Source organism: Pinus tabuliformis, chromosome Q, assembly GCF_031772625.1.
Source record: "Pinus tabuliformis cultivar Carrire ecotype Pingquan chromosome Q, CPIR1, whole genome shotgun sequence".
NCBI lineage: Eukaryota > Viridiplantae > Streptophyta > Pinopsida > Pinales > Pinaceae > Pinus > Pinus tabuliformis.
Window position 1 is genome coordinate 694,891,157 of NC_142296.1, and position 144,179 is coordinate 695,035,335.

At 38.4% G+C, this 144,179-nt stretch overlaps 1 pseudogene; it reads left to right on the forward strand.

Moving 5' to 3' along the window:
* Positions 1 to 111,770: 111,770 nt before the first annotated feature.
* Positions 111,771 to 113,040, forward strand: LOC149221438 (uncharacterized; annotated as a pseudogene).
* Positions 113,041 to 144,179: the final 31,139 nt, after the last annotated feature.

Sequence of the window (144,179 nt, forward strand, 5' to 3'; positions counted from 1 at the left end):
GTGTGAATGATGCAGTGATTCAAGGAAGGTGTATGAGAGGTTCTAACACTTCGGAGGGAGAATAAGGTGAAGGTGGGTTCTAGATTGAAAGGGATCAATCCAAACTCAGCTAGAAACACACAAGATAAAAGGAAATGCACATCTTCTAGCAAAGAAATCCATTCGGATACGGTAGTCACATCATACAAGTTAAGATAACACGTACAACACTCACAGATCAGTCCAAGATGAGTGCGACAATTATTACAGCAAGGTTCATGTGAAAGGTCTGTTTGATGTCCGGTAGAGCAATCGACATGGACGTGACAACATTAACAACATAGAAAACACATTAACAACAAGATTCATATAATTTCATACAAATCAGTTCATACACAAGTACGTAAGTTAAACAACATATATCATTAAGGTAACCGGAGCAGTCCAACTACAATAACAACATATTCATGACAATGTGCTTGCTCTTATTATATAAAGAAGTGTAAGTCACAATAATACAATACATCCATGTAAACCTGCTAGCCCCAATAGTGGAACGTTACAGCCACATCTGCTTGCTCCTCCAAAGAGATGAACTAGCTCTGTGCAGTGGAGAAGCCAAGGCATGTTACAATACTATCCAAGCTCTTTCCAAGATAGTCTTATCAGAAGCTTGGCTGACCAAAAGCCCTTACAATGAGTTATGAGGGACTATTTATAGCAAAGGGCGGGGTGACCCTTGGCATTCCCCTTTGTGATAGTTCAACTACCCTCATGAATCTTTACCTACTCTATGACTGTTACATCCAACTATTGACACTTGAATTACACTTGACATGACTCAACATTACAATTGACATGTACTCATGTGAGACAACATTGCTTAAGCATGCCTTGCAAGACATCACTAACACTCGGTCCACTGTGATGAGACCAACTCTTTGACATGATTATGATGGTGAAGGTGGTGAGCTGATGCCAAGCTTGGTGGTCTGTGATGGTGTGCATGCACCTCATGGTGACATCTTACTGAAGCGAACTCTTGCCTCCGTTGCAACTGGTACATTGGTTCGGCTCCTTCATCCAACTCATCTGCTAACATGCACATGGTATTCTTAGGCGTAGGTGAACTGACAACACACTGATGCATAGTATCTGTGCTAATCTTCAAGTGTGTGCTAGTGGTCATGTGCATCAACTTGCTAAAGAACATGTTCAGCGCCAGTTGGACTTGATTCTTGTCTTCGCCTTGGTGAGTGTGCTGAATGGGTTGGGTTGCATGTGTGTGCACAATGACATGCATGCTACTGAATCCCTTGCATGTGATCGACAACACTACTCACCATGTTTGCTTCGTGTTAGCTGTTGGGATGGATCTTTAACTTGTATGGGCGCAATTTCATCCGTGAGTGCATGTTGCACCCTCTGCTGTTCAAGCTCCTAATGCAACTCATTCGTTTGTATATGCAGTTTCATGTTATTCCTTTAGTTTCTGCTTCAGCACATGCAACTTTTTCTTCATTCCATTCTTTGTCTTCGCGAGACCTTCATTTCACGATGTCACCTCATAGCTTGAGTCACAAAAGATGCTTTCATTACTAGTGGATCTGCTTGCAACTTTGTCCCTCCTTTGTGTTGTCAAAAACCTTCGTCTTTCATTCACTGCATTCGTTGCGTTTGCTGCATTCATTATGTTCGCTACATTCGGTATGTTGCGTTCAACTATTGCTCATGATGCTGCTCACTGTGATGCTACTGCTTGATGTCCTTGTCTACGAACAACTTGATGTCTTCATGAGTAGGCAATCTTATAGACACTTGATTGAATACATCCCCAAGCGTGTTCTGAACGGTGTCTTCATCTCTGCTCTCCTGGAAACCATTGTACCTATACTGCTGAGAGGTATATGAACACCTGCAATACTTAGAGACATGGAAACACTCATAGCAAGAAATCTATCAGTCAAAAACCAAAATGAACATGAGAACTAACTTGCAACATACCTGGGTGAATGATCATGAAGGTTATGCAATTTCAGTCGAGAGGTCGGGAGACTGACTGCCAACACTGCTTAAGGCACAGTCTCGACTACTGGGAGACTAGATGACTACTGGAACTATGAAATGCACAGTCTAGTCTGGCTTTTGACTCTTGGGATTGCATAATGCACAGTTCTAGCTGGGAAGGACTGCTAGCCTAGGGAGAGATTTGTGAAATTTCTTGGGGCAAGCAACCATTGTCCTCCAGAAATGTCCAAAAAAGTCTTAGAGGCCAGTGCTAGGTAGGAATGTGCAAATCTAGAGAGGAAGGTGAGCCTTCCCTCCCCAGATTGTGTAATGCAGCCTTGGTGAAGGCAGAGTCTAGGTAAAGGTTGGCCCGACTCACCAACGGGCAATTGTAAGCAACTAAGACAGTAAATGCATGGCGACACTAAGTGATAGCAAAAGTGATTGACAGTGCATGCAAAACATGAATGAAAGATTCAGTAAACAAATCAACATGCATGTGGGTGAGGCAGTTTTCCAGTTGGGCGAACGTTCATGCAAAATAGTTTCATGCATGCGACAACAGTGAGATAGCAATGAAAACTGAAATAGAGATAGGACAAGCTAGTATATATGTAAATGATAGCAAGCGTTCAAATAAATCAAGTAAATAGTACTCCCACAAGTGAAAACACAAAAAGCGACAGAAATGCAGCACAAGGCATGGGAAACGGGCTTACCCCAAAATAGCTGAGATGAATGTGCCAACTGCTCGTTGATGTGATGTGGGATGTCAGAGTTGTAAGGTTGATGTAAGGAATGAACTTTGTAGCATCCATTGATGGGTTTTGATAACATCTAGGTTGTGATGCGCATGCCACAAATCTAGGGGAAGTAACACTTGGTGGGAGGTTTCGAAATTGCTCCTTGCATGTAACCTCCAACTGCTAAACATAGATCCCTGAAACAAGGGATGCCTTTGCATGCTACCTTGGGAGAAGCATCACATGCATGAAAGTATATTTTTCTCAGTCCTAGAGGGAACTGGTCAACTCAACTGCACATGCAAGAGACTGCTTAACTGCTGGAGAAAAATGTGCATTTCTGGCTGGGAGTTTGTTATAGACATTTTTGTGCCTTACAGCATGGAGCATGAAATGTCAATAATCTAAGGGATCCAAAGTCCCTAAACATGTTGTTCTTACCCTTAGAGGAACAAGGTCAGCAAACCACAGCTCTGCAAATCAGTTCTCCACTGAAAAACACTCAAAAACAGGTCAATTTTGGATCAAAGCAGCTGCTCCAAAGGCTACTTGCGTTGCATAGCAAGTGCAACAAAGGCTACCTATGCTGCATTGCAAGTGCAACAAAGGCTACTTGCGCTGGGCGTACTTTGACATGTGGAGGAATCTTTTTCTCAATGTGCCAGTGCCCAGGAAGCTTCCAGAAAGACACTTGATCATAAGATTTGCCTGATGATGAGTTAAGAGCTTCTAAAACTCCGGGTGGAAGGCAGGAACTCCAAGTGAAGAACTGAAGAACAACTGGAGTTGAAGAGGACAACAAGTCACACATCAAGCTGACTTATCTTCACTCCAAAACTCTATATAAGGATCTCATCCCATGGGATCTGGAGGCCGGAATTTTGTGCAAAGAATTGTTGTTGGTTTACAGTTGTGAGTATTGGGTGATTGCTTGAGGGAGGTGAAGAAGAGATTTCTCTCCGTCGGGAAGGTGATGCTAGATTGGACCTCTCATGGTTGTATCACCGCCTGAACCTTACTTCCATATATTAATAAAGCATTTGAGGTTCTTCTATTCGCATGTGTTTCAATGGTGTATTGTCTTACTTGCGTCTTTGATTTATGCTAATCCTTGAATCGATTATGAATGCATGCCTCTTGTAGTTTCCTTTTCTTGTCTTATTTGCAGGATCTCGTGTAGCTGGGCCCGTGAAAAGACTTGGATCTGGAAGCAAGCGGCAAACAAAGGAGATTGGATCGACCATTTGCGCAAGACATCGGTAAGTGGATCTCTTACTTCTATCTCTTGCATGTCATAAAGAAGAAACTTTAGATAGCTTTGCTTTCAGCTGTTGCTAAGGAACTGTCACCCTTAGAGTGGGTTAGGGTCATTCTGAGTTGGATACTTTCCCCCACAACAGACTGGCGACTCCACTGGGGATCGTGTCTTGTTGGTAGCTTGTGTTTCTTGCTATTCATTTCTTAAACAAAGGGAGTACCGAATCGAACTGCATTCGATTCCTTCGAATGCAAAGTAGAGGGCAGCTACTCTAGCCCAGTGCTGGGCATGTTTATGATCTGAAGAGCTGATCCACAAGGACTCTTTGTAGCTCTTTGTGATAGTGTTCATCTTCCTTTAATCACCCTCTAGTGTATACTTGACTGATAGCCTCTGATTTGGCCAAAAACCATTGATTTTTGAGCAAACTGTGACCCGGAATCTGAGAGAGACGAGAGTTGTCTCATCAGTGCAGCTGCAACAAAGGCTACCTGCACTGCAACGCAGGTCCCGAAGGGGCTACCTGCGCTGCATCTCAGATTGACAGTGCAGCACCTGCGCTGATCCAGTTTTGCCTTGTGCAACTGGGGTTCCCCACTATTTGTTGCCCAGTTTTCAGTACTGTTTTGCAGCCTGTTGTCAACCTGTATACCCAGCTGAAACCACTTCTCTTTGCCTTCATTCCGCCTCAGTTGTATGAAGAAACCGTGATTGTTCTTATTGTATTTCTTGCTGTCATTCACAGTTTCCCATAGCGAAAGTGAACTAGTCTTGCTATGACCTCTTGGATCTAGACCTATGAGAAAGTGTCGTTGTGATTCTAAGAGCTAGTTTATTTCTGTTCATAGCTGCTTGAGCATTTGCTTTCGTTATATGGTTCGAATTTCAGTATTTCTTGTGTTGAAACGAGTGAATCTTAAGGTGTTCTTTTGATTATTGGACAAACACTTGTTGCTTTCGCTTGAAATTGAATTCGAAATTATACAACAGCTTTCTTTTTGTAATACATCAACATTAAGGAAGAAGAAAAGAAATACTTGCATTGTGCATGTGCATTTTGACAGTTTGCATGTCGATTTAGGAAAAGTGCATCAGTGTGTGCTCTATGATCTGTTTGAAAAGATGATGTCTTTCTTTTCCTTCAGTAGTTAAGGTTTTCATAAGTTGAAAGAATTGAAAAAGCTTGCTTATCATTCTTAGACTGCATTTAGGAGTTGTATCATACATCACATGGTGATCCATAAAGGCAAACTGCTAAGCAAGATCAACCTAAAAAGAACTAAATTTATCTAACAACGCTTTGAAACATAACGAAACACAGTAGAGGTCTAGGTAGAGACGTGAACCGGCGTCGTTAAACATAGTGACTATCGATCTCTACGAAGGTGGGTGATTCCTCCTGAGGGACGAGAGCGCTAATACGGATTTGTGCCCCCGTGTACCGTCGCGTATATTGGGGGACCCCTATAGGAACAAAGCCTTTATCCATAGGAAGCCGTGTCGGCCGCCCTACTGATCGCGATGCAGTGAACACAGCATTCACGAAGATCGACCACTCGTACCGTAAAACGTATTCTGTGGTTTCGCGAAACGTTTGGCACACCCTTGCCTAGAACTCCAGAGTAGTTTCTTTTGGCCTTTTTCAAACTCTATAACTGAAAAAGTCCATCCGAGCATTTGTCACTTCGGGCTCGTTAATACATCGAAGGAGACTAGAGTCATCTTTAGCTTTTTCTCGACTCTTAAAACATGAAAAAGCAAGTTGTGTCTTAAAAGCGTCTAAAATTAATTCAATTCGAAAACACATTTTACCCTGTGCATTGTTGGTTGATCAAGTAATCCGCAATCGTGGAAGAAAGTCAATCGATGAACCGTCGTTCGCGGAGGAACACGAGACAAACGTCTTTGTCCCCGGAATCGAAAACAACCCGGGCAAAGCAACCTCATTCAACTGGTTCCAAATCTCCTGTCAAAGTTAGAACAAGTGTTCCGACGACATCTGAGGTTCCGGTTACTCCAAACATTTCTGGAAACCCTGCCCCTATTGAAGAAGTTCGACAGCCCCAGAAGGACAGTAACACTGATCCTAGTCTGAAAGCAAATACTTGTGTTACTGAATCAGTTCCATCAGTGATCGGTTCAGAGAGTCTTGCTCCTCAAACAACTGTCGCTGTCGAAACAACCCCTTCTTCGGCACCGGAAATATTCTACGGACCTGACGGTCTTCCTCTTCCACCCGGTCTGATCGCAATAGAAGAAATTGTAGAAGACCCGCAAGCAACTACTCCAACACATTTTGGAGCAGGGATCACTCTACTTCCTACTGCATCAGAAGCTAGCCTATCACCCAGAGAAGTTCCTGAAGAATCACTAGGGAATCTACTGGATAGACTAAAAATGTCTGAACAACCGTCGACATCTAGGACTGTGCCAAGTGACACAGCGACAACAAAACTCTCTACAGTCATTCCGACAATGTTCGCCGGCATACCATCTGTCCCTAGCTCTCAACAGTTGGAGAGAGTCCCTTCGGGGGCCATGACGACAGTATGGTCTGTTCCTGTTTGTTCTCCCGGGATAATACCTGGTAACTCCTATGTTGGAACTCAACAAATTGATCCTTTCGGGAATCAACTTGGGCAATCCGGTCCTCGAGGTGTAATAAATCCTCTCGGTTCCGGACCACCACCGTATGGGAGGCAATATGTTTTTTCATTACCCCCTCCGGGAGGGTACCCATACGGGAGTTCACAACCATACCCAAGTTATACTGGAATAACTACCAGTGGTTGGATACCTATGCTACCCCAGCAACCAAGAGTTGTGTATTCTATGCAACAACAGATGCCTGTGACGAACATCCCAATGACACCAGCTATTGTGACTGTGTCGCAAGTTCAAACAATACCTGTTGCATGTCAACCTCAGTTTTCTCAGGTTGTAATGCAACAACCCTTTGACCCTGCAACCCAACCACAATCGCCAACTGGCGGGGCGACACAAGTACAAACGGGTAACCTCACCCCTCATCTTGGCCCAGTGGTAAGCATAGCACAACAACCAATGGCGTCACAACCATGGTTGGTGCAGTATCAACAACCGCAGTTCCAGCAAGTGTACCAAGGTACCGAGCAGCAAATTTTTGCGAACAATGGACAACCATACTTACAGTACGGTCAAAACCAACCACTCTATAGTGGAGTAGTCCATCAACCGTATCAATCATATCAGCATCAATTACATTATGCTGGTATGCAAAGACCAACTGCTCAGGCGATTCCATCGTATCCTGGGTACGCTTCACCTAACTTGAGTCAGCAGCTGCCATTCGTGGCAACTCTGGAGTTACCCGATCTACATCGGTTGACAAACGATCCTATCGCCTACGCCCCTTGGTGGCCCATGATTCCTCACAAATTTCCATCGGACATTCCTAAATTCAATGGAAATCCAGGTGAAGACCCGTCGAATCACGTCATGACCTTTCATCTGTGGTGTTCATCGAACACTCTGAACGATGATTCGATAAGACTTCGCCTCTTCCAAAGGACATTGACAGGTCCGGCGGCTAAATGGTATATAGAATTGCCAAGAGCCTCTTTCGACAATTTCAGCTCCTTAGCCACGACTTTCTTAACCCATTTTCAATTACCAATTAGGTATGAAACAGGAACCGAAATACTGACCAACTTCAAACAGACGACAGCTACTCACATATCAGATCATATACATGAGTGGCGTCGTCGACGAAGGATGGTGAAAACATACGTTCCTGATCAGCTATTAGCCGAATGGTTTATAAAGTCATTACTTCCGGCTATAACGGAAGATGTGGCCAAAGGGGGAGTCGTAACAGAGGAGCAAGTAATCGCTCGTGCTCAATATTTAGACTTGGTATATACTCAGTCTGGCATGCTCTACGACAAAATACCTGATGCCCCTAGACCTGAATTTTCAATTCCTCCCCCTCCTAAATCGAATATTGACTCTCATGCCGGAGATGGCGTGATTGGCACTGCAAGCGCAAAGTCGAGAAAGGCTTCACCTCAGAAAGCCCGTAAGACTTCAGATCGAAATGCCCATGAAGAAATTCTTGCTTCGGAAGTAAATGCCATATCTTCGGATAAAGGCAAAGAAACCACTCAACCAGGAAGCAAGAAGAAACAAAACAAAGGGAAGAAGAAGCAGCAGGATGATCCGTCACTTGAAAAAGCTTCTTCAAGCTCTCTTAGGAAAGGGAAACCGAAATGGCCATGTCAGATATGTGATGATGAAGATCACAAGACATCAGATTGTCCATACAAAGCTGAGCTCAAGAGATTCTTTAAAAGTCCAAAGAACCCAGCTGTGTTGACTGATCCATTTCCCAATCCAGGTCAAAATATGGTTGATGGTGGAAATTCTTCCCTGTCGCAAGTGCTGATGTTGTCGATCTCTAAGCAGCAAAATGATGCTTTGATTTCGACAAGGAACAAAGATTATGGGAATCCGCAACTGTCAAACGAAAAAGGTAAAGATCAACCTAGTAGTTCGACAACAACTTCGACAGAAGTTGTCCCACCCATAATGCCAGAATTAACAATAAAACCACCTAAGGGTGTAGTACACAAGTCGACATTTAATCCTCGTGCCAGAGTGGCGCAGCATTATAACATAGTAGAAGATTTGGCTCAATCGCCATCCGCTATGTCGACTCTAGAAGTACTACAAAATTGTCCATCCCAAAGGCAGGCATTGTTATCGGCAATAGGGGGGTTGATCCTAAGGATTCCAATCTTGTGTCCTTTGATCACAAAGGGTATGACCCCCAGTTACCAGCTCAACTAGCCTTCCTTATTCAAGTGAAGGCCCTCAACAAAACTGTTCACAGAACAATTATTGACGAGGGGGCATCGACCTATATTATGTCAATGAGCTGCTGGAAAATGCTAGGGTCACCAACCTTGTCGAGATCTTCGACAACACTAAAGGCTTTCGACGGTAGGACATATACCCCTTACGGTATCCTAAGTAACTTAAAAGTTGAACTAGGTGGAAAAACAGTAGAGATTGATGTTGAGATCATAGATGGAAATCTGGATTACAACATCCTACTGGGAAGACCATGGATTTATGCCATGGCAGCTGTCGTGTCGACTTATTTCAGGAAGATCGCATTCCCGTTTGAAGGAGGGATTACGGTCGTCGACCAACAAAACTTCCTCCTTAATGGTTCACAAGTTACGGGAAGCATTCCCATGATCCATGAAAGTGATCATTCAATTCAAGATATAGGAGTAGGCCTGTTGAAAGACCCCACGATGATGGGGACTTTCTCGCTACCAAATGATATGTACATAGGAAATGTACCATTGGTGGCTACCTGCAACATGATATCTTCCACGAAGGTCGCAAAAGACAAAGTCATCATGGATCGGGCGATGGTCTTGCACCCGAGCCCAATCGAAATATTGTAGCAATCAATGTTTCAGGCATGGGAGGCGAGCCCAAATCAATGCTCGTCAAGCGTTTGGGTAGATAGGTCAGGAGAATGTGGTACCCTTTTGGATCCTTGGTCACGAGTGCATGCAAGTGACGAAGGAATCCTGCAATCAATGTGGATTGAGGGGGCACCATGGGATGATAACCACCATCGTTCCCTTCCTAAGGAAGATACTCAAGGCGACCTGTATCACCCCTCAGTATTTGAATTCCTAACGAATACTGTAAATACGGTGGACTCCGAGAGAAACCTATCCAATATAGAAGAAACTATAGCCATAAATATCTCGACCAAAACAGACATTGTAGAGAATATTTATGTCGGCAAAGGTTGTTCCCCTTCAGAACAAGAAATATATAAAGCTCTTTTCCGCGAATTTAGAGATGTCTTTGCCTGGTCATATAATGAAATGCCAGGCATTGACTCGAGTATCGTTGAACATGAAATTAAGATGTATCCTGATGTCAAACCAGTAAGACAACGGCTTCGGCAGGTACACCCCAAGAAGGCCGCTGCCATTAAAGCAGAAGTTGAGAAGCTTCTCCATGCTGGTTTCATCTACCCGGTTCCTCTAACCGATTGGGTATCGAATATTGTCCCTGTTATGAAAAAACAAGGAACAATACGAGTGTGCGTCGATTATAGGGATGTAAATCAAGCCTGTCCAAAGGACAACTACCCTACACCCTTCATCGACCAGATAATTGATGAATGCGCCGGATGTGAAATCTTTTCGTTTATGGACGGATTTTCCGGGTATAATCAAATTAATATCCGCCCACAGGACCAGTCAAAGACTGCATTTATTTGTCCGTGGGGCACATTCGCTTATCGAAAATTACCCTTTGGTTTAAAGAACGCAGGGGCGACGTTTCAGAGAGCAATGAATTATGCTTTCCACGACATCAAGAACATCGTTCAACCTTATCTCGACGATCTTCCGGCTCATTCGCAAAAGCGGACTGATCATCCGCACCATTTAAGAGCGATATTTCTACGTTGCCGACACTACAAGATAAGACTCAATCCGCACAAATGTGTGTTTTGCATTGGTTCTGGTCGTTTACTTGGCTTTATAGTCTCCAAGGATGGGATTCGTCTCGACCCTTGCAAGGTGCAGGCAATCATTAATTTGCCTCCACCTTCGAACTTGCTTCAGATTCAGAAACTCCAAGGGAAAGCAAACTTTCTGAGGAGGTTCGTTCCAAATTACGCAGAACTTGCTAAAGGTTATACCCGTCTCCTGAAAAAGGATGTACCTTTCGTCTGGGGCCAGGTTGCACAAGCTTCCTTTGATGCTTTGAAAGAAGCGCTAGTCAAAGCATCATTAATGTACGCCCCAGACTATCTAAGGGATTTTAACCTGTATCTGGCTGCAACAGATACGACCATTGCGATGGTTTTAGTTCAAGAAGTCGACGGAATTGAACACCCTATATATTATTTAAGTAAAAACTTAAATGATACGGAAAGTAAATATTCTCATGTTGAAAAGCTAGCATTGGCGGCTGTTCAAGTGATACAAAGATTTCGGCACTATGTCCTCTTTAGGAAGACCACCGTATTGTCAGATTGCAACCCCATGACTTATATACTGTCGCGACAGTTGCTTGGGGGCAAATATTCAAAGTGGATAGCTATCCTTCAAGAGTTTGATCTGGAATTTGTGAAATCCAAATCAAAGAAAGCTTTAGTTTTCGCAGAATTATTATGCGATCTCCCATCATCATCCAACGATGAAACGTCCAAAGAATCGATCGTGGACGAAAGTTTGTTTCTGATATCAGCAAGTGATGAGTGGTATGGAGATATAATAGTTTATCTCCAAACCCAAAAGTTTCGGCCAGACACCTCTCACTCAGAACAAAAACGCATTCGATACCAAGCAAAAGACTACATGATCGTCGGTGATACGCTTTACCGTCGTGGTGTCGATATGGTCCTGAGAAGGTGTCTAACCCATGAGGAGGCCGAAAAAGCCCTGAATGAATGTCATTCAGGCACCTGTGGGGGGCATCAATCTGGATATGCTACAGCACAAAGAATCTTACGAGCAGGATACTTCTGGCCAACCATGTTCAAAGATTGCATAACTGCAGTTAGAAGTTGCCATGCATGTCAGATTTTTGATAGCAAAACCAGAAGACCCCCCGCTCCTTTACAGCCAATAATAGCTGTGGGGCCTTTCGCCAAGTGGGGCATCGATTTCATGCAATGTAACCCCACCTCGACCGGGGGGCATGGGTATATTATAGTCGCAGTTGACTATTTTACCAAATGGGCCGAGGCGATGCCTACATTAGATAACACTGGTGAAACAGCAGCCCTATTCTTTTTTAATCATGTAGTCGCCAGATTCGGCGTGCCACAGGCCATAGTAACAGATCATGGATCGCATTTTCGCAATCACATGATGGTTGAATTAACTGCCAAACTAGGATTGTCTCACGACAGCTCTACCCCGTACTATCCGCAAGCTAACGGACAAGTTGAAGCGATCAACAAGGTCCTGAAGCGCATGCTGCAAAGGATGGTTGGGGTTCACAAAAGAAGATGGCATTTGATCCTGTACTCGGCTTTGTGGGCCTACCGAACATCGGTAAGGAATGCCACTGGGTTCACACTGTTTCAACTGGTGTATGGCCTAGAGGTGATCCTACCAATCCAGTGTGAAATTTCGTCCCTTAAACTCGCAATTGATCTCCTCCCCGGAACCTCAGAAGAAGAAGCTCGTTTCTTGGAATTAATCCAGTTGGATGAAACCCGTCGTGATGCCGCCTTGGCCAATGAAGCCCACAAGAAACGAGTCAAAGCGCAGTTCGACAAAAATGTCAAACCACGTGTCTTCTCGGAAGGTGATTTGATCTTGCTTTATGACCAAGAATCCGATAAATTGGGAGCTGGAAAATTCAAGTCCTTATGAATGGGCCCTTATATTGTTAAAAGTGTGTTAGCAAAAGGTGCCTATGAGCTGGTAGATTATGACGGAATTCCACTGGCGCAACCCCGTAACGGGTTGTACCTTAAGCGTTACTATGCTTAATAGTGACCTGTATGCTTTTGTTACATTTTTGTTTTCGCTAAAGCGTTTGTTCCGGTTTAAGTAATCCGCTTTTTACACTTATTGCAGATTTCAAATCCATTGGAACCATGGGTTGGATATGCTGACGGAGCGAGTCGTAGTTCGAGGAATCTATCCTCTGCAGCATGGGCCATTTTTAACCCAAGCGGCGAGTTAGTGAGTTTCAGGGGGGTATGTATTGGTCAATCAACAAATAATATCGCTGAGTATAGCGCGTTGATAGAACTCCTCTCTGATGCCATCGCCCATGGCATACGCCGGCTAGTCGTCAGGCTAGACTCACAGCTCGTGGTACTACAGCTCAATGGTACCTACTCTGTCCGAAATCCAGCTATTTATCGCAAGTTCCTAAGAGTTAAAATCTTGGAAAGACAGTTTGATTTTATCCAATATCAACACATTTCCAGAAACTTAAACACATTAACCGACTCATTAGCAAACTATGTGTTAGATAGACATTTGCAAAATTGATAAAAAGAGAAGCATCATCAATGTTTCATACATGGATCACATAAAAATGGAATAAACCCCGAAAATCAAAAATATATATAACTGTTTACGGTTTACATGTAATGTCCTGTAACCAAGACAAAATCGGTCATATGACCCCAAAACTCAAAAATGGCTGGGGGGCACCCTAGCCTAGTGATGCTCATGATAGCATGCCACGGCCTGTGCAATCATGCGCAGAAGACGAGACCATCGTCTAGGAACACCAGCAGTATGTCGCTGCAATCGTAGAGGCAACTCGTCGATCCGTACATCCGGAATCCCAAGGGTAAGACCCTCGACCTGTTCCTGCACAGCTGTAAGAGTCTCGGCCAAGTCAAGGTCACGGAGAATAGCTCTCCCAGGAGCCTCCCCTGCGGGGGCAGCGGCCGGAGCTCTCGGACGGACTGCTGGACGGATGGGACCAACATCTGCATGCACACATGAGTTTGATTAGAGTCTTGATAGAGTAAAGCACAAGAACATTACAAATAGAAACAGTAAAATAGTGATAAGGTCAAGATTTTACCAAGATCACCCCACTGCTCGCCATCCGGTAGCACCAAATCCGGATCACCTCGGAAATCCATGCCAATATATGGATACTCAGAAAAAGCCATATCCTGCCGCTCGAACCACCTAAAGAAGGCATCAGTAAAAGTAATCCGAGATTGGCCTGCATGTCTAGCCATGTGGCTCAGTAGGAGATGGCAAGTCGAGGACAATGTACTGAGGTTGCATCAAGGGTATCTTCTCCAAAGCGAAGGCAGTCAAAACTGAACCAAAGCCAAAATTATTCAGTCTCCTGTCCTTTACTTTGGTCAACTGGTTTTTCATCTGAACCAGTACTGCATCACACCAGTTAAAAACTTTCAGCTGAAGACACTCCAGGGCATGCTGCACATATGACCTGTTGGCAAGGAAAATTTTAAGGATGGAAAATTTTCTTGAAGTTTAAAACATTGGCGAATCTCACTAAACCATAATATGCAAATTATAAATGTTTATTGATATATTTGTAAAATTATTCAAATTTATAATTATTTTATATATAGTCTCTATATAATGTTGGCGATTTTTAAGGTAAAATAATTTTATATTCTAAAATTTGGGCGAATCGTCTTTTATAAAATTGTAAATTGGCGAATCTTTTTTGTGGAAAAATCATGGAAAATTAGCCCACTGGGCGAACATTAGCCCCTAAAATTTTCCATGCCTGTTGGCAACATGAGGGGATGCAATACCGGCCATCCTACAAATCGTGTACAGAATAGACCTGAGAGACCTGTCAGTAACATCACAGATAGAAATCTTGCCGTCTCTGCTCGGCTGGGATCCCTCCCTGCAATACTGACGGATATAATCTTTCACGGAATCACTCCCTTGGGCCGAACCGGACAAGGAAATGGGGGCACCCCACCTTGACAACCCAGTCAAGAAGTAAATGTCCACTATGGTCAAAGGGATGGACTTGCCCCTAATCTGGAACACTTGGTTAACAGGATCCCAAGCATCAAGCAGGTACTGCAGTAAACGTATCTGTGCCCTCATGCTAGATATGCGGAAGAATTTTAGCAAGCCACAGTTCCGCAACGCGCTCACGGTAACAGGATCATGGAGGGCAATCATGTCCTCCTCTTCATGCTCTCGTTCTCGCCACGTAAGAGTCATTCTGCTCCAATAAACTCTGCAAAACAAACAAGAGGAGGAGTAAGATCCCTGACTCAATAAAGAAAATGGCAAAATTCTCATGAAAAAATATGCAACCAAGAAGTTTTCTGCGCCCAACGCAGGTGGGGAAGACTCTCACCTGCGTTGGGAGACAAACTGCCTTTGGAAATGAGCACCCCAACGCAGGTTTCGATATAGGGCACCTGCGCTGATGGCAGAGCGCCCTAGGGAAACCCCAGGGGCTCATGGGGGCAGGAAAACAAGCATAAAACTGAGAAATAAGACCATGAAAAGATAGAGCTAGGGTTTAGCTCCTACCTGGTGGAAACGGCGCTGAAAATCGTCCACAGAATCTCCCGAAATTAGCTGGTGAAAAATCGAGAGGAAGAGGCACCTCCAAAGCTCCAACAAACCAAATGCACATGAAATGGTAAAATGAGAGGTAAAAACATCTTTTAATTGCTTTTTACGTAGTTCAAAGTGAAATATTAGTATTTTTTACTTCATGTTATCCGTTTCTAACAAGTTTGTTGCAGCAATTGATGAAACAGTACTATCTCTGGAAAAGAAAAACTAGTCATGGTAAAATATGAATCTGACCTTATCAAACGAGCAGTTTTGGCAAAGTTCATGCTCGTTAAAAAATAAACGCAAGATCCGAGCAGTTTTAATGCGGAAATTCATGCTCGTTAAAAAATAAACATAAGCTTGTGAGCAGGCTTTCCCCAGAGTTCAAGCTCATTCAGAAAAAATGAACCGGTAAATAACCATTTGAGACCGTAAATTCATCAGCCATAAAAGCCTTGGTCGTGTTTCTGTACCGTCACCTCCACTTGTCATTTGGCCGATCATTCACATCCACTTGATTGTTTACCCATTTTGAGGAACAGCTGCGAAGAGTGATCCCACCTAGCCATCCTTGTAATACTGCCGTGATTGGAAAATTCCAACCTGTACCTGGAATCTGCTGCTATCCCTGTTTATCACTCGTTCCTCAAAAGATGAGTCTTCTTTGAGCTCTTTTCACTGACTCGTAAAAAAATGAAAAGTTTGCCGAGTTTTGGCCTTCCAACTCGTTAAAAGGACTAGAAGAGCTATCCCTCCTCTAGATTTTAATCTTTTTGGACCTGAGGGATTATTGCACAAAAATATCGAGCGCTTGTCTAGTTCGGCTCGATAAAGATATCGAACATTCATCCCTTCTGTATTGTTTATACCTTTTCGGACTTAAGGGATTAAATGACGAAAAAGGACCCCTGGAGTCCACTTTATGTACCCTTTTCAGACTCTCTAAAAATGAAAAGGACCGAGTTGTCTTTGTCGCTGGGCTCGTTAAAAATATTAGATAGCGACAAACTTGTCTTTAGACGAGAACGAGTTTCCCTATCGCTAGGCTCGTTAAAACATAGCGATGGGCTTGCCCGAAGAGCAGGTTATAGATCAAGAATATGTTATCCTCCTCAAGCTTGACAAAAATAAAGAGGTACTGGTCAGAAATGACTGGGGAAAATTTGGGAAGAACCTCAAAACTTAATGGTAGCAAGTCGCTCTTGAACATGACACTTTTGCCTCCGTAAATATCGGGTTGGGTTATTATCATTCACCGGTCCCTTCACCATGGTCTTGCCATACCATCCATACATGGGGTAATGCTACCGATCCATCACATCAGTGTCGTTATATGTTCAAGAGATGTCATTCAGAAAGTGTCAACCGGGTCCCATCCACTACCGTACATCATCTTTCATCCTTCCATGACCGCCACCCTGAATCACATTTCACAGATCGTTTTCACCATCATCACTAGCTCCGTTCCGTGTCACTGATGTGGGATTCATTAAGGCCCTCCTTTGACGGATCAATTCTTGTCGACATCAGCTCATTATCCAAGAAGTTGATCTAGGAACACCCCCCTCAGTACTTTGAAGCTTGCATGCCTCAATGGCAAGTTTCTCACTCCCGGCGATAGGTATACATTAATGACCTTCGACCAGGAGACTTTGCGTGGTGTTCGACGTCAGATCCTATATTCACACCACGTGAATTGTGCTGCAGTACCTTGAGGGTCATCATCATTATCGGTGATTCCTCTCGCGCTTGTTAACAGTTTACATTATTGACTGGTAATCAAGCGATGTCTTTCCATGTTCGACTTCAAGAAATTCTCACATGGATCGACTTGTACTAGAGTGAAGATCGGACAAGTTTGAAGACCCCGGATCTAGTTTCATCCATCCGGGCTGCGATATATATTCAGGAGATAAAAACATAGACATGTGCAGCAGATGATCATCCTACTGAAAGGATGATAATTGAAAGCAGAGAATTATCAGTCTATTATCAGACGATCGTCTGTTTATGTACAACAAATCTATTTATAAAGCTGAGCATGGGAAATGCCCGCCTCAGCTAGATCATGAAAAGAAAGTATGAAAAGATAATGTATTGTATTGTATTTTGTTACAGGTCACCTCCCGACGATTGAATGAACTTCGGATCCTCCTAATAAAGCATTTCACCCGATAAACGACCTCATACTTTAGGGGGCAACTGTTATAGACATTTTTGTGCCTTACAGCATGGAGCATGAAATGTCAATAATCTAAGGGATCCAAAGTCCCTAAACATGTTGTTCTTACCCTTAGAGGAACAAGGTCAGCAAACCACAGCTCTGCAAATCAGTTCTCCACTGAAAAACACTCAAAAACAGGTCAATTTTGGATCAAAGCAGCTGCTCCAAAGGCTACCTGCGTTGCATAGCAAGTGCAACAAAGGCTACCTGCGCTACATTGCAAGTGCAACAAAGGCTACTTGCGCTGGGTGTACTTTGACATGTGGAGGAATCTTTTTCTCAATGTGCCAGTGCCCAGGAAGCTTCCAGAAAGACACTTGATCATAAGATTCGCCTGATGATGAGTTAAGAGCTTCTAAAACTCCGGGTGGAAGGCAGGAACTCCAAGTGAAGAACTGAAGAACAACTGGAGTTGAAGAGGACAAAACGTCACACATCAAGCTGACTTATCTTCACTCCAAAACTCTATATAAGGATCTCATCCCATGGGATCTGGAGGCCGGAATTTTGTGCAAAGAATTACTGTTGGTTTACAGTTGTGAGTATTGGGTGATTGCTTGAGGGAGGTGAAGAAGAGATTTCTCTCCGTCGGGAAGGTGATGCTGGATTGGACCTCTCATGGTTGTATCACCGCCTGAACCTTACTTCCATATATTAATAAAGCATTTGAGGTTCTTCTATTCGCATGTGTTTCAATGGTGTATTGTCTTACTTGCGTCTTTGATTTATGCTAATCCTTGAATCGATTATGAATGCATGCCTCTTGTAGTTTCCTTTTCTTGTCTTATTTGCAGGATCTCGTGTAGCTGGGCCCATGAAAAGACTTGGATCTGGAAGCAAGCAGCAAACAAAGGAGATTGGATCGACCATTTGCGCAAGACATCGGTAAGTGGATCTCTTCCTTCTATCTCTTGCATGTCATAAAGAAGAAACTTTAGATAGCTTTGCTTTCAGCTGTTGCTAAGGAACTGTCACCCTTAGAGTGGGTTAGGGTCATTCCGAGTTGGATACTTTCCCCCACAACAGAGTTGGCCTGGCTGCCCATGAGATTTTCACAATGTCTAGGCAGAGCAGTTGATTGCTACCTAGATTTGCGCAAATTCTGGGTTGAGCAACCTTGTTGGGGAAATTTTCATAAATCCTGCCAGGAGCGTTGGCAGGCAGGATTGCATAATCTTGGAGACCAATAGGTTGTTAGAGAGGATTGCACAATCTCTGGAGGGAAGGCTAGTTTCCCTAAAAAAATGCACAATTTTCAAGCAAAATCTTCTCAGCCTGTAGCTGGCCCAAGTCCGGGTGAACAACCTATGAGGGGAATGGATCATGCTATGACTGACAGGTTGCCTTTGTGCAAGAAAGACACTGAAGCTTGTGAAATTGACAAAGCAAGGCAAGCTGCTGTGAAGGTTCGAAGGGAGGCTCCAAAATGAGGCTAAGAAAAAATTTTGGAGGGTGGTTGTAGCCGCTACAACACTTGGTGATACACTAGTAGAACTCCAGTTCTCTGAATGGACCTTGTTCAAAGCAAGTATAACACCTCCAAAAGTATTGTTTAGTTTTCAGCTCATCTTGATTTCACACTCACTTGATTGTAAGGTGTAGTATCTGCCAAACCCTTGGTTGATTGACACACATTCCAAGCCAAGGAAACACAGTTGTTTCGATTGGGGTTGAGGGGTATATAGATGCACAAGCAGTATAGTTGTCAGAGTCTTAATTTCATCTCTGGTGTTGCTCCACTGCCAGTAGGCCTAGACAGTACCCCGATGGAGTCACATAGGAAGAAAAGCATGGACCCACTACCAGTGATCATGGTTAGTACCTTGGCGGAGTTACTTGCATAACCTACCTATGCAGGAAGCCTTTCTCTTGTTTCGCCTTATTCATTTTTCATTTTTAATTTTTTGACTTTTCAATTTTTTTTTTCACTGTGCATAACACTTATTCATTTCAAAGTCGAAAGAGGGATCTTAAATTACGAAGAGAAGAAGAGGTTGTTCCAGTAGAGAAGTAGTTTATTGTATCTCTGACATTCCTGTTAAGGTTTTCCCCCTCATCTTACTCTACTTGATCGAGCTGACAAGGGTTAACCCAAAAGCAACCGACTAGAGAAGGTGACACTAGTTGGTGTGCAAGCGTTGTGTTTTCACCAAGGTTCACTTCGAACAATACGTATTTTCCTTCAACATATCACGAACTAAGAGTAATAAGTTCATCATACAGAGGCAAGATGACAGAGAACCAAGTCTTCGTAGCTATACAAACCCTCTTGTACTTTACCCAACTTGCTTTAAGAGTCATACATGGTTTCATGCAAACTAACCTACGAATGAGACAAGCAAACTAATAAACAACAAAAAAAATCAAGAGCAAAAGAAAAAGTGAAAGAAAATCAAGTAAGAAAACACGTGAGAAAACAATAAGAAAACAAGCACTAAGAAAACAAGCATGCAAGCAAACAAATGAAAGAAAACACTACTCCTACTCCTACACTAACGGTGCATGGGCTTGATCACGTGAAATGATACTCCTAATGCAGCCACCGACGCATTGGTAGACCCATGTTGGTGAAGGCTTGGTCCGTGAGCAACCCAGTTGTGAGAACCAACATGCGAGAGAGATATACCAATGAAGACAACAATACTTTGTGATTCAAAGTTCCCACGGGACATAAGTGAGTTCATATGCATGAAGGGAAGTCCGCAGACTTATCATGGTGTTGTGTGACACTACGTGCAACTTTGAAGCATAAGAACACTCTTGACTGTGACATGCAAGCAAACGAAAGAAACAAAGATAACTTACGTCATGCACAAGTGCTTGCAATGTAAGACTCATCCAATGCATGATCAATAGGATCATGTAGTTCGAGTGGAGGAAGTAAAATCTAAGTGTTAGATTGATCTTGAGTGCATACAGATGAGTGATGAGGAGCCTTGAGCGTTTGAACAATTTTCTGGTTGGAAGAGAAACCAACCTCAGGATAGTGAGGGCCTGACATAACCATCAGCCCGGGATGAAGTGCCTTAATGGTTTGTGGGGTTTCAACTTCATTGACAAATGGATCTTCGTAGACCACTGGCTGAGACAGATTAACAACGAGTGAATCAACATCATGATCAGATGATGAGGTGAATAGATCACGACAACCAAGATCAGAAAATTCAAGATGTTGGTCGACATCCTCATGGTTTGATGAATCACACAAAGGGGTAGATGAGGAGGAATGATGTTCACCCTCTACATTTCTGGAAAGAGAAGATGAAAGATCAAGTTGATTTCCAATGAATGATTGGTCCTCTTCGTTGTTGGATGATGGGCTAACATACGGTGTGTCTTGCGAAAGATCAACAATGGGCACATCCGTGGATGAAGACACACATGTGAAATCATGGATGGTAGGTTCATCAACAATGTTAGGAATGAATAGAGGGGGCTCCGATGGAAGGGAGTCATCCTTCACCGAGTATTGATGCTCAAGCTCCCACTCATACTCTTCATGAATGACAACGTATGTTGGTTATTCAACACAACCTCCGTCAGGTGGTTGTTCCTCATTCACAATAAGTGAAGAGTCTGGAATGGACAAACAAAAGACATCATCATTTGGAGGAACACTCGGGTGTGAAGACGAAGGTCGTAGAAAAGAATGCATATGGGAACTCGAAGGACTCACAACCAAATCTGAGCGAAAATTGAGTGGAGTGATGTTGGGAGAGTGTGAGGGATGAATAGGTGTACAAGCATGATCCTCAACATCACTAGGCAATGGTGGAGCTACTGAATGAGAGGGAGGTAGACATTTAGCTGAGACAATGCTCGCTTCCACATGAGATTGTGCAGTTCCATCAATGAAGAATGTTGAGCAAGGCTTGAGCTCAAGCTTTCTCTTGGGACGGGTAGATTTCTTAAGGCAGTACTCAAACTGGTCCCAGAGATAAGAAAATTTCATCTGGCTCCTCGGAGCTTAAAACTGCAAGTCATGGAAGTGCTACCAAAAATCAATAATGGATTCATGCAGAGCCCTCTTTTGCTGTAACAGTTTCCGGTCAAGATGGTCTGGATCAAAATGATAGAACATGTTGATCCAGGTGGATGTTGGTGGCCACCCACCTATCCCATTTGGACCCCCACAACTATTTCTTTTAGTTTTTCAGTTTCCTTAATTATAGCACAGTTTACTATTTTTAGCAGTTTTTCGGGTCCTAAACTTCCGGAGCCGTTTTGAGGCCCTAAACAATTTTTTTTGGGAAATCTACTACCAGCGATTTTTTTGTCAAAAATTTATCTTTTTTGTCGTAGTCCTCGGAGAGATCTTTCCAACAGGCTATCATGCGCGTCAAATGGAGATAATATGACCAATTCGCGACCCCGGGAAGTTGGCTGTCCAACTCACCCCAAAACGGGGCACACAATTTGGCGTTTCATCTTCTAGGGTTAGGTTTTGGGATGTGAAGGGTTTTCCATTGTTTCTCAATAATAAATAGGCCTTCAAGACTCATTGTAACACAGTTCAAAATAGTTCAGAGGGATGTAGCCACCACATCTCTGCTTAGAGATAAGCTACCATCGCCCTAGCTGGTTTATTTCCATTACTGTTTGTAAGCATATTTCAGTATTTTACATTAATGAAATGAAGTATTATTTCCGCTGCATATCTTTGTTTATGGTTATCTTTGTAATTTGTTTCATTCCTATTTAAGTTCGGATCACATGTGTTCTATAAGATCACAAAAGTGCTCAAAAGAGTGCATGGTGTCAGCCGGTAGGCTAAGCACCCAACGAAATGGAGATTCACGAAGTGTGTATGCAAGTAGAAAATCAACCTGTTCGCTAGAAAAATCATCTTTCTCATGAATCATGGAAAGAAATTTATGTAAGTGCTCAGGCCAAGCCACTTCGCCTTCACCAACATACATGTGAGTGGACAAGAGATTGAAAAGCTTCCTTGAGATGGAGACATCTTCATGATTCGAAAAAAACTCAGGGGAAGAAGAGTGCAAGACTCCATGAAATATATGCAAAGGTTCAAAACTAGATGAGAGGACACAACTTATCATTAAGCCCTCCTTCTAGTGCTAGAAATGTTGACAGTGTTGGACCTGCCAACATGTCAAGGGGATCTCCTCGGTAAGAAGTCCCAATTAGACCTCAAACCATTTGGTGTAGGAGTCCCAACAGTGGGTCATAAGGTAATGCCTTGATTGCAATGTCGCATAGAGACAAGTAAGATAACACTATCAGTACAAAGGGTGTGACTGATGCAGTGAGTCAAGGAAGGTGTATGAGAGGTTCTAACACTTCGGAGGGAGAAGAAGGTGAAGGTGAGTTCCAGGTTGAAAGGGATCAATCCCAACTCGGCTAAGAACACACAACACAAAACGACATGCACAGCTTCTGGTAGAGCAATCCACTCGGATGCGGCAGTCACATCATACAAGGTAAGATAACGCGCACAACACTCATGGATCAGTCCAAGACGAGTTGGACAATTGTTACAACAAGGTTCGTGTGAAAGGTCTGTCTGATGTCCGGCAGAGAAATCGACATGGACAATGACAACATTAACAACATATACAACACATTAACAACAATATTCATATAATTGCATACAAATCAGTTGATACAAAAGTATGTCAATTAAACAACATATATCATTAAGGAAACCAGAGTAGTCCAACTACAATAACAACATATGCATGACAATGCGTTGGATTTTATTATATAAAGAAGTGTAAGTCACAATCATACAATACATCCATGTAAACCTAGTAGCCTCAACAGTGCAATGCTACATCCACATTCGCCTGCTCCTCCAAAGAGATGACCTAGCTCATGCAGTGGAGAAGCCAAGGTGTGTTACAATACTGTCTAAGCTCTTTCCAAGATAGTCTTACCAAAAGCTTGGATGACCAAAAGCCCTTACAATTAGTTATGAGGGACTATTTATAGCAAAGGGTGGGGTGACCCTTGACATTCCCCTTTGTGACAGTTCAACTACCCTCATGACTCTTCACCTACTCTATCACTGTTACATCCAACTATTGACACTTGACTTACACTTGACATGACTCAACATTACAATGCACATGTACTTGTGTGAGACAACATGGCTTGATCAAGCCTTGCAAGACATCATTGACAATCGGTCCACTATGATGAGACCAACTCTTTGACATGATTGTGATGGTCAAGGTGGTGAGTTGATGCTAAGCTTGGTCGTCCATGATGGTGTGTATGCACCTCATGGTGACATCTTGCTGAAGTGAACTCTTGCCTCCGTTCCAACCGGTGCATTGGTTTGACTCCTTCATCCAACTCGTCTGCTAACATGTGCATGGTATTCTTGGGTGTGGCTGAACCAACAACACACTGACACATAGTGTTTGTGCTGATATTCGAGTGTGTGATGGTGGTCATGCACATCAACTTGCTGAAGTACATGTTCAGTGACAATTTGACTTGCTTCTTGTCTTCGCCTTGGTGAATGTGCTAAATGGGTTGGGTTGCATGTGTGCGCACAATGATATGCATGCTACTGAATCCCTTGCATGAGATCAACAACACTACTCACCATGTCTACTTCATGTTAGCTACTAGGATGGAACTTTAACTTGTGCAGGCGTAGTTTCATCCGTGAGTGCATAGTGCACCCATTGTTGTTCCTGATCCTGCTGCAACTCATTCGTTTGTCTGTGTAGCTTCATTTTCTTACTTGAGTTGATGCGTCAACACATGCAACTCCTTCTTCGTTCAATTCTTTGTCTCTGCACAACCTTCATGTATCACTGTCACCTCATAGCCCGAGTCTCCAAAGTTGCTTTCATTATCAGTGGATCTGCTTGATCTTGCAACATTGTCTTGCCTTTGTGTTGTCAACAACCTTCCTCTTGCATTCATTTCATTCACTACATTTGCTGCATTTGGTATGCTGCCTTCACCTGTTGTTCATGATGCTGCTCATTGTGATGTTGCTTCTTGATGTCCTTGTCTATGAACAACTTAATGTCTTCGTGAGTAGGCATGCTCATAGAAACTTGATCGACTGCATCCCCAAGCATGCTCTAAATGGTGTCTTCATCTCTGCTCTCCTAGAAACCATTGTACCTGTAGTGCTGAGAGGTAGATGAACACCCGTGATACCTAGAGACATGGAAACACTCATAGAAAGCAATCTCTCAGTTGATAACCAAAATGAACATGAGAAATGACTTGCAACATACTTGGGTGAATGATTATGAAGGTTGTGAAATTTTCGGGAGGTCAGGAGACCGATTGCCAAGACTACTCAAGGCACATTTTGGGCTGCTAGGAGACTAGCTGACTACTCGAACTATGCAATGCACATTCCAGTCTGGCTGCTGACTGCTAAGATTGTGCGATGCGCAATTCTAGCTGGGAAGGACAACTGGCCTAGGGACAAATTTGCACAATTTCTTGGGCCAAGAAGCCACTGTCCTCCAAAAATGTGCAAAACAGTCCTGGAGGCCAATTCTGGGTAGGACTGCGAAAATCTGGAGAGGAAGGCAAGCCTTCCCTCCCCATATTGTGCAATGCGGCCTTGGTGAAGGCAGAGTCTAAGCCAAGTTTGGCCCGACTCACCAACGGGAAACTGAAAGCAACTAAGACAGTAAATGCATGGTGACACTAAGTGATAGCAGAAGTGATTGACAGTGCATGCAAAACATGAATAAAAGATTCAATAAACAGATCAACATGCATGTGGATGAGGCAGTTCACCGATCGGGCGAACGTCTGTTCAAAAAAGTTTCATGCATGCAACAATAGTGAGATAAAAAAGAAAAATGAAACAGATCTAGGACAAGCTAGTATATATGTAAACGACAACAAGCATTCAAGGAAATCAAGCAAGCAGTACTCCCAGAAGTGAAAACAAAAAAAGCAACAGAAATGTAGCACAAGGCATAGGAAACGGGCTTTTCCGAACAGTTTAGATGAATGTGCTGACTACTCCTAGATGTAATGTGGGATGTCAAAGCTACAAGGTTGATGTGAGGAATGAGCTCTGCAGCGTCTAGTTGATGGGTTTTGATAACATTGAGGTTGTGATTTGCTTGCCACGAATCTAGGGGAAGTGACACTTGGTGGGAGGTTTCAAAATTTATCCTTGTGTAACCTCCAACTGCTAAACATAGATCCATGAAACAAGGGATGCCTTTTCATGCTACCTTGGGAGAATCAAGCCATGCATGCAAGTCTATTTTTCTCAGTCTCGGAGGGAACCGGTCAACTCAGCCGCACATGCAAGAGACTTCTCCACTGCTGGAGAAAAATGTGCATTTCTAGCTGGGAGTTGGGCTAGATGCCCAGGAGATTTGTGCAATTTCTGGGTAGAGCAACTGACTTCTACCCATATTTTCTCAAATTTTTGGTTGAGAAGCCTTGCTGGGGAAATTTGCACAAATCCTACTGGGAATGCTGGCAGGAAGGATTGCGAAATCCTGGAGCCCAAAAGGCTACTAGAGAGGATTGTACAATTTTTGGAGGGAAGGATGGTTTCCCTCCATAAATGTGTAACTTTCAAGGGGAAGTTTCTTAGCCTATAGCTGGACCAAGTCTGGGTGAACAACTTGTGTGGGGAATGGATCAAGGTGTGACCAACAGGCTGCCTTTGTGCAAGAGAGACACTGAAGCTTGTGAACTTGACAAAGAAAGTCAAGCTGTTGTGAAGGTTGGAAGGGAGGCTCCAAAACGAGGCTAAGGAAAAATTTTGGAGGGTGGTTGTAGCTGCTACAACACTTCCTTAGGTATGTTGTTGATTTTTTTCAATTTTTCTTCTTGAATTATATTAATTCAGAAGAAATCATTGCATGGTTGTTTGCCCTTACATTGGATGGTGTGTGAAGCAATAGTGTTATTCTTTTCCCACTTCTTCTATCACATCTTTTGATCACTTGGTTAACGAGTTGTATCAAGCTTTTGATAACTATCAGTATCAACATGTTATTGACGAAATTGATTAGCGTAGAATGGAATTGACTGAATCTCTTGAGAATTTCGCTGGTTGGTTCCTTCATCTTTTTTATGAATTTCTGGATGAGGATGTGTACTGGAAGTTATTGGATGAGATGTTTTGATTCTTAGTTTGGATGTCAAGGAAATATATTGAATCAGATGCCCTTGATCATGAAGAATTTCAATTTGTGGAAGAAGAATCAGGTATACCTTTTGTCCCATGTCCTCCTCCCTTTAATTTTTTGTATGTTGTACCTAAACCAATCTTTGAATCAAGAGATCATCTTGCAGACAAAGAACTCATATTTCTTTCACATCTCTCACCTGTTGGTGATTCATCCAACCTCACCAATCATCCATCTACAAATCTTGATATTCCTCCTAATTCCCTACCCATTAATCAAGATGAACCCTTGGATGATCAAGACCCTGATGATTTTCTTCTTTCTGAATTGTATGGTCATGGCCATTCAAGTAATTTGGATAATTATTTGTTTCTACTTGAATATTTGGATATTTTTCAAAAGGATCCAGATATGATCATTGAATATTTCCTTTCAGATATATCTCCTTTCGATCAAGAAGATGATATGCTTATCATTGAATATTTTTGCACCCATCTTGAACCTGTACCTTTGGTTGAATCTCATGTGTCAAATGTTAAACCTTCTTTTGATCAAAAACTAACCATGTTGTCTCATAATTTAGAGTCAAGCCAGGTGAGTAGGGAACTTCAGCTAAGGTTGATGGTTATGTCAGGTCCCTGTCACCATGGTGTTATTTGTGATCTTGGTTAGCTTTTGTTTTTCCTGCACAACTTTTCCAATGATGTTAGCACACGATATGATGATTCCTTCCTAAGGGATGCTTCTTTTATTCACTTAAATTTTTTCAACCCTCAAGGAAGGAGATTTAATTTGATTATCGATCTTCCACCTTTTCAGCCCTATAATGTAGACACAAAGAAGAATCTTAATGAATATTTTCAAACATCCATCCAAGAATCCTACATACATGACAACTTGGATCATTGTCAACCTGAGAATATTAGGTATGACATGGATCTTTCTTTCTGTAATATTTCTTATACATATTTCTCTAAAGGTTGTTTCCATGTAACTTTTTTAGATTTATTAGAAGAGTCCTTTCAGTCTGGGCCCATGTCTCGTAGCTTGTATTTGCATATGATTTTTCGAGTCTTGTATGGTCATAAGCCCAATGATTATTGTTTTTGTGGAGTTTACCATGTGGTAGACCAATTGATTGTAATGTATTGTTGCAATTGCACTTCTTATTTTCACATGCCAGTGCAGATGTTTACTTGATTCCTCTTATTCACTGCACTGCCCTTTCTTATGGTTTTATAGGATCATATATTTATGTCTAAAGGTCGAGACAAAATTCTAATGCTGCATTGGAAGTTCCACTTTACATGATCCGACCTTGTTCTCTTTAGTTTAGGATAGGTTAGGTTGCATATAGTTAGATGCATTGCATTATCTTTTCCTTGTCCTGTTTCAGTTTTATTTATTTGGTTTCATCATTATCTGAATAAGTCAGTTTGAGCTTTGAGATGGCTTGGATAATATTTTGCGAAAGGAAAATTGCAACAGCATGCAGCCAATGGCTTATTTGTCTCCCTATTCCTTGATTTGGTTTACATCTTTCAAGTTAGTGATTTTATGATGGAGAATATGATCCTTCAATTGGGAAGTTGTAAGCAAACCATGAAACTCGTATTTTCTTATCATTCTTGTTCTCATACTTGATCTTGTTATGGATGGATTGTTATTTCTTATCTATCTGTGTAGAATAATATAAGGGGAAAACTTTTAGCAATTAAAGAATCAAAGGTCTAAAACCTATCTCTAAAGGAACAACCTTTTATGCTCTCGATAAGTCAGGATACCTCTTTTGCTAGTTGAAAAATAATAAGTGCCTATGCACAATTCTATGAAATAAAATAAAATAAAAGGTTCAAAGAAGAGAAAGGCTTCCTACATAGGGAGGTGAAGCAAGTGACTTCGTTGGGGTACTATCCAGGCTCCCTAGCACCAGAGCAACGTTTGTGTTCCTAAAACGACTTTGTCGGGGTAGTGTCCAGGCCTGCTGGTAGTGGAGCAATACCAGAGATGTAAAACTCACACTCTGATTGTTTTATTTTGTGGTACTATATTACCCTGACTTACTTTGACAGGATATTGATATGGCCTGTTTAATGTTTGTTTTACACCGAGTAGCGGAATTGGGAAAGAATGCATCTTTAACTGGGTAGAGTGGAAAGTTGAAGGTAACTCGTTGATTGAATAAAAAATTCCTAGAGAAATGAGACTTTGCACTTATAATGCAACCATTTTAGAGAAGCTCGAGTTCTCTCAGTGTGTCACCATTGTTTTCGCTGCAACAATGATCTTCCAAGAAAATTTCCTATGTCAATTTTGGAGCCTACGCTAATTGTCATTTCAAGCCCCCATGTGTCTTCATGTGGTTTCATTTGCTATTTTTATGTTTTCTTCTAATGTCGCATCCTCCTAATTCAATGTTTCCTAAGAATCATCACTTGACCATTATAAGTGTTTAAGTTAGTAAGTTATGGTTAGGTGAACTCATGGTATTTTCTAGACTTAGAAACTTGCATTGTACCCATGCACACACTCAAAAAGTGAAAAAAAGCATAAAAAAGAAAGAAAAGGAATGAAAATATCGAAGACATGCACCCTGTCCAGGTGCATGCATGAACCAACTTGTCCATGAGGGTACACTCCTAGAAAATAGGAAATCCCTTAACTTCCTCTTAACTCATTCCTTTCATTCAATGATAAATGTCACTCATGCACGAATTTTATTTGCATGTTGATCTCTTGAAAATATCCCAGTTAATCATTCCTTCATCATCACTTCATCTGAGCGCACAACTGGAGAATCATCAACCAATGCAACAAGTTGCATGTTCAAATATTAATTGTTTTCCATCAGTTAACAACCAAATATTTCTTTCTTTTTTATATATTTTTTGTTTTGCAGTGCGTTTTTTAGAATTTAGCAGGATCTTCATCTTGCACCGTGTTCATTTACTATCACATGAAATAATATTTTCACCTTCCTATAAACATTTAACTTCCACCATGCATCTGAAAACAGCTATAAATATTTGCAAGCCCTTCTCTGTCTAATATTAGCATTGATTTCTGCTTTCGGTACCTTTTTCTGGGCTATTTTGAGACAGAGCACACTTCCTGAGCTCAAAGCTCCTTTAGTATCAAAAACTATGCCCTGTTCAACCTAGTTTTCCTCATAGGCACATGGGCGCATCACGAAGACACAAAGCTTTCACCTTCAGCCCTTCAAAGTGCTATAATGTTCTTGTTTTTCCTTATGGCACATGGGTGCATCATGAAGGCATGAAGCCTCATCACTTAGCCCTTCGAAATGTGACAATGCAACTTTATTTCCCTTGAGCACATAGGCGCACTTTAAAGACATGAAACTCCACTTTCCTTATCCTTCATTTGTTTGGAGTGCAAAAATGTGCCCTCCTTGTCTCCCAAGGTGCATGGGCGCATAGGCAAGACTTGAGGGAATTTTCTCCCATTCCTTCGACCCTTTAGGGTGCTACAGTGTGCCTTGGCCAATGTTTGCCTCTTCCTTAAGTGAATTAGCACATTACAAAGCCTTGAATGACCATGCATGTCTCCTTGTACTTCGTGAGTGCGCCCTCCTAGGTTGCATGCATGTTTTTTCTTGCATGCAAGTTATTTTTGGCTTTCACTAATATTTTTTCAAGATCTATCATTTGTAACATTTTAAAGCATGATTTACAAGTTTTTCTGCATAGTTAGTTGTTTTAAGCTGATCTTGTCGCTATGAGTGTGATTCCACAAATAGGTGTCCATGCTACAAGTGTTACCATAGTATCATCCTCTGTTGGAGACAAGCCACCACACAAAGTAACCTCTAAAGAACCTTCAAAAGCAAGTGTTGGTGAGCCGCTTGAAGTTGTAAAATCTAATGTTCCCATATATGTGGACACTCAATGTTTTATTGACAAGATGACAAAGGTTACTTGGAGCAAGATCTACAACACGTTAATGCAGGAAACATTCCCCGAGGACATAGAAGATGTACATGTAGATATAAAAATAAATAAGTCCAGAATACACACGTTTATGTGCAGATATCCAGCCATGCCATGTGCTAAATCTATTGAATGGATAATTACACATATGGATGAACCACACCTTATGCTACATAGTGAGAGAAGTAGCCACATCGCCACTTATTATGGTGAATATATGCATGCATACTATAAGATGCTGAAGCCTAATGAGTATGAAAACGATAGTTTCTACACAAAAAGGGGAAACCTCGACACGACTGACATTATGAAACAATGGTGTAGAGAACCTACAAAGTTTCATCGTCACCCATCAACTATTTATTTGACAAAGATCTTAAGAGAAGTGTATTATTATTTGATAGTTATGTATCGTCGAATGTTTGGGATTAAGAACACTAAGGTTTTCCAAGAGAATTGGATATATACACTCAATTTTGTGGTCAACCATGGAAGATATTTTAATTGAGCGGATATGTTATCATATGAGTTGCAGCGACAGGTAGGAAAGGACAAAGCATGTTTGAAAACAAATAAAGTTCCAAAATTTTACATGCCTGCATATCTCTTGGCTGGTATCTGTGCACGATATGCATTTCCGAAGCTATATTGGAACTAGACTCCTAAAGAGAAGTTCCTAGTTTATGTCCACTGCAGGGTGTTATCAAAAGGAAGATTTAGAGGTGCATACGCTAGATTGTCCAAACATTTCTTTGCATCCACCTTTCACCTAATATTCGAGACAGATTCTTCATGCATGACAGATCAAGTAAAGGAGTCACTCTGAGATATTGCAGAATAGTTTACATCTCCAAAGGGAACATACATCAGATTCTTTAGATGTCAAACAACCACACGTCTTATGTTGCAATATGTGACAAACAAGGTGGTCATGTAGCAGGTGGAAAATCAGATGGAAAAGGGATTGTCGAGAACCCTTCATAGGAGGAAGAAAGGTCCTTGTCCTACTTTTCCATTAAGAATCGCCTTATATGAATTAAAGAGTCACAGGGCATTAGCAGCCAAAATTGGAGAGTTGCACTGCCTACACTTCATCACTAAGTATTTTCATGTGTACGATCCCACAAGAATTTTTAGGCAGCAAAGTGAAAGGATTATGTATAATACAAGGTATTAATCAATATGATGACTAGAGGATGAAAAGAGAAAGAACTGGTACAATTCTCGAATGAGGACACATCCAACCATGGATACTAATTCACCTCCCAATTCACTAACTCAAGACTTGCAAGAGCGGGAACATGAATGGGATGAGGAAGAAACAACGCCTCAAGTAAAGAAGTTAGCTCCCAGGAAAAGGATCTGGTGGTCATCAGGAGAGTGAAAAAAGAAATGGAAGGTTGATCCTTTCAATATAGGAGCTACACAAACACAACTAGAGAGGAGAGAAGAAGGATAAGAAGAAGAAGAGGAGGAGGAGAGCAAGAAACATGATGAGTTAATGGAAAAGCAACTAGTAGAAGAAGAAGAGAAGATACAGGAAGAGGAAGAACAACATAGGTAGACTGAGGAGGAGAACCAACATATAGGTTGGAAGAAGAAAAATTGACTCAAGAGTTGGAGGAGGAGAAGACAGAGGAAATATACACCATCCGGCCCAAGGATGATGAGCCCAATACTCCCAATCATCAACCGCTAACAGGGGGACAACCTCCATTCGGCAAAATGGGGATTGCACCTCCTCCAATAGACCGAGTCATGGATATATGTAGTGTGACATTTGATCATTTGAAGAAGAGGATTATGCACCAAAGGCATAGGTACTTTCTAATGATCATCATAACCAAGTCTCAGTAGCAATAGAAAAGGTGATTAACTCCAAAAATAGAAGAAATATGAGGGCAGTTATGGCAGAAAATGTTGCATTCGCTACAACAACACAGGATAAATCTGAGTGCTTACTGAATGAGAATGCCAGATTGAAAACAAAACTTGGTGCAACGAAGAAACATGTGTAGAATCTTACAGCAGAGAACCAACAGTTTTCATCATAGAACTTCAATATTGCATAATGGTACTCAATGATGTTAGAAGAGTTAGAATCAATGGAGGATACCATGGCATGACTATACAATGAAAAGATACTCATACATTAGGTCATGGCCCCTCTCATTGGCATTCAGAAAAACGTGCAAGAAGCAGTGAAAATCCTAAAGATAGCAACCAAAGCAATTGATCTAATGCAGGAGTAGACTGTCAAATATCTAGATGCTCCATAGCACTTGGAAAAGAAGGAGAATATTACATGAAAATTGACAGAGTGTAGTTGAGACTTCACCTACGGAACTACTCACATATTTTAGCATAGTCGGTCAACACTATGTTTGCTTATAACCAACTACATAAGGGGTTTGAGTCTCTTACACATAAGCATGGGATGCTCGCCATCGAAACTCTTGAGAAAATCAGAGGTAGGGAGGTCATCTTTCAGGAGATCAGGAATTACATTAGACAAATCAAGAATGTGACCAAACAAGAAGGCTTAAAAGTGACCAAAGATGTTATTCAAAAGTATGCCTTTGCACTAGTCAAAGAACACATGAATATTTCATGGTTGTGGAATATTGTCCAGTCAAGATCCAAGAACATACAATGAGAGGCTTTAGAGGTGAAAGTGAGCTACAACAGAGACTTTCCAGATTGGATCGAAGCCATTGCAAAGGAGTTAAGAGCTTGGCACTCTTACATCACATATGAAGTCCATGAAGAAGCACATGATCTATTCATTGGATGAGTTTCGTCTTTTAGTAGTTTTGTCTTATTAGGCCATTGTCTCATGTGTAAATTGTTTTATGTAATAAATGTTATGTAATGAAGTCCAAGGGACACATGTGGAATATGAAAAGACACACATTGGAATGTAATGAGTCATTTTAGAATATTAATAGTTATAGAAGTCAAAGAGTCATGAGAAGCTAGAGTCATTGTATTTGTTATAAATAGCTCCTCATAACTCAGGCTAGGGGATTTTTGGCCAAGATTTTGGAGGCTTAGCCTTGGCTTCTCTTGTACCACATAGGAGATAGATTATTCTTTGGAGAAGAAAGTTGTGGCTTCATGTTCCACTATTGGATACAATGTTTCATCCACGTAACAATGTACTTGGAATCTTATGCTTATAATTAGAAGCTCATTGAGTTGACATTCCTTCATGCATGTATCGTGTATATAGTTGGACTATTCTTCTTATGTGTACGGTATATGTTGTTTTATTCACATACTAAGTTAATGAACTATTTTGTTGCTTATATATGTTCATTTTGAATGGATGTTGTGTGTTTCAACGGTTGTTGTTTACTATGTGGATTAATCTACAGGTACTCAAAAAATATTTCTCATCTCTCTAGGTCCCCCTTTTGGATAATACTATTACTTTTCTAACCACTGGTTCATTTCTCTCATCGACTGTGTATGTTTTCCTAGTATACCTTACATTAGGTGTCTCACAAATTTCACATCCTTGTTGACCCATAGAGACATTGCATTATCTTATGTTTGATTGCAACTAATGCATTCCAATGGTGGCTGGACCATATGACCTGATGGGACTCCTACACCAAACAACGTGAGGTCTAGTTGGGACTTCACATCGGGGAGCTAGCTTTGAAATGTTGGCAGAATCCATCAACGTCAACAGTCTGCATGGAGGCCACATGGACAATGTGTAGCCAACATGTTGAAATGGCCTCTTTTGATAGGCTTATCTCTAACTAGGTGTAGATTTTGACCCATGAATCAAATAAAGGTGAAAGTGGTATCTTTAGAAAGCTCTTAATGAGTTGATCATAACCATGATATCATAATTTAATTCTGTAGAACTACAAAGACAAGCGTTTTTTTTAACCCCATCTTCTTAACATACCTTGGGAATTAGGTTAAATGATAGGTAACACCTCCCACAGCCCAAGGAAGTTCAAGGGGGTGGGAGGGAGGTGGTTGCAGGAGTGTTGAGAAGACCATGCTTGGAAGAGGAAATTCAAGAAAAATGTGTAGGTAGTTATGTGAATAGAAATAAATGAGGAAACATAAATAGGAGTACTAAGAAGACCAAGAGGAAATTCTAGTTGAGTTTGTAGGTAGTCATGTAGATGGAAAGAAGTGAGGATAAATCGAGGGGAGTGTTGATGTTAAGCCCTATATAAGCCCCATTTTAATCCTAAGGTCCCTTATTAAGCCCTATATATTGAGTTATTACATTTTTATTTCTATATTGTTATGTGGGATAAAACCCCTCATGGTTCAATTTTTTTTATAATTGTACCCCTTGTCTCCTATATCTATATACTAAGGAGACGACCTCCCACCCACTTAAGCATCCCAAGTTGCAAGAGTGTTACTTATTTGTTTTGACCTGATATCCAAGATTTGTTATTAAGGTGTGGTAAGATTTTTTATATTTTGTATTTTTGTAGAATTTCATTATGACACCACTATTGTGATTAGCTCATCAAGAGCTTTCCAATGATATAAAATTTAACTCAGTTTGAATTCCAAAGCAAAATCTATACCCACTCAAAGTTTGACCTATTAAAAGAGGACATATCATCCCATTTTCCACATGTTGTCCATGTGGCCTACACTGGACTTGAGTGATCTTGACAAATAATCATTATAGGGCCCATCATACTAGGTCCACATCATACCAGCACGACTGCTTAGTACATTTCATGCCCACGACAGAGTAACAAAACACCAAGACTGTGTAGTGGGTGGTATCCCAAGATCATGGTTCTACAACAGGAACCATGACCAAATTAGCCTATTCCCCATCAACATCACATTAGTTATAAGTTAACAACATGAGAAAGGATGAATAGTGAGAAATAGGTGGTGACAGGGTTCCACAACAAAACCAAGGATATACTAGTTTATTCTTGTTTGTTCACCTTTTAAGAAAGGTTAATCGTGCAAAAAAAAATTGGGCATGGGTGGTGGCCTGACCATGTGGTTCCACAGTCGAAAACCTTCCCGAACTGGCCAAATATCCTTAGCATCACCCTGTTATATGGCTTAACCCCTATATGCAAGTGACATTGCGTGAAGGCCCGATTGCGTGCTTCCACAACTATAACCTTGGTTGAATCAATCAAATCTCGTTAGCGTCTCCTTGTTATAAAGCTTAAAACACAAAGAGAAATGGTTGTGAGAAGAGGCCCAATTGTGTGGTTCCATAACTGGAACCTTGGTTGGTTTGACCAATTCTCACCAAATTCAATGTATATAGGAATAAAGTGATGGTAGTGGCCAATAGAATAGTCTTCCCAACATGGTGTTTTGAGGTATGTTAACAGATCCATGTCTAACTCTAAAGCTCATACCCTAGCTAATAAGCTCAGTTCGGATATCCAATCAATCCAGAAACTAATAAGGGACACCCCAAGTCCCCCTAATTCTCAAGAAGAGGTATAGTTACAATTCCCTTGCTTGATAACCATTATTATCAAATTAGATGCAAGGAAACATTATGGACATATTAACACATTTATCATAATCACAATCTAAATCACATTGTCTAGTCATTTGAGCATTTATTTGCATACAAGGAAACATAAGGAGTGTGATAATCATAAAGGCTTCTTCCAATTAACAAGTCAATAAAATCATGCAAATCCATAGGCTCATACCAAACATGTACATTCATTAAATGTTTGAATTCATACTCAACATAGGGTTTCATTAAACTTATCTAATTATGTTAAGATGGTTGGAAATTGAAGGAGGGACTTCCACTCTCTACACAACCATAGGCCGCTAACTTTCTTGTAGTTTACCACCCTCCATCTAGATCCAAAGTTTAAGGGGATGGTTTCATAGGGAAAATCACACCAAATCTTGGTTGACACCCACGATATGGAGTTCACTATCCTAGTGGTTTAAAAATTTCTCTATAACAGTAAGCACCATAGTGACTTAGTCGCTTCTCTAAGTTCAATAAGATGGATTCACCCAAGGTCTAGATGGACCATTGATCAGTTCCAGGATATTGAATCCACTATTTAAGTGGTTTAACAAATACCTTTTCATAGAAAGCACCATAGGGGTCTATATTCCATTGTCTAGGTGGTTTAATAGCTCTCCAACAAGCACCAAAATGGTTTAGATTTCCCTATAAAAGTAGTTTAACAACTACATTTTCATAAAAACCAGCGTAGGGGTTTGTAGTTCACTATCTAGGTGGTTAACAATTCTTCAAGAAGCACCAAAGTGGCTCATATTTCCCTATCCTTGTGGTTTAACAATGATAAAGAAATAACCATAGTGATTTGGTCATTGGTTGAACTTCCCATTAACCACAAGCTTAGAAAGACAATCTAGTGGCCTCAAAAAAACATCAATAAAGGGAATATCACCCCAAATCACCGATAACTAAGCTTAGTCATGACCCTAGCAATACTCTTTCATTTCTTTCACTCTAATAGTCCTTTCATTACACTCGAATTTTTCTACTATAGTCTCGCATGCCTGTGCATTGACCCCCATAATTTCTCCCAAGGAAACAGATATCCCCAGCCTCAATTGACAAAGGGGGGAATGGGGATGGGTGCAGTCCTCTTCCCACACACCCAATCCCATCTCTTTAATTTCTATCAATGTTGGTCGTTGAGTGGTTAGGCAAGGTGTTGAAGAACTTAATGTGTTCAACTATGGTCTGCTCACGAGACACAACAAGCCCTCCCCCTCAGGGTTTGGATATATGTGTCCCCTCTTCTAGTAAGCCACCAATCACATCTCATATTTATATTTTTTTTTAAGTTTTTGTAGGCTCAATTCCATTCATCCAAGGCTGTAGCACCGTTGATACAAAATTATGTCTACATATGTGGGTTGAAGAAAAAGGGTTGTTATAGAGACTTGTTACTAGGATCATCAAAGAAGATTGTAGTTTGTATATTGGAAGATCAAGATTGGATGCTCAGATTTGCCATAGTAGTCATGTTTGACTGTATATATTTCAGATCCAAAAGAGGATCCATCATCAGGACACAAAATCTTTAGGGAAAGAATGTCAAGACACACACACACATATAGAAAAACGAAATATGGAAAGTGTTATCACTAAAATATAAATGCATAGGTCGCAACACTTCTTTAGAAAATATAGATTTGTTGTTTCCTTTTGTATTTTAATACTAGTTCTCGCTAATGAGCATATTTATTTCCATATATCCCCTCTATTCATGGAGATTAAAAAATATTTTCAAGTTTTTTGTGGATGGAGTTTGTAGATTGGAAGCTCAAATTTACCACAATATTCATGTTTTATTGTCTATGTTTCATACTCAAAAGAGGATCTATCATAATGACACAAAAGTCTAAGGGAAATAATGTCAAAAGAACCATATATATATATATATATATATATATATATATATATATATATATATATATATATATATATATATATATATATATATATATATATATATATATATATATATATATCTGTATATATATATATATATATATATAAATGAGATGCATCATACTGAAATATATATATATATAGATATATATATATAAATGAGATGCATCATACTGAAATGAGAAAAGAGTGTCAGTACTAAAACCTAAATGTAAAGGTCATGACACTTCTTTATAAACTATATATTTGCTACTTCCTTTTGTATTTTGATTTTCGTTCTCTCTAATGAATATATTTCTTTCCATATATCCCCGACATGCAATGAGAAAACAATGGATTTCAAGTTTCTATGGTTGGAATTTATAGATTGGAAGTTTGGATTTAGGGCAGTAGTCATGTTTTATTGTCTATATTTTAGATCTGAAAGAGGATCCATAATCAAGACACAAAATCCTAAGGGAAATAATGTCAAGAAAACACAACACACACAAAGACAGATCATTATATTGGAAGCTCAAATACCACAATAGTCATGTTTGAGTTTCTATGCTTTCGATCCAAAAGGGGATCCATCATCAGGACACAAAATCCTAATGAAATGAGGTGAGAGTGTCGGCACTAAAACCTAAATGTATAGGCCACGACACTTCTTTAGAAAATGTAGATTTGGTGCTTTGTTTTGAAATTATTGGATTTTTGTAGTTTTTAAGGCCAAGGATCATAAAATTTGGTATCAAAGCTCCTGATCTTAAGGTTTTTCTACTTCAAATAGGTCATCATGGCATTTTCACTATAATTTTTTTGCTAGGAGGTTTTAGAATATGAAACTTGGAGAATATTGAAAAGACATCTTGGACAATATCTAGTTCAAATTTCAGAGTTTAGTTCCACTATATTTTCAGAGATATGTTCAAAGAACACCATGGTTTCTAAATAATCCTTAAGTCTATCCCAAAAAGGCCAGTTCAACATTTTTGATATAATTTGTTTTGTGAGGTTTCATACAGTGAAACTTGTACCATGTTGAGGAAAAATTGTGGTGAACATCTAGTTCAAATTTCATATCTTGTTTCACTATAGTTTTAGATATATGCTCTAAAGGATTCTTGGTTTTTGAATGCTCTTGAAATCAATTCTCAATAGAATTTTGTTCTCTATACTTTCAAAGTTATGCCCCATGGATTTAGGGTTTGTGAACATTCCTAAAATCAGTTTTAAATAGTTCAACTTGGTGTTTTTGAAATATTTAGGGATTTATAAGAGACATACTAAAGTATCTTGGATACATATTTTAGAATTATATTTGAAGAATTGAACACATGGAATGATATACAATTTTTATCATGCACTACTACATTTGGGTGGAAATTCCAACAGTGGAATCCGATGGAACGGATAAAATCCAAAAAAGTATCGAAAGTTAAATGTAATTTTTTTTCCCTAAAATCATGACACCCATTGAATATCTGATGGGAGTTCTTAAATGGTCAAATATTTGACAGAATGTCTTTCCTCTTTGATTAGCTGACGTGTTTCCTATAATATTTCTTGTTGTCGAATATCCAACAGGATTTCTTTTACCGTCGGATATCTGATGCTTTATCCAATATGAAGATGTGTTGTCTAATTTCCAACAAAATGGTAAAAAATTGTTGTATAACGTTCAATTCCACCATTAATGGTTTTTTCTGTTGACAATGTCTAATATGGGATCACTTTACATTGAGTTTAGCTAATTAAAATAAATATAACATTAATATTATAATTATATATTACTATTAATATATAATTAATATATATTAATATTTATATCATATTATATGATGATATTATATATACATATATGCCCTAACATCATATAACTTTGACATAGTTTCTATATATATTAGTTGTGATTGTTTTGAAAGATTGTAGGTTTATTGAGGTTAATTTTTGAACAAAATCATCACTAAGTGTTTGGTGAAAAAAAATGCCACATAACATTTCTCAAGGAGACCAAGGATATGTGGGATCAACATCGAGGGACTCTTAGAATTGAAGATGTTATTTCCCTTACAATAGAAATTGCAAGGGCTTGAAGCCAAGGAGAATTATAATAAAATAAGCTAAAAAGCATTGTAGAGACTATGGACATGTTGAAGGCAGACATGAATATCATCCATTTGTAAGTTATTTATTATATGTCTTTGTATTGTAAATTGCATTTTATTTCTATTGCAAATGTATTTTATAATATTCTTTTATGAGGTGTTTGACCTATGTTGTCATCTTGATGTGGACTAGAAATATTATTTGATTATTTTCGTTACGCTCGATTAAGGGGTTAGGTCGAGTTAGGGGTTACTTAGTTTATGGGATTAGGGATAATGAGTTATTTTTTAAGTCTTTAGGGGTTAGGGGTTAAGGGCTCAGGGTTAGGGGTTTAAGGGCTTAAGGGAATGGGGTTAAGGTATTAGGGGGTTAATTAGGACCTAGAGGATTTAAAGGTTAATCATGGGTTTTTATGGAGAATTATTAGTAAGTTTTTAAAGTATATTATGCAAAATATGACATTAAGAAAAAATATGATATTATAATTTTGAATGCAAAATAAGATCAATATGTGTTTTGTTATGGTTGTGACTATATATCTTAAAAAGTGTCTCACTTCATACATGTCAAGAAAATTAACATCTTATATTTTTTCAACATATTCTTAAATATCTTGATAAATTGCACAAGCATCATCATTGATTTGTTGTCTTTGTTTCTTGGTCTCATCTAAGTTGTCTTTCTCTTTCTCTTTTTTTTCTTTGTTTTCCTTATATATTATATTTGTAAACAATTGTTATATTGATGTTTCATTATTTTATATATATAATAATATTAATTTATTGATTATAATTGTGTAGTATGCCCCCCCTAGGGCATTGCTTGACGAGGAAGAGGTGGTTTTAATGCAAGTATCTGTTCAAGAACACAGAGCGATTAATATTGAGGATTAAGCTAATGATCCTGTGTAAGAATATAATGATGTTTATAACATAGTTGAATAAGATGGGACAAATGGATTGATCTAGGAGACATTTAATAATGTTGGAATGGATGGTTATGGAAACTAGTATAATGACCATGCTTTTGATATAACAATACTTTAGAGGGAAACTAAACCTTTTTATGAAGGCTCAAAAAAATCTCTTCTCTCTATTGTATTATTACTAGTCAACTTAAAGGTGGTGAATGGTTTTTCAAACACATGTGTGAACAAATCCTAAGGTATGTAATATATTTGATCACATTTAGTACTATCTACATGATAAAGAAATTATTTTTTTCTGTTGTTTTTAATGTTAGTACATTGATCATCATTTCATTAATTTGTAATATTTGGATGCAATATGTACGATTAATATTGTTTAGTACATTAAACAATACTATTTTTTTGTTGTTGTAGATTATTAGTGAATTTCTATTACCATCGTCAAATGTTTTACCTTGTACGTATCGAGATTTACATGTTATTATGAAAGATATTGGAATGGATTATCAAGTTATTCATGCATTCCCTAATGATGATATTTTCTTTTATAAAGAACATGCGTTGAATGACAAATGCCCAGAATGTGATGGGAGTAGATATCAAACTGATAAAGTAACAAAATAGGTGCCTCACAAGGTTCTTCATTATATTCCCATAATTCCATGTCTGTGACAAATTTTTAGGCACAAAAGCATAACAAAACTTATGGATTACCATACAATGAATATACATGAATATGGTGTTCTTTGAATTCCTACAGACGGATCTACATTTAGGAATATAGAGGAAAATTGGCCAAGGTTTTATGGAGAACCTTGTAATATTAAGATTTCATTAGCAGTTGATGGTGTCAATCCATTTTCATAGCCAAGATCTACTTAGTGTGGCCCGTTTTTGTTATCAACAATAACATTCCTACATGGAAGTCAATAAAGAGGGATCACATAATGTTGAAAATGATTGTTATAGGTATTAATTTGTTTAGAATAATTTTGTTTAACATAATAACATCTCATTTGTCTTGTTTGTTTCATAATTATGTGCTATATTTTTTTGTTTACTCATATATGTTCAATTATTCCTTATAATCATTTCTTATACTTTTGTTGAATTACTCATATATGTAGTAATTATGTATTTTATTTTCAATCAATTAGGTAAGTACCAGGTCAAAGATATTAATGTATATATCGAGCCTCTTATCGATGAGTTAATGGAGTTATGGAACGATGTCACTATGTATGATATCTGTAGACAAGTAGATGCACAAAGGGAATTTGAGTTCCATGAAATACTTGTATGGAAATTTCACGATTCCTGAGGGATAATACATTTTTGTGGTATGTTATAATGTTACCATGCACTTCAATAGTGTTTAACTTTATGAAGTTCATTTCATGTCTGTTTTTAAAATAGTTCTACCTTCATTGTACATACTTAAAATAATTGATATAAAAATTACTCCATCTCTTCACGTCTTCAAACAAAGGGTAAATTTTCTTGTCTAGTTTGTGTTCCTAATATGAAATATCGTCATTTAAGAAGCTTAATAAAGGAAATGTTTGATGAGTATAGGAACTTCATTTCTAAGAACCATAGGTACCAAAGTACAAAAAAACATATTTTTGTTGGGTCCTTCGTTTTGGGAAACAAGGTGACACGTCGTAAGGATTTTTCCAAAGATAACTATTGTGAATTTGCAGAGGAGATAGATGGAGAAGAGGAAGGAATCTGTCGAAGAAAACAGTTGCAAAAACATGGCCAGAGAAGTCAAGACTTAGGAAGCCACAACCTAGCGAAAAGGAATAATGACAACAGAGCAATAGAAGTAGCCGAAAGAGGAAAAAGGTGGAGCATCCAAGGGAGAAGTGGAATTCCAACTGAGCACATGAATATAAAAGAAAGTTGAGGGGAAAAAGCTAGAGGGAGATATAGAAAGGATACTGAAATGTTGTTGCAGAGCCATTCAATCTCACTCTTATTCTTATGATCCCGATTATGTATTTCTCTTTCATGTTAGTTTATTGTTCTATCTATGAGGCTTCCACGCTGGATGTATTGTTGTAATGTTGATGGGGTTAATAAAAGAAGAGATTACAAGGATACACTAGTGCTGTGTGCATGACCTTGTGCATCTTTTAAAATTTTTAATATGGTTGTACTTATATTATGTTCTTTCTGTTCATGTGTTTGATCTGATACGATTGAGTCCCTAATTAACATAATTATGTATTTAATGCCATTGATATATTTCATATGGCTCTTCCTGATATCATTTCCAACCCTTAAATAACTAAGGTCGCAGCATGCCTCAGGTGAGACACCTTATTCGTCTTGGATAAGGTGAAAATGTTAGCCTTGTGCTAGACTATCGCAGAGCTTTTATTGGAATATGGTGTCAAAGATATTTAAGAGAAAACTACAAGATTGGTGGCATGACAATATAGAATGGCTCGCCTCTCAACAATCTCAACTTTGTTAATGAAGCATGAAGCAGTTGAAGGAAGAAGTCTTGTACTTAGAACCTTCAGGTGACCAATACGAGATCTTCTGGTGCAAGTTCCCAAAGGATCTCTAAAATTGATTACGAATATTGCAAGTAAAAGGAAAGACTAGTGGAAAGAACCAATCTTGTAGTACTTGGACTCAAGTGGATTTTGTTGCGCTACATCGACTTGACTCGGATCTGCAGTGAGCTGTGGATTTTTGGGTGCAAACCACATTAGAGGGATACATTATTGAGTTTGTTACGTAAGTTCATAAATCCTTCTCTAAAGTTGAGGTTGTGTTCAGATCAGGGTTGTAGGGAAAACTACTATGGGAAATCTCGTTGTGGGTTAAGGTGCCGATGGTGGAAGAAATCTTGTTGCTGTTCTAAAGCCCACCTATGGCAGCTTAAAATCTTGGTACAAGGGTAAGGATCTAAAAGGAAGGATACTACCTAGTGGGGAGCTATGAGAATATTTAGGAAATGGACACAAATGATTTCCAAAGGGCCAGATATTTCAGGGCACAAAGGAGAGTGTGAGTAACTGAAAAATGGTAGGAGAGAGCTCTATGGGAGATCGATAGAAGGAAAAAAAAAACTACACCAAGTGGTAGTGGTGTTATGAAATCTAGGGGAGAGAGAAAGAGAAGGGGGTCATCTGAAGTCGTGGAGAAGTGGGGATAGAGAAAGAGTGGAGGTTGGCCCACCACGAAGACCAAAAACGGTTATAGCTATAATGTGTTAGAGAAGTGATAAGGACTCCACCCCACTAGCAAATATGGGAACGTCAGATGGAATGGGTTTCATAGGCCCTGAGGAATGCCCGAATGATGACATGCACTTTGCCATGAGAAGATTGTTTGTTGAGAATGATGGGTCCATCAGGAGTAACGATTCACATCCTTGCAACTAAGGTAGAATCTTCCCCAACCTTCCCCTGGTACTCTATCACAACCATGATTAATTTTTGTCTAAGTTAATCAAAGTCATAAAGTTTCACATTGTGCACGCTACCTACAAGGCTGGTGCTAGTAGCAATAAAAATAGTAATAATAGTACAGGTCTCCAAGGTTCATGACAACTAGGTTATCATGGATTTATACTCCTCCCACAAATCCAATCAAGCATGGAAGGATCCTTTACTCGATATATTGAGTTCTCGGGAAGAGGGAATGATGATGTTGAATAAAATTGGTACTTATGTGAAGACATCTAGAGGGCTCGTCAGACCCCGGATGGCATAAATCTGATTTAATTCCAAACCACTCTTCGGGAGAGGGTATTAAGATGGTTCATCAAATGGTTTGCCTTACAAAAGAACCTAATGGTGGATGAAGTCAAACAGAAGTGCGTTCAGGAATTTAAGGTTACCCAGACCAACCAGAAGGGGTTATCTGAGTTACGGGAAATCAAGAAATGGGAAGGGAAAATTGCATGGGAGCTAATTCATAGGTTTAAGGATGTGTTGAGGCCTCAAAAATCACTACAAGAAAATTGAGGATAAACACCCGGTCCAGACTCCTTTTCCGTTTGGGATAGTGGCTCCAACTAGTTCAATTAGGTCCATTTACCTTCTCCCAACTGCTATCAGCTTTAGATATGTCTTTGATTTCTAATAGCTAGGGCCATAAAATCAATTCTTTGAGCTTATTAGGTAAGAATAATGATCCTTAAGTTTTTTTTTTTGGAACAACCAAACCAATCTAAAGTTTTTCCTAAAAATAGGACTTCTAGGAATGTAGAATTAATCTAAAATGAAAACTAATTCTAGAATGTAAGATCTATGATAACACATGTAAGACTAAGTCTACGATGCAATTAATCTAACCTATCTCGATTGAAGGAAAGGGTAACCCTTTCCTCAATTGAGAGCCAACTTAACTTAATGGGAAAGGAAGCCTTAAAGAATTAGAATTAAGATGGAGGAATTAGATCAAGGAGATAGCTCACAAGATCTGATTCCCCTTTAGCATAAATACTAACAATTAAGCTCTTAGTAAATAGTTACATAAGTGCCTATTGAAAATTTATCCAATTCCTTATTTATCATATGCATAAGAACTGTTAGCTCTGCTATGTTATTCAACATTGATGGATAAAAACAGGTTGGGCGGTGTTGGTTTTGGTTGCAAAGGGCTCGCAGTAGTTTTTCCCTCTTCTCCTATCGCTTGTCTGCTTCCATTCTTTCCCAATATCGCCCGCGAACCATTCCCCGCCATTGATTCATGCAATCCAACGGCTGAGTTTTGTCCCCGTTTTAGTCGTACCTCTGCCATACTATCCGTGCCACCCTTGAATGCTCTGCGCTGCCGAAGGACAAAGGCGATCTTCCACCAGTACTCTGTGCAGTTAACCATCAACAACCGCATTTAAAAGAAAGCATGGCCAAGGAGAAAAAGGGACAACTTCGAGCAGATTTGAGCATTTACTAGTTATGGAAATTCTTCCATATGGCGCTCCGCCTACTCAAGAAGGACAACATAATATCTAAAAAGGCCAATTTTGTTCATTAAAGCATGCAGTTTGCAGCAGAGACTCATATTAGATTGTAAATGTGGTTGGTGGTCCATTATGACCCCTCCACGCATAGGATAGCAGATATTTTTGTAATCAACCTCCATATATACCCAGAATCAAGATGTAATGAGGTTTGATGGATATTGTTTTGATGTAAGGTTCAACTTCTAGAGACTATAACTACTGTGATACCTGCAGCATCTTGTCTTCCTTTTCAGCTAATGCAAGCTTCTTTTGTTGTTAATTGCTCACTTTCCACTTCTTCTTTGTTCCAGGCTATGCCTGTTATGCATTTTTCATGTGCTCTTGATGTTTAGCATTAGAAGGGCTGTCATCCCACCTTTGTGTTATAATCTAGGATGTATTATTGAATGTGTATGCAGGTTTCTATTGTTTTAATGCCAGACAGCTGTCATCCTGTCTATGCATTAGGAAATAGATTTACATACCTTTAAACTGGTTGTAGCCAGCCATCACAGGGTCCTATGCATCTGCTGGTGTGGTCAGTATTCTCCATGTTCACCTGTTCCTTAAACTGTGAGTAATTGGTGGTCTAAAGCCTTGTAGTCTAGGGGTGTTCACCCATGTCTGGGTTTGAGCATAGTAGAAGTGGTTATCTGGCTTGAATATGCATCATATCTTCCATTCATCCACCTATTTCCAACATTTTTGTTGAGTTTGTAATGTTCCCGAGCATCTCTAAGATACAACCTAGGAGAGTTTCTTTGGGTTTTAACATTAATTAGCGCCGTTGCCAGGGACAGGAGATTGAAGCTCAGCTTCCCTGGGAGAACAACACAGTTCCAAGCTTTGATGATAGACAAGGTTTGGGCACATATTTTTGTTGTAATCATCTATCTGGCAACTCCACTGGAGGAAAACCAACCTTTGGCGACTCCACATTGAAGTTCTGGCTCAGTTTGTGAGACATACCCGAAGAAATCCTCAGAAATCATCAGCTGAACCAGTGCCTGACCCTGGGAGGACTGTCAAATCGAAGAAATCTTCACAGAAAGGGGCATCAGGGTCAGGTAAGCCTAAGAAATCTCATGCATCTCTGAAAGATAAAGTTATAGTTGAAGATATACAGTTTGAAGATTTAGAGCCTAGAACTGTTAATAAAGAAATTCCTTCATAGATTAATACAACCCCTTGTCCATCTAGTTCCCCTTTGAATCTCAATCCAAAGAAAGTTTCCCATACAGTCCAAAACATCTCGTTGTCTCTGCCATCCATCACATTACTTCCTACCATTCAATCTACCAGTATCCTTCCACATATCCCAATCATGGCAGGCCAGCAGGCACCCACGAAGATAGAAAGAATTGTTGCTGCTAGATACAGACCTTTGGTCTTGCCTGTTCCTTTGAATCCTATGCCCACAGGAGAATATCATAAGTATATGCCCAAGTTTATTGGTATAGAGGGAGTAACAGCAGAAGAACACCTTGAAGCCTTTTACATTTATGCTGATAACTTAGATATAAGTGAAAATGATGTGTGGATGAGAGTTTTTGTCCAAAGCCTTGATAGAGAGGCTAGGAAGTGGTTCAGAGAATTACCCCAGAGATCTATAATATATATTGAAGCCTTAGATGATGCATTTTTGAAGCACTGGGGAGATAAAAAGGATTTTCTATATTACCATACTAAGTTTGGTAACCTGAAAAGAGAAAATGGGGAATCATTTCCTGATTTCAATAAAAGATTCAGTCGTATGTATAGTAAGATACCGGCTGAGGTAAAGCCTACCCCCACCTCTACCAAACTCACGTATGCTAATGCTTTTGACTCTGATTTCTGCCTATTGTTGAGAGAAAGAAGATGTGCCACTCTAGCAGACATGCAGGATGTAGCCCTAGAAGTAGAGTCTAATATCATGGCTGCAGAAAAGCTCAAACGTCAAGCTGACAGAAGGAGGCAGAGAGGTTAGGCTTCTACTTCCTCTGCTTCATCTTCAAAGCCTAAATTAGACAAAATGACTAAGATGATAGAGTCATTGGCTGCTGAAATTTCTAAGCTAAAGGTTGAACAAAATTCAGGAAAAACAATGCAGCAGAACACATTTGCTCCAAGAAATCCCAATCCATTCAGAAGAGCAAATGAACAATTGCAAATTATTTAGAGGGGAAAAGAACCAAATGGAGAACAAAAAGTTAAAGCTCCCTTCCAAAATGTAGTCATGCAGGAGGAACAATTTGAATATGAGGATGAAATTCATTGCATGGAAGATAAAGGTAGTGCTTCTTTTTTGACATTGGCTGCATATGAAGAATCATTGCTACAAGAACAAGACAGTCAAGAATGGGATAGAGAAGTTGTCCTACAAAACGAGGAGCAGCGAAGATATAATCTGACGTCAAATGCAAAAAATGTCAAAGAGAATCCTGCCCAAAGAGCTGCTGTCCAAACAAAATCACAAAATATCAGACAGAGAAGGCCAACAGCTGACCCAGTCATCCTCAAAGCACCAGTTCAAGCGGTAAAAGGTTCTGATAAGTTATCTTCTTCTTTAAGCTTTGAGTCAGAAGTCTAGAAATTGAAAATATCTGTGCCTCTGATAGAGTTGGTGAAGAGTGAAGTATTTAGAAAACCTATCCTTGAAGCCCTTGAGCTGGAAACCACACAAACCTCCACTGACTCTGTCAATTTACAAGATGACAAGCCTGTCATTGTGCTTAACCCCATGATTGAACCTGCTGATAATAATTCTCCATATTTTTATGTTTCATTGACCATTCATGACAAAATCCTCCACAATTTCCGGCTAGACATAGGGGCCAACCACAATTTGATGCCTAAAGCTGTCATGGAAGAGTTAGGCCTTGACATCACCAGATCATACCATGATTTATTCTCTTTTGATTCAAAGAAAGTAAAATGCCTGGGATTGATCAAAGATCTTGCCATTACCCTAACTCAGCTGTCCATGAAGAGTATGATGATGGATATTGTGGTAGTAGATGTCCCTCCTAAGTTCGGCATGCTGATGTCCAGAGGATGGATTAAGAGACTAGGTGGGACATTACAGAATGATCTATCTTATGATAATGTCCCAGTCTTTGGTGGAGAAAGCAGGAGATTGTACAGAGAAGCACAGTTGGCATACATCATTACTGATGAGAAGAATCCTACCAATCATCCCATATATGCTGTGGACACTGATTTTGGAGAATGTATCCTCCAAATAGAAGAATCCCAGAAGACCTCAATGCAGCTCAGGAAACCAACAAATCAGGCCGAGAAAGAGCAAGGAAGTCAGGTTTGGGAGATGTTCTTTGATGGAGCATGTTCCAGGGAGACTGCAGGAGCATGAGTGGTGCTAGTATCTCCAAAACAAGAAAGAATTCAACTGTATTTTAAGCTGGCTTTTCAAGTCACAAACAATATAATAGAATATGAAGCTCTTCTATTTGGCCTTAACGCAGCAAAAGACAGAGGAATCAAGAACATAAAGGTGTTTGGAGATGCTGATTTGATTATTCAGCAAGTAAATGAAACATTTCAGGCAAAGCACCCAAGGCTGAAAGCTTACAGAGATGAGGTATGGAGACTCAAAGGTTCATTTGAAAACTTCTGTATTTCATATATTCCTAGAGCCAAAAATTAGCTTTTTGATTCCCTTGCTATGTCTTCTAGTCTATTTATCCCTCCCATGCCTCCCAAACTAATTTATGAAGTCCAAATGAAATACAGACCATCCTTTCCTGATAATGTCCAACATTGGAAAGTTTTTGATGATGATGATGAGATAAATAGGTTTCTGCAAGTCATTGACGAGTTCTCTGAAATGCAAATTGATCAAGAGAATGAAGCCTTGTTAGAAAGCCATGAGTCCCCGCTTAGAAATAAAATTGGCAAAAATAGCATTATCTAGCTTCCTAGTAATCATATTCCAAAGGGTCTAATTCCTCTTGAGAGACTGTTTGACCAAAATGATGTACCTTACAAGGCTGCCAAAAAATAAGATCAATCTGCAGTCTGTAAGCATGATATAGGAAGTCCAGGTCAGCCTAGATACATAAATCTGTCCACTCATCTGTCTGCTGATCAAAGTGCTGAATACTACAATTTAATGAGGCAATTTGCTGATGTGTTTTCCTGGGAGTATAGTGATCTGAAAACGTATGATAAGAACATAATCCAGCATAAAATCCCTCTGGAGAAAGACACTATTCCTTTCAAACAGAAGTTGAGACCAATAAATCCTATGCTTCTTCCTCTAATTGAAAAAGAAATTAAAAAATTGTTGGCTGCCAAGATTATAGTTCCTCTTAGATATTCAAAATGGGTAGCCAACCTAGTAGTGGTGAGGAAGAAAAGTGGAGAAATCAGACTGTGTGTTGATTTCAGAAACTTAAACAAATGCTCTAAGAAAGACAACTATCCTCTACCAAAGATGGAGCATTTGCTGCAAAGGGTCTCAGGAGCCAAAGTAATGTCTTTCTTGGATGGTTTTTCAGGCTTTAATCAGATTGTTGTGCATCCAGATGATCAAGAGAAGACTGCATTTACCACTCCTTGGGGCACTTTTATGTATGCCAAGATGCCTTTTGGATTGATGAATGTTGGAGCCACCTTTCAGAGAGCTATGGATATAGCATTTGTAAGAGAGAAGGATAAGTTTGTCCTTATCTACCTTGATGACATAACAGTATACTCCAGCAGCCATCAAAATCATTTGCAGCATTTGAAAAAAGTGTTTTTGAAGTGCATAAGGTTTATGATTTCAGTCAATCCTAAAAAATCACAATTTGCTTTAGAAAAAGGCAAGCTGTTAGGACATGTTGTTTTTGCTGTAGGTGTTCAAATTGACCCAGAAAGAGTAAAAGCAATACAGGCCTTGTCTGTCCCAAGATCAAAGAAGGATATTCAATCCTTTCTGGGAAAGATTAATTTTGTAAGGAGGTTTATCCTGAATTTTGTTGAATATGTGAAGCATATTACCTCCATGTTGAAGAAAGGGGCAGAAATCAAATGGACTGATATAGCAAGAAAATCATTTGAGTCTATTAAAAAAGCTATTATGGAGGCTCTCACTTTAATAAGTCCAGATTACAGCAAGGAGTCCCATATATTTTCATTTTCCTCCGAAGACACCATTGCAGCAGTTTTATTGCAAGCAGATGAAGAAGGTTCAGACCATCCAGTGGCATTTTTTAGTAAGAACTGAAGGGATGCTGAACTAAGATATGATATTATTTTTAAAAAAGCATATGCTCTTATCAAATCCTTGAAAGCTTTCAGAATTTGCATTCTGCATTCCAAGATAATTGCATATGTACCCTCTGCTACAATAAAAGATGTCTTGACACAACCTGATGCTGATGGAAGAAGGGCTAAATGGATTGCAAAACTAATTGAATTTAATATAGAACTGAAGCCCACCAAGCTGGTCAGAGGTCAAGGTCTTGCCAAATTATTGGCTGAAGAAAATTGCAGATCATTGGATATTGATTTGCTATGCACAATTGCAAAAAATGGTCAAGTAGAAGAAAGGGAAGCAGCTAAACCAGAGAAAGAGCAATCAATGGCTGAGAATCTAGCTTCATGTGATTGGTATTCTGCAATAACTAATTCCTTGATGAAGCTAGAAATCCCCTCAAAATTTACTCAAAGTCAAGCCATAACTATTAAGCTTAGGGCAGCTAAATATTGCATCAATGAAAATCTGCTCTACTGGAGGGATCCATGTGGAGTGCTTTTGAGGTTTCTGGACAAAGAATAGTCAAAAGAAGTTATGCAGCAATTTCATTCCAGTATGTGTGGAGGGCACCATTATTGGAAAACCACCGCCCATAAGATTCTCAGAGCTGGGTACTATTGGCCCAGTTTATTTTCTGATATATTTTCATTTGTTAAATCTTGTGACAAGTGCCAAAGATTTGAAGGAAAACAACAGTTGAAGTCCCTGCCCTTAAAACCAGTACTTGCAAAAGGACCTTTTCAATAGTGGGGCTTGGATTTCATTGGAGAAATCAATCCACATTCTAGTGGCCAGCATAGATGGATATTAGTAGCCACTGATTATTTTACCAAGTGGATTGAAGCAATTCCTACCCGAAAGGCTGATCATAATGTGGTCATGAAGTTTTTGACAGAGAATATCTTTACCAGATTTGGCTGTCCACATAAATTAGTCACAGATAATTCAGCAACCTTCATAGTAGAAGAATTAGTGGATATGTGCAATTCAATGGGCATTAAACTGGTTCATTCCATTTCATATTATCCACAAGGCAATGGTCTAGTAGAATCTTCAAATAAAAGCCTGATAAGGATAATTAAGAAGTTGTTGGAGGACAATAAAAGGAATTGGGATGCTAAGCTCAAGTATGCACTATGGGCTAATAGAGTGACCATTAAAAAGTCCACAGGCAATTCTCCTTTCAAGCTGGTATATGGCATTGAAGCTGTATTCCCAATTTAGTTAACTCTCCCTGTGGCAAAATTCCTTCAAGAAGAGCATAATGAGGAAGAAGAAATGGCAAAGAGGACCACTGATTTAGCAGAGGTACATCAGATATGAGAACAGCTGGTTGAAAAGGCTGTAGCACATCAGAAAAAGATCAAGGATGCTTTTGACAGGAAGACTAAGACAGATAATTTTTAGGTTGGAGACTTGGTCCTTAAATGGGATGCACTAAAATAAAAGAAAGGCAACCATGGAAAATTTGATGCTTTCTGGATAGGGCCTTTCATCATTTCTCATATTCAAGGGAACAACACCTTCGTACTGAAAAGTATGGGAGGAGAAGCAGTTTTTGATGGCCCAGTTAATGGGCATTTTCTGAAAAATTATGTTGTTTAAGGTCTTTGGCCTTAAAGATTGTAAATATTTTGTTTTTTATCAATTTTGTGTAAGCAAAGTAGACTCCATGCACAATGGAACACTAGGAATTTTGGCTAATTTGTTTTCAACTAGAAAGGCAAAGATCTGCAGGTTCTTGAGACCTCAAAGGGAGGATCTCATCCCCAGAAGGAGCCACTCTTAGCTCTGCTATGTTATTCGACATTGATGGATAAAAACAGGTTGGGCAGTGCTAGTTTTGGTTGCAAAGGGATTGTAGCAATTTTTCCCTCTTCTCCTCAATTTTTCCCTACACTTCCATAAACCCCGCTATCCTTGTTTTACCCTGAAATTCAACCTAAACCCTTATTTACTTAACCCCCCGCTGCATGCGTTTCCTCTGTTTCACTTCTATTTTGCTTTAAAAGCTTAGGTTCTGCCGGCCCCATAAGCGTGAAGTCTAAACCCACATGACCATATCCATATAGTCGCGCACATATGAAAAAAGCACTACTGCCGAGACCCTCCCTTGTCACATCAGTCACAAAAAATTGTGTGTCATTTCCTGCTGTCCGATCTAACCCCACCGCAATCGGATGGCATTCGCGCCTCCCGCTGCCGAAAGCTGCATGCTTGATAACCTACGGGGAAAGCGGTTTCCCCGCCGTAATTTCTGCCATGCATCACAATGTTATTGCATCGCGCCCCCGCATATGGATACCGCCTGCCTCTTGTGAGCGGTGCGGGGAAACCGCTTACCACCCACATGTACGTCCCCCGCCTATTAACACCCGCACACCTTTCTCGTGTGATGACTGTTGGATCCGCCGCGCCCTGATCTGATGGCTATCGCTTGTATGCTTCTGTTCTTTCCCGATATCGCTCGCGAACCATTCCCCACCGTCGATTCATGCAATCCGACGGCTGAGTTTTGTCCCCGTTTTAGTCGTACCTCTGCCATATTTTCCGTGCCACCCTTGAATGCTCTGCGCTACCGAAGGACAAAGACGATCTCCCACCACTAGTTAACCATCAACAACCTCATTTAAAAGAAAACATGGCCAAGGAAAAAAAGGGACAGCTTTGAGTAGATTTGAGCATTTGCTAGTTATGGAAATTCTTCCATACGGTGCTTCGCCTCCTCAAGAAGGATAACAGAATATCTAAAAAGGCCAATTTTGTTCATTAAAGCATGCAGTTTGCAGTAGAGACTCATAGTAGATTGTAAATGTGGTTGGTGGTCCATTATTACCCCTCCACACATAGGATAACATATTTGTAATCAACCTCCAGATATACCCAAAATCAAGATGTAATGAGGGTTGATGGATATTGTTTTGATGTAAGGTTCAACTTCTGGAGACTGTAACTACTATGATACCTGCAGTGTCTGGTCTTCATTTTCAGCTAATGCAAGCTTCTTTTGTTGTTAATTGCTCACTTTCCACTTCTTCTTTGTTTTAGGCTATGCCTGTTATGCATTTTTCATGTGCTCTTGATGTGTAGCATTAGAGGAGCTGTCATCCCACCTCTGTGTTAGAATCTAGGATGTTTTATTGAATGTGTATGCATGTTTTTGTTGTTTTAATGCCAGAGATCTATCATCCTGTCTGTGCATTAGGAAATAGATTTACAGACCTTTAAACTAGTTGCAGCCAGCCATCACAGAGTCCTGTGCATCTGATGGTTGGTCAGTATTCTCCATGTTCACCTGTTCCTTAAACTGTGAGAAATTGGTGGTCTAAAGCCTTGTAGTCTGGGGGTGTTCACCCATGTCTGGGGTTAAGCATAATAGAAGTGGTTATTTGGCTTGAATATGCATCATATATTCCATTCATCCACCTATTTCCAACATTTTTTTTGAGTTTGTAATGCTCCCGAGCATCTCTGAGATACAACCTAGGAGATTTTCTTGGGGTTTTAACAAGAACTACAAACATTCATAATGAATTACTGAATTAGTTCAAATAAGACACCATGTATGCAAGCAAACAATTATTATCCTAAATCGGAAGATAGCTTGCCGATCTAAGATTATAACTATATATTCCTATGAAAATTTCAGCTCTCATATTATGTCTAAAATTAAGCCAGTAGAATAGTCTAAGCATACTTTTAAATGAATTAACACTCAAGATTGAACAATAGTGCACGAATCCAATTATTAACTCATACATTCAAAATATAAGTTGAAATACTAAGATAAGAATTTATTTCAATTAAATCCTATAAACAATAGTGCTAAACATCATTAACTGAAATGATCTTATATTAATAAATGAAATGAAATTACATATTCTCATAGAACGATAGTAGTGCGCAATCCTTTGGAGTTTGTAATTGATCTCTTCTTGCAAAAAATGTTTCCTCCTTTCAGCAGTAGTGCATGATAAACAAGATCTTCTCCACCAACAAATATAATCCATAGTTACGTTATTACAAGCTTCTCTCCCTTGATTCAAGACCTATCATTCTATTAAAAAGACTAAGATGTATAATAGTGCAAGCCTCCAAGGCTTTCGATTTCAAATTTTCAACCTCTGGTTCAATGCCAACATCGTGTTTAAATAGACGCTACTGAAAACAACTTCTTTTTCTTCAAGCGTTAAGGGAGTTGAACAATTCCTTTCAATCACGCATATGAAAAACAAAATTTCATACAAATCTTTGATTGCTCTATTTTGTCAAATCGGCCTTCTTGTTCTGAATTGAAAAACCACTTATCTGCAACACTGTCCTCTTTTCTTGTTGTTCTATCATTTCGACCTTCTTTTGCTGAACTGAATAGCCACTTATCTACAATGTTGTTCTCTTCTGTTGTGTTCCCTCGAAACCAAAAAAAAGAGACTAATAAGCTAGAAGATAAATGAGACTGACAAGCGAGCTTTATTTGAAAAAAATGACATTTGCAGAAAATCAGGCTTAAAACTTGGAGCATAGCAATCAAAATCGTAACATCATGGAGTAGAAATAGGAGTATGCCTTTAATTTTATTTGAAATATCTCAATTGCGGTAGAGTAGATGGAAGAGGAATATGGTGGAGTTATATCGCAATCGACAATTGGAGCGGAGACAAAGGAACGGGTGTGAAGTGGAAAGTGGCAGAAGGCCTGTGGATGTTTAATTAAATCGAAATCGCAGTCAAATTGGAATCGCAAATCAGTTGAAACACAGGAGCTAGTAAGCAATGACCCTTTGTAATTTGCGATATTCGTGGGCACGTGGAATTTATGAATTGACATGTATATTCCTATAGGGTCTAGGATTTATATCACAATCGCAATTAATAGTAGCTTTTGGAATGGGTGAATTTTTTTTATAATTTTCAATAGTTGTGGACACGGGGGATTTACAAGTTGAAATTGATTTTCCCGTCAAGACCGAATGATCGTAAATCGCAATCAACGGAGAGACACAACACTAACAGTCCTGAAAATTTTGTGATTTACAATCTGCAGGATGACGCCATGGTGACATCACTATGATGTGGCATCTGACATGGATAATGATGTGGTAGATGACATGGAGGATGACATCATGGGTGACATGGCATCTGACATGGATTTGACATCACCGATGACATCATATCGCAATCGCAATCGGCATGATGTAGGATATCACAATCGCAATCGACATTAGGCATGAGACATAACCCTTTGGTATTTGCAATAGCCGTGGACACGGGGATTTATGGATTGGAGTGTATAATCCCGTCATGTCCAAGGCTTATATCGCATAGGACAATCAGTAGTTCGGAGCGGTGTCAAGCCTTTGGAACTTTTGCAATTTTCCCAGACGCGGGGGCTTATTAAATGGAATGTATGACCTCGCCAGGTCTGCGCTATCGCAATCGCTATTAGGTTAAGGCTGAGGCTTGAGTCTTTGGTTATTGCGATCTACGAATGCGAGGATTTCTAGAATTATGTTAATTCCACCGTCGAGTCCGGTTTAAAATTGCATATCGCAATCGGGAAGGGGTCGCGAGTATTACCATGGAATATTTTATTATGCTAATTTGTGATGCAGGATATGGCAGAGTTATAAAGTTTTTTAATTTTCAGGAATTTTGAAAATCCGATTCATTTTAATTAAATAACCCATTTTAATTATTAAGGTTTTTAAAGCCTAAGTATAGTTTTGGGCTCGGGGGCTATTTAAAATTTGTTTTTTTGCAATTTGGCCTAAAAGGGGTGATTCTTGGTAAGAAAAGTGGCTATAAAAAAATGTTGTACTCAAGACAAAGAAAATATTTTTAATTTTATGTTTTAAAATTTATTAAGGGTCCCCATTTTAATAAAACAAATTTCATAGGAAATTTATAAAATTGAAAAATGGGGGTTTTTGAATAGCACAACGATTGGAAATTCACTGGAAGAACCAATTATATTTGATGAATGAAAATGAATTTTCAAATATTAAGTAAAAATAATTCAGGAAGGGGAAATTACATTTTGAAACATTAGATAAATGAAATTACTCTGATCATAAAAAAACATTAAATTACAATTTCGTAAAAGCCTCTCATGAATGAAAATACATATTTATCCATATCAGTCATTAATTAGTTATAGAGATAAAGTAGGGGGCCTTTTACCACTTATATTTTTTTGATGTACTCATTTGTCACAGGTAGAGCCTTTTAACCATTAATGATTCAATATCCCATCCAATTAAGAGCGCAAAAGTTAGAGGCAGTTTCATAATAATTTTTTCTTTTAGTATTTAAAATAATAAAAGCCATTGTCCTAGTTTGGTGGCCAGATAATGACAATACCATTCACTGGTAGTAATTAAACTAAACTAGCTGGCTCATGATGAGACCCCTTGTCTTATGATTGAAACAATCATAAGCCATTACCCTAATTTGGTGTTCAATATTGGTAATGTCAGTTTTATTATTTCCCTATGATCATGGTAAGAACGCTCATGATGAGACCTCTTATCTTTTAGATTTATTATATTTTTGAATTACACTCTAAAATTCACGTTTGAATGGATGGGGAGAATCATTGTTTTGGATGACAAATTAGAGTTGAAATTGCTTAGTTGTAAGACAATCTTCACTTTTTAAAGATAACCTTTCTTAACTGATATTAGAGTAAAACTGATCTTATAATTTTGAGGTTTAGAAGAGTTTACAATTTAATAGACAATATTTTCAGAGTTCTATAATTTTTTATCTAATTTTAAACTTTCATAACCACTTCCTGAAAAATTCCTACTTTCAAATTGAAAAATCATAAAATGGTTTTCAAGAGATGTTGATGAAAGGCCAAGAGTATGTCATTTAACATTATTATGTAAAAGAAAAAGTAAATTTGATATGCTAACTGAATTCTCAAGATATAACCATTCATAAGTATGATGATAAAATCACTCAAAACAAAATCTAAAAAGAAATCTTTACAAAATTGTTTATGCAAATTTCTTGACAAAAGAGGAAAAAGATAATGAAGAAAACATTCCTTCTTATGTCAAAATCTAGATAAATTGAATTTGCAAAGTTAAAATCATTTAGTAATAATTCAGTTTGAATGAGGAAATTTGCTATTTATTTATCTTTTTCGAAAGAAAAACTTGTTAAAAGTGTTTTATCCATTTTTTTTAATCAGAGTAATGCTTCTGAAGAAAAATATTAAGGTTTAGAACATCCTCATTTTAGCTGATTCGATGAAAATCGTCACTGCTTCTTTGAGCTCGCAATTTGATCTAGTGAAGGTGTGAAAATGCTTGTGAAGAGCTACAAAAGAGAGTTACATATCAGTAGAAAATAAGAAAACAAAACTAAATCTAAAAAGTAAAGAAATGAATGAAAGTGAGTATATGAGACTTACCATTGAAGAATTTCATTTAATCTTACTGGAAAGATATGACTTTCTCCAATGCAAGGCAATTAACTCAAAATCATTATTTATTAAATCTTATCTAAACTAATCTACTCCTAATTCTAACTTAATGAAGGAAACATGACTATGTATAATCATACTTCCAATGTAACCATTCTCTCGTTTTATTACCTACCTGTATGTACAAGTCAAACATTAGTAATCAGATAACAAAAAAAATCAAAATGAAACAAAATATATTTTCTACATCTAAGGTAAAATTATGTACAAAAACAAGTTTATTTACAAATAACCTGTTAGTAAACCATGTTTTTCGGAAAGCGTGCTCTAAACAAATATCAATGGGATCATCAAAGAATGGATCAATATTTGTTAGAGAATGAAAATTTTCCAAAGGAGATGATGGAAAAGTATGTTGTGAAGGAAGAACACTATCAAGATTTAAATTTGACTGATGATGAAATGATTGGAATGAATTTCTGAATGTCGAATTAAATTGGAAATGAAATAATTTTTGGTATTCAGGATTATGAGAAACCAATTCAGCATTTTCACCTAATAAATCTCGATGATATTCAATATTGATAGATTTAACATGCTTGCAAAAGGAAAAGAAAATAAAATAAAAGGATGGAAAAAAAATAAATTGTTACAAAAGCTAAAATTACAAAATAATTTTACAAGGCAATTCTGGAACCTACTGTGGATTTCAGTCAATGAATTGCCACTAAAAGGGAACTCCCTAAAAATAAAAATATGTGAATTTATAAAAGAGAATCAGAATGAAATACATTAGAAGCTCGCATGGTTAACTCATGAAAGTTCTTAAAACTAAGTTTTTGTTCAGGAGACAAAATTAAAGCATGTGAATCTTCACGAAATAAATCAATTTTTAAAATTGGCGCATTTTGTACAAGATGTGATTCTTTGTCATCATCGTCATGATAATGGTCATAAATTACCTTCTTCTTATGAAAATCAAATGAATGATCTAAAGTAACAGAATCGGAAAATACAAAAGAAGAAGATTTTGCAATTAAAAGATTATCATCCAAATGATTGCTAGATGTAGAATCTTCAGAAAAAGAACTAGGAAAATTATCAACTAAAAGATTAGCGTGGTCATGATTAACTATACTTTGATTTCAAAAGACATCAGGATAAAGAAAATAATGCATGCCAAAATATAATGACGAATGAAATGATTTATCATATAACTTCTTGTATTATAATCTAGGTTTAAGGAAGTTCTTTCAATTAGAGAAACATGTTCTGAATTTTCTAAAGTTGCCTTAAGAGAAGATAAAATGATGTGTTCATTATTCAAGTCTTGTTGTAGATTGGATTTTATTGGACTTACTGATTGATCACATGTGTTATTGAAATTTGTTTTAATTGCATCTTCAAAGAGAAAATGAGAATTGAATTTTTTTAAAGAAGAATGTTGTGATTCTATTATAGTTTCAGGTTTGGGTTCCATAAAACCGTTTAGTGATTCAAGACTAGTTAATGAACTAGATGTTTCTTGTTATTCATTAATTGATTCATTACTTTTAGTATGGGAAGAAACAAGAGAAGTGAAACATTAAATTAAATCTTTATTTGAAGGAAAGTCATCTAAATGAAATTTATAACAAATTGGCCAAAACATTTTATAAAAATCATCTAAATATTCACCATCATACATGTAAAGATTATCTAATTCTAAATACAAACTATTGTAACTGTAATTGTGATGTGCTTTAAGAAATACCTAGAAAAAATGTTTCCATGAATGAATCGATTTCTCGGGAAACACCAAGAACCATTTGCGGATTCGTCCTCTGAATGTGAGAGTAAAAATCCTGGAGATCTCATTATTAACAATTATATTAAAAGATTTACATATATTAACAAAACCAACAATATGATTTAATGCATAAATATTACTCTCACCATTGAACTTTAACTGTGACAAGGACTCGCTCTTCTTCTTGGACAGGCCTCGTGTAGGCTTAGGTGAACTGAATGCATGACCAAGTGTAGGTATCCATATGGGAGCCATGATTAGTTAAAAATGATATAAAAATAAATTTTAAACAAAAGCTAATTCAAGGCCCTCATTCTAGTGCCCAAATGTTGATGTCTCGAAAATCGCTGCAACAACATTGGGGATAACCACCTGGTCCAGACCTTAAAACAACTCCTTTTCTATTTGAGATCGTGGCTGCAACTAGTTTAATTATGTCCAATTACCTTCTCCCAATCGCTATTAGCTTTAAATATGTCTTTGATTTCTAATAGCTAAGGCCATCAAATCAATTCTTCGAGCTCATCAGGTAAGAAGAATGATCCTTAAGTTGTTTTTGCGGAACAACCAAACCAATCTAAAGTTTTGCCTCAAAAGATGACTTCTCAGAATGTATAATTAATCTAAATGAAAACTAATTCTAAATTGTAAGATCTATGATAGCGCATGCAATACTAAGTCTACAATACAATTAATCTAACCTATCTCGATTGAAGGAAAGGGTAACCCTTTCCTCAATCAAGAGCCAACTTAACTTAATGGGAAAAGAAGATTTAAAGAATTAGAATTAATATGGAGGAATTAGATCAAGGAGATAGCTAACAAGATCTGGTTCCCCATTAGCATATACTAACAATAAAACACTTAGTAAATAGTTACATGAGTGCCTAATGAAAATATATCCAATTCCTTATTTATCATATGCATAAGAACGACAAAGATTCATGATGAACTACTGAATTAGTTCAAATAAGACATCATGTATGCAAGCAAACAATTATTATCCTAAATCGGAAGATAGCTTGCCGATCTAAGATTATAACTATATATTCCTATGCAAATTTCAACTCTCATATTATGTCTAAATTTAAGCCTGTAGAATAGTCTGAGCAAACTTTTAAATGAATTAACTCTCAATATTCAACAATAGTGCATAAATCCAATTATTACCTCATACATTCAAAAGATAAATTGAAATTCCGAGATAATAATTTATTTAAGTTAAATCCTATAAACAATAGTGTTAAACATCATTAACTAAAATGATCCTTTATTAATAAATGAAATCAAATTACAGATTCTCACAGAATGATAGTAGTGCACAATCCTTTGGAGTCTGAATCAATCTTTGCTGCAAGAAAATGTTTCCTCCTTTCAGCAGTAGTGCATGATAAACAAGAGCTTCTCCACCAATAGATACAATCCACAGTTATAGTATTACAAGCTTATCTCCATTGATTCAGGACCTATCATTCTATTATAAAGACTAAGAGGTAAAATAGTGCAAGCCTCCAAGGCTTTCTCTTTCGAATTCTGGACCTCTGGTTCAATGCCAACGACGTGTTTAAATAGTCGCTATTGAAAACAACTTCTTTTTGTTTAAGCGTTATGGGATTTGAATAATTCCTTTCAATCACGCATCTAAAAAACAGAATTTCATACAAATCTATGATTTCTCTATTCTATCAAATCGGCCTTCTTTTTCTAAATTGAACAGTCACTTATCTGTAATGCTATCCTCTTATCTTGTTGTTCTATCATTTCAACCTTCTTTTTATGAACTGAATAGCCACTTAGCTGCAACACTGTCCTCTTCTGTTGTGTTCCATGAAACCGAAAAATAGAGACCGATAAGCTAAAAAAATAAATGAGACTGACAAACGAGTTTCATTTGAAACAAATGACATTCGCAGAAAATCAAGCTTAAAACTTGGAGCATAAAAATTGCAATCGTAAACACCATGGAAGAGAAACAGGAGTAAGACTTTAATTTTATTTGAAATATCGCGATTGTAGTAGAGTAGATGGAAGAGGAATATGGTGGAGTTATATTGCAATTGGCTATTGGAGTGGAGACAATGGAATGGGTGTGAAGTGGAAAGCGGTGTAAGGCCTGTGGATGTTTAATTAAATTGAAATTGCAGTGAAATCACAATCACAAATCGGTTGAAACACAAGAGGTAGGAAGCAATGGCCCTTTGTTATTTGTGATAGCTGCAAGCACGAGGAATTTATGAATTAACATGTATATTCCTATCGGTTTTGGGGCTTATATCACAATCAAAATTGACAGTGGCTTTTGGAATGGGAGACATGTTTTTAGAATTTGTGATAGCTTTGGACGTGGAGGATTTATAAATTGCAATTGATTTTCTTGTCAGGTCCAGCTGATCGCAAATCAGAATCAACAGAGTGACACAACACTAACAGTCGTAAAAGTTTTGCGATTTATGATCTGTGGGACGACGTCATGGTGATGTCACTATGATGTGGCATCTTACGTTGATAATGACGTAGCAGATGACATTGAGGATGACGTCATGGGTGAGATGGCATCTGACGTGGATTTGACATCACTAATGAAATCATATCACAATCAAAATAGGCATGATACATGGTATCGCAATCGAAATCGACATTAGGCAGGAGACATAACCCTTTGGTATTTGCGATAGCCGCGAATGTGGGGATTTATGGATTGGAGTGTATAATCCCTTCGGGTCTAGGGCTTATATTGTGTATCATAATCAGTAGTGTGGAGCAGGTTCAATCCTTTGGAAATTTTGTTATTTTCATGGATGTGGGGGCTTATTAAATGTAGTGTATGACCTCGTCGGGTTTGGGCTATCGCAATCGCTATCGCGTTAAGGCTGAGACTTGATTATGTGGTTATTGCGATATGCAGATACGAGATTTCTAGAATTATATTTGTTCCACCATTGGGTTCGGTTTAAAATCACATATCACAATTGGGAAGGGGCCGTGGGTATTACCATGGAAGTTTTTGTTATGTTGATTTGCGATGCGGGATATGGCGGAGTTACAAAGTTTTTTAACTTTCGAGAATTTTAGAAACTCCTATTCATTTTAATTAAATAACCCATTTTAATTATTAAGGTTTTTAAAGCCTAAGTATAGTTTTGGTCTTGCGGGCTATTTAAAATTTGGTTTTTTGTGATTTTGGCCTAAAAAGGGGTGATTCTTGGTATGAAAAGGGGCTCTAAAAAGAAATTGTTTTATTCAAGACAAAAAAAAAATATTTTTAATTTTTATGTTTTAAAATTTATTAAGGGTCCCCATTTTAATAAAATAAATTTCATAGGAAATTTATAAAATAGAAATATGAGGGTTGTTGAATAGCAAAATAGGATGCGATTGGAAAAATAAGCTACCTGATTGACCTAAATCATCAACGAGATTGGATTAAAGTATTATTACCCCTTACTCACATGTTATTGACTCAATAAAAAATTGATACTCTGCAAGATGCCCTCGAGCAGGCGGCTAGAATTCAAGCTATTGAATAGTACCCACATGAACATCGGGGGGCAGAAGTCTCACATGACCCCTCTATATTAGGTCTACAACATAAAATCACATACTTGACAGAGAAGCTAAAGGACTTGCAACCAACACGACCTACACAACCGCATGTATGGTGCACCGACGACCTTGTCGAGGGGCATCATGAAGTAGAATGCCCAAGGTTGTGGGGCCCAAGCACTCCCTATGCAGTGACGAGGCCATCCATGCCCATACTAGCTTCAGAAGTTGCGCAGATAGGAACACAAGGTTTATACATAGGACGAACTAAATTTCATGCATTTCCAAACCAGCAAATTACAACATCATCATAGTATTGTGAAATATGTAGAACGTATGGGCATCTTCCTTGTCTATGTCCAATCCTACAAAATTATTTCAATGTTCCAAACAACACATTTTATGAATTTTGTGCTTTGTCAACTCACCATATTGATTAGTGTTGACTATTGGATTCCCTAGTGGTTCAATTAGACCCATCGATCTATTGAGTCAATGAGACTCCTCAAGGACGAGGAGGCATAGGAACAAGGGGTTGGAAATACAGGAGGCAAAGGTCTAGTCCATTTCTACAACTATGATCAAGAGGGGCATGTCTTAAGGGACTTCCCACCACCTAGAAGACCTTGGTGCTCTCAGTGCAGGGTTAACACACATGCAATGACAGATTTTCCAGATCTAATCGCTAGATGGGAAGAATGCAACCGACAAAGGGGAGAATATTTAATTAATGTTGAGCCAATATTTTCAGAGAAAAATCTCTCTCAAACATCAACATAGTCACCCGTGGAGAGAAGAAGACTGGCACTGATGTTGGAGCCATGGAACAACCCAGAACCATAATATCAACCTCACCAAAATGATCATATGAATCTGAACAACAAAAGTGATACTATAAATAGGTTGTAGAGACTTTTAACAAATTGACTTCAACTAGTGGACCTATAGGGAAACTCTAGGATTTTCAAAATCTAGGAGCCTGAACCTACCATAGTCCAATGTTCAACTCATAACATAATATTTCAAACTACTGCAAATTGTGAACGATGATGAGATACTTGGATAGTTTCAAGAAATTCATTGTTAGGGATGGAGCGGATGAGGAAGGAGTCATTTCCTGTAACTTTCCTGAGAGACACTCCAAGATGGTGTGAAGGAACAAGAAGAGAACAAGAAGGAAGTTTCATATTGATATTCTAATTGCAGGCTTCCAAATCAAGGATACAATGTTAGCTTTGGGCTCAGATTTGAATATCCTACCAAGGAAAGCCTAGGAGGCATTGGGGAGGTTGAAGTTGGCATTTTATACAATTAAACTATGTATGGAAAATCAATATTGTCTCCATCTAGTAGGCATGCTGGAGGATGTAGAAGTTGACAAAATAGGGGTAAAAACTTATGTTGAATTTGAAGTAATAGACATTATGGGGGAAAAAACCCCTATCTAGCATTATGTGGAATAGACTAGGCCTTTGAGAATTATGAAATAATTAATATAAAGAAGGAGTTGATGAAATGTTAAGTGGAAGGAGTCAAGTAATCTAACCTCCAGACCCATACCAGGGACTAAGGTTCACTAAGCTAGCAGAGGCAGGGAAGAACCTGAATTGTTGGATCAATTGTACTAGCTAACAATGGGAAAAAGAGAAGACTATATCAATCCTACGACAGAAGGATTGATTAAGTGGAGGAGCATAGAAAGATCATAAGTCGACTTCGAAGTGGCTTGGGATGACTGGCAGCAGGGAGGATACGAGATCAACACTAGGTGATGTGCCATAGTCTATCATATCAACTGGGTTGGTACTGAGGTATGAGAATTCCCTATTTTCAAAGACATGAACTCAGCTAATGATTTTATTAATACAGTTGTTGGGCCTCCATTTTCTCTTATTTTTACTCGAAATCTCTCACGCTGCTGTTTGGCTAAATGTTTATTTTCGATATTATTCATTCCTTCCCTTGTTTTATTAGGATTAAAACATTATGAATAGCGGTTTTTTTGTTGCAGGTTTAAAATTGATTTGATCATGGTTTTATACAGGCTATGGACCTGCATTTACCTCCCTGTACCATGCAAAGAATTCTTGCACCATTTTATGGCTGCCTACACTTTGAAGGATTCCTGGACTACACTCATGTTCCTGCACTAGAGGATGTGTACAGTTATGTTAGACTGCTCCAATATGATTTTATGGAATTAGAATAACTTAAAAGCATGCTTTCCTCCAAATATAGAAGGGAGTTGGCTGCAACATCATTAGATACCATTGTCCATGGATGACATCTCAAAGTCAATGCAAGAGACATATCTGATGACTTGCGACTATTTCTAGACTAAGAGCTCCTCGTTCCATTGTAATTATCATATGGTGGAGGTCTTACTTGTGTACTATTCCATCACATACTCATTCTATTTTCTCATCCCCAACAACGTTATCCTCAAGATGATATTGATATTCTAAAGTCTCGGATAAAAGTTGTTCCACTGAGTGATACACCCGTGAGAAGTTCATCACCACGCAAAGAAGAAGAGAGTAGTCAAATCGCAATTTCTAGCAACATCACCATTCCAGGAAAAGAGGAACAATTCACCTATTTCAACATTTAGTTGCAAACTAATTTTATTTCTGGAAAATTGTTGAGATTGATGATCTACCCTCCTATATTTCAGGTTGATTTAAAAGCCCAAATTGTAATTCAATTCCTATATATAGGATTAGAAATTTCTTGGAGCAGGGAATTAGTCATTCAATTAATTTGTTAATAGCATAAGCACGCACAAGCACAGAAGGGAGGAGAAGCTGGTCCCAATGTAGCATCACGCAAACTATAGCTTATGGATCACTTCTCTTGCTTGTTGGAGTTAAGCCTTCTTCTGCATAATGTAAATATTGTTTTCTAGAATTAATTGAAGCAATTTCCAGCCATGCTCTGTCTATCTATTTGTTGCATCTAATGATTTTAAATCCTATGTGAACCGGGTTATGAATAGAGGGTGTGAGCTGGCTAGGTTGGCCACTAGACCAGCTCAACATCACTCTACATCTCTTAAATTAAATAACATTTAAATTATTATTGACTGTGTGAAGTTTATTTAATTATTTACAGCCTCTTTCCTTCTTCAAATTGGTGTTATTTGATTTGCTGCAATGTTTTCCTCTCAACTACAAAATTAATTTGATTTGTTGCATTAAGAATTGTGCTTGCACTCAGAATATTTCTTCATATCGAATGAGGCAAGAGATTCATATTAAATCAATTTCTTTCATAAGTTTATTTACAAAGTAAATTTACTTGTTATGTTGTCGATGCTTTCAGGTTAATTTTACACAGAGGTAGATGTAGTAGGATTAGTGTATGCATAATGGTTTTGAATTGCTCTTGAATTTATTCTAGCATTTACAATGTTTTTGATATTTTGTTGGCACCAGTTCTGATTTCCCTTCTGTTTGCTCGTACTTAGAATTTCCTTTCTCATTGTTAAATAGTATAGGATTTCCTTTTATTTCCTGCATGATTTTAATTATTTGGATTCGTGTTTCTCACATTCTCTCTTAGTGCATGATTTCATTTATTTTCGAGATTAATGCACAAGATAGACTAGAATTTGTTTTGTAGGTTGCCATGGGTTCTCTCTGGAATTTCCAGTGCTGCATCTCAAAGTTCACAAACTATCCGGATTGACAATTAAATTTTGGTACATTTATAAACCCTACACTTCACCCAAAATTTTGGCATCGTTGCCAAGGAGGTGCTTAGGGATTGACCTTGGTGACCTGTTTCATTTGTTTATTTCCTTCACCTAGTTTGTCTTGCAATTTTATGTTCTTTGAATTTATTTCTTTTCTGCACTGTTGCCTTAAGGATTCTCATTTTCTCTGATTTTGTAGGAACTCCCCACCCCACACACACACATATATATACACTATTCAACTGCTAACAAATGTTCCAGTTGGCTTGTTAAAAACAGGAAATGGTATTTTGAGGAATCATCTAATTAGGAGTTTTTATGCTGCTACTGAGACATACAATTCATCCAATGAATAATTAACAAGTGAAAATTTTAATATTTTGATTAAACATAAGAAAGATATTATTAAATTTTTTATTTCAAAATTTGATGATTTGTAGGAAGAGCAGAAGAAGGATGACAAACCACTTATATTTTGCGCCAACTGTAGAAAGAAGCACTTCCTTGGAAAGTGTCCACTTAATAGCCTGAAAGTATGCAAATTTTTTGAAGAGGACCATTCAATAGAACATTGCACATCACTACTAGGATTAATAAAGGCACTTAGGAAATCAAGTAAGGAATCAAATCGACTACTAGGTATAACTCAAAACTCATCACCATTTGATACTTGGAATAATTCTTATTTTCCTGAGTAGGTTCCTCAACATGTTTATAATCCTGCAGTTTCATGGGAAACTTTTGATCCTTGTCTTATTGAATATCCTACTTCATGGCCACAATGGCCCTCTCCTTGGCCCTCATCCTCGAGCTAGATATCTCTGTGGCCTCAAGAATGGTTTGGATCCTTCTCTCTAGGGAAATATCCCATGAAAATTCAATCATATGAGCACCAACAACAACCACAATTTCTTTCCAATGCACCATCAAGTCATCCTCCTCCATGTTCCCAGCTGCATGTGCAACCTTATCCTAGCCTTAATCCATATCCTAACCCAAACCCTAATCCATACCCTTACCCTAGTCCTAATCCAAACCCTAGTCCATACTCTCATCCACACCCTAACCCTAGTCCATACCCTAACTCTAGTCCATACCCTAGATCTAACCCTAATCCATACCCTAGACCTAACCCTAGTCTTAATCCAAAACCTAGATCTAACCCTAGTTCAAAGCCTAACCCCAATCCAAATCCAAATCATAGTCCAAGCCTTAACCAAAACCCTAGCCCAAACCATCTTCTAAACCCTAATCTAAGCCATCAAGTTGCACAACAGTTTGGAACACCTATTCTTCCCGCTATTGAACAAAATGTCACATCTTCCGTGTTGGGAAAGGGAATGAATTTGGAAACTTCCCCCATTACCATGGAACATTTACCCAAGGAAGATATAGTTCAAATACCACCAGAGGAGCAATCTTTCATTGGAACTTGTTCTCAAAATGTTGTTGAAGCTCAAAACCCTAGAATTCTCTCTCAACCATTCTTGTCAATTTGAAAATCAACTATTTGAGCTTGATCTTGAGGGATTTATCTTTTGTCTTTCACCAGATTCTTTGTGCCTCCAGGTGAGTGACTATCAAACTGTGGAATACTTGCACTAGTGGGAGAATCATAAATATGTGGATTCCATTGAATCTTGGTTTCGAGCAATAATTAAGCCACCTTATTTCTTCATCATTCGGAAACTCTTGGTACCATATCAATTGAAGCAATTGGTTTATCATGCTTTGGTATATCTTGAAGTCGATTCTTTAAAACTAAGTTTGAGTATATTCAACATTTTGTTATGCACATGGCTTCATTGGAAGTATGCCTACACTTAAAGGTGATATTTTCTTTAAAAATAGGGTAGGGTAATATGAGAATAATGAATAAAGATGTATAACACCACTCTTGAACTTGTGATTCCCTAAAAGAACAAGTTTGGAAATTTCTATTATTATGCACTCTCATGGTAATAGTTGTCAGAATAACTTCACGATTAGTGCCTCATATTCTATAAAGTGACTTTTATTATTGATCAATATGTTAGTGAAGGGTATTGTTATAAGTTATATGTAATACTTTTTCCTATTCTAACAAACTATCATCTAGAAAATATTTTGAAGTCCCTATTCGAAGGAATCAATGAAAAAACCTCCTATGGTGGACCATGCCTACAAAACTCTAATAAGCTTTCATAAAGAACCCTGACATGATCAACTGAAGGAATGTTTTTGGTCATTATCTAATTTTTTTTTTTTAAATAAGTTCTTAGGGTAGCATGACCAACTAGTAAAGAATAGTAATTAAAAACTTTTCACACCATCCTGCACTATTAAGGAGTAGATTTGCTTCCCCACCTATTAAGTAACCTATCTAAGGTTAATTATAATCAGAGTTTTGTTCTATGAACATAAACAAATTAATTAAGGGATAGGAGGTCTCATCGTGAGCCGACCTACTATGATCATGGGTCCTAAGGAGAATGACATTACCACTACTGGTCACCAAGCCAGTGTAATGGATTTTAGTTGAAAAGGTGGAAGACGAGAGGTCGCATCAAGAGCTTACTTGTTCATTATTGTTAGTTCTTGTGAATGTAACTATCGTTAGTTGGTTACCAAGTTAGGACAATGGCCTTCAATTAATTTCTAGAAAGAGAAAACGTAAATGTTCTTAAATGAATTTGAATCTATATCTAATAGTTGGGACAAAAGCATTTCATGAGGTTAAAAGTTATCTTTGTCAAGGCTATAGATGCCTGCTGGAAGTAGGGCCATGCCTGTGGTATTAAAGTTAATTTTACACTATTGTTTATTTGGTTGTTTTTTCCCTTCCTTGAACTCATTATCAATCACTTTGAGAATGGCTTTAAAATCCTTATGGTGTTATGACTTTGAGTTCTATCTTTTTGGAATGATTTTTATAGATGTGGAACCCTTAGTGCAGGTAATTCATTGTGTCCATGCAAGAGGAGCTTCAACTATACATGGATAATGGTAAAATGGTCACTGTGGGAAGGTATTACTATGTATACTTTTAAAACCATGGCTTTTAAATCATGTCACTCATATTTACAATGAGGATATTAAATTGAAACTTCTGATTTGAGATGCCCCCGAGATATTCTTTTTGGAAATTTTAAAAGCTGGCTATTTTTATTCAAGTAATAACACCATCCTTGCAATTTGGTTTTTCCATGGTGGCTTTTGTTTTAGATTTTCTTGAAATAAATCTAAGAGAATAGAGAGTCCAGTAGAAACTCTATTTTTAGAACAAGTATTATTGAGCGCGGGAAGTGTGATCACACAGAATTGTAGGAGCATCATTATGAATGCCTATAAATGTTTTTAATTTTGCAAGGGAATGATAGTACTAGATATCCTTGCATGAGGACATGCGTGATGGTCAACATGGGGGGGTGTTAAACCTCCATTTTGTCTTATTTTTACTCGAAATCTCTCATGCTACTGTTTGGCTAAATGATTATTTTTGAGAGTATTTGTTATTTTCCTTCTTTCATTATGATTAAAACATTGTTAATAAAGGTTTGTCTATTGTAGGTTTAAAATTGATTTGATCATGATTTTATACAAGCTATGGACCTGCATTTTCCTGCCTATACCATGCAATGGATTCCTGCACCATTTTATGGTTGCCTGCACTCTGAAGGATTCCTAGACTACACTCATGTTCCTTCAATAGAGGAGGTTTACAGTGATGTTATACTACTCCAATATGACTTGCCGGAATTAGAACAAGTTAAAAGCATGTTTTCCTCCAAATATAAAAGGGAATTGGCTACTGCAGCATAAGATGCCATTCTCCGTGGATGACATCTCAAAGTCAATGCAAGAGATATATTTGATGACTTGCAGCTATTTCTGGATTAAGAGCTCATCGATCCATTGTAATTATCGTATGGTGGAAGTGTTACACGTGTACTTTTGCAGCGTATGCACATTCTGTTGTCTCATCCCCAACAACATTATCCTCAAGATGATATTGATATTCCGAAGTCTCTGATAAAAGTCGTTCCTCCAAGTGATACACCCATGAGAATTTCATCACCATGCAAAGAAGAAGAGATCAGTCAAATCACACTTTCCAGCAATATCAACGTTCCAGGAAAAGAGGAAAAATTCACCTAGTTCGACATTTAGTTGAAAAACTAATTTTATTCCTGGAAAATTGTTGAGATCAATGATCTTCCCTCCTATATTTCAATTGGCTGATTTAAAAGCCCAAATTGTAATTTGATGCCTATATATAAGCTTAGAAATTTCCTAGTGTTTCCGGGAAAACTAGTGTGTTTTCGATCTACTAATCCCACTAGGATTGGTAGCTATCCTAGAAACAAACAATCAAAGTAATTTGCAATTTCTTCTATGTACGATAGATAAGAGAGAAGTAAAGGGACCAACCTGGATCTTCTGCTTGACTCCTTGCTTGATTTCTCTCCCCCTTGATGGAGCTTGCAACTCTTCTCCTACTTGTCCCACTTAGAGAATACCTGTAAAAACAAAGTAATAAAACACCATCAAAGCATCTTGATCTATTATATCATAAACAATGCAGAATCAGAAATACATTGAACATACAATAAGATTCACAAATACATGATTGTATGGAGGAAAACTCAAAGAACTTTATTAAAATAGAAGGGAGAATTACAACCCATCTATCTGATCCAGCATCATCCTCCCAGCATCAAAGCCCTCTTCACCTCATGAAAATAAAAATCACCCAACAATACAATACTCCTCAGATACAAACTATCAGCAGTTCCTTACAATTTACAAAATTCTAGCCTCTAGATCTCTCAGATAAGGGATCCATTTATAGATGTTTGCAAGGGTGTGAGTCATCTTTGGGTTTTTGATTAGTGTCATTCCACTTGTTGTCCTTGGTTCCACTTGGAGATTTCTTGGATCTCTTACTCATCCCTGGGCGAATTTAGGGAGGCAAGTGTCATAGGAGAAGTTTCTAGAAGATTCCTTGAGCATCCACTTAGCAAACTGTCTCGGACATTTGTCCATTCTCGCTAATCACACCCCACAGAAGGCTTCTTCAGTATGCATCACACCTAGCTAGTGTAGGAGTCAGTATGCATCACACCCTGACAGTGGAGCAGTTAGTAGTGGTCTAGTTTTGGCCAGTTCTGAGTGGTTTTTCAGGTGGAACTTTTGGGAAATGATGTAATTAGTTGACCATGATCCTTTATGGTATGAAACAACAGTTTTAGGGGTTAATGAGCCCTAGGTTTATCGACATATAAGATTGGGGTTGCAGTGCCCAAATATGTCTATAAAAGTTTCCCCCTAAAGCATGAAGTCGTAAATCTTTTGATGTCGGGCGAAATACTTTATCATGAGGATCCGAGGTATTCGAACTGGAAGGTGACCTATATAATATACAATACAATACATCATCATATTATTTTCATGATCTAGCTGAGGTGGGCATTCCCATGCTCAGCTTTATAAATTCATTTTCATGTACATAGGACAGATAATCGTCTACAGTTGCAGATTGGTGATTCTTTACATGTAGAGTCATCATCCCTAGCTTGGATGATCATTTGTGAATCTTCTGTGTACATTTGATGTCTTTATATTCTTGAATATATCATAGCTCGGATGGATGAAACTAGATCTGGGGTCTTCAAACACGTTCAATCTTCACCTGATGTACAAGTCGATCCATGTGAAAAGATGTTCTGAAGTCGAACATGGAAAGACACGCCTGATTACCAACCAATAATGTAAGCTGTTAACAGGTGTGAGAGGAATCACCGATAATGATAATGACCCTCAAGGTACTATAGTAAAATTCACGTGGTGTGAATATATGATATGATGTCGAACACCACGCAAAATCTTTCGGTCGAAGGCCATTGATGTAAACCTGTCGCTAGAAGTGAGAAACTTTCCATTGAGGCATGCAAGCTTCAAAGTACTGAAAGGGTTGTTTCTAAGTCAACTTCTTGGATAATGAGCTGATGTCGAGAAGAAGTGACCCGTTGTGGGAGGGCCTTAATGTATCCCACATCTACAAGATGAAACAAAGCAAATGATTTTCTGGAGGTGAAAACGATCTGATGATACAAGGTTCAGGAATGGCGGTCATGAAAAATGGAGGGTGAAGGTATTGCAGTGGATGAGGCATTAACTGGATGGTGAATTCTTTGAATGAATTATCTTGAACATATTAGCGACACTGAGATGGATTGGTAGCGTTAACGCCAAAATATTGATGGTATGGAGGACCAATGGTGATATGACTGGTGAACAGAATAACTCAACCCGACTCAATCATGGTGATGGAGTGAAAGTGTCATGTTCAAGAGCGACCTGCTACCAATAAAATTCTTCAAGTTTTCTTCCCTTTTTCCCCAGTCATTGCTAACTAGTACCTCTTTATTTTTGTCAAGCTTGAGGAGGATAACATATGCTTGTTCTATAATTTTCCCTTCGAGCAAACCTGTCGCTATGTTTTAGCGAGTCTAACGACAGTGAAACTCGTTGTTGTCTGGGTGGACAAGTTTGTCGCTATTTTTTTAACGAGTTTAATGAAAAAGATAACTTGGTCCTTTTCATGTTTAGAGAGTTTGAAAAGGGATGAAAAGGAAACTCTAGCAGTTCTTTTTCGTAGCATAATCCCTTAAGTCCGAAAAAGATTAAAATAATGCAAAATGGATGACTTTTCCGATCAATTTAGCGAGCCGAAAAATACAAGCGCTCAATCTTTTTTGTGAGATAATCCCTCAGGTCTGAAAAATTTAAAATATACAGGAGGGATGGCACTTCCAATCACTTTAGCGAGTTGGAAAGGCCAATAGCTCGACAATCTTTTCATATTTAACGAGTTTGAATAGGGTTTAAGGGGGACTCGTTTTTGAGGAACAAGTGGTATTTGGGGTAGCAATTGGTTCCGGGTAAGCTTGGAACTTCTCAAAACATCGTGATGTGAAGAGGGTGGTTAATAGGACCACTCGTCGCAGCTGTTCCTCAAAAAAGGTAAACAATCAAGTGGAAGCGTATGATCAACCAAAAGAATGGAGGTGATGGCAAGAACACAACCAAGGCTCAAAAGGCTGATGTAATGGAAATCACGAAGGTTATTTACTGAAGGTAGGTTCATTATTTAAAGAGCTTGAACTCTGGGGGAATATATGGTCTGTTTTGGGTGAGGGTTCATTTTTAACGAGCTTGAACCTTGCGGAAACTATGCTCAGTTGGTAGGTTTATTTTTTAACGAGCTTGAACCTTGCTGAAACATTGCTCATTTGGCAGGTTTAGTTTTTAACGAGCTTGAACCTTGCAGAAACATTGCTCATTTGGCTGGTTCATTTTTTAACGAGCTTGAACCTTGCAGAAACTATGCTCAGGGTGGTAGGTTTATTTTTAATGAGCTTAAACCATGCAACAACATGCTCAGTGAATTTCTCCATTTATGAGAACTAGAAATGACCAAACTAAAAGCTAGAAAAACTAAAAAGCTAAGGAACTACTAAGGTTAGGTAGGATGGTTTTGTCAGCAGTTTAGACAAAACACTTCCTTTGCCTTGTCCGTAGCACAGACAAAGGTGAATGGTGGATTAGACCAATCACCTAACCTAACAAGTTAAAAAACTAAAAAACTAAAAAGCTAAAAAATGAAATTGGTTGTTTTTTGCTTGCATAAAAAGGTTTTCATGCCCCCAGGCATCGAGAAAAGGAGAGTCTCCAGGTAACCATATGGAAATCACAGCGGTTAAGTGGGATTGTTTTTGTCAGTGGAGTCGACGAAACACTTCCTTGGCTTTGTCCATCAAATAGACAAAGGTGAATGGTGTGAGATAACACTTCCAATCACATAACCTATAGGGAAACCTATTTTTTCAGTTGGGTTCATCCGTCTAAGTAGACCAGGGTGCATGCCCCCTAAGCTTTGTTACATTCACCAGACTACTTGTGGTAATTAGGTGGATGGAATGAAGGTTGAAGAGAAATTCTCGACAGAAAAGGACCATTTAGGGATGATGTTTGAGTTGAAGTTGTGTTTGAACTGGGAAATTAAAGCTAGTCAATAGTGACAATTTTGCCTTCATGCGTGAAACACATCACTCGAAAGATTGTTGAAACAATAGCTTCTATGTTGTAAACATAGTCAAGTCTAAGGAGTAGATTGTAATCTAATGGTCCTTGGACTACCATCACATTCAATTGAACGATTTTCCTTCTCAAAGTTATTGGCAACTTAGGAAGGATCCCTAACATTCGAGTGGTTCCTTTGTTAAAGCCTGACAGATTCTGTGTAACAGGCATAAGCGATGGTGAACCAAGCACTTTCCAAGTAGTTGAGGAAAGGATACTCACTGAAGCCCCTTCATCTATGATAGTGCCAAACACGATCATTTTGTAAACTTGTACTATGATCTGGAATGGTACATTAGAAGGAAGGCAGGATATTGCTAGTCGATTCCAATCAAAAGAAGTAACCAGACTGCTTCGAGGGGTTACCAAATAAATGGTTGAACTAACCCCTTGAGTCGTGGGAACTAGTGGATTCTCTTCCTGTTGTGAAGGAAGGGGTGTATTGCCCCCAAGTTCATCGAACTCTGAAGTAACAAAAATAATTTGAACAGTATCATTCTCACTCTATTGAGGATGGATATGATCTTCTGAAGGTAAAACTGGGTCGACTTCCATCTCAACCTATTGAATTTGGTTCGATATGGACTCAAAAGATTCACTTTCAACGATAAGTGTTTCGACTGACGGTTTTGTTAAGTCAGTCGGATTTTCAACTAGTAAAGGACTAGGGGAGAGTTTCCTGTATCCAGGTGGAAGTCGCTGTGGTGAAGCAAGACGACTATGCAAGACTCTTTTGGCCTCACCCAAAAAAGGACAACAGGGAAGCATATGGTTCCCTTCACATAACGCACATGGAACTTTGAATTTTCCTTTTTGTCTATGGACTTCACTATCACTAGTTGATGGTGTATTATCAACATGATTAGCAAAGGTTGATGACACTGATAGGTGCGAACGAGGGGACCATTCTCTCAAGATCCGAGGAATGCATAGATAATCTCGATGATAATGATATCCTCTACAGATTATGCAAGGATATTTGGGAGATTTAGTGTGCGGATTTTCACCAGATGATTCATGGTTGCCCCCTTGCTTAATTGACTTCTTCTTCTTCTTCTCCTTCCCTTTCTTCTTCTTCTCAGCTACTTGGTTACTAGTATCAATATTTTCACCAAGCGAAGAGGAAGAAGGGGAGGGAGAAACAAACGAAGTAGAAGGTGAAGGGTCAACTTCAGTATCAAATGACTGTTGATTCGATTGATGAGGAATTACAGTATTTTGAATGACAGAGGTTGAGAATAGCCATAACGGCAGGCCAATTGTGATACCTGGAAGGGACAATGCGGCCATATACGGAGCACCAATATTTCCCCAAGAAGAAAATGGACTAGGATTCCCCTCCAAAGGGATTACTTGATTGGTGGACTCCATTATCTCAACCTAAGACCAACGAAGGAACAAGGATGTTATTCTGAACTAAATAAATTTTAATAATGCTTTGACACAACTTTGCTTTTTCAACTTTTAAGAGTCGAGAAAAAGGTAAAGATGATTCTAGTCGCCTTCGATTTTTAATGAGCCTGAAGTGACAAGTGCTCAGATGGAAATTTTATTTTAAGGAGTCGAAAAGGAACAAAAGTGACTACTCTGGAAATCTAGACAGAGGGATTACCAAACCAATCACAAAACTATAAAATACACCTTGGTGATAAATTAAAGAGAAATTACCAAGGACTTATGTACAACAGTCAATATTCCCAAATGTTGTGTTCAGTGCATTGCGATCGATAGGGCGGCAGAATCGGCTTCCTATGGATAAAGGATGTAAGCCTATTGTGGTCTCCTAATATATACTCGACGGTACGGGGAGCACAAGTCTGTGCTAGCACTTGTCATATCAAAGAGGAGGAATCACCCAACCTTCGATGAAAATGATAGTCACTAGATTTTACGACGCCGGAACACGTCTCTAGCCTAGACCTCTAGATGTGTTGCAATAGGTTCCAAAGCATTGTTAAGTTCATTCAAATTTATTTTAGAGTTGATCTTGCTTATAAGTTTTCCTTTCAATGGTTCACCATGTGATTTAGATGTAAAATTCCTAAATATGCAATCTACAATGATAAACAATCATTGTTTATTTTGCAATGAAAATCCTAGAGACTAAGGAAAGAAGATTACGATTTTTTCAAACAAAGACCAAACAACACACACTAAATGCAATTTTCCTAAATCATTTTTCACACACAGTCTAAATGCAAATGCAAATGCATGTATTTGTTTTTTGTTCCCTTAATGTGAGAAATGCAAAAAAGGAAAACTAAGTATAGATCTGAAATATTTTCTTCAAAGCGACATTTCGACAATTTCTTTTTCAAAATGAAAGGAAGACTTAAATGACACTTTTCAATTTCAAATAGAAGATGCTTTCGACACTTCAAATATAAAAAAATCAAATCAAATACATGACAAAAAGTTCAATCGACTATCTAGAGAAGGAAGACTTTACGACACTTCTCTTTTTGACACAAAATGACATTTACGACACTTTTTGCACCAAAACGACAGATTGATTTAAACAAATTTTCGAAAAAGGATTATAAATGATGGAAAAATACATAAAAACATTTACTAATCCTAATCAATGGAGGCTGGTCTATGTAATTCAAGGAGGCTTCAGCAATGAGATACTGTTCTTAAGAAGCAAAAACAATTAAACAGAGCTAAAAACAAGGACGAAAACCTCAAATTTGAAGGATAGAAATAGGATTACTCAGTCATCGCACCTATGCTTCACAGAAACGGGGATGCATCTCACCTGCTACACCCTGTAAGTGCGATTCATACTGGCTTCCAGTGACAGATAGTGTGATGGGCTAGGGAGCGCAACTGAGATGGGTTTTGGCTCAAATTTGCAGCTGATTTCAGTGAGTTAAGCTGAGCTATTATGGACAGTAAAAAGAAAAGTATAGGGGTATGATCTTGAGAGGTTACTGAGCTACCAAAAGGGCTTCTAGAATGGTTGTAATTCAGATGTTAAATTCATAAACCAAACCAGAGATTGACTGATCTACTATGCAATTGCAGAGCAAGAGCAGTTTGAAGGCTATCTGGCTAACTTCAGGCTCCATCTATAGTTTATAAAACAAACAATCAACAACAAACAAACAAACTATTCAATCCCTAGTGGAGTCGCCATTTTGTTTCCAAGAAAACTAGTGTGTTTTCGATTTGCTAGTCCCACTAGGATTGGAAGCTATCCTAGAAACAAACAATCAAAGTAATTTGCAATTTCCTCTATGTATGATAGATAAGAGAGAAGTAAAGGGACCAACCTAGATCTTCCGCTTGACTCCTTGCTTGATTTCTCTCCCCCTTGATAGAGCTTGCAACTGTTCTCCTACTTGTCCCGCTTAGAGAATACTTGTAGAAACAAAGTAACAAAACACCATCAAAGCATCTTGATCTATTATATCATAAACAATGCAGAATCAGAAATACATTGAACATACAATAGCATTCACAAATAACAAGATTCACAAATACATTATTGTATGGAGGACAACTCAAAGAACTTTATTAAAATAGAAGGGAGAATTACAACCCAGCTGTCTGATCCAGCATCATCCTCCTAGCATCAAAGCCCTCTTCACCTCATGAAAAGAAAAATCACCCAACAATACAATACTCCTTCTCAGATACAAACTATCAGCAGTTCCTTACAAATTACAAAATTCTAGCCTCCAGATCTCTCAGATGAGGGATCCATTTATAAATGTCCGCAAGGGTGTGAGTTATCTCTGAGTTTTTGATTAGTGTCATTCCACTTGTTTTCCTTGGTTCCACTTGGATATTTCTTGGATCTCTTACTCATCCCTAGGCGAATTCAGAGAGGCAAGTGTCATAGGAGAAGTTTCTAGAAGATTCCATGAGCATCCACTTAACAAACTGTCTCAGACATTTGTCCATTCTCGCTCATCGCACCCCACATAAGGCCTCTTTAGTATGCATCACACCTGGCTAGTGTAGGAGTCAGTATGCATCACACCTTGACAGTGGAGCAGTTAGTATGGTCCAGTTTTGGCCAGTTATGAGTGGTTTTTCAGGTGGAACTTTTGGGGAATGATGTAATCAGTTGACCATGATCCTTTAGGGTATGAAACAAAACTTTTAAGGGTTAAAGAGCCCTTGGTTTATCGACATATAAGATTGGGGTTGCAGTGCCCATATGTCTATAACACCTGGAGCGAGGAATTAGTCAGTCAATTAATCCGTTGATAGCATAAGCATGCACAGGCATAGAAGGAACATGTAGAAGGGAGGAGAAGTGGGTCCCAATATAGCATCACACAGATTATAGCTTATGGATCACTTCTCCTGCTTGCTGGAGTTAAGTGTTTGTCTGCATAATGTAAATATTGTTTTCCATAATTAATTGAAGCAATTTTCAGCCATGCTCTGTCTATCTATTTGTTTCATCTAATGATTTTAATTCCTGTGTGAACCAGGTTATGAATAGAGGGTGCGAGTTGGCTGGGTTGGCCGCTAGACTAGCTCGACACCGCTCTGCATCTCTTAAATTAAACAACATTTAAATTATTATTTAATGTGTGAAGTTTATTTAATTATTTACAATCTATTTCCTTTTTCAAATTGGTGTTATTTGATTTGTTGAAATGTTTTTCTTTTAACTACAAAATTAATTTGATTTGCTGCATTAAGAATTGTGCTTGTAGTTAGAATATTTCTTCATATCGAATGAGGCGAGAGATTCATATTAAATCAATTTATTTCATAAGTTTATTTACACAGTAAATTTACTTGTTATGTTGCCGATTCTTTTGGGTTAATTTTACACAGAGGTAGATGCAGTAGAATTAGTGCAGGCATAATGGTTTCAAATTGCTCTTGAATTTATTCCATAATTTACAGTCTTTTTGATATTGTGCCGGCACTACTTGGTTTCCAGTTTTGATTTTCCTTCCATTTTCTCGTACTTAGAATTTCCTTTCGCATTGTTAAATAGTACAGGATTTCCTTTTATTTCCCGCATGATTTTAATTGTGTGGGTTGGTGTTTCTCGAATTCTATTTTAGTGCAGGATTTCATTTATTGTCGAGATTAATGTGCAAGATAGACTAGAATTTGTTTTGCAGGTTGCTAGGGGTTCTATCTAGCATTTTCAGTTCTACGTCTCAAAGTTCACCCAACAATAGTTGATGAAGCTATCTATGAAGAACATAAAGTTCCTTTATTGGATGTTGCTTTATAAGCGACAACAGTAAGGTGGTGGGGATCCCATTGAAACTACGTCAAAGAATAGTAGGAGATTAGGACAACAACGAGAGTTAGGTTTGGGCATTCAGAGGATTACCCTCAAAACTTCATGAAGTATAGGGTGGTCTCTGACCCTCGGAAACATTTGCAAGATTGTAAAGCCTGTTGGATCAGGGAAGGGCTTCCATAGGACTTATGGGTGCATATATTTATACACACCCTAGGGACATTTCCGAAGGCATCATACATGAAGGAGGAAATAAGGATTCGAACCAGTAATTGGGACTGTATGGAAGATCAATTTATCAGACAATTTTCTTTTATTAATAGTGATGAACGAATCACAACTAATTTGCAAGGCATTAAATAGGTTATGATCATAGCAAAACAATTGACAGAGGAATGTATAGACCAATAGATACTTGAACATCTATATGAATCCATATTCCATGAAGTTGTAGCTTGTGGAAAGATCGAATGGTAACTAGATGAGGATGACATGGAGGAAATGGGACATCTAACATTAAAAGAAAGTGAGGGGGAACAAGATGTTGAAGATGGGCTTGTAACTAATGGTCCACAACTATTACCCTGAAAGTTATAGAAACATAACATCGGCACTGACGAAATCCAAAAATGGCCTCGATTGGAGATTACTAGGATGAGAAAACTAACAAGGAAATCTTTGATCTCTTGAGAGAGTATGAATATTTTTTCCCTGCGTCTGTTACTGAACTTAATGGGATTAGGGGGGAGTTAGGGGAGATGAATATTATGCTTAAACCTGATGCAAAGTTAGTGAAACATAAACCATATAGGTTGAATCCGAGAGTCAAAGAGAAAGTGAAGGACATAGATAAAATGTTGGCATATGTACTTATATTCTAAGTTGATGAGGCTGAATGGGTCAGCCCAATTTTAATATAGAATAAGGAAATTGAAGAAATTATATTATTCATACATTTAAGGAGTCTGAGCAATGCTCATGTTCATGACCCCTCCCCTACCTCATTCAGTAATGAATTTGTAGACAATGTGGTCGGAAATGAATCTTACTCATTTATAATGGATTCTCTGGTTACCATCAGGTTCGGATCGCATAGGAGTACAAGAACAAAACTACATTCACCATTGAATGGAGATAGTATGTATACCATGTTATGACCTTTGGACTAAAAAATGTGCCAACAATATTCTATACGATTGTAATTGTTGCCTTAAGAGATTATATTGACAGGTTTATAGAAGTTTACATGGATGCCTAGACCGTTTAAAATTTGCTAAAGAACTACCCCAGTTTGCTCCAAGTTATGTTTGACCGATGTAGATAGATGCAAATTTCCCTAAACTTGAAGAAGTGCATATTCGTTGTCCCTTTCGGGACACTTCTAGGCCATATAGTCTTTAAGGAAGGAATGTGTGTTTATCCTTCTAAGGTCGTAGTGATCCTGAATATGGAGGTGTCGACAACTGTTAAATAATTAATATCCACCCTTGGTCACATAGGATATTACAGGAGGTTCATCCACAACTATGTTTTGATCACTGTGCCGCTAGAGAGGCTATTTAACAAAGCCAAAAGGTTTGTTTGGTCAAATGAATGTGAAGCTACTTTTAATGTTTTGAAGGAGAAATTAGCAAGTGCACCAATATTAGTTTATCTATATTAGAACAAGAAATTCCACGACCACATTGACACATCAGGTGTCACCTTGGGGGTTGTCTTAGCTTAACTCAAATATGGAAACCTTGACCACCCCATTTACTTTTCAAGCAGGAAATTATCCACAAAAGAAAAGAATTATACCATGACTGAGCGTCAAGCACTTGTGATGGTATATTATTTACAAGATTTTTGGCATTATCTCCTGGGGGGGGGGGGGGGTCCGTTCAAATTCTTCATTAATCATTCTGCATTGAAATACTTGGTGAATAAGCTTGTAATTGAAGGAAGGATTTGGAGATGGCTTCTATTGTTTGAGGTGTTCACCTATGAAGTAATTTTCAAGCCAGGCAGAATGAATGTGGGGTCCAATCACCTATCTCAGTTAGATTCAAGAAGAACTAAGGGATCAATAGATGGTCAAATACTGGATCCTGACTTGTTTTTAGTTGAAGCCATACCAGACCACTTGGAGGAAATTGTAACATTTCTAGCCACAGGTAAATGCCTAGAGGAGTACATGATGAAACAAGGAAGGCACATGGTGGTTTACATTGTAGATTACCAGAGTATTGCAGGACAACTGTACAAGTTGGGCCTTGATCAAATATTGCGTAGATGTGTTCTTAATCATGAGAGGTGGGATGTATTATGGGAGTGTCATTCAGGAGTTGTGAGTGGGCACGTTGGTGGGAAGGCCACTGCGAGTAAAGTGTTGCAGGCGGGACTATGGTGGCCACCAATTTTCTGAGATGCAAAGGAATATGCCAAGAAATGTGACGTTTTTCAAAGGGTGGGAAAACCATCGCACTGGGATGAGCTACCGTTGCAACCAGTCTAAGAACTGCAGGCATTTAAGAAATGGGAAATCGACTTTGTAGGACCTATCAATCCACCGACATACTACTCAAATGTCAGGTACATTATTACTGCTATTACCTTACTAGATGGGCTGAAACAACAGCAGCTAAGGACTTCTCTATAGAAACTACCACCAGATTCATTTTCAAGAATATCATCACCCAGTTTGGGTGCCCTTGAAGCCTCACCAGTGAACAGGGGACCCATTTCATTAATGAAAGGGTCACCTCATTACTTTGGAAATTTATGGTACAACACCATAAGAGCAACCCATATCACCCTCAAGCAAATGGTACTATAGAGGCCTTCAAGAAAATCTTAGAGAGGGGACTCACCAAGATCTTCTTGGAAAATTGGGACGATTGGGATGAATAGGTGCCAACCACGCTATGGTATTAGTGTACAAAAATCAAGTGTTTAGAGAAGTATATACCCTTCCAGTTATATATGGATGAGAAGTTGTAGTACCTGTCAAATTTACCATCCCCAACCTCTTCATTGCATAGGCCACTCACATGACAGAGGAGCATTCAATTCTAAATCACTTGGAAGAGCTCTATGAACTAGACGAGGATAGTTTTTTGGCATATTTCCACCAAGCTATCGAGAAGCAGAGGTAGAAGGCATGGAACAACAGGAATATCAAGTAGAAATCCTTTACAGTTGGAGGACATGTTCGGCTATATAACATTAAATTCTTAAAGTTTCATGGGATGTTGTAAATTCATTGGTTGGGAGACTTAATTATTATAGAATTGAAGGAACCAAGAGTTTTCAAGCTGACATAACTAGACGGTGTCTTACTACTAGGATGCGTGAATGGTGAACGCCTGAAACCTTTCCATGGCTTAAGAAATTCTGCACCAAATTGATTGAATCTCGAAAAGGAGATTGTAGGTAGGTTTAGGTAGAGTCAGTCAGTTCCTTTTAGTATATCAGTTGTGTCAGTTAAGTTAGTTGGTTGGTTGTTCTAGTTGGTGTCATTCAAGAATAAACTTTCGTTAGGTCTTTTATTTTGGAATTACTTCCACCCCACCGCAGCTACTTGCGGTCGAGAAATCACACATGTTAGTAGTCATATCTATCATAATTAAGAAATAATTTCCCATGTCAATTATAATTTGGGATAAATATTTCCCATAATATCCCTGACATGATCCGTCATCAACTTCTAGGCGTATGGCATCATAATACCATAATTACCTATCAATTCCACCATCCTTTTTCAGTTTTGTGTCATCCAAGTTAGGTCTAGCTCAGCTACCTTTACTATTGCCATGGTTGTTACCAAGTAGAAAGTTAATGTATTAATTAGTTAAGTGATCTAATAAAAATATTGTGTCAGGTTTTTCTATTTAGTCTACATGGCAGCAATAAAATTCTGAGAACCAAAATTCGAGGTGGTTGAATTGCTAAGTCTGGAGTGTGTATCTCTCTCTCTCTCTTTGTTCCTAACCCAAATTCAATCCCCCTGTGTTCTTTGTGTATCAATGTCACTCTACAAAAGTGATGAAGACCATAATCTATGTTCCACATGTTAAACTAGATTCCAAAATTACAAAGAAAGAACCTCTATATGGTAAATATGATAAAGTTGTTCTTATCGACAATGAGCTTAGCGACTCATTCTAGTTTCCAGCACTAAAGAGGGAGGTATACATAGTGCCAGTTACTAAAGCTGATGGGAGCCAATTCATGAAAGTTATTGAATATTTCATAGGAATTTAGCAATTGATGTTACTTAATTTAAGTAGTCTTCCAGTCTTCAACACACAAGGAGAAACAAAGCAGTGTATAAAAATACTCATCAATAAGATGCATAAAGGATCGTTATGGATAGATAAGGAATAACCCATCCAAGATATCAATATTTAGAGGCTCACAAGGTTGTCTACTATCAAAGTTTCTGTATCAACTACCACTATAAGAAAAAATGTCATTGGTGAGGGTCATGGATGTGACAGACCTTTAAGGTCCGTCACCAATGTCGCATATGGTGACGATATTTAAAAAGAATTGTTGTATGTGTATATAGTGATGGTACTTTAAGGTTTATCAGTAAAGCCATTTTCAATGAGACTTTTGGTGAGGGTCATTAAAGGCCTGTCACTAATTCTCCTTTTGGTGACACTTTTGGTGAGGGTCGTTAAAGTCCCATCACTAATTCTCAATTTGGTGACACTTCTAGTGACAATATTTTATTGATCCTCACCAATGCTCTTTTTGGTTACTTTTGGTGATGGTCAAAAGATTTTCATCATCATTTATTATTCCAATGAGTTTTTGATGGTGCTTCATGCCTGTGATGGACCTTTAAGGTCTGTCACCAATGTCACATATGGTGACGGTCTTTAAAAAAATGTTGTTGTAAGTGTATATAGTGATGGTCCTTTAAGGTTTATCACCAAATCCATTTTCAATGACACTTTTGTTGAGGGTCGTTAAAGGCCCGTCACTAATTCTCTCTTTGGTGACACTTTTGGTGAGGGTCATTAAAGGCCCATCACTAATTCTCTCTTTGGTGACACTTCTAGTGATGATCTTTTATTGACCCTCAGCAATGCTCTTTTTGGTTACTTTTGGTGACGATCAAAAAATGTTTGTCATCATTGATCATTCCAATGAGTTTTTGATGATGTTATGTACATGTTACTAATTTTTTTGTTAAAAGATAATGATTTAAGACCATTGTTATGGAGTCCTTTTCATTATGTGTCCAAGGTCATAGTGGTTATAGATAGTCAATTTGTTAAGAAGTAATTAGTGTGTATCATTTCCCTCGAGTCATAAGAATATAGTTTTACTCTGAGTCAACACATGATTCATCTCTATTAGGTTTATTATCTAGCAAATTTCCTTTAAATAAAGTTCCACTAGTGTGTGTAGGAACTATATTATTTAATACCTAATCAAGCTCTGTCAATTCTATTAATGAGAGAGACATAGCATTCCTCAACACTTATGGCACACCTTAACATTCTTTGGAACAATACGCTAACATTCCTTGGCACCTTGCACATCTTGGAACATCTTTGTACTTGGAATATCTTTGTACCTAGAACATATTTCCATGAGTAGGATTCCCAAGCACATGTTGGTATGCCCTAGCATAGCATAGCACTCCCCTATCATGTGTTGGCATGCCCTGTAGTTCCCAGCATGCCCTGGAACTCCTTGGCATAATATTGCATTGAAAAAAATTAGCACTTGGCACACATTGGCTCTTGGAATGTATTGGAACATATTATTAGTGTTCCTAGCATGCTCCTTTTGAAAAATATAAAGTCCCAACTAATTAAACCTCTTATGTGTTCATTTCCTTACATTTTAGCTTGGTGCATATTGGCATACTCTGGAACCCTAAACATCCTAGCATGTCATAGCACTTGGCATGCCTTGGAACTATTTGGCACATGTTAGCACACCCCGGGACTACCTAGCACACTCTAGCACTTCTTAACATGCCTTGATATTCCCTGGCTTGCCTTACCTATGCTTAGCATACCTTGTGACTCCCTCCTTGGCATGACAACTAGCACTCATTGACACTCCATGACACACCCTCATATTCATTCACTTCCATGCATTTTGACCTCCCTTGTATTTTCCTAGTACTCCGTAACACTCCTTAGCATGCATTGACACTCTCTAGAACACCTTAGCACTCTTTAATATGCTTTGCCACTTCACAGCATGCACCACACTCCCTAATGCACATTGGCACTTGGCGCGTGTTGGCCCTTGGCAAGTCTTAGCATCTTTGGCATGCATTGAGATGACTTGGTATGATTTGGAATGGTTTAATATTAAAGTTATTTGAGATCAATTATTGGAAACTAGATGAGAAAAAATGGAGGAATATTTGGCACTTAGAATGAATTGACACTTGGCACCTGGCACCTATTGGCACCTAGTGCTGGTGTGCCTAGCATGCCCCTCATGGAGAAGGTAAATTGATGACTTATTAACCCTATTATGTGATCATTTCCTTGTAGTTTAACTTTTTCCTCCCTTTTGTTGCCTTGACAGTCCCTGACATGCATTGTCACACCCTTGTACATCTTGGCATGCCTTATCACTTGGCACATATTAGCTTGTTTGACATGTCTTCATACTATCTGGCACATGTTAGCATGCCCTAGCATTCCATAAAACACTTTGGAATTCATGACCTCACGACTAGCATTAATTTTTTCCATGACTTGGGAACCTTACATTCACTAGAACACCTTGGCACTCCCTGGTTCTCACACCCTCTGTTATCCTCCACAATGTCCCAGGCAGATGAGGAGATCAACGAAGTTAACCATAGACCAAACTTATTGTTTGGTAGCTATCCATATAAAACTAGAGAGGTATCTCTCTATGAAATCACAGCCAAGAGATGATTGGAATGTAAAGTATTTTAGGCTAGATAGCTAGGCTTAGGTGGGTTTTGGAAAATTTAGGGTTGTGTTGCTGGATAAGGGAGAAAAACTAGGTAGCTAGGTCAGAGGATCACAGGGTTACATCAACAAATATATAAATCAGAAAGGTAGCATTATTTTTTTGATGGATCTTAGGGTTTTTCTATGTAGTGTAGTTTTTAAAAGAAGCGAAAGGTCTTAATGAGCATGAAACATGAAACCATTAAGCAAGAAAGAAAGTAACACACAATGATTTTTCCATCAAAACAGAGCTTTATGCAAAGAGTTCTATTTATAAGCAGTAAGTAAAACCATTGAATAATTGATGAATGGAAAGAGAATATGAATATCTTTCATATAAAGCTATAATGGAGAGAAAAAAACATCACAAACTTATTACACATGAATTCCTAGATAACAGCTGCAAACTGTGTCCTTTGATTTCCAAAAAATGTCTAAGTACAAGCTATAATAGTTCTCTCCTCTGAAATCCAACTTGTTATATCATTGAGAAACGGATACATAAAGACAAAAATACCATCTCCTCACTCTCAAGGGTCAAATCCATGACTCTAGGAACTGTTCCATGAGGTGTTCTAACCAAACCCTAGTGTCTAGAGAAGTTAAAAACAACTTCTACAATTAACTTTGACTCCAACCTCTCTCATAAATGAGGTCAAATTTACATCAAAACAGATTAAAAAGACTAATCACCCATTATTTACATTTAATTTTACCCCTCACATTCATCTACTTCACCCTTTTGACTTTTACCAAAGTCCAATAGGAATTACAAAAAATTACACAATGAAAATGTTACAAAAATATAAAAAATTTCCAGGGGTGCAGCGAGCTATTGGAGGCCATTTTTGAGTTCCATTTTAAAGTCCAAATCCATATCAAAATCCTGTTTTGGAAATATGGGATAGTTTAGATATATTTAGAGTAATTTTTCACTCAAAGGGCCCATTTTTGGCTGAGATATGGCCATTCTCCCAAGGTGTCTCTAGGTGCGCAGCGAAATGGAAAAAGAGGGGCACAAAGGTGATTTTTGGCTTCTTTTTTTTGCAAGTTTCTCAAAAACTGAGCCCCGGACCAAGAAAGTGGGAAAATTGGTTTTGAGAGGGGATCATAAGATTTCCAAAAATTCTGATTTTCCATAATTTGGAGCGCTAGGAATAAGCGCAGCCTGAGGTTGCTGCGCTCCTAGACAGTAAAGTGCCAAAAAATTGCAAGTCTGCACTAGTCTGCACCAATACACAAAATTTTCTCCAAATCCTCCCAAAATTTGTCCAAAAATGCTTGATGAGGTATGTTATGCAATAATGGATGCATCAGAAAGAAAATCTAACTTATCCTTCTCCTCTTGGGTGATTAGTGTTTCCTTGAGTTTTTCCTTCATCTGCTTGATTTTGACCTTGGCAACATGGTTGCTTGTGTAATAATGGATGCCCATTTTCTTTTGCAACTTGTTATCCATGTTGGTCTTTTCAAGGAGATTATCAAGGTGGAAATTGACTTTGTCAAGCCAAAAATCCCTGTCTCATTTATTTCCATGGCAATGCTATCTTCAAAGTTCAATTCTTCCATTGGTGGCTTCTGTTCCCTTTCCCTCTGAAGTGCCTTCCTAAGACCCATTGTTCTTGGTCTCTTACTTGCCACATGTCCTTCATGCTGGTCACTTTCCTTATGGTCCACCACTTCTTTACCTTTCATCTCTTGTTTCTTGGCTTTGAATTGCTCTTTATCCATGATTAGTTGTTTTGCCTTAAGTTGGTTGTTTTCTTGCTCAAGGAATGAAATGATGAATTTGGCCCTTTCAAAATTGTCCTTGAGCTCCATGATCCAAGAATACTTATCTTTGATGACTTGTTGTAGGTTTTGATGCTTATAATGTGCCTCCAATTCAACTAGGTCAAAGTAATGCTCAATGGGCACCTCATCATGCATAGAAGCCTCATGATGTGATGGTGATCCTTGTATTGTTGATGTAGTAGGCTTGGCCCCTTCTGTTACAGGGAAAAGTGTCTATGCAGAACTGCTAATCCCACTAAGGTGTGGTAGCTGCCTTAGAAACAAACAAAGTAAAACTACTTTCGTTTTCCTTTATGAAAGATAGATGAGAGAAGAATAAAGGAGACCAACCTCTATCTTGCGCTTGGCTCCTAGTCCGATTCCTCTCTCTTTTGATAGTCCTTTGCTACTTGCTTCCTTGTACACCCAGCTTCACAGAGTACCTGTAGAATCAAAGTAGCATAAAACTATACAAGAACATGGATCTATTATCATAAACAATCTAGGATCAGATGTAAATTGACCATACAAATGCATAAAACATAAACGACACAAGAGTATGGAAGAAAACTTGAATAGCTTTATTGATAATCAAGAAAGAGCCAAGAGAGTTACAACCAGTTGTTTTGACCCAGCATCATCCTCTTAGCAAGTAAGCCCTTCTTCACCTCATGCAAAGCTTAGATCACCCAACACTATGACGTTGCCTCAAGAAACCAACAGCAATTCCTTACAAGATGAAAAATTCCAGCCTCTGGATCTCTGGGATGAGGGATCCATATATAGATATCTGTAAGGGAGATGAGTTAGCTTGTGATTTTATTAGTGTCTTCCCTCTGATAGTTCTTGCTTCCACTTAGATATTGATGATCTCTTACTCATCCTTGGTCGAATTCAGAGAGGAAAGTGTCACAGGAGAAGTTTCTGGAAGATTCCATGCCTCTCCACCTCGCAAATTGACACTGCCATTTGTCACTTCTCATGTATCGCACCCCATAGAAGGGATTTTTGAAATGCAACGCACCCACGAAGTGTACTTAGGTGAGATGCAATGCACTTTGCCTATGGAGCAGGTGAAATGATCTTGTTTTGACCAGTTCTGAGCAGATTTTCATGGAGAACTTCTGGGAGAAGCTGTAATCAGTTGACCTTGTTCCTTTAGGGGTTGGAACAACACTTTTAGGGACTTAGGAGCCCTTGGCTTATGGACATTTTATGCTTGGGGTTGCAGTGCCCAAAAAATGTCTATAACAGTTTCCCCCTAAAGCATGAGGTCATTAATCTTTTTGATGTCGGGTGAAATGATTTATCATGAGGGTCCGAAGTTCTTTCAAGCTGGGAGGAGACCTGTAATAAGATACAATACAATACATTATCTTCATAATATTTTCCTGATCTAGCTGAGGTGGGCATTCCCATGCTCAGCTTTATAAATTCATTTTCATGTACATAAGATAGACGATCGTCTGAGTGTAGACTGATGATTCTGGTAGAGTCATCATCCCTTTGAATGGATGATTATCTGTGTCGCCGTGATGTACATTTGATGTCTTTGTTTTCCTGAATATATATCGTAGCCCGGATGGATGAAACTAGATCCGGGGTCTTCAATCTCATTCGATCTTCACTCAAAGTACAAGTCGATCCATGTGAGAGGTGTTCTGGGGTCGAACATGGAAATACATCGCCTGATTACCAGCCAATGATGTAAGCTGTTAACAAGCGCGAGAGGAATCACCGATAATGATAATGACCCTCAAGGTACTGCAGTACAATTCACGTGGTGTGAATAAAGGACTTGGCGTCGAACACCATGCAAAATCTTTCGGTTGAAGGCCATTGATGTAAACCTGTCGCCGAAAGTGAGAAACTTGCCATTGAGGCATGCAAGTTTCAAAGTACTGAAAGGGGTGTTCCTAGATTGACTTCTTGGATAATGAGCTGATGTCGACAAGAAGCAATCTGTCATAGGAGGGCCTTAATGAATCCCACATCAATGACATGGAACGAATCAAATGATTTTAATTGAGGTGAAAACGATATGGTGATATAAGGTTCAGGGTGGCGGTCATGAAAGAATGGAGTGTAAATGTATTGCAACGGGTGAGACACAGGTGAATTCTATGAGTGACTTCTCTTGAACATATCGGTGACACTGACGTGATGGATTGGTAGCATTAACCCCAAATGTGGATGGTGTGATGGGACCATGGCGATGTGACCGGTGAATGAAACAACCCAACTCGACTTGAATGCGGAGTGAAAGTGTCATGTTCAAGAGCGACTTGCTACCAACAAAGTTTCTTCAAGTTTTCTTCCCAATTTTTCCCCAGTCATTGCTGACCAGTACCTCTTTATTTTTGTCAAGCTTGAGGAGGATGACATATGCTTGTTCTATAATTTTCCCTTCGGGCAAACCCATCGCTATGTTTTAATGAGCCTAGAGATAGTGAAACTCGTTCTTGTCTGCTATCGACAAGTTTGTCGCTATTAGGTTTTAACGAGTTTAACGACAAAGATAACTCGGTCATTTTCAATTTTAGAGAGTCTGAAAAGGGACGTAAAAGGAAACTCCAAAATTCTTTTTTCGTCATATAATCCCTTAAGTCTGAAAAAGTATAAAACAATACAGAAGGGATGATTTTTTGATACTTTTAACGAGCCGAACAAAACAAGCGCTTGATCATTTTGTGTAATAATCCCTCAGTTCCAAAAAGATTAAAATCTAAAGGAGGGATAGCACTTCCGGTCCCTTTAACGAGCTGGAGAGGCCAATGGCTCAAAAATCTTTTCATATTTTACGAGTCAGTTGAAAAGAGCTTAAAGGAGACTCGTCTTTGAGGAACGAGTGATAAAATTGGGTAGCAGCTGATTCCAGGTAAGGTTTGGAATTTTCCAATCACGGCAGTGTTGCAAGGATGGCTAGTGGGATCAGTCTTCGCAGCTGTTCCTCAAAAGGGGTAAATAATAAAATGGAGGTGAATGATCGGCCGATACAGAGTGGAGGTGATGATGGGAACATGACCAAGGCTTTAAAGGCTGAAGTACGACATTCACGATGGTTATTTACCAGGAATTGGTTCATTTTTTTATTGAGCTTAAACAATGGGGGAAACATTTGCTCATTGCTTATGTTTATTTTTTAACAAGCATGAAGTCCACGTTAAAACTGCTCGATTAATCTAGTCGTATAATAAGAATGTCTGATATATGAAAACGACAATTTTTAGAGTTTTGCCCCACACCCTTTCTTTATGCAAGTTAGGAAATGACCAATCCTACGAGTTTAAAGGGTTAGAGGACCTACAAATTTAAAAAAAATAAATGGTCGCTCTTCGCTTGCACGCCAAAAGGTTTTCATGCCCCCAGGTATAAAATAAAGCTTCAAGGTCACCTTTTATTCTACAGACAAAACATTTGTTTTATCAGGAAAGGTCTACCTCTTTCAGGTTACCAAAGATTGTTCTATTTGGATCGCAAACAAAACACTTCTTCAGCGATGCCTATCGAAATAGACAAAGGCCAGTGGTGCAGACGCCTCCACTCACATAACTTTGACAAGGGAATCTTATTCCAGTCTAACCCCTTTTCCAATCACGGATGGGAGTACAGACTAGTCATATATCTCTCGCGTAAAATTACCCTCTACCTGAAGTTTTCCTGCCGAAGCAGACCAGGGTGCATGCCCCCTGGGTTTCAGTCATGTCCTCCGAATCACTCACGCTCATCAGGTGGACGGACTGGGGATTGATGAGACATTCCTTGTGTGAAAAGACCATTCAGGGATGGTATATGACTATTTTCTATGCGTGATCCGGGAAATGAAAGCTGGTCTATGAGCTTGACCACTCTTCCTTCATGTAGAAAACACATTACTCTAAAGAGTGATGAGACAATGGCTCCTGTGCAATAAATATAGTCTCGTCCAAGGAGTAGATTATAATTCGGGGGTCCTTGGACTACCATTACGTTCATATGAACGGTTTTCCCTCTCAACGTTATGGGCACATTGGGCAGGATCCTTAACGGTCGACTGGTTCCTTTGTCAGAGCCTATTAGATTTCTCATCTCAGGCAAAAGCGATGGCGAACCAAGCGCTTTCCAAGCAGTCGAGGAAAGGATACTCACAAAAGCCCCTTCATCTATGATGGTACCAGCCATGACCATTCTATATATTTGAGAAATGATTCGGAATGGTACACTAGCCGGTACACGGGGTCTGCCTAGTTGATTCCACTCAAAGGAAACAACTAGGTTGCTTGGAGGTGGGACCGAATAGACGGTCGGGTACGAATCTGACGAGCTTCCTTCCTGCGGTAAAGGAATGGGTAAATTTCCCCCATGTTCATCGATGTCTGAGCTTACAAAAAGAATTTGGATGATTTCATCCTTATTCTCTTCGGTGACAGTATCATCTGAAGATGGAACCTCTGAAGGCAAGACCGGGTCAATTGTTGTCTCGACCTTTTGACTTTCGTCTGGTATGGGTTCAGATGGTTCGTCTTCAATGATAGATGCTTCGGCCGACCACTTGGGCGGGTCAGCTGGATTTTCAACTAGTGACGGACTCGGCAAGAGTTTTTTATATCCAGGAGGAAGTCGTAACGGTGAAACTGGACGATCGTCCAAAACTATTTTAGCCTCGTCTAAGAAGGGACAACGGTGAACGACATGATCGCCTTCGCACAATTTACAAGGAAATCTATATTTTCCTTTTTGTCCTGGGGCTTCACTTTCACTAGTCGACGGTGTGTTTTCAACATGACCATCAGAGGTTGATGACACTGGGTTGTGCAAATGAGGAGACCAGTCCCTTAAAATCCGAGGGATGCAAGGACAATCTCTATGATAGTGGTCTCCTTTGCAAATGACACATGGCGATTTAGGCATGGTCGGTGCAGTGTGAATTTTCGCTAGACGACGCTTGGTTGCCCCTTTCCGCCTTTGGCTCCTTCTTCTTCTTCTCTGGTACTTGATTTTTGGCTTTACCAGCCTCATCAAGCGAAGAGGAAGGAGGAGAGGAGGAAGTATAGGGTTGGGGGATAACTCTGGAATCGTCTAGTTGCTGACTCGATTGTTTAGGAATTGCGGTGTTATGAACGACAGAGGTTGAGAAGAGCCATACGGGCAAGCCGATTTTCAATCCTGGAAGTGACAATGTGGCCATATGGGGGCACCAACATCTCCCCAAGAGGAGAAGGGACTAGGATTTCCTCCAAGGGGAATTCCTTGGTTGGTGGACTCCATTCTCTCAACCTAAGACCAATGTAGGAAAGGCGATGATTATTCCGTTTAAAATAAATTTTAGACGCTTTGACACAACTTGTTTTTTCAATTTTAAAGAGTCTAGAAAAACAAAAGATGACTCTAGTTGCCTTCGATTTTTAATGAGCCTGAAGTGACAAGTGCTCAGATGGACCTTTTCCATTAAGGAGTCTGAAAGGGAACAAAAGGGACTGCTCTGGAAATCTAGGCAGAAGGATTACCAAACCAATCGCAAAATTGCAGAATACTTTTTACGGTACGACAGTCAATCTTCCCGAATGCTGTGTTCAGTGCATTGCGATCGATAGTGTGGCAGACACGGCTTCCTATGGATAAAGGATTAAGCCTATTGTGGTCTCCCAAAATATACTCGACGGTATGTGGGAGCACAAGTCCATACTGGCACTTATCGTCTCAAAGTGGAGGAATCACCCAACGAACAGTGAGAACAACAGTTACCAGGCTTTACGATGCCGGAATACGTCTCTATCCTAGACTTCTAGATGTTGTGCGTTAGGTTCCAAAGCGTTGTTAGATTCATTAAATTTATTTTATAGTTGATCTTGCTTAAGAAATTTTCCTTTCAGGTTCACCGCATGATGTAGATGTACAATTCCTAAAATGCAATCTAAGATGATAAACAATCTTTTATATTCTGCAATGAAAATCCTAGCTACTAAGGAAAGAAAGACATAATTCTTTCAACAAAGAGCAAAGAGCACACACTATATGCACTGTCCTAAATCAAACCAATCAAACAGTCTAAATGAAAATGCACATGCATGTATTTGTTTTCAGCCTTCTTAATATGTGAATGATAAAAAGAAAGCTAATGCGCAAATCTGAATTACTTTTCAAGCAACAATTACTAACAAGTTTCTTTTCAAAATCAAAATGAAGACAATGACAACACTTTGCGATTTGGAAATGAAAACTTGCTTTTGACACTAGAAAAACTACAAATTTAGATCAAATACAATAGTAACAGGGTAATCGACTATCAAGAGCAATCAGACTCTCTTCTATGACTGAAAACGACACTTGTGACACTTTCAAATCAAGAAACGACAGTACAATTACGTTACTTTTTTGCAAAGGAGAACTGAAAATGCCTCAACAAATACAAAAAAACATTTATAGTTCTTTGCACAATGGAGGCAGAATATTAGCAAGGAAAGGGGTTTCAAATAGAGGTATACTAACTACAGGCAGCAAAACTCATGAATATAACTGAAAAGAATGAACACAGAAACCAAAATTCAAGAACAATGCCTAGTCTGATCAGTGCACCTGTAACACAGTGAACTTGAAATGCAGCGCACCTACTACACTCAGGAAGTGTGCTGAATTTCAGATTCACAGAACAGAGGGTGCGTTGGGCCAGAGACGAGACTTTGCTTGGGTTCTGGGTCACAGTTTGCAGTTCAGTTCAGAGATTTTGGCCGAGCAAGTGGTAATCAGTAAATCAACAACAGGGGTGGATCTAAAGAGGTTACTAGAGCCACCACAAGGGCAATTAGAGAGTTTGTAAATCAATTGTTTAATTCATAAACAAAACCCGGAGATTGACTGAAGTGGCATTTATCTACTTTGCATTTGCATAGAAAATGTAGTTTGAAAGCTACCTGGCTCAACTTCAGGCTCCGTCTGTAAGTTTATAAAATAAACAAATGTAGATAAACAAACAACCTAGTCGCTCCCCAGCGGAGTTGCCATTTTTTTACAGGGAAAAGTGTCTATGTAGAACTGCTAATCCCACTAAGGTGTGGTAGCTACCTTAGAAACAAACAAAGTAAAACTACTTTCGTTTTCCTTTATGAAAGATAGATGAGAGAAGAATAAAGGAGACCAACCTCTATCTTGTGTTTGGCTCCTAGTCCGATTCCTCTCTCTTCTGATAGTCCTTTGCTACTTGCTTCCTTGTACACCCAGCTTCACACAGTACCTGTAGAATCAAAGTAGCATAACACTATACAAGAACATGGATCTATTATCATAAACAATCTAGGATCAGATGTAAATTGACCATACAAATGCATAAAACATAAACGAAACAAGAGTATGGAGGAAAACTTGAATAGCTTTATTGATAATCAAGAAAGAGCCAAGAGAGTTACAACCAGTTGTTCTGACCCAGCATCATCCTCTCAGCAAGTAAGCCCTTCTTCACCTCATGCAAAGCTTCGATCACCCAACACTATGATGTTGCCTCAATAAACCAACAACAATTCCTTACAAGATGAAAAATTCCAGCCTCTGGATCTCTGGGATAAGGGATCCATATATAGATATCTGTAAGGGATATGAGTCAGCTTGTGATTTGATTAGTGTCTTCCCTCTGATAGTTCTTGCTTCCACTTGGAGATTGATGATCTCTTACTCATCCTTGGTCGAATTCAGAGAGGCAAGTGTCACAGGAGAAGTTTCTGGAAGATTCCATGCCTCTCCACCTCACGAATTGACACTACCATTTGTCACTTCTTGCCCATCGCACCCCATAGAAGGGCTTTTTGAAATGCAACACACCCACAGAGTGTACTTAGGTGAGATGCAACACACTTTTCCTATGGAGCAGGTGAAATGATCCTGTTTTGACCAGTTCTGAGCAGTTTTCCATGGAGAACTTTTGGGAGAAGCTGTAATCAGTTGACCTTGTTCCTTTAGGGGTTGGAACAAGACCTTTAGGGACTTAGGAGCCCTTGGTTTATGGACATCTTATGCTTGGGGTTGCAGTGCCCAAAAAATGTCTATAACACCTTCCTAAATTTGAGGAGAAAACACAAGCCTTCTACCTCTATGATATGTCTTGGTAACCTTAGGCCTAGGTACCTAGGAAACCTCATCATGTTTTCTTGATGACCCCACCTCCATGGGATGTACTGACATGGTTTGGTGCTAGCTTGGTGAAGTGGTTATAAGCATTTTCAAGGATGCCTCAATGAAGGTGTCCCATGCATGTTCTTCTCTGTGAAATGATGGAGTACTATAACCTTTATCAGACTATGGTTAAAGAGGCTAGGATAATGCACTTTTCCTTTCAATTTCACCCTTTTAGACATTTTGGTTAGGCTCCTATATAAGTAGCAGGACAAATTTAGAGACTTGGAAATTGTAAAGTGCATGAGCGGTCTTATGTGGTATTGATATAGCCTGGAAAATGACCTCACATGTGAAGAACTTCATGACAACCTTCATGAATGGTGTATATCTCTCCAATAAGTATTTGAATGGGAAAACATGTGAGTGAGCTCCTTTGTATTGTGATTTCAAGTAGGGTTTGTACTCTTCTAGGTCTAGGTTCATGCCTTTGAACCAGTTTTCACCATTGTTTGGTATGCATGTAGCTTGACATATGGCATCCACTGAAAACATGAAATCAAGCCTTGCAATGGTGATCTTGTCTTCCTTCAAGGTGAGGGAAAATATACCTATGAGATGCTCATGGTAACCTACTTCCTGCACTCTTTGACAAAAACCTAAACAATTGACATCTTCAAAGCATTTCATGACAAATTGGGAGGAGGTGATTTAATTGAAATTAGAGGGCTCAAACCTCAGTATCTTTCCCCCCTTTTTGTACTTCCTCTTCTCAGATGGTGATGATTCAGGCTCCATACTTCAAACCCTAGGTGAAAGGTAATAAAAAACAATGAATTTTTCTGCTGTGAGGGAATGAGGTGGTATGATGGACCTAGGAGTTGCCTAAATTTGTAAGGAAATTTAGGATAGTAGGGGATGATGTCAGTGAGTAGGAGAAAAACGAATTTTGGGAAATAAGTGAGGGGAGGGGGTGGAAAAGGCCAAAACATAGGCCTATCTTAGAAAGATATATGGTAGATTAGGGTTTATAGGAAAATGATAGAAAATGAGGGGATAAGGTTTTGTGATGGATGGAAATTGTGTATTAGCTACAAACAGAGGTGCAGGGAAAAGGAATATAGGGTTTAGGGTAACAACTCATCATTTGAGGATCAAAACCATGAAAATCATGTAAACCCTAGAAGAAGAAGTATTTGATCATTTTCTTGACATATGAGGCAAAGGAGGGCATGAAAATGATTAAACTTACTTGTTATAGAGCCTAGAGGATGAAATGACTGAAGAGGAGCTTTGAAAAATGAATTTTGGTGGTCAAACAACAATTTTGGACAACTTTTCCCCATGCACAGCAAATTATTCCTGTGCATAGTGTGATGTCTAGGTGCACAACAAAGGCTCTCCATGCGCAGCAATAGTCAATTTTTTCCAGTGAGGGCTATGGAATCACAATTGTTTAAAAAGGAGAGGGGGGATCTCGATGTTAGGATGGTAGAAAAGTGAAAATGACTGTGAATGAGCTCCTCCATGAGCTTTTATAATTTTCTTTTGGTGTCTAAGTGATTAATGAGGTAGGATGGCCTACCTCACCAATTCACTTTCTTTTTTAGTTTTGTAGCCTTAGGACCTCTTCTTATAACTTGAGAACCTTAGGAACATTATTACATCTAAAAACATAAATTACATTTGAAATCAAGTGTTATTGAACAAATTTACCTATTGCTACTCCTCATTTGCCGGATTTTACATGAAATGAATGATTTTGTGACCTTAACACTAATGACCTAAGGTGACACTGAGCCAAATGGTGACCATGATGATATGACTGAAGTGATATTAATGATGATTCCATGATGGTAGACTCAACTGAGTGATGAAAGTGATTAGCATATGAAATTCTTGAGAGAGTGGAAACAACCCTAGAAACATTAGCCAGTGACCAAAGTTTTATTTGAAGACTCACTGACATGACAAAAAATTTACTTGACACCCCAACAACACCTTGCAAGAGCATATTTGGTCATTGGTGACAGGCTGAACTAACTGACACTAACACCCTCATAGATAACCTTACCTTTTTTGCGACTTGGGAACCTAACCAATTCAATAGCAAAACAATATTGTGCCCAACCCAAAGTCTCCCTTTCTCTGAAATTGATTTTTCCACACCTTATCACAACCATAGGCTTGCCTCCATCAAGTCTTATTCTAAAATTCAACTAAAAAACTTCATCCTTGGGACACCTGGAATTGACCAACACTCCTTAGCACACACACTTATTGGTTCATTTCCAAGCATTTTGACCTAGCTCACCCTTGTGTTCCCCTGATTCTCCCTAACACTCCTCACCATCCATTGACACTATTTTCCATGTGTTAGCACACCTTTTCATTCCTTGACATGCCCTAGCACTCCTTAGATATCATTCCAAATGATAAGGGTTTTGATTTAAGATAAGATGTTCTAGTCCCACTGATGGATTCTTTTCATCATAGTTGTAAGGATGAGAAGAGGTTTGCACTATAAACCTTAGCTAGTAGGAAGGAATTCTTGGTTGAATCTAATCAACTAATAGTGGTACATCATCCTAATTGGCTATTGCTATATGTTGTATGAACTTGTTTGCACCCCTTTTTGGTTCTTAGCTTCTTTTATGCCATAGCAGCTTATTGTTGTCCCTTAATGGAAGACGAGTAAAACATAGATATCGGGCAAGCTCTATCTTTGGTTATCAAAAAAGGTTAGAGAAACACCCACACAAACATAATATGAGTACACTCATCCCTAACATATATGGTATGGGTTTCTTATGCCTAGGCCAAGGAGATACTTATCAGTGATGTAAATTGGCTTTGATGTGGAGACTATGAAAAAGAATAATATCATATGGCACATTAGACACACTGAACGAGTTTGAAACCATCCTCTTGCATAGATACACACCTTAACATGGGGTGAAACCCTCATAAATCAATAGGACACCCTTAATGGCTCTGAAAAGCCTCCAACCTCCCTCCATATAACACTTGACGGGTTGAAACCCTACAGCTAGAAGTAAGCAAGGAAGGATGGATTCACATTATGGTTGTTGACCATCATAGTTGGATGGGGAAAGTTGAATGTCTCGATGAAAGTTTCGTTGAGCCTCTCAATCGAAGGCATCCTAGCACTATTATGGAAACCCTTGGAAATGCCAATTTTCCCATTTGATATCGCCAATGTGGGATTTTCTCATTGAACCACTCAAAATTAGGTTTGACACTATGGCAAAATGTGAAATGAGATGGATCTATTGGAGTAACTGTCATGCTAACTACTTACAAGGAAGGAGGGGTTTTCATAATGGGCCGTAACAGTATGGAAGAAGGAATTGGTGTTGGCATAGCTCTCAACCATAATTTCTCTCATGGTGGTGCCCTTTCATGGTGGATAGTTCAATTTAACCACCTCATCAACTATGTGGTTACTAAAAGCCTCTCCTATTTGTTTTGTTGAACCTCACTAACTTCATGTGGAACAACACATTTGGCTAGCCAAACAACCATATGAAAGAGCTTCAGGTCGCTTGACCTCAAAGAAAGCTAAGGGGATATGGCTCACTTACGGCCTAAAACTTATTAACCTAACATAACTACCTGATAGTCCTACATGATACTGCAAACAAAAAACCTATGTGGTTGAACCTCCCCAGTATTGTCCATGACAATATAGGTGAAAATTAGGTCCCCCATGGGGATCTCCACGGGCTCATGCAGTAGCCTTACACCTGGGCACGTGGGGAACTGAATCCTAAATAGCTCTATTGCTTGCTTAGTGGAACCTCTCCTATCAACGGTTGTGGAACCTCATCTAGAGACACAACTTTCCTTATGGTACAATCAGTTGCCAATGGATATACCATTTGAGGTGTTGATGTTTTGACTCTATCTTGGTCAGTACCTACCACCTCATCCTATTTGGTCGATTGAAACTCATCACCTATTAGTTGAACTTCATCTCTAATTAAAGGAATCATGGAAGAAATTAACATGTTCATAGAAAATAATCTCTACTTTATATCATCCTATGAAGAATGTGATTCATCTGACCCTGCAGAATTTGGGCTTACCTCATCATAGTGCTCACAATGGGGATATGGCCACTTACCCACACAGACTCTCATGTTGCTAGTAACGCCCAATTGATTTACCACGGGTTCATTCAACCTTACCTGGTAAGAACTTGAATCCTCAATAGCTCTTCTCAATGATGTGGGAATTTCCTCAAAACAATCAAATTGACATAGTTTAGTCTCCCTTCATTAGTAACCATGATAATAGGATAAAATTATAGAGAAAAATATTTGCATATTTTCCATTATTCCATTTCCATTAGATAGAATAGTGATGAGATCTGGACCATATACTTGGTGAAAATAATAGAAGCTGGAGTTCAGGATGGGGCTTTGGAGATGGATGGACTAACCCAGCTAAACTAATTTATATTAGTTAAGTCGAATCAAGGTGCTAAAAAATGGCCTACTTGTAGTATGGGAGGAGGGGGTCTTGTCAACTTACCATATGTATTGGTGTTTTGGAACCTCCTCTTGGTGTTCCCTTATCAAAAGCATCGAAGCTTAGGCCTATATGGACACTCGTTGTGGAAAACCTACTCATGCGGGAGATCCAAAGCACTAAGAAAGTTTTGGGGATTTGTCCATCCCAACCAAATGTAACACTGGGAGGACATGGATACTGTGCCTAGTGGGTTACACTCTAGACAAAGCGTTGTGGTAGTGGAACTCCTATCAATGGTTGTAGAAACTCATATGGAATAGGTATTGAACAATACTAGGCCATAGGAGGTCTTGGGGAATGGGTGGGTGCCTAAGAGATTATATACCGCTCTTGAACAGGTAAGGTTTTGAATATGTGGTCCAATAAACAAATGAGCATGGTGAAATTACTTTGAAATTCAAGTTGCACACTTAGGGATAATTTTGTAAGGTCTAGATGTTATGGCAACGTTTGAGTCTAGTGGAGGAATGTTTTTGGTTCCGTTAAGTAGTTAAGTGCTCACTCTAACAACAAAGGGAAAACTAGGAGATACACTACTTGAGATCTAGGCAATAAATTTAGGTCAAAAACTACATAGTGCAAATCCATACATAGAGAGTGTAGCTCCAAGATTTGCTTTAGCACTGGCCCACATACATATGGAATGATGGATTCCTATGTACAAAAGGTAAAGGTAAAAGCCTCCATGGCTTCCTATATTCACATAATAATGTGGTTGTTACTATGGTCATATTTCCTCTCCATGGTTCCTTCGGAAGTCAAAAAGATTCTTTCCTTCCACGACTCATGCTTGGTTCATTATTTATGGTTAAAATCCACAAAGCTCTTACCTTTCCATGTTCTTGGTTCCTGCCTTCCATGGTTGTTCTGTATTGGTTCTTTTAGGAGCAAGGCTACTTCGTTAAGCCCTAGCTTCTGCAATAGGTGTGGTATGTATGTGTTTGTTCAATCTATTTAGTGCTCACTAGGATATGGATACCACTTTACCACATGTAATGAATCTACCACGGTCACGGTCTCACTCATGCTAGTTACTGAACTAATATGGGGAAAATGGCCCACCCACGTAGACTACACTACATCATAGTGCAACTTATATTAGAAGAGAATGTAGCTACATTCGGAGGGTAGGGTTTGAAAGCACAATTTTTCCAGTAAATGTGCACCTTAAAACCCTTGCTTAATCCAAAAGAAATAATTTAAAAGTCTATTGAGTGTGAGCTAGAGCCTGTGCTGCAATAGCCATCATAGCCACACCTGGAGCCATAGCTAGACCTAGAGCCATAACTAGGAGGGTCGTAGCTGCCTCAGCCAAGGAGAGATTACAAAAAGCCTAGAGATGATACAGTGCACAATTCTACTTGGTATAATTTAAATTGAAAAATAAAACATGATTGAAATCAAACTTTATTTTTATTTTTACATTAAATATGGAACATAAAAAATAAACATTGAATTTTTTTTTTTACATAAATAGAAAACATTAATTTAAAAAACACAATCATAAAACAATAAAATATATATTTTATTGTTCTAGAAACCTTCCTGCCAATGCAACTGTGCACCACACAAAATATCTCCCCATCCACCCTTCTCCACCCTAGGCCTATACATGGCTCCATCCAATGCTGGACGAGAATACCAACAGGCACAAGTGCTGACCAGGCCACATGCAAAATATCCACTCAGGCGTCAATATTTTTTTGGTTTCCTCCCAAAGCCCTCATTTCTAGTTTCCATGGGCCAACGAGGGCTTTGGCTTGCTATTTTTGTTTGCACCCTTCATCTACTCCATGGAGCTTCACATCCATAGTTTCATTTGTCAAGCTGCATCATGACTTTTGTTTGCATGAGGGTTTCATTTGCTGAGTTGCATCAGGCTTTCATATTCCCATCTACATCAGGGTTTCATGTGTCGAGCTCTAGATTGCAATTTTACTGGCCACTAGCGAGTTCGATCTTGGCAGCCATGGATGAGGTGTCATCCAAGAAGGAGTGGCTCCACAAGGCATTCTTGGAGCTGCATTCCCATTCTTCGGCCCTGGTAAACTTCAGTGTCCAGTGAAAGGAGCTCGAAGACCACTTCAACGACTTGGAGAAGTGCATGCAGAAGTGCTTTGAAGAGCTAAGATGTGCCATAGACCCATTCAAGCTAGTTCTGCAGACCTTGAAGGGATTTTATCCGAATGGTAAATAGACAACAAACATTGGCGCATAGAGACATGCCTATGTTTTTCTCTGGGAGTCCCTTCCTTTTGTTTTGTCGCAAGGTGGGGTCTCCTCCTAGGCGAAAAAAGAGGCTCAAAAAATTGTTGCTAAATGGAAATTTACGGTCACTGAACGATAAGCTCTGGATCCCCAATCACTAATGGAAGGATTCAACATGGAAGCAAATCCATGAGTGAAGGAAACAGATCCTGAGCCTATGAAATGGATCTTGAAACTTCCAGTGATTTTTTGACCATTGATCCCCTGAATTTTTTTTTTAATGAAAAAATCTTAACAGTAAAACCCTAGACCCAATTTCTTGTCAAGGTCTGATGTATCCTCATGTCAAAATATGCTCTTGACATCTAATCTATCAAGGTATTCTCTACTTACCTCTTCAGGCAATGGCCAAGGATCCATGAGTAGTTTTTTATTGGCTTGTTTGTTGAGAAATAATTTTGATGTGAATGTGTCAATAATAGGTGCATTTATAGGTGACTGCTTGTGACTTCATATTCTCAATCAAGATTTCAAACCTCATCCAGAATTTGAAGTGCTAAATATTTGAACGACAGATTCTTGGAAATCCCACAAGCTTAACCCAGTAGAGTTTCAAGGGGAGGTCTCCTTCAAGAAGTTATATGATCTCTGAGGGAGTTTAAAGACAATGGAGTGATCAGTAGCATAATATATTCAACAAGCCTTACCTCAACAAATTAGGAATTTCAGCTTTTGATGGCAAAAGAAAAATCCATGCAATGACCTAGATTCACAAGTTAGAGACATATTTTTCAATGAAACCAACAAATTAAGAAGACATGACCAATTTTATAATACTTAAATTGGAGGGATTTAGCTATGATTGGTGGAATTAGTGGATATAGTCTATACCAAATGACATTTCCATTGGTTATGACACTTCCGAGGAAAAATTTACATTTGTTTTTTTTTTTTTATAAAACTGTTGTCAACGACTTCCTCCAATAAAAAATTTAAGACTCTTGATGGGAGCTTTGGTAAAGCAGTGGAGGTGATATTCTCCCACCAGGGTTCATTCCCTCATGTACATGTTAGCCCCTCATGAGCCATCAAGAAAAACTTCCATGTAAATGGCCCCTGGTGCAAACGACCTTTTGCCTCGATGTTGACTTTTGCCTCATTGTTGATTTTAATTTATTTTATTATTTGGAAACAATTTTTAATTCAATGAACATCTTCTGACAAAATATGGATCCATGCATTAGTAGAAAATAAGAAATTAGTGACTAAGCGACTAAAAACGTTAGTCACCACAACTTTTCCAAGTGAAATACTACAAAAAATGAACAATATTAGGTGACCCAACTAAAAATGACTAACAAAAATGACTAATTTAGTTTTGGGTTAAAATATATGACTAGCTAATAAGTAATACAACTAAAAATGACTAATGCGAGTGATTAATTTAGTATAGGAACGAAAATATGACTACCTAACAAGTACTACAATAATATGAATTAGTGGTTTATTTTAATCACTTTAATTTTTTCAACAATCTAAACATAGAAGTGATAGGGGATTTAGAAGTTGTTATAGATTGGCTGAAAGGTTATACTTCCTTAAAAACTTATTTATTAGATCAATAGATGATTGGAGTTATGAAGCTTATTAGAATCTTCAAGGTTATATCCTTTGATCACATTGATAGGAATTCAATTTAAAGGTTGATAAATTATCCAAAATGGGAGTGGGCTTATAGTCGGGTCACATATATTATGAAGAATACCTACAAGGAGAAATGTTGGTTAATTAGTAGATGACACATTTCCTTTAGTTGAAGACTTAACTTTTCATGCATATTTACATTTTTTATTATCAAGGTTATATCCATTGAACTTAAGATACTAGTTTTTAACTTGGATATCAAGTTATTTTTGTAGTTTGAATGTATATTATGAATATAACAATACTAGATTTTTATGATTTTTTTTTAATCCTAATGAGAGTATCTATTCTACCAAAGGTACCTATGTATTATATACTATTTTTTTCACACACCTATACATATACGCACAAACACAAGAATAAATATATCACTTAAAGAATTAAACCATAGAAGGAATAACACCACTTTTCTTTCATTAACTCAATTAAACATCCAATAAATCCAAACTTACTTAAAATTTTAAATCCCATTTAATATTATTCCAACTTAAAAACTCCTATACATTATTATTGATTCTCAAATGAAAAATCAACTAAGATTTTTCGAGATGGCTAGGTATCTAATATGTCGAAAAAAGATAAACATCACTAAGCTCTTTCAATGACATAATCTCATCCATGAGATCTATATGTTACCCAACTCATGCTTTAAAATTTTGAATTTCTCACTAATATCACTTTAAAACCATATAAACTTATAATAAATTCCTTTTCCTGATGATGAACCACAATTGAGGGTTCAAAATGTTGACCTCAGTCCCCTACAATATTGTTGTGATTAATCTGGAAAAATTATCATTCATCATCATGAATAATAGAAGCCCAAGTTCACAGAAATTCCTTCTCATTAACAAAATCAAATATAAAACTTTAATTAAAATTAAATTATTTTGTTATTCAACAAAAGCCAAAAAGATCCCGGATCCGGGTGTCTGACGACAACATAGGCACGTGGCCAGTGGTTTGGATGGGTGCGTGGTTGCTCTATACTGCCACACATCCTCTCGAGGCTTTGGTCATAAGTCCTCATCTACTCCAGCTTAATGCATCTTTAATGACACCGGGTCATCCATCCACACCGGTTAATTTCTTGATCATGGCGCTATCAGCTCGCCATAATTGGTTTATCCTCTCCGCTCTGGCTCCTCCTCCATTGCAATTACAGCGGCTTGTCTTCAACCTCTTTTAGGAGAAAACCAGGCTTTGGCTCACTGGAGGAGCTTCTAGCTTTGCCTTCAAGCCATCCTCTATTCCCCCTGCTCTTATGCTCACCACCCGCTTGCTGCCCTGAGCTCTGAAGCCAAGTTAATTTTCTCCCTTCACTGCTTCCTTCATCCTCCAAGAAGCCAAGATCATCCCACCCCTCCAGCTATGCTGAAACTGCGAAAGCGGATGAGTTGTAGAAGAGACAGCTCTCACGGGAAAATTGGGTGCCAGGCCACCTCCTCCATGACAGACTCTTCAACTTCCGGCGCGGACCTACGCTCGGATAGATACCCTGCCACTCGGAGCGGACGGGGTAGGGGCAGAGGTTTACAGATACCAGCACTGAGCTCCTTCCATTCAATGACCAATGCCACTCGGTTACATTTTCCCTGCAATCATGGCTCTTCTACCTTCATGGCCACGGTCACCATTGAGCTTAGCGAGCTCAATTCAAGTCATGGGGCTGGCTCCCTCAAAGCGACTTTAGATAGGCTGGTGGCAGACAATCTAGGCCCCATCTAAGCAAATCTCGGTCAGAGCAAAGCTTCAGGCTCTGGTAAAGGCAAGGCTTCACAAAGCATGAAGAATCGAGGGGGCTCCTCTGATGACGATGATTATTAGAAATATGGATGCCGCATCACCGAGGAGCCGCCTGTTCCCTCTCCTGATGCTTAAGAAGGTTGGTTCTTTTTGGTTCTGTTGGATTTCTGCCAGCTTGAGAAGGTTCACTCATCACTGTCCTAATTATGATTACAAATGCATTAGCTCATACTGCCAGTTTTTCATACGCAAAGGGCATTCTGCCAACCTTCAGTTTCCAATTTTGGTTGCAGTCACAGTTACCTCTGTTTTTAGCTATGGTTTGTCGTGTAGCTGGTCACAACTACCAAGTGTAGTTCACTGTCTGGGTTGTCATACAGATCCGGTTTAATTCCCAATTCCAAGTTTTGGTTGTCGTACAGCTCAGGTTCAACTCTCAATTCCAAGTACAACTATGGGGCTTTCTGTATTTTTGCTTTACTCAGGAACAAGCTCTCTACAGTTTGAGAGGGCAATACTCTACTGGATTTTGGCACACAGATTTGCTTTGCTTGTAAACATGCCACAATTTTTGGCTAGCTCTACGAGGTCATGGCCTTGGTGTAAAATATTTTTGTATTAATATAGAAGCAGCCTTATTCAAAAAAAAAAAAAAAAAAACAAACAAAACAAACAAAACAAAACAAAAACAACAACAAAACAAAAGTCAAAAAGAGTGTTCCACCACCCACAAATCGATTACACAACAATACATCATCTTCGTTTGTGCCAAACACATCAAATTTGTAATGAGAAAAGGAACCATTAATTAATGATGCTCGTTGAGAACCACTCCCACCCAGGGATGGAATTTGATGTACATTTTTCCCATCATAGGGAATTTTTCCTGTATTTGACGTCTAGAATTTGTGGATGTCTATTTTTCATGACATGCTTGAAACGGTGTAACCCGTATTTTTGATGTTTCAATTTTTTTCCAAAACATCATTACACCCATTTATTTTCAATTTATTTTCCATCTACCAATTCAATCCCATATGAAAGCCTATAGTTTCCTATCTTTGTCTGCAATTTCTGTATAGCCCATTAAACATTAAATGAAATCCTATGTCCATGTTACTGCAAGTCGCGCTTCGTTTACGTTAATCTTGTTGTTGTTGTTCGATACCTAGGATTCCATGGCTTTATGATTTAAGAAAAACACATCACTTCTAATTCCTTTGATGTTTTCATACTTTCTCACGTTGATGTGGTCCTGCAATGAAGGATAGAGATCATATATTAATCTTGAAATTGTAGGCCTCATTCTTCTTTGGCATCTTAGGGTTTCATGCTCGATCTATTTGCTTATCAATCCCTACAATGAAGGATAGAGATCAGATATTAATATTGAAATTGCAGGCCTCATTCTTCTTTGGAATCTTAGAGTCACATGCTTGATCCCTTTGCTTATGAATCTCTCAAAGAGGGAGATGTCCAATTTGTATTTCATGCGTAATCCATATTCTGCAACAAAAGGATGAAACTGTAAGTGATCGCCGAGGAGAATGAGATGTTGAGTGAAGGATTCGATGTAGGGAAGAACATGGGCCTCCAAAACCTTGACGAACTCTTCTATCACCACTATTTCTGCTTGCAATGCCTCGAGGAGGACATAATTTTGAGCAACCCTAGTGTTTGTCATTCCCACAACTTTTTCTTTTCTTAAAAGTTTGAGGTTGAGCTTATGATCATGTTGAAGTATCCCATCACATATTTCTTTGTATCTCTCAGATTGATAGTGCAGTTCTTCCTCAGCCTTTTCATTGGCTTTCTGCAACTAATGATTATGCAACTTGATCCTCGACTTTTGGGGAAAAAGCCATAAATACTGGGAGCTAAGTATGTTGTCTAGAGATATCTCTGATGAAGAAGATTTATTCGATACTTTTTGCTTCCCTTTAAAATTCTCATCGCCTTTATTGACCACTAGTTCATCTGTCATCCCTTTCTACCATACCTTTCAGACAGGTTGAACACCTATTGATTTTCTCTTGAACATTGGTACACATTAATTCATTGTCTCTATCATGAATTCTTATAGAAATAACATTCAACCTTGGCTTCAACATTGAATTTTTGAATCGCCACTGATTCGAACAATATTTTATCTACAGAATAAATGGATTCGAGGAACTGATTTAGTACATGGTTTGTATAACAAATTACTAGAATAAGATCGCATTGTATGTTAGATAGGAGGATTCTGGCAATGGTCAAACCAACATAGGTTTTCGTAGTTCCGAGAGGGCCCTATAATGGTCAACCTCTTTGTCAGGCCCTGCTTCATGACTTCTATCTAGCTTTCGTCTAAGGTGGAATTCCACTCAGGCCATTTCTGCAAAATGTGGAGTGTGCTTCTACTCAAACAATTTTGGATCCTCGAAAATGCACATTCTAAATTATATGTGTCCTTTAATTTCCTCTTTTCTAGATAACCTGACTCTATAGTTTGGAGTTCTAATGATAGAAAGTGCTCCCCAAAAGGAAGCTCTTTTATTTATGGATGTTGAATACATTTCAAAACATGAACGTAGGTATGAAGCTTCTTTGAAAGACAATATGTAAGAAATGACCCAGAGATTCCTGTAAAATGTAAAGAAAATTCAAACAAAGAGCGAATAGGGACCCATGGATGTGCCATTTCCAAACTTCTCAATTACATCATCAGGGTTGGCTGCCCCACACTCAGTCTAAGTAACCCGCTCAATTTTCTCAACCATAGTCATCCGAGAAAGCAAATCCTCAACTCTTGCTTCAATGGATTGGCTATGGTCCATTTAATTGTTTAGTCTTGTGAATTTAATTGGAAATATGTTATTTCACTTTCCAAAAGTTTCAAATTTTAGTGCAAACTATATCTTTCTAACATAGTTTAGAGATGCATTCTAGTGAATCTTGATATCTCAGTGAAAACAATAAATTTATGTATAATTTATTAGCATCATATGTACAACAAATGATACAATTAATTCAATCATGATTTTGGGTTTTAACTGAGGGAGTGGCATAAGGCACATTTATCTTATTTCGATTCAAAAGAATTATAGAAGAAATTTGATTTATACTCTTAAAAATAACTAAGATGGAATGAAATGATTAATGAAGAATGTGTTAATAACTTTCATTTTTAATGTAGTTTCATATAATGTGTTAATTATATAGTTTGCGTGTAAAATTTACCTAAAAGATTAAAATATAAAAAATAGTGTGATAATTATTAATATATTAAAGATCTTTGGTTTTGTGTATATTTATTCTTTTATTCTCAGGGAAGTGGCTGTAGCAGTGTTTTCATCCTCTGTTCATCAAGTTGGTTGTTTCTTGAATAGTGTCAAATATTGTAGGTGGTGGAGGTTCGAAGGATAGACTCACGATTTCCCAAAAAACTCCAGGTTTTTATCTCTTTAAGTGGTTGTTTATTCAAATTAGAATTTTGATATGGTAAAAGATGCAAAATTCAATTTAAAAGAATCATATCTAAAATGTTTTATTGTTTTATTTATTCTATTTATAGGCAATTGTATCCAATCTAAGATTATAATTTTTCTCAAAAAACTAATTATTCTCTACATCAATCAAATTAACTTGAATGAAATCATTCCATTAGTGATGGTCAAAATTATGAATTAATATATATAGAATATTATGTATTAAATTTTTATTTTTTTTATCGCTTTTATTTAAAATGGAATTTTAATGTAATTGAAAGGTAATTTTTTAATTTCTTCAAGAGAAAGGGTTCTTGACAGGAAACATATAGATCCAAATTCCAACCCATACTCCCGCGTTTTTAAGCATACGATTTACCTATTCGATGAAATCTGCTCATACCTTCTAGTTATTTTGTGAAGTTCTGGGCAAGGAGGGCTTAGGGCTTTAAGCATAGTATATTAGACTGTAGGCTCTCAGATTTTAGGGAAGCATGGCCAGTAACGAAGATAAGGCACAGTCTATGCTAAATAGGTTATTGAATTAAAAAATGAAGAGAAGAATAAATCCAAGGAGAGGCACTCGTTCCTGGCCTCAGAATGTCACGATCTTCTAGAGACACACAAATATAGGTAGCAGATAATATGAGAGATTGGACGGAAGGTCATGGAGATTCAGAACCAGACCTCGGCGAACACTACCTCCTAGACCTCAATGATGAGATCAACAAGTTGATTAGGGAAAAGGAGCACTGGGAAGCTCAGATCGTAGAGCTTGGCAGCCCTAATTATGCCAAAGTAGGGGCCAAGATGATAGACTTGGAAGGAAACTAGGTGGATGTGCATAGTGCTATCAGTGCTACCATTTTGCACTAGCCGCAAGATGGGTTTAACTCAGGCTTCACTATATCCCTGTGAATCCTGTTTTGTCCACTATTTGTTGTCGCTTTCTCTATATTTTATGGACAAAAGAGCCAAGGCAATGTACAACATATTAAATGTGTGTTCAATAGTACGATCAAAGCCTGTGACCCACCATAAGACCGAAAGTTAAAACTGAATCTATGGTGGGCACTGGGTATTGCTACTATCTAGGCCAAACAATACCTCTCCTCTACGTAATTTCCGATCATCGTTGTTTATTTCTACCATCTGAGGGACGAGAATGTGAGGGATCTCTTGTCGTGTAGTTAGATATGAATTAGGGGATCCCTTGTTGTGTATTTGAATGTGAATTAGGATAGCCTCGGTTAGAGATACTTTGGGGCTACAAAATTCCTAGCCGTCCTCAAAGAGATATTCGATAAAACCCCCGAGGAAAAGAAGAGGAGGTCTACATATGATATTTACAAGTGAAACGATGCAAATTATTATCGCTACAAGGATGATGAGGATGGGATCTTGGAGAAAGTCGAGAAACTTGTAGAGGAGGAGATGTGGGTCAAGGCACTGAGAGAGTGGCAAAGGATTGAGTCCATCAAGAGGGAGGCCAGGTTAACGTTGAAGATTGGGTAGGTCACTACTGTTAATCCGGTTATGTTCAAGGAAGAGGAGGATGTGTCAAAATAAATCAGAGAGCAGGAGAAGGGAAACCAAAAACAAAGAGAGTGAGAGTTTGTTTCCCATGTGCCCCTACTAGATGAGGAATAGATTGAGTGCATGGTTATGGAGAAGAAGAAACAAGAGCTTCTTAGTAAATAAACAAGTGAGGATCTTCTGGAGGAGCAGTTCTAGGCCAAGGAAATGCTTGATATTCAACAATAAGGTATTATGTTCAAGCTTATGGATCTTCAATTTTTTTATTTTTCTAATGATCTTCTCATTTTCCATGAGGGTGGTGAAGAATTTGTGCATTTCATGTTTCTGAAAAAAAAGGACGATGTTGAGTGTATATCCTTGGTGACTTTGGCAGAATAGTTTTCCTCAGACCTAACACCTAAGTGAAAATAATCTATTTTATACCCTAAAGCATGTTTTGAACAATTTTCACCATTCATCTCATCTTTGAGAACAGTCAGCACACAATTTACATAATAATTATTTGATAACCTGTTCAAAATTTGAACGATTCCATCCCAAGTGCATTGGTTTAAACTTAGTGTTAGATTAGTTGTGATCATCAGGTATATATCAATATAGTGTTTTAGTAGTTTTTTACTCTTAGTTGCCTTTAGTATAGTCTATATACTAGTGAATTGTGTCTCTTATTTGAAAGGTTAAATTTCACATGTGATGTTTCTTTTTGTATTTAGACATTGTCACTCATTTATTATTATGATTTGAAACAAAAGTTTTCACACTACACAAATTTCCACCATTAGTAAGTTTTAGTCTCTCATTTAATTAGAAGAATTGGTTTTATTTCTCATCATAGTTCTCTACTCTTGGATTATATTATTTGGTGTTATAACTTGAATATTTGATGATGTTATTAGCTAAATTGAAGTCATCAAATCTCTTGTGAACTTGGTGGTTTTGTGTGATTCTCTAATGGTACATATGAGTATTGAATGGTAAATATGAGTGTGAAAGCTAAACAGTTGACACGCTTTAATTCAGATTTGATTTTATCTTTTTACAATATAAGAATCAATTTATAATTTATAAATATATATTTATGAAAAAGTAGGATTTCACACCCTGTATGTCTCTTTGGACATTAATATAATAATTGTATCTTATCTTTTCTCAGGTTGTGTTGCATGCATTTGTCCAAAGAAATATCGGCATGTCTTTTTCATGTGTCATGGCCTTAGTAGCCCCTATGATGGAGTTTTGCTCAACCGCCCTATTTTTCACTGGGTTGTACAGAGCTACAACTCTCTCTTCATTCCCTCCTTGAAAAATCCCTTGAACTCCTTGGAGGTATACTCTCTCACATTGTCCAATCTCAAGACTTTGATATCCATACTTGTGTGGTTTTCAATTAGAGATATGAAATCCTGAAACTTGCTAAACACCTCATCCTTGATCTTTAATAAGTAGACCCAAGTCTTATAAGAAGAATCATCAATAAAGTAAAGACAATACATGCTTCATGTTATTATCACTAGTAACTACTAACTTTAGTCCAAAAAAATTATACATTGGAGCTCAAGTTTTGACGGTGACTATCCAAGGGTGGGGTAAAGATGTGAAGTCAAAATATATATCTCTATTTCACAACATCCTGCAAATTACTTTTCCTCTATTACCATGATGGTTCAACTTTGATTGGAAAATTGGAAGGCACATCTATTAGTGAAGTATTAATTGTTCTTGAGGGTGATCAAGATGGTCTGTTAAGGTCTCTTGGGCTACATCATTGGAAGGAGTTGCTTGATCCCAATGTTTTTTTTTCTTCCTATCTATTTTAAAGTCAAACTCTCCACTCACTATGTCTCTTGGTCCCGTGGATTTATTTTCACAACTTCTATGATTGTCTAGAAATTCATCTTCTCCATGGATTGGGCATTGCAAATTACAGGTCTCTCTCTAAGTACCACAATATTGCCATTGTTTTACATGATGATGGTAGTTTGAAGATATTATAATTTAGAATGGGAAGTGTAACTTGAGGAGGATTGGATTTACTAATACATGATTGCAGTATTAATTCAGAGCATGTGAAAAATCTAGGTCTTGGTATCCTCAACAATACATCAAATTCTGGGATCAACCCAAAATTTACACTAGATTTATTTGGCAAGACAACCTAGATAAATACAAATATTAATCTTGGAGGTGATGTTATTTGGAAATGATTTGTGTGTTAAGATGAATTTAGCATAAGAAGAAGGCTTCTTAGAGAGCCCCAACCCTACTGGATTTAAGGTTTATGCACTTTTTCTTCAATCATATATATATATATATATATATATATATATATATATATATATATATATATATATTTGTAATAATTACATCATAGTTTTCCTTCTTCTAGTGTAGCTCATGTTTTTCCATTGAAGAGAAAGTTCTTTAATGTTATTGTAGAATGAATGAAAGTAGTTGTGAAATTAAACACATGAGCAGATTTTGATAAAGAGTTATGGATACCTGTGTTGATATATCTGTGATTACATATTTGTAGATAATTGTGTTTAATTCCAATCTAGATATTGTGATGGTAGGTTTCCATGTTAATGTGGGAAATACATCATGAAGTCAAAGGAAAATGGATGCTTTATGGTTTGTTTTTTCATTTGGACTTGTAGAAAAATTTCCACTTGTGCCTTTGTTGAAGGCATATCTCGTGCATCAAAGGAAAGCATAAGAAGAAATAGCAAAAAAAGGAAGAGATCAAGTTCAGTCACTGGTATGTTTATTCTTATTGGTGTGGTTCATGCTCCCTTGTCAGTATAAACTATCAAAGTATTAACTTGTCATTAGACATATTATTTGAACACTTCCATGTCTATTGTAGATATCAACAACCTCAAAAGAAATTCATTTATTGAACAATGTAATAAAGTGCATTGAAGTGCACAAACTTGAATCACCGATGCCTACCAAAGATCTTGAAAAACACATTTTTCGGTTATAGAAATACATGGAAGAGAAGAAAAGATCTACAAAAGCCGTTAGGATTGAGAGAATAAACAGGCTCGTCTTAACAATGATAATGGTGGTGGTGGTGTTGGTGGTGGTAGTGTTGTTGCTTGTTCATTGTTCTTTAAAACTTCCCCTACCAATGCCTTTTCCCTTCCCAATTCTTCTTCATTGCTCCCTTAAACTACCCCTCCTAGTACCTTTTCCATTTCCAATTCTTCTTTGTTGCTCCCTATTCAACCTACCCATCCCAGTGCTTTTTCCCCTTCAAATTTTTTTGACTTACAACATCTTGTATAAAATTGAGTGGATTTGGTAAATGAACGAGGCATATGCAGTGTTTTTAAAAAGATTGTTTTATTTTACTACATGGCATCTCGCATAATCCTCTTGTGATGTTTTGAAGTTTATTTTAGTACCCATTCTCTCTTGTTTGTGCATATGCTTATGTCTATCTTGTGTTACTTTGTGCATGTAAGAGACATGAAAATAAATTTGTATTATAAGCTGAAGTGCCATGTTTTCTAAGCACTTGATTCTTTACAACAATGATTCTAATGTAATAGATTAATTGGAGTACAAATCACCACAAAAATTCTTTTGAGAAGGATATACCATACATGCCTAGAGTTCATGGTAAGAAGAAAACAAGGCAGTTAAGAAAACAAGGAATTGACTTCAATTCAAAAAAATGCCACTTTACGAGTGAGGGACATGTGTCATGGTGGTCTCCTATGGTTGTTTGATGGAGGAATTCTTACTCCAATGTTTTTCCAAGTTTCTAGGACATGGGGATATATGAATGCAGGGATCCATCTGAGGGACGTGTAGAGACATGCCAAATTTTATAGGGAACATCATAGAGGACTTCAAGGTGCTCAGCATAGGGGAGTACTTGAAATACTAAAAATAGCACGTAGTCTTTGGATGGGTTTGTTGGAGGTTTTAGAAGGGAAGTTGTGATTTTTGAAAATTCCTAATATCCTAAGGCTGAAAACCCAAACTTGCATATCAACACCACCCTGATCATGAGACTTAGCACCACATACATCAAATTTCCAAGGCACTTCTACTTAAGTTGTGACCTATGGTAGGATTTTTGAATCTTTCTTCTAGTTGGAGGTCAGTTTTACCCTGTACATTTAGTTGAATGAAATAGAATTGAGGCACACTGTGTAGTATTTTTTTTCCCATATCTTGGACTAAGGCGTGAGCTATCTAAATCATCTAGTGCAATTCAACCTCCAGAAATTATGAAATCGAGCCTGCCACATCTTCTTTTGCTGAAGTTCTGAAATCGAGCTGGATCCTTTTTGTTGAAGCTCCAACCTTTTTACATATATATTCCTATGCCACAATGTCCATAGTAGTCCTTCCTTTCAGGGATAGTGGTAAATATTATTTGATGTAATGCTTACTATGTACTTTTGGAGAGATGGAAATTGGATCACATCCACCTTAGTTGCACTAAGAAAGAGATGAGGTCAATGCTAATATCTTGGACATGGGTGGCCATTGTAGTGTTTGTATGTCCAGATGATGGGATGTTAAATATAGACAATGCATTGACTGCATGAATATGACATTCTCACACACCTATCTCGGTTCAACTATGATATTGACCAAGGGGTTCCTAAGGTTGAGAATCCATCAAATGCACACAATTGATTGAGTTCTGAAATATAGAAGTAGGAGATATGCAACTTCTAGCTTCACAAACTGGGAAGTGCATCTCAGACACGGGTCTATATAGATTTTTGTTCAATGCAGGGGCAGTAGAGCATGACACACCTCTAGCTCATTGACCCATTTATGGGAGTTGTTGGGTCGGTTAATCATGAGGAGCTAGGGATGGATTTTGGAGCCAAATCGCAAGATTCCTATGCACTATGTAGTGGGTATCTAATACCCAAAAAATATGGTAACTTTGGTATTTAGGGGTTTAGATGTATTTATTTCAAGAAATTTAGGATATAATTATTGTAATCTCTGTGTATAAGGGGAGAAGCCTGCCTCTATGTAACAGAGATAGAGATATAATGTGCTCATAGGAGCCTTAGTATGGAAACCATGGTTTGGACCTGTATGATGCATTAAATATTAGAGGAGGAGCTAATAAATAAAGAGATTGTGTTTATGATGCCACAGGTTGTGTATTCATGTTCATTTATCTGCTAGAATTAGGTGTTAAATCTCTCTTGATTCCTCCAATTATAACGTTGTGTGGTAGAATGTATTTCTCAGTTGTATTGATACATAGGGTGCAAATTGACATGGTCCTATCTCAAACATTTCTTCAAGAAACTGGTTGGTCTCTATATCTCCTAGGAAGATACACAACATGCAGATCCATAATTATATTCAATTTGCAAGGAAATATTGGAAATGGATTCAAATATTCTAGACTTGGATTTGTTGGGTTGTGTTATATTCTTTCCACGACTAGTCCACGTAGTTAACCAGGGTGTTAGAAGGGGGGCGGAGCACCCCCTTCTTTGCGCCGATTACATAGCAGGGGAGTCACAGGGGGTTTGAGGGGTGCAAGTAACCCCACTCTATGGGGTTTGGGGCAGCGCCCCGAAAAAATTTGGTTTTGGACCCTATGTTAGGTTGGGCGGACCTACCTATGGTTTTTTGCATGTTTTTTGGTCCATAGTTTTTTGACGCGATGGTTTTCAGTCGATGGTATTGGATGCTTCGGCATGTATAAATATGTATTGTAACCTTGAAAGGAACACAATGAAAAATCAAGCTGGTAGTCCTGGTTTTTGGATCGAGGGGAAATTCTCTGTGTATATGTGTTTTATGTGTTATGCTCTCACATTGTTTATTTTCTGTGTTTTAGAATTCATATGCAGGTAATTTCTATAAGGGGTTAAAACCTACATTTGGTATAAAAGTTGTTTTGGCTTCAAGGGGACGCCTTTGTTGCTGAGGGGTTTCACTCAGGCCTGTGGTAGACCCTATTCAGTGGGAGATCTGCAGGATCGATTCTGGTGGTGAAAGAATATGGCAAGTAGTGGTAAGATAGAGATCGAGAAATTTAATGGTCAGAGTTTTGAGTTGTGGACACTCAAGATGGAAGATCTGTTGGTGGATAAAGATCAGTGGATCACAATAGATCCAAGTACTAAACCAACGGGAGTGTCCGATGAAGAATGGAGGAAGTTAGATTGGAAGGAAAAGAGCACAATAGGATTATGTGTCTCAGATTCAGTATTGTTGAATGTATTAGGGGAAGCTATGGTGAAGGCTTTGTGGGACAAGTTAGGGACTTTGTACCATTCTAAGTATCTGGTGAATAAACTGTTCCTACAGAAAAAGCTATATAACTTGAGGATGAAAGATGGAGAATCGGTGAAAGAGCATCTAAATGCATTTAATACTCTAGTAAGTCAGTTATCGTCTGTTGATATCAAAATTTTAGATGAAGATAAGTGCATTAGTTTTTTGTGTTCTCTACTAGATTTGTGGGATAGTCTGGTTATTGCAATAGGTAGCAATGCAACTGCCTTGCAGTTTGATGAAATGGTCTCATCCTTGTTGACAAAGGAGATGAGACAGAAAAATATGGAGAGCCAGAATGGTGATGCCTTGTCTGTATGAGGACAGTCCCAAAACAAAAACAAAAATAAGTCATCGCGTGGGAGATATAAATCTAGAGGGAGATCTAAATCTCTTAGAAAACCTTTAAAGGTGGTGTGTTGGAAATGTGGAAAGGAAGGGCACTACAAAAGGCACTGTAAATCTAAAGCTCCTGACAAAGGAAAGGGATCTGATGATGCTTCTTCTATAGAGGCGAAAACCACCTCAGATGAAGGTGGGGATGTGTACTTGGCTTCTTCAAGTACACATGTAGATCATGAGGCATGGTTGATTGACTCAGGTGCATCCTTTCACTTCACTCCCCATAGAGAGTGGTTCTGTGAGTATGAGAAATACGATGGTGGTGATGTCTCCTTAGGGGATGATAGGAAGGGTAGAATCATTGGTCGCAGAAAAGTAAAGTTGAAGTTGCAAGGTGGAAGGGTTAGAACACTTTCAGGTGTTGTGCATATCCCTGCATTAGCCAGAAATCTGATTTCTGTAAGAAAGTTGGATGATGTAGGTGTAAAAACAGTCCTCGAGAAGGATACCTGCAAATGGTTCGAGGAGCACTGGTATTGATGCAAGGAGTTCGGACTGGAACTCTCTACAAGCTGCAAGGTAGCACTATTGTTGATGGGTGTAACAGTTCTATGGTTCCTGATGGTGGAGCAAAAAATCTAGTGGTCTCTGGAGAGAAGACCATGCTATGGCATCAAAGGTTTGGACATATTCGAGAGAAGGGCCTTTGAATACTTCATGGTAAAGGTATGGTAGAAGGTATGAGTAATAGCTCTCTGGATTTTGATTTCTATGATTGTGTATATGGGAAGCAGAATCAGGTGAGTTTCCCCTCTGGTGGTAAGAGGGTGAAACAAATATTAGAGCTTGTGCTCAGTGATGTATTTGGACCTGTGAAGGTTCCATCACTCGGCAAGTCTGTGTACTATGTATCATTTATAGATGACCTCTCAAGGAATACATGGATATATTTCCTTAAGAAGAAATCTGAAGTCTTTGACAGGTTTAAAGAATTTAAGGCTCTACTGGAAAACCAGACAGAGAAGAAGATAAAGGTGCTGAGGACAGATAACGATGGAGAGTTTTGCAGTAAGGAATTTGAAGAATTCTGTAAGAAGTGTGGTATAGCATGGTAGAAAACTACTCCATATACATCTCAGTAAAGTGGAGTTGCAGAAGAATGAACAAGATGTTGATGGAAAGGGAAAGAGGCATGCTTAGTGGTGCCGAGTTACAACATGAATTCTAGGCAGAGGCAATGGAGACAACATGTTACCTGGTCAATAGATCTCCTTCATCAGTGTTGGAGAATAAGACTCCACAAGAGGTATGGACTGGTAAGAAACCCTCTCTTTCACATCTGACGGTATTTGGATGTGATGCATATGTACATGTTCCAAAGGAGAAATGAACCAAGTTGGATGGTAAATCTGAAAAGTGCATCTTTATAAACGGTTATAAGCTTTGGAACCCAGTAACAAGGAAGGTTGTGTACAACCAAGATGTGGTGTTCAGAGAGGTGAAAGATGTTATTAAACATGAAGTCCAACCAAAGGAACCTGAGAAGATAGCGTTTGAGCTAAAGGAGGAAGAATCAAACTCTACAGTAGAGGAGGAATAAGAAGATGAAGAGCCACAAACTCCAGGTGTAAGAAGATCAGTTCGAGAAAGAAGGCAGCCAGAAAGGTATAGTCCATATTCTTTCTATTCAATTTTTTCTTTGTCTATTACTGATGATGATCCCAGAGCTGTGAACGAAGCAGTAGATTCAGAGGATGGAAAACTCTGGAAAGAGGCCATGGTTGATGAAATTGCATCTTTGCACAAAAATGAGGCTTGGGATTTGGTGGAGTTGCTGGTTGGAAGGAATCCCATTGGCAGCAAATGGGTGTTCAAGAAGAAGACAAATGCAGAAGGAAAGGTGGAGAAAAACAAAGCTTAGTTGGTAGTAAAAGGTTATTCCCAGGTGTCGGGAATTGATTTTCATGATATTTTTTCTCTTGTTGCCAAGGTAACTTCTATTAGATTACTTTTATCTGTTGCTGCTGCTTTTGATTTTGAGGTAGAACAGATGGATATGAAGACAAAATTTCTTCACGGGGATTTGGAAGAGGAGATCTACATGAAGCAACCTGAAGGCTTTGCGGTGAAGGGTAAGAAAGAACTAGTATGCAAGTTAAAGAAGTCTCTGTATGGGTTAAAACAGTCACCAAGGATGTGGTATTAGAAATTTGATACATTTATATGGGGACTTGGCTTCACCAGAAGCAAAGAAGATCACTATGTGTATTTTAAATTAAGTGGTGACTGTGTTATTTATTTGGTCTTGTATGTGGATGATACGTTTCTGGTTGGAAATGACAAAGAAATTATCCAGGATTTGAAGACCCATTTGTCCTCCAAATTCGACATGAAATATCTTGGTTCTGCAAACTATATTTTGGGCATGGAAATTAAAAGAGATTGGACAAGGAGGAATCTCTGGTTAAACCAAAGGAAGTATGTCGAGACAATATTGTAGAGGTTTAATATGCAGGATAGTAAACCGATGAAGGTTCCTATTCCTGTAGGTGTAAAGTTATTTGCTAAACAGTGTCCCAAGACACAAGAAGAGGAAGAGGACATGTCATGTGTTCCATATGCAAGTGCAGTCGGTAGCCTGATGTATGTGATGGTCTGACTAGACCAAACATTACACATGCAGTGGGAGTATTGAGCAGGGTTCTGTCAAAACCAGGGAAGGAGCATTGGACAACAGTGAAGCGGGTTTTCAGGTATTTGTGTGGCACTAGTGATTATGGTTTGTGACACCAAGGAAGACTAGGATTGGACAGAATGTTGGGTATTCGTGGCTTTGTTGATGCAGACTGGGCTAGATGATCCGGATTTAAACAGGAACGCAACAAATTACAGAGATAACCATATACAAAAAGATGTAGCGGAAATAATACTTCATTTCATACTGATCCGGATTTAAACAGGAACGCAACAAATTACAGAGATAACCATATACACAAAGATGCAGCGGAAATAATACTTCATTTCATTAATGGAAAATACTGAAATATGCTTACAACCAGAAATGGATATAAACCAGCCAGGGCGATGGTAGCTTATCTCTGAGAAGAGATGTGATGGCTACATGCCTCTGAACTGTGTTACAATGAGGCTCGAAGGCCTATTTATTGTTGAGAAACAATGGAAAAACCCTTAACATTCCAAAACCTAACCCTAGGAGATGAAACGCCAAACTGTGGGCCCCGTTTGGGGTAAATTGGTACATCAACTTCCTGGGGTTGTAACTTTGGCATATGATCTCCGTTTGACGCGTACAATAGCTCATTAGAAAGATCCATCCGAGCACTATCATTGTTGGAACGAGCAACATCGGTCCATTCCATGGACCCATGTTGCCCCTAGGTTCCCCAAAAAACGTCGTTTAGGGCCTCAAAACGGCTCCGGAAGTTCAGGACCCGAAAAACTGCTAAAAATAGTAAGTTGTGCTACAATTAAGGAAACTGAAAGTGCTGAGAAAGACAATGATGGGGGTCCAGGTGGACTTGGTAGGTGGCCACCAATATCCACCTGGATCACTAGAGATCTGGATCAAAGAAGATCTACAAGTGGGTATGTGTTTAACCTATTTGGAGGTGCAGCCAGTTGTGTTATTCTCCTATACCAATAGGTGTCATATTTCATGATTGACTTGATGAGCTTTGCAATATGTACATACCTTTTCTTGTTGTAAAGGTTTTCCATATTCTTAAATAATCAAAAAAATTTAAAAAATGAAAAGAGGGTATACCCTAAAAGAAAAATCGAAGGGTAAAAAGAATAAGATGGTCAGAAAAAAGAAAAGAAAAGAAATGAACCCCAAATGAAAAGGACCAGGAAAGTGTGCAAGTCCAAACGCTACTACTATTTTATTATGATGTCAATAAAGCATCATATACACCATGCTGAACCTTTTTTCCACAGTTAATGAATGGCCAAACAGCTCAATCTTGGCTAGTTCATGTCTGAATTTACTTGTTTTAGAGATAGGGAATAAAAATCTGTCTAAACTGTTTAAACTTGGCAGATAAGTAGATAGGTAGAGAAGCAAAGGAGCTAAACAGTTTAATCTGAGCCCTTGGAAGAAATAAGTGTAGACTTAGGTAGGATTCCCATGAAAAGAAAAGAAGATTTATGAGGGTTTGCTAATCCAAGTGCACCCAATGGCAAAAGAAGAAAAATTTTTAGGTACAATTGGCTGGTTTGACGTTGCAGAAGGAGACTTGTGATAGGTTTTGTCTCTCAAAATGTTAAATCTTACTTCCATCACAGGTACTATGGCAGAGGCATGACTAAATCCCCTCATATTTCCCTAAAAATATTTACTAACTTCCCCAGTGATATTAAGATCTGCTTAATATCACCAAACAACTCCTTCCATTCATCTCATTTTCATAACAAACCTAAGTAAAACCTTTTTTACTTAGGAAAATGTACAAATGTCATAAAAACCCCTCTTTTTCCCTATAGCCTAAGTTCATCACTTAGCGCTTCCCATTTCATAAATCATATTAATTAAACTCTAACCTTATTATATAAATCCCTTGTAAAATAGTACCCTTCCCTGTATATATATATATATATATATATATATATATATATATATAAAACAAAGACCCCCATATTTTAATATTCCCGCCCTGGTTTATTATAACCATAAAATTGTTAAATCGCTATTTAAATATGGATTAGCAGGGTTATTTGAAACCTGTTAAGAACCATAACCCACCGCGCACAAACCATGGAATTAATTAACCCCACGTTAATTAATTAACCAATCGCCCCCGAACCTATCAAACCTGCCCTGGTATTATTAAAAACCATTATTTAAATATATCGGGCCGCTCCTTAACCCTCTGCCATCTCCAACGCCCTTCAGCCGTCAGATCTGGGCCCGCTCATTCAACGGTCCACGCTCATATCGTGCCCCCCCATCCATTCGACCTTTAACTCACGGGGAACCGGTGGTATTACTCCCGTACCCTTGCCACACATCAAGCTCTTGCTGCGATCGCTACCTCCCTGCCCGAAACCGCCAAACCCCAAAAGTGGTGCAGGGGAACCACTTACCACCCTCCGCTTCACGACAACATGTCACATCGTCGTGACGTCAGCCGCAAAATCAATGCCAAAAAGTCCCGCCAAAGCCAAAATTTTATTAAAACCACGATAAAATGTCATTTTTGTCCATTTTTTCTGCTCACTGTTTTCATGCAAAACACGTCCAGTTGATTGCAAACCAAGTCCAGTTCGCCACCCACACAAAAGACTCTAGCATCCTACTCTGAAACTCGTCCTACAACTTGCGAATTACACGGTTCACCTTTTAAAATAGATATTTACCCCAATTCACTTCCCGAATCGATAATTTCATTTTTTTCTTTGTGAATTCTACCCAAAAGAGCCAAATTCAAGTAAAATTAGTCCGTAGCTGCCATACCAGGACACCCAAAATAGATGTTTTGCCCATTTTTCCACAGAAGCCTAAAATTCCAGTTTGAAAACACAAGAACCAAACATGGAAGCCCCCATAGCCCTGAATGTCATGCCCGTGAATGCACCTCATAAAGACTTGAATTATCTACCTTTGGCCGACAAAGATTTCCAAATAAAAGACCCATCTGGTGACAGGAATCATCTTCGGACCTTCTGCCAGATAAGAGATAGCTATTTAGGCAACTCGGACATTTTTTGACTGTGGGAATCAAACCTTCCCATGTACTTTCTTCCCTCAGTCCATGTTTTCCTAGATATCATTCACCAATGTTGTGCCAGCTATGACCCTAACCATAGAGCAGTTATGTCACCTTCTCAAGCTGTCATTTTTTACATAACTGCTATATCCATCAATGAGATGATACATTTCCATTCCACTGAACCCATCACTCGTCTTTCCATGGGATTTTTTCTTGAAAAGGCCTCTCAATTGCCCAGCTCAGAAGTAACTCATATTGCCCAGATGTTCATGAAACCAAACTGTCAACCCCAAGGCCCACCTCCTTATTTGCATGTCTGGTTCACTAAGACTGGAAAACGCATTCTTAACATGATATCCTTGATCTTGGGATTTAGGTCCAGTGAATATGTGGATGATATCACCCTGGTTTTGTTATCTATTTTTACTCCAGGATAGCCCCCTGCTGTCAAGTATGACTATGCCACTTTCATTGCTGACAAAATCCATGATCAATTCATGAATTTGGAAAGGGAAGGAGTGTTTAAATATACATCTTTTATATACCATCTATTGTTATATTATCACCCAGACAGTTTCCCATTTCCCATCAGGAAAATAGATCCAAAATAAAATCGGAGGTCTGTGATTTTTTGGAGCTCAGTCTTCCATAACTATGACTCCCCTTATACCTATAGTGAATTCATTGATTTGTTTATACACCCAGCTTCCACTCTATTGATAGGAGCTCCCCCTCCTAGAATTACTGGTGATATGAAGAAAATTCTATAGTTGTCCAAACAGTACAGGATAGGTGACTAGTACCTCTACTAGAATCACACTGAAATCAGAATATATGGATGTGAATTATGCCCATTCAAGTTGCCTAGGTATGTGCCTATGAGGTTATTTGCATTAGAATATTTCAGGCAACGCATCTGTTCAGACTTAACCCACTTTTGTAATGTAAAGAAGAAGGCTCAGCTGAGAATAAAAAACTAGTTGGGCCCTTATGCCATCCATTCTAGGGATGCATGGAAAGATGCTGAGAACATATTAGAAAATCACCTTAAATTCAGGAAGAGTTTTGAGTGGGTACCATATGACCCTTGTAGTTTCATAAGTGACAGAAGGGTAAGAAACAGGTTATCAGTGTATGTACATCACAAGATCCCAGAAATTGAGCAATATGCAAATCAAGAAGAATGGGTAGAAGGGACATTAATAGAGGAAATTAGTGAGCAAGAAAAGATGGAAAAGCTATGAAAAATCTTGAAAAAACCCTTGACCTGGACTCTTTTGGACAGGTATCTTTCAAGTGGCCTCAACAATTAGGAGTTTGGACATCCTCTGCTGGAACTTCTCAGCAGCCTGCACAGAGAACTAGCACATCAGTCACAGGGACTTCAAAGGGAAAAGAGGTGGAAACAACAGAATAGCCAATCATGACTGATTAGCGAAGGGGGTCCAGAGAATAGGAACAAGTACAAATTCCTCCTTCCCAATCTAAAGCAGCAGAAATCCCTGCATTACAGACTCCTCTAAATGAGGAAAGAAGCAAGAAGAGAGATAGGGAAGACCCTACACCTATCAGTGGACCTGCAGAACAACTGGGTGCAAAGAGGCAAAGATTGAATCCTCTATCAGAGGATGAAATTATTGAGGAAACCACTGACAGTCTAAGAGGTGAGAGGTTAACCAGCCAACAGACTTCCCCAGTGATAGAGACATCAACTAGCTCACACAGGCAAGAGCTAGAAAGGCAGCAGAGTTTGTGAGTTTCATCCACTAAGCCACAAAGCAAATAGGCCTCGGACATCAAAAGGACATTCACTGAGATAAAGGCCAGGAAAAATCCACTAAGGCTTCAAATTTACAACCAGTATCTTAAGATGGCCCCCACAAAATAACAAATATTAATGTCAGCATATGACATAAAAGAAGGAAAGATGATAATGAGTTACTTTAAGCCCAAGGTGCAACAACCATAATCAGTAGCTGACTACATCAGGACAAATCTAGAGGTCTTAGCCAAGGATATTCATCCCATGGACCAGATTGAGTTTCATAAACAGATTGGAGAGATCGTATACTCCACACTGGCTGATAAAACTATGTTAGCTCATAAATTACAAAACTCCTTGAATAATACCTCTTCTCAATTAGATTTAGAGAAATCTTCTTCTCTAGCAAAGGACAAAAGGATCAAATCCTTGGAGGAAATTATCATTGAACCGGGACATGATCCCAAAGATGCCAAAGGCATAAAGGCACTGATGAAGAAAAAGGAAGAGGACAATGCTGCCCTAAGAAAATAGTTGAAACTGCCTCCTTCCATGCACCCACAGACTGCAGAAGTTGTACCGCAGAAATCCGAAGAGGATATGGTGGACCTGCTTATGAAACTCAATGAAAGATTAACCGATACTGAGCAGGAACTGGAAAAAGTGCTAAAGGAAAAGAAGGGAGAGTTGACGTCCTAGCCACCTGAAGAAATCCCTGCAGTCACTACTGCCCCCTCCACACTTATAGCAACATTGCCTCCCACTGTCTCGGCATCAACAACAGATGTCATCATAGGTACATCAGCAACAGCACCAGCACCAGGCAACAGTACCAATATGAGTACAGAGGAATTGATAAGAGCCATGGAAGAATTAAAACTACAAGTGTCAGAATTGAAACTGATGAAGGAGCAATTGGAAAAGGTGGAAAAGAATTATGATAAATCCAACATGAATGTGGTAAAGAAAACAAGGGAGGTCAAAACATTAGAGAACAAAGTGAGAGAATTAGAAAAGGATCTCTCTCTAGATAAACCTCTATTAGAAATCAGAGGAATTTTGTGGACCAACATCAATCAATCCCTTAGTAATGTGTGGAGGTCTATCCAAGTCATTTATGAGAAGATTGACTTAATAAGAGTAGCCCAAGTGGAGATTCAAAAGACAAGAGCTTTATTGGGACAGATGCCTGAACAAGCTAAACGGCTGATACATTTTTTGAACACCAAGACCAGCGAAGAACTGGAAGCACTAGAAATCAGAGATAAAATAGGCACCATTCTAGAAATAAAGAGAGTTCTAACCATGAGAACTCTAATGCAAAATTTGGAAAGGAGATGATAGGACATGTAGGTAGAGATGAATTCTTTCACAGAAAGGTTTACATTCTTACATAAAAAAGGTTTGCCAAGTCCTTTTGCAAGTGATGATCGTCTAATGAAACACATAGCCTATGTACTTAAATTGAATAAATATACTGCTGATCAAATCACTTCATCAATGAGTGCTTCAGGAGTAAAAGCACTTCCATCTGGCCAGGCCCTCTACGACAGCCTGGAAAATTTATTCTACATTGAGCACGAGGTGAAGCATCTGTTCACTATCCCACTTAATTTCTTCAGATACACAGAGACTGACGAAACTTTAAGGAAGCTTCAGAGACACAAATTACCAGGACCGGAGTGGTGGCAAAGTATGTTAGAAATTATATAAACTTATCTTTGGTATCTTTGGTACCTTGGTGAATTGAAAATTTTAGACCATTTACCATAATGCGGAAGACATAAATAAATGAGAGTCATACCGGTCAAAGTATATCATATCAGGGCTAAGGAATATCTAGGCAATGACGGAGCAGCCAATGCGGGATATCAGTGGAGGACAGCTGCAAACCAACTTGCAGAACCTACCTCCGGTACATTCAATAAAGAGGGAGTGACTAGCACATCGTCAATTTATTGTTTCCTTGTTTCCGAGACTGTTTGTCTCTATCTTTTGTAAAAGAAGCATTAATCATCACTAGATATTATCTCCTGTAGATATTTTGTAAGATATTTTGATATTTTGTATAAATACCCCCCCAAACGAAGTATTTGGGGTTGGTTGGTGGGGGTTCATAGTTTTTAACTGTAATACTGTAGTTTTTCAAATAAAAAGCTGTTGGAACCGTTTTTGTCTAGCCTGCTGGATGAGGAATTGATGCTAAAGACCGTGTTACAGAATTCTTGAATCATCTTATGGATCAATAGGTCCTTCTAACTTGTGTTTTACAGTTTCTTTGTTTTCTATATCATCTATGTTTCATGATCTAAATAGTAGAGAGAAAGAATAACTCAGAATTTGCTTGACTACACTCTGTTTTCAGTGTTTATTATTATCAATGTTTTCTTCAGAATTAGAATAAACAGTGAGTTCTTAATTGCTCCTGTTTCTCCTTATTATTTCCTCTTGAGTATTTGCTAAGGAATTATTAATTTCTCCTTAGCAGTAATCATCCACTTTCCCTTTTTCAAATATGATGAAGGCTTCTTAACTGCCCTTCACACATTTGACTCCATTCCATATGATTTCAGCCTTTAAATTGTTCCATGTTTGAGTACCTTGCTCTGTGATGCAATCCTCTGTTTACAAACCGAATCCAATAAGCTTTCCTTCTTTGACTCCATCATGCCCAATGGAATGAAACTTTTCAGTTCTACCTCACTATTCTATTGAATCCTTCCAACCAAACTCAAAACAAAACCCTTGTACTTTATAGCTAGCCTAACACATGTCAAAACAAAGCTAAATCATATAGAGAGAGCCCTCTCTGGATACAGATTGGCTAGAATCTATATCTAAAGGATTGGTCTGTGGTTACCTTGGCTGTATTCCCTTTCTTACAACTTTGGGGAACAACCTGAGTGATAACATCATTGGCGACTCCACTCGGGAACTGAATAGTTTGTTTATTGTAGCTATCTGTTTCAAACATGCTTCAAATTCTTGATCAGTCCCTTTTTTACAAAATCTTTAGGAAAGTTTAAAAGTTTCAATATCTAAAAATTTCCTAGAAGATACTGTCAAAGTTGTATTGTTAAAACATTCCAAGAAAAAGCCAAAAATATAACCTAGAAACTGGCTCCAAAGAAAAAGATCCGTTACACCAGATCAAATCCTGATCCAAATCCCCCACCTGTGTTTGAGAATCCTAATCTTATTCCTAAAATCCTTAGAAGCCAAGAGAGCCAAGAACATTCTGCTAGTTCACACCTTAACACATATCAGCAGAGCCCTATCCAATCTGAGCTTACTCCTGGAAAAGCACCAATCCTTTCTGTCATTACTGTAGCTTCTCCTAGTTCACCATCAATATCCCAAACCATCCTTCCCACTCCTCCATCCACAGCTTACATTTCCACTGTTATCCCTACTCTTCCAGTTGTCACACTTGTCTCTGCAATCATGGCAAACCGATATGCTCCCATACAATTACCCGCAAATCTAGGTGCTATGGCTCAAGATTATCAAAGAAAAATCACCTGTTTCGACGGTACTAGCACTTATACAGCTCAACAACATACCAAGAAAATGACAGATTATTTTGAAAACTATGAGATTGATGATGATGTCAGAATGAAAGTCTTTGTTCAAAGCTTAACTGGAGATGTTAGGATCTAGTTCAGAGCACTCCCTGCAAACACTATCAATGATCCAGAAGCTCTTTATCACACTTTCTTGAACATATGGGAAAAGAAGAAAGATCCTCTCCACATTTTATCAGAATATGAAAACTTAAAAAGAGGCCCACAAGAAACTGTTCAAGATTACTGTACCAGATTTAATAATGTATACAATGTTATTCCTCAGAATCTCAGACCTCCTCCAGAATTGGCCTTGATCAAATTCCCTGTTGCATTTGACTCTGATATGGCATACCAGCTTAGGGAAAGAGCTCTTCGAAGCTTAGAAGACATGCAGAGTATAGATGTCAGTGTTGAGGCCAACCTGATTTCTAAACGAGCTCGAGCTAGAGCTGAAAGGAGGACACCTTTCAAAGAAGAACCTTCTGCATTTGAATAGAAATTACATGCTATAATCAAAGGAATGGATAGACATGGTGATAGGGTAGAAACAATTAAGAGGAAATCCCCTTGGGATGGTCAACCGAGTAACACTAGGAGAAATCCAAATTTCAAGAAAACCAAAACCCTAATACTGGAAAGGTTGGGCCTGACCAAAACATTAGGCCCCCATTCTAGGAAAATTATGTTGAAGCTTCAAATTCTACTGAGCCAACATAAGATACTCAAATTAGCTTAATGGGCCTTGAGAGTGAACAACAAATTTTCTTGACCCCAGAAGACCAAGAGGCTCATACTCTTAATCAATTCCAAACTCAACCAGGTGAATCATTTGATTTTAGGGAGGGATATGATACAGTCATTTATGAAGTTCACAAGCAATACAATCTGAGGAGCAGAAGGATAGATGTCCTCAAAACCAATAAATAGAAAGAAACCAAGAAACCTAATAAAGCTAAGATTAAGAACCCCCCTGTACAAAGGCTTCCTAAAATAGATCCTGACCCAAATAATCCAATAGTCAAATATGTACCAGACAATCAACAACCTTCAACTTCTACTCCTCCCAAGGGAAATGTGGAGGAACCTCCAGAAATTGAGTTGGAAGCAACTTCAGCCCATAACTACACTCCTGTAAAAGAGAAAAACACAGAAAATACAGCAGAAAGTGAAAAACTCACTGCTCGAAATGTCAAAATTCAAAAAGAAAAACATTTCAACCTTGAGACTGAAATAGGAAAATTAAAGATAGCCATTCCATTGTCAGAATTGGCTAAGCATGATGTCTACAGAGATCAAACTAGCAGATCACTCCAGATTTCGGAAAATAAAGATGTAGTAAATTTCCTTGATGACCAACCGGAATTAATTTTTGGCCATGAGGTAAATGGAAAATCAGTAGATGTGGGGGGTCCCTCCTTTCTATGTAAGTTTGAACATTCATGATAAAATACTTCATAATGCCATGTTTGATTCTGGTGCTTCTCATAACTTAATGCATAAATTTGTAATAGAGAAGTTGGACCTAGATATTACCAGGCCATACAAAGACCTATTCTCTTTTGATTCAAGCCAGGTCAGATGTCTAGAACACATATTTCATTAAAATTGGATTTTTTTTATTACAAGAACATCACTAAAATTGAGCTTTTTGGTTATTTTGAAATTCTAGATCCACTGTTTAATTCCAAATTTAATGAAATATGTGTTCTAGGTTTGATCAAAGATTTATGTGTATCATTAGTTCAATACCCTGCCAAGACAATTTTACATGGATGTAGTGGTCGCTGATATTCGACCAAAATATGGCATGTTGTTGTCTAGTTCTTAGGGTGCAAAGCTCCAAGGATCTTTATAGTTAGACATGTCCTATGCTACTATTTCAGTATTTGTCCAACCAAAGAGATTGTATCGAGAAACTCTAATGAAATATGTGGTAAGTAGCTAGGAGAAACCCCAGAATTTTCCCATCTATTCCATGCATTCTGACATGGACTCCTTCATTTTATACAATGTTGAAAATAACCCTTCAACTGATATCAAGGTTTTAGTGATTAGAAAATAAGAAATTATACACCAAAACTCCATTGTTCAAATTCAAGAAATTTCTGTGAACAAGGATATATCAGACACTCAAGATAAACCAGATGAAACTAAAAATCAAGATTTCCCTAGTAAACAAATTTCCAAGACTCCTGATACTAACTATGAACATGAGATTCTTTGGTACTTGGAATTTGATGGTTCAGTCAATAAATTAGGGGCAGGAGCAAGAATTTGGGTACACAATCTAGAAAATGATCATGTTGAAGGACATGCTTACAGGGTGAACTTTAGATGTACCAATAATATGGCTGAATATGAAGCCCTCTTGCTAGGACTCAAATTGATCAAAAGTTTAGGGGAAATCAGGGTATCAGTTTTGGGAGACTCTGATTTAGTCATTCAACAGATCAAAGGGAACTTCCTGACAAATGATCCCAGATTAAGATCTTACAGAGGAGCAACAGTTGAGATCCTAAATACATTTCTAGAAACATAGCTGGCCAAAATTCCTAGAAAACATAATTTACATGCTCATAGTTTGGCAACATTTTCCAGCGCTTGTAAACTGCCATTTGAACCCAATCATCAGTTTACAACTAAGATTAAATACATGCCAACTGTACCTAACAATGTAAATAATTGGCAAGTGTTTGACAATGATACTTGGATTAACAATTTCTTGACCCTAAAGGAAGAATTTTCCAGCACTAATATAGACACAGACACTGTTAGTGAGGCTGATCAAATAGACAAAATTAAAATAGACATTTCAGTAGAAACTGCAACTCAAATTCTTCATCCGACAAAATTTACCAAGAAAAGTTGCAAGAGCTTAAAGAAATAGACATTGATGAGACTATTGGAGGAGAATCTGAAGTTATTGATTTAAAAGACAACTATTTGCCCACGGGATTAACTCCTTTGGAAGATTCCTTTGATTCTATTGATATCCCAAAGAAACCCAAAATGCAGCCTCTAAACGCAAACATTGAGGATTGTAACATAGGAACTGAAGAAAATCCTAAAATGATAAAACTATCCAAAACTCTACCCCCGACCAAAAACTTAAATATGTTGAACTATTCAAGTAATTTCAGGATGTTTTTTCCTGGAGCTATGAAGATCTGAAATCTTATGACACCTCTGTGATTCAAAATACAATACCTCTCAAAGAAAATCAAAAGCCATTGAAGCAAAAAGTCAGAAGGGTCAACCCTGTACTACTCCCTTTAATTGAAAAAAAAGTCAAAAGAATGTATGAAGCAGGGATAATTACACCTACAAGTTTTCAGAATGGGTGTCCAATTTAGTGCCCACTAGAAAGAAAACAGGAGAAATCAGATTGTGTGTTGATTGAAGGACTGTAAATAAGGTTTCCTTGAAACACCACTACCCCTTACCTAAGATGGACCACATTTTACAAAGGGTAGTAAGTGCCTCTAGGATTTAACTTTTGGATGGGTTCTCAGGCTTCAACCAAATTCTAGTTCATCCTGATGATCAGGAAAAGACTGCTTTTACAACGCCATGGGGAACTTTCAAATATGTGAAAATGCCTTTTGGACTTAGGAATGTAGGAGAAACCTTCCAACGAGCAATGGACATATCTTTTGCAAAACAAATTCATGATTTTCTAGTCATATACCTAGATGATCTTACTGTGTTTTCCAAATCAGATCAGCAACATTTAGATCATCTGAGACAAGTGTTTTTAACATGCAAAAAGTATGGTATATCATTGAATCCCAAGAAATTGTTGTTCGGTCTGGAGGAAGGCAAACTATTGGGCCACATAATCTCCAAGGATGACATCAAAATTGATCCTGATAGAATAGAAGCCATTCTACAAATACCCCATCCCAGTAATGTCAAAGAACTTCAAGCTTTCCTAAGAAAAATTAACTTTTTAAGAAGATTCATACCTAATTTGGCTGAATTAATCAGGCTGCTGAATAATATGCTGAAAAAAGATTCCAAGGTTAAATGGGCATTAGAAGCTAAACAAGCATTTGAAGAAATCAAAATGGCTTTGACCAGAACACCAGTCCTTACAAGTCCAGGGTTTCATCAAGACTTCATAACCTTTTCATTTGCATCAGAACACACCCTTGCTGTTGTTTTACCACAAAAAGATGATCAGGGATGTGAAAAACCCATAGCCTTTTTTAGTAAAGCTCTTAGCGATGCACCGCTAAAATACCCAATCATGGAAAAACAAGCTTATGCACTAGTGAAAGCTATTAAAGACTTTAGAGTTTACATATTGTACTCTCATGTAATAGCTTATGTACCGAGTGTTGTTGTCAAAGATATCCTGACCCAAGAGGGGATTGAAGTCAAGAGATGTGAATGGATTGCTACTATACTGGAGTATGATATTGAAATAAAGCCTACAAAGCTTATAAAAGGACAGGTATTGGCTAAACTCATGACTGAAACCAATTTCCAAGCCATAGACACCAATGAGTTGGATAACGAATAGGGGATGGCGACTCCACAAATCAGCCAGGCCTTCTTAGAATCACCTTGGTACGTTGATATATCTTATGTGTTATTAAACCTACAAGCTCCTCCAGGGTTATCCAGAACAAAGAAAAGGTTTTTAAAAATGAAAGCTTCAAAGTTTTGTATTTTAGATGGTGCTCTTTTTTGGAAAAATCATGAAGGTGTTATGTTAAATTGTCTAATAAAATATGAAGCTAACAAGGTACTCAAATAATTTCATGCAGGGGACTGTGGTGGACATCTTTACTGGAAATCAACTGTTGACAAAATCCTAAGGGCTGTATTTTACTAGCCAACCTTGTTTGCTGATGTCAAGAAGTTTGTCACTGCTTGCCATAAATTCCAAATTTTTGAAGGAAAAAGGAAACTTCTACCTCTACCCCTTAGACCAATTTCCATTGAAAGACCATTCTAACAATGGGGTTTAGATTTTATTGGGGAAATCCATCCTCCCTCTTCTGGCCAACATAAATGGATTCTAACTGCGACAGATTATTTCACCAAATGGATAGAAGCCATCCCTTGTAGACAAGCCAATGATTCAGTGATCATTTAATTCTTAGAAACCAACTCCTTGTCTAGATTTGGCTGTCCTGAAAAAATCATAACTGACAATGTTGTTGCTTTCAAATCCAAGAAAATAGTAATTTTCTGTCACAAGTACCACATTACATTAGGTCACTCCACAACCTATTACCCTCAAGGTAATGGTCTAGCTGAGTCCTCCAATAAAATCCTGATAAATATTATCAAGAAAATGTTGGAAGAAACAAGAAAAATTGGCATAAGAAACTCACTAATGCACTATGGGTAGATAGATTAACTACTAAGAGATCCATTGGAACTAGCCCTTATGAACTAGTCTATGGTATGGAGGCTGTATTTCCTTCATCCTTAGGAATACCTACGATGAATTTACTGCAATAAGCTCAGGTGGAACCCAATGACATTCAAAGAAGAATAAATTAGACCATCCACTTGCAACAGACTAGGGAAGAGGTGTTCCAAAGATCCCAAGTATTACAAGAAAAGCTCAAGAAGATATTTGATAAGAGGACCAAGGCAGAAGATTTTTACCTTGGGGACAAAGTTTTAAAATGGGATTCCAGGAGAGAAGACAAAGGAAAACATGGGAAGTTTGACTTCCTATGGAAGGGACCTTTTATTATCCAGGCTTCACAAGGCAACAATACTTACTTTCTAAAAAGCCTGGATGATACAGAAGCAGAAGATGGACCAGTGAATGGTCGAATGCTGAAACACTATTTTGATCCAGTTTGTTGATATATCATGACTCTAACTTGTACATAGTGAAGTTCATTTTCTGCAGCTTTTTACAGCAATAAGAATAGGAAGAAATGGGCAGAAAGTTTTGAGAAATAGTGAAGGAATTTTACTATTTTGTTTTCAGCTCAAGAGAAATGTATATATATATTACATGGTCCTTTGTATAGTTTTGTTTACTTGCAGCAAAGGAATATTTCATAGTGCAGCAAGAATTGTACATAAGGCCATCTGAACTGTTGTTCTTGACTTTTCACCAGGAAAAGCCATCCCCAAGTGGAGCGAGTGTTATGCTCCTATACCAATAGGTGTCATATTATATGATTGACTTGATGAACTCTGCAATATGTACATACCTTTTCTTTCTACAAAGGTTTCCATATTCTTAAAAAATAAAGAAATTTAAAAAAATGAAAAGAGGGTATACCCTAAAAGAAAAATCGAAGGGGAAAAACAATAAGATGGTCAGAAAAAAGAAAATAAATGAACCCCAAATGAAAAGGACTAGGAAAGTGTGCAAGTCCAAACGACACTACTGTTTTATTATGCTGTCAATAAAGCATCATGTACATCTTGCTGAACCATTTTTCCACAGTTAATGAATGGCCAAACAGCTCAATCTTGGCTAGTTCATATCTGAATTTACTTGTTTTAGAGATAGGGAATAAAAATCTGTCCAAACTGTTTAAACTTGGCAGATAAGTAGATAGGTAAAGAAGCAAAGGAGCTCAACAGTTTAATTTGAGCCCTTGGAAGAAATAAGGGCAGACTTAGGTAGGATTCCCATGAAAGGAAAAGAAGATTTATGAGGGTTTGCTAGTCCAAGTGCACCCAATGGTAAAAGAAGAAAAAATGTTAGGCACAGTTGGGTGGTTTGATGTTGCAAAAAGAGACTTGTGATAGGTTTTGTCTCTCAGAATGTTAAATCTTACTTCCATCACAGGTACTATGGAAGAGGCATGACTAACTCCCCTCATGTTTCCCTGAAAACATTTACTAACTTCCCCAGTGATATTAAGATCTTCTTAATATCACCAAACAACTCCTTTCATCCATCTCATTTTCATAACAAACCTAAGTAAAACCTCTTTTACTTAGGAAAATGTACAAATGTCATAAAAACCCCTCTTTCTCCCTATAGCCTAAGTTCATCACTTAGCGCTTCCCATTTCATAAATCATATTAATTAAACTCTAACCTTATTATATAAATCCCTTGTAAAATAGTACCATTCCCCGTAAATATATATATATATATATATATATATATATATATATATATATATAGATATATATATAGATATATATATATATATATATATATATATATATAACAAAGACCCCCATATTTTAATATTCCTGCCCTAGTTTATTATAACCATAAAACTGTTAAATCATTGTTTAAATATGGATTAGTAGGGTTATTTGAAACCTGTTAAGAACCATAACCCACCACGCACAAACCATGGGATTAATTAACCCCACGTTAATTAATTAACCAATCGCCCCCGAACCAATCAAACCCACCCCGGTATTATTAAAAACCATTATTTAAATATATCGGGCCCACTCCTTAACCCTCCGCCATCTCCGATGCCCGTTAACCATCAGATTTGGGCCCGCCCATCCAACAGTCCATGCTCATATCACGCCTCCCCTTCCATCCGACCTTTAACTCACAGGGAACCGGCGGTATTACTCCCATACCCTTCCCACGCGTCAAGCTCTTGCTGTGATCGCTACCTCCCCACCCGAAATCGCCAAACCCCAAAAGTGGTGTGGGGGAAACCGCTTACCACCCTCCGCTTCACAACAAAATGTCACATCGCCGTGACGTCAGCCGCACAATAAACGCCAAAAAGCCCCGCCAAAGCCAAAATTTTATTAAAACCACGATAAAATGTCATTTTTGTCCATTTTTTCTGTGCACTGTTTTCATGCAAAATACGTCTGGTTGATTGCAAACCATGTCCGGTCCGCCACCTGCCCAAAAAGCTCCAGCATCCTGCTTTGCAACTCGTCCTGCAACCTACAAACTACACGACTCGCCTTTAAAAACAGGTATTTACCTCAATTCACTTCCCGAATCAGTAATTTCGTTTTTTCTCTGTGAATTCTACCCAAAAGAGCCAAATTCAAGTAAAATTAGTCCGTAGCTGCCATACCAGGACACCCAAAATAGCTGTTTTATGCATTTTTCCACAGAAGCCCGAAATTCCGGTTTGAAAACACAAGAACCAAACATGGAAGCCCCAATAGCCCTGAATTTCGCGCCCGTGAATGCACCTCATAAAGACTTGAATTATCTACCTTTGGTCGACAAAGATTTCCAAATAAAAGACCCATCTGGTGACAGGAATCATCTTCAGACCTTTTTCCAGATAAGCTATAGCTAATTTAAGCAACTCTAACATTTTTGGACTGTGGGAATCAAACCTTCCCATGTACTTTCTTCCATCAGTCCATGTTTTCCCAGATATCATTCACCAATGCTGTGCCAACTATGACCCCGACCAAAAAGCAGTTATGTCACCTTCTCAAACTGTCCTTTTTTACATAACTGCTGAGTCCATCAATGAGATGATACATTTCCATTCCACTGAACCCCTCGCTCTTCTTTCCATGGGATTTTTGCTTGAAAAGGCCTCTCAATTTCCCAGCTCAGAAATAACTCGTATTGCTCAGATGTTCATGAAACCAAACTGTCAACCCCAAGGCACACCTCCTTATTTGCATGTCTGGTTCACTGAGACTGGAAAACTCATTCTTGACATGATATCCTTGATCTTGGGATTTAGGTCCAGTGAATAGGTGGATGATATCAACCTAGTTCTGTTATCTATCTTTACTCCAGGACAGCCCCCTGTTGTCAAGTATGACTATGCCACTTTCATTGCTGACAAAATCCATGATCAATTCATGAATTTGGAAAAGGAAGGAGTGTTTAAATATACATCTTTTATATACCATCTGCTATTATATTATCACCCAGACAGTGTCCCATTTCCCATCAGGAAATTAGATTCAAAATGAAATCGGAGGTTTGTGATTTTTTGGAGCTCAGTCTTCCATAACTATGACTCCCCTTATACCTATAGTGAATTCATTGATTTGTTTATACACCCAGCCTCTGCTCTGTTGATAGGAGCTCCTCCTCCTAGAATTACTCGTGATATGAAGAAAATTTTACAGCTGTCCAAACAGTACAGGATAGGTGACTGGTACCTCTACCAGAATCACACTGAAATCAAAATATATGGATGTGAATTATGCCCATTCAAGTTGCCTAGGTATGTGCCTATGAGGTTATTTGCATTAGAATATTTCAGGTAGCTCATCTGTTCAAAATTAACCCACTTTTGTAATGTAAATAAGAAGGCTCAGCTGAGAATCAAAAACCAGTTGGGCCCTTATGTCATCCATTCTAGGGATGCATGGAAAGATGCTGAGAACATATTAGAAAACCACCTTAAATTCAAGAAGAGTTTTGAGTGGGTACCATATGACCCTTGTAGTTTCATAAGTGACAGAAGGGTAAGAAACAGGTTATCAGTGTATGTACATCATAAGATCCCAGAAATTGAGTAGTATGCAAATTAGGAAGAATGGGTAGAAGGGACATTAATAGAGGAAATTAGTGAGCAAGAAAAGATGGAAAAAGCTATGAAAAATCTTGAAAAAACCGTTGACCTAGACTCTTCTGGATAGGTATCTTGCAAATGGCCTCAACAATCAGGAGTTGGGACATCCTCTGCTGGAACTTCTCAGCAGCCTGCATAGAAAACCGACGCATCAGTGACAGGGACTTCAAAGGGAAAAGAGGTGGAAACAACAGAACAGCCAATCACGACTGATCAGCCAGGGGGGTCTAGAGAACAGGAACAAGTAAAAATTCCTCCTGCCCAATCTAAAGCAGTAGAAATTCCTGCATTACAGACTCCTCTAAATGGGGAAAGAAGCAAGAAGAGAGACAGGGAAGACCCTACACCTATCAGTGGACCTGCAGAACAGCCGAGTGCAAAGAGGCAAAGATTGAATCCTCTATCAGAGGATGAAATTATTGAGGAAACCACTAACAATCTAAGAGGTGAGAGGGTAACCAGCCAGCAGACTTCCCTAGTGATAGAGACATCAACTAGCTCACACAGGCAGGAGCTAGAAAGGTAGCAGAGTGTGGAAGTTTCATCCACTATGTTGAAAAGTGTGCAACAAGAAATGCTTGTTGAGAATACAACAAGATGATGGAGCTTAGTGAAAAGAGTCGCCTTCACTAAGTGGGCCCGCAGGCTATTTTTGGCGCAAGTCTATTTTTAGACTATGTCTATTTTTAGACATATGGATCATGTCTATGTTTATGGATGATTGATCAAGTTGGGAAAAATAGATGGACTTCTATTTTTGATGAAAGTGTGAGTGATCACAGTGTGAGTGATCAAAGTCTATTTTTAGACTGGTTGTCAAAAATAGAAAAGTCAAATATTATTATCTCACAATAATATTTGGACTATAAACTTAATCTTATTCTCTTGGAGCACTTCAGAATGAGCTACGGATGTGGTACATGCAGATACCACAAGGAAATACGTGGTTACCTATGGGATGACTAATATTTGCATGCAGGACTTCAGTTAGAACTCAAGTGAGTTGAGTTTAGTGAACTGGAGGTACAGTTGATGGAGTTGTGTTCAGTTTGACTTAGTTAAACTAGTTGTAGTTAGTCTAACTTCAGATAGACTAATGATGAGTTGTTAAACTAATTATTAACTCATAATACAACTAAAGAATACATCAGTTAACTCAGTTTCATGTCAGTGCATGTTCAGTTCAACAGGGACAAGTGGTAGAGAATCAGATTGCTATCAGTTGTGACTATAGTTGTGCATCAGATCTTGCACAATCAAGGGATTGAGTATGCCAATGAGTTTTCTCACGTATTTGACCCACATTTTAGCCTTTGCTCACATCCACAAAGAGTGAGTGACTATTTTGCAGGTGAAAAATGAGTTTGGGAAGCTATTCTCATCAGTTCTTGAGCAGGTATTGAGCAGTGGAGGCAGGCAAGCAGTGGAAGAGATTTGGAGATCAGATCTGAGCTGTATTGTGTGTAACAGGTGGAGATACTTGTGAGAAGTATTATGTTGTGTATTGTTACATGATTCAATCAATATAATATACAGATGGTGTGGGGTTTTTAGCGAGATGCTTTCCCCAGGATACATACTGTGTTTATGAGTTTGATTGATGCTTCTATGTGTGCCTGTGAATGTTTCTGCTTCTGTAAAATGATGATCAACATAGAGGAGATTATGTATTATACATGTTCCGCTTATAATTGTATGATCAGGATAATCTCTGTGAATATGTGTTAAATTATTCAAAATTTCTACACACTAAGCCACAAAGAAAACAAGCCTCAGACATCAAAAGGAAATTCACTGAGATAAAGGCCAGGAACGATCTACTAAGGCTTCAAATTTACAACCAGTATCTTAAGATGCCCCCCACAAAACAACAAAGATTAATGTTAGCATATGACATAAAAGAAGGAAGGATGATAATGAGTTACTTTAAGCCCAAGGTGCAACAACCACAATCAGCAGCTGACTACATCAGGACAAATCTGGAGGTATTAGCCAAGGATATTCATCCCATGGACCAGATTAAGCTTCATAAACAAACTGGAGAGATGGTATACTCCACACTGGCTAATAAAGCTATGTTAGCTCATAAATTACAAAACTCCTTGAATAATACCTCTGCTCAGTTAGATTTAGAGAAAGCTTCTTCTTTAGCAAAGGACAACAGGATCAAATCCTTGGAGGAAATTATCATTGAACTGGGACATGATCCCAAAGATGCCAAAGGAATAAAGGCATAGATGAAGAAAAAGGAAGAGGACAATACTGCCCTAAGAAAACAGTTGAAACTGCCTCCTTCCATGCACCCATAGACTGCAGAAGTTGTACCGCAGAAATCCGAAGAGGATATGATGGACCTGCTTATGAAACTTAATGAAAGATTAACCGATACTGAGCAGGCACTGGAAAAAGCGCTAAAGGAAAAGCAGGGAGAGTCAACCTCCCAGCCACCTGAAGAAATCCCCACAGTCACTGCTGCGCCCTCCACACTTATAACAGCATTGCCTCCCACTATCCCGGAATCATCAGCAGAGGTCATCACAGGTACATCAACAACAACAGTAGCACTAGGCAGCAGTACCAATATGAGTACAGAGGAACTGATAAGGAGAGGAACTTTAGTTGCTCGACCCCCGGGAGAGGACCGAAGGGGCTCGACTGATAAGGAGAGAAAATTAAGAGCCATGGAAGAATTAAACTACAAGTGTCAGAATTGAAACTGGTGAAGGAGAAATTGGCAAAGGTGGAAAAGAATTATGATAATTCCAAGATGAAGGTGTTAGAGAAAACAAGGGAGGTCAAAACATTAGAGAAAAAAGTGAGAGAATTAGAAAATATCTCTCTCTGGATAAACCTCTAGCAGAAATCAGAGGAATTTTGTGGACCAACATCAATCAATCCCTTAGTAATGTGTGGAGGTCTATCCAAGTCATTTATGAGCAGATTGACTTAATAAGAGCTACCCAAGTGGAGATTCAAAAGACAAGAGCTTTATTGGGACAGATGCTTGAACAAGATAACTGGCTAATACATTTTTTGAACACTAAGACCAGTGAAGAACTGGAAGCACTAGAAATCAGAGACAGAACAGGCACCATTCTATAAATCAAGAGAATTTTGACCATGAGAACTCTAATGCAAAAATTGGAAAGGAGATGCCAGGACATGCAGGTAGAGATTAATTCTTTCACAAAAAAGTTTAGAGTCATGCATAAAAAAAGGTTTGCCAAGTCCATTGGCAAGTGATGATTGTTTGATGAAACACATAGACTATGTACATAAATTGAATAAATATACTGTTGATCAAATCACTTCATCAATGAGTGCTTCAGGAGTAAAATCACTTGCATCTGGCCAGGCCCTCTACGACAACCTGGAAAATTTATTCTACATTGAGCATGAGGTGAAGTATCTGTTCACCATCCCACCTAATTTCTTCAGATACACAGAGACTGATGAAACTTTAAGGAAGCTTTAGAGACATAAATTACCAGGACCGGAGTGGTGGCAAAGTATGTTAGAAATTCTATAAACTTATCTTTGGTATCTTTGTTACCTTGGTGAATTGAAAATTTTAGACCATTTACCATAATGCGGAAGACAGAAATAAATGAGAGTCATACCGGTCAAAGTATATCAGATTAGGGCTAAGGAATATCCAGGCGATGACGGAGCAGCCAACGCGGGATATCAGGGGAGGACAGCTGCAAACCGACTTGCAGAACCTACCTCCGGTACATTCAATAAAGAGGGAGTGGCCAACACAGCGTCAATTTATTGTTTCCCTGTTTCCAAGACTGTTTGTCTCTACCTTTTGTAAAAGAAGCATTAATCATCACTAAATATTATCTCCTACAGATATTTTGTAAGATATTTTGATATTTTATATAAATACGCCCCCAAACGAAGTATTTGGGGTTGGTTGGTGGGAGTTCATAGTTTTTAAATGTAATACTAAAGTTTTTGAAATAAAATCTATTGGAACCATTTTTGTCTAGCCTACTGGATGAGGAATTGATGCTAAGGACCATGTTACATAATTCTTGAATCATCCTATGGATCAATAAGTCCTTCTAACTATGTTTTACAGTTCCTTTGTTTTCTATATCATCTATGTTTCATGATCTAAATAGTAGAGAGAAAGAATAACTCAGAATTTGCTTGACTGCACTCTGTTTTCAGTGTTTATTATTATCAATGTTTTCTTCAGAATTAGAATA